The 144,179-nt window shown below is 44.5% G+C and overlaps 4 protein-coding genes across 7 annotated transcripts in view; 2 read left to right on the plus strand and 2 right to left on the minus strand.

Moving 5' to 3' along the window:
* parn (poly(A)-specific ribonuclease (deadenylation nuclease)) overlaps nt 1-6,389 on the minus strand; it is a 142,866-nt gene extending 136,477 nt beyond the window's left edge. The window contains exons 1-2 of the mRNA XM_038820880.1: nt 6,295-6,389; nt 1,321-1,398 (exon numbers count right to left, since the gene is read on the minus strand). Coding sequence (XP_038676808.1) covers nt 1,321-1,398; nt 6,295-6,313 — 97 coding nt within the window. The 5' untranslated portion in view covers nt 6,314-6,389. The remainder of the gene's footprint in view (nt 1-1,320; nt 1,399-6,294) is intronic.
* A 19,112-nt stretch (nt 6,390-25,501) lies between these two features.
* On the plus strand, nt 25,502-57,510 carry LOC119977984 (bifunctional apoptosis regulator-like). Its single transcript, XM_038819252.1, has 9 exons — nt 25,502-25,658; nt 29,372-29,533; nt 35,741-36,075; nt 38,428-38,626; nt 40,200-40,366; nt 41,027-41,171; nt 48,887-49,063; nt 55,024-55,223; nt 56,530-57,510. Exons 3-9 carry the CDS (start codon nt 35,798-35,800, stop codon nt 56,720-56,722), a joined length of 1,359 nt encoding a protein of 452 aa, XP_038675180.1. The 5' UTR covers nt 25,502-25,658; nt 29,372-29,533; nt 35,741-35,797; the 3' UTR covers nt 56,723-57,510.
* LOC119977986 (5'(3')-deoxyribonucleotidase, mitochondrial-like) lies at nt 55,628-79,547 on the minus strand. Of its 3 annotated transcripts, none has more exons than XM_038819255.1 (5): nt 77,980-79,547; nt 73,147-73,247; nt 72,999-73,059; nt 70,764-70,878; nt 55,628-55,969 (listed from the first exon to the last, which is right to left on the minus strand). In XM_038819255.1, the coding sequence occupies exons 1-5, from the start codon at nt 78,250-78,252 to the stop codon at nt 55,815-55,817; spliced, it is 705 nt and encodes a 234-aa protein (XP_038675183.1). In that variant the 5' UTR covers nt 78,253-79,547; the 3' UTR covers nt 55,628-55,814. The 3 variants fall into 3 exon arrangements, with proteins under 3 accessions (XP_038675183.1, XP_038675185.1, XP_038675184.1); XM_038819257.1 differs by lacking the exon at nt 55,628-55,969 and adding an exon at nt 66,112-67,319 and having other exon boundaries at nt 77,980-78,819; XM_038819256.1 differs by lacking the exon at nt 55,628-55,969 and adding an exon at nt 66,112-67,972 and having other exon boundaries at nt 77,980-78,787.
* Nucleotides 79,548-80,493: 946 nt separating this feature from the next.
* cops3 (COP9 signalosome subunit 3) lies at nt 80,494-120,199 on the plus strand. Of its 2 annotated transcripts, none has more exons than XM_038819253.1 (12): nt 80,494-80,653; nt 89,354-89,483; nt 94,771-94,883; nt 95,003-95,052; nt 98,819-98,911; nt 99,692-99,871; nt 100,479-100,619; nt 108,163-108,336; nt 111,405-111,491; nt 114,571-114,684; nt 118,327-118,407; nt 119,847-120,199. In XM_038819253.1, exons 1-12 carry the CDS (start codon nt 80,599-80,601, stop codon nt 119,898-119,900), a joined length of 1,272 nt encoding a protein of 423 aa, XP_038675181.1. In that variant the 5' UTR covers nt 80,494-80,598; the 3' UTR covers nt 119,901-120,199. The 2 variants fall into 2 exon arrangements, with proteins under 2 accessions (XP_038675181.1, XP_038675182.1); XM_038819254.1 differs by having other exon boundaries at nt 119,975-120,199.
* The last annotated feature ends 23,980 nt before the right edge of the window (nt 120,200-144,179 follow it).

Below are 144,179 nucleotides of genomic sequence, written 5' to 3' on the forward strand. Positions count from 1 at the left end.
TGGGGCAGTTGACAGCGTTTTGATGCATTCAATAGAATGCATTGAGTTCATCGGGGAGAGGTGCGCTGCCGCCAGAGATTTTGCTCCATTTCACTTTGTAGCCCGTTATGTTGTTTTTAAGCCTTGCCACAACCAACAAAAGTCCGTGACGTTAGTCTGTCACCCTAGCTTGGTCCAATTGTCTCTTGGCATTCCTGATGACTTTGCGGAGGTTGGTACTTGAAATTCTTGTACAAGTCAGGGTCGCCTGACCAGAACACCTCAGACCTGCCCTTAGTAGGGAGTCAATTTCCCAATTAAGCCATGGTTAACACCTTTGCTAAGCATGAATCTGTGTTTTACCCTTTCTCACAACGAAACACTAAATTACACTCACTTAAAAACATGCCTTAATTTCTAATATCCCAACAACACAAACATAGATCACTTAAAACCATCTCTGCTTCCTGACAATCTTCTAAACTCAAATGGATACAGACTCAGCATACATGTGGTTCCAGCCTAGATGTGGTCCCAGCCTAGATGTGGTTGTCTCAATTCTACAACTGTAGCGTGACATCCCGGTTTACATTTTCCATTGCTCTTGCAATAAACAACATTCCATTTGCCATTTGTTATAACTAACCACTGCTATAACAATAGAATTCCTGGAAAATCCAATGGCAACACTACAATGTCAACACATATACTTGCAGTACAATTCCAGCTACAATAAACTTTCCCTAGAAGTTTCTGTAAACTTTTTCCAAGATGGTGATATAGGCTAAAGGAAAAGACAAGTGTCCCAATGGACTAGAAGCTTTGGCCAGATAGTTGTCACTCTTGCATGCAGCTGAAGAATTATTAAAACCTGCAGTTACTAATAAAGAAATTCTGGCCTTATCTGGAGACAGTTTACGCTAATAAATATGAGAACATAGGAAAAATGTTAATTCATTCAGCTCATATGTGCCTGAAGCGTGCAAATGTTGTTTAAGGATCCAAAGAGACAATTCTACCTCAAAGTGGTATCTCTTCTGAGGGCAGCACGATGGTACAACAGTGGGTTAGCACTGCAGCCTCATGGCGCTGAGGACCCGGGTTCGAATCCCGGCCCTGGGTCACTGTCCGTGTGGTGTTTGCACATTCTCCCCGTGTCTGCGTGGGTTTCATCCCCACAACCCAAAAGATGTGCCGGATAGGTGGATTGGCCACGCTAAATTGCCCCTTAATTGGAAAAAATAATTGGGTACTCTAAATTTATTTTTAAAAAGTGTTATCTCTTCCAAATCAAATGCAATGAATTTAAGGGGCTTTATGCATAACTGTTAGAGTGAATACCTGAAAATTCTCCATCAATTGCCAGAAAATCGGCTTCTTCAATAGCTTCATATATTAGGTTTAGGCACTCCTTAAAATCTGTTGAAAAACCACAAACACATAGTAATTATAGCACAGATACAGACCAATCTGTCCAACAGGTCCATTCCAGTGTTTATGTAGCAGATCCCTATGTATCAAACTTATGTACAGCTATGGTAATCACCTCAGCTACTTCATGTGGTAATTGCTTCTTTAAGCTCACTATACTCTGGATAAAAGAAGCTCTCCTGAATTTATTATTGTATTTTCTTATATTCATAGAATGCTGGAAAAGCTTTTATGGCAAAAAAAAAAGAGGCCAACTGGCCCATCATGTCTGCACCGGCTGAAAAACGAGCCACCCTAACCGAATCCCACTTTCCAGCATTTGGTCCCAAGCTCTGCAGGTTACGGCACTAGGAGGTGCACATCCAGACACCTTTAAATGAGTTGAGGATTTCTGCATCTACTAGACTTTCACGGAATTTGACTCCTGAAAAACATTTTCCTCATTCCCCCTCTTTCTACCAATTACTGAAAAATCTATGCCCTCCTCCCCCAGTCAGACCTCTCTGCTAAAGTAATCATAGAATCATACAGTACAGAAGAGGCCCTGCCACCCATCGAATAAATATGCCCTTCCTCATCCCGTCTGTCTATCCAGGCCCTTCAATTTTGTGCATCTCAATCAAATCCAGTTTCAGCCTTCTCCATTCCAAGGAGAACAACTCCAGCCTATCTAATCTTTCCTCAGAGCCTGCAATTTTGCTGCTCTGGCAGGAAAATCCTCTCCGCATGCTCTCTGATGCAATTACATTCTTTCAGTAACGAGGCGACCAGAACTACACATAGTAAGATGTGGCTGAACTAATGTTTTATAAAGCTCCAGCATAACCTCCCTGCTCTTATATGCTATGCCTCGGCTATTGAAGGATTCCTTATGCCTTCTTAACCACCTTATTCACTCTCTTCTTTGACCTTCAGGAATACATGGACATGCATTCTAAGGTCCCTCGCTTCCTCTACGCCTCTCAGTATCCTCCCATTTGTGTCTCCTTTCCCTTGTTAGACCTCCCCAAATGCATCACGTCACACTTCTCTGAGCTGACTTCCATTGGCCACTTTTCTGCCCACTGGACCAGTCCATAGATATCTTCCTGTAGTCCACAACAATCCTCTCACTATCAATCACGCGGTCTATTTTGCGTTGTCTTCAAACTTCTTCACCATTCCCCCTGCATTTATATCCAAATCATTAATACACACCACAAAAAGCAGGGGACCCAATACTGTGCCCTGCAGAACACCACTGAAAACAGTCTTACAGTCACAAAAACATCCATCAATAATTACCCTTCCTGCCACTGAACAAACTTTGCACTCAGTTTGTTACATATCCCCTGGATCCTATGGGGTTTACAAAAAAAAGTCTACCATGTGGTCTGGTCTCACTGATGCGTGGAAACATCTTCTCTACATTTACCCTATCAAACATTTTCATAATTTTTAAAAGGCTCTTTCAGGCCACCCCTCAGCCTTGCCTTTTCTAATTGGAATGCATTATTCTTGTAACAATTATCATAAATAGTATCACAGGAGACCATTCGACTCCCCCTCTAGTTATCCATGTCCTTATAATGCTTTCTCCTTCTTGTTTGCTATCGAATCTGATTGGAGGCAATATACCATATTTCAATACAGCATAACATTTTTCAAAATTAAAGTGGCTTTCAATTTTACTATGCTCATATTATCAGGGGCTGGTTTAGCTCACTGAGCTAAATCGCTGGCTTTTAAAGCAGACCAAGCAGGCCAGCAGAACGGTTCGATTCCCGTACCAGCCTCCCCGGACAGGCGCCGGAATGTAGCGACTAGGGGCTTTTCACAGTAACTTCATTGAAGCCTACTCGTGACAATAAGCGATTTTCATTTCATTAGCTTATAAATGGCATAATACCCTTTAAAAAGGTAATTAAACCATTAGTCCTTCCAATTACCAACCCGGTATCATTTTCCAAAAGATATCAGTAATCTTATTTGGCACTAATGTTATCACCCCTGTGCTCACTGACCGATGTCAGTTCCCAGTCAAGCAACATCTTGATTTAAAAATTCTCATCCTTACGTTCACATCCCTCCGAAGAGTCATACGGACTCAAAACATTAACTCTGTTTCTCTCTCCACTGATGCCTCAAAACCTGCTGAGTTTTTCTCACGTTGTCGTGTTTTTATTTCAGATGCCCCTCCTTATCTTCAGAATCTCCCCCAATCCCACAACCCCAAGATATCTGCATTCATCTAATTCAGGCCTCCTGTGCATTTCCAATTATAATTCCTCCACCATTGGTGTCCGTGCTTTCAGTTGCCGAAGCCCCAAGCTCTGGAATTCACTCCCTACACCGCTCCACCTCACTTTCTTCCTTCAAACCACTTCTTAAAACCTACCTCTTTACCAGGTTTTTGGTCATCAGACCCAATATCTCCCATATAGCTTGGGGCCATACTTTATTTTATAATGTTCCTGTGAAACACCTTTGGACGTTACATTTAAATAAATAAATTTACAGTACCCAATTCTTTTTTTACCCAATTAAGGGGCAATTTAGCGGATTCAATCCACCTACCCTGCACATCTTTGGGTTGTGGGGGTGAAACCCACGCAAACACGGGGAGAATGTGCAAACTCCACATGGGCAGTGACCCAGAGCCGGGATCGAACCCGGGCCCTCATCGCCGTGAGGCAACAGCGCTAACCACTGTGCCGCCCAATAGCTTGTTGTTATATGTTAATAGGCATCGGAAATTATAGCAGCACAATGCGAAATAAAGCTAAAAAAAAAACCAATCAGGTCGATTGCCAGCTCCACCTTTGTGTTACATGGTACCAAAAAACCCTGATAAATTTTCAATACTGTTACAGCATATGAATTCCTGACTAGTGTTCTTCAAGTTGCTGCCCAGGTTCACACAGTAGACTGAAGAACATCAAACCAATTTAATCCAAGAAAGGCAGGAATTTGACCTCAAATTTTAATATGTCAGAGAAAAATGTATAACATCCCACTCCAATTTACCAGTCTGCTTATATTTACCGTTATATTATTCATGGGGAAAAAGACAATCGAGTAGACTTGCAAGCTGTCAGCCACAGTAAAACAGGTAGCTCGCCACCTGTATCAGACATTGTGGCTTCATCCCACTCCAGACAAGAGGACAATGTCTCGACTGGCAGTTCACACCGAGGGAGTATGGCACTGTCAGGGATGCCAACCTTTGGGCAAGATGTTAAACTGAGGTACTGCCTGCCCTCTCAGGTGAATGTGAAGGATCCCAAGGCATCATTTCAAGAGTAGGGCAGTGCTTCCCAGCATCCAGCCTACATTTATCCCTTAGCAATAATTGAAAATAAATGATTTTCTGGTCACAAGCTCCTTGATATTAGTGAAATGTGCAAATTGGCTGTTAAGTTTACAAAATTACATATATGATCAGAGTGCATTGGCACACAAAGATCATAAAAGGCACTACATAGATGCCAGCGTCTTTTACATTCCATTCCATTCATTATTTTGATTTTTTTGGGGGATAAAAACTGTTTCTTCCTTCTTTACTTAACCCATTATTGTCTTTAAAAAGAGAGCAGCCTGCGCATTAACTTTTCATAGCACTCGAGGATCACATAGTGCACAGCAATGGAATCAAAGTCAGAAAAGTTAAGAAAAATGGCACCATAGCACTTCTGACCCAGATCCCATATTTTCAAAAACAACCAATAATTATTTAATAACCATTGCATGGGGTGTGGGCACCACTAGCAAGGCCAGCAATTATTGCTCTCAAAATCAGTGGCTTGTTAAGCCATTACTGTGGGTCTGGAGACATAGATGAGGCAAGGATTGCAGATTGTCCTTCAGGGAAGGCATGAGCTTTTACAACAGTCAAGGAAGGATAGGTCCCCAATCGCCAACACCTCCAGGACATCCCTCTGGATTAATAATTCAGTGACATTACCACTACACCACCAACTCCCCATATACACACATTTCATTAAAACTTAACAATACCAAGATAATAAATCATCAAGACACTTCACTAAAAAGGTTATCTGTTCAAATCACACTTTATATTTATCTATAACAAAACAGCAATTACACTTCAAAAAGTACATAATTGGCTGTAAAGCACTTCAGGAGATCTGACGGTTGTGAAAGCACCATGCAAATGCAATTTTTTATTTTACAGGAAGCGACATGAATCTTTAAACTTGGATCAACAACTGCCCTTTATAAAGTAATTTTAGAGAGACGGGAAACCATCAATGCAAGCAAGGCCTTTAGTGGCAGCTTAAGCAAAAGCAAAATGCTAGCGAGGTTTAAAAAAAAAGAACAGATGATGCTGGAAAAACTCAGCAGGTCTGTGGGGAGTGAGAAACAGAGTTAGAGTTGCGAGTTTGACATGATCCTTCTGCAGGGGAGGAGCCAGTCCCCACAGATGCTGCCTGACAGACCTGCTGAGATATTTTTCCAGTGTCTTCTGCCCTTCAGCGTGTTGACGGGGGGGGGGGGGGGCTTTAATTCAAAGCAATGCGCACTTGCAACGTGTTACTGAAATGCTGATTGTGCTGGGAAAAGCAGCCAGTTCTCACAAGCAGAGAGGGCAGACTACAGGTTCACCAGGTTCTCTCTCTTCTCCCCCCCCCCCCCCCCTTCACTGCGCCGACCCCTGTCAATAGGCTCCGCACCCCCCAAACACACGGGGTGAGGTGAGGAGGGTGCCCCCGGATTCACCAGAACACTTCGGCCTGGGCCCCAAAGTGAGGCGTCGCCTCCAAAATGGCACCATCGCCCAGGCTACAAACCCCCCTCCCCACCCCACACGGCGGCAGCCCCTCTCCTCTGTTCACCGGCGAACCAGGAGCCGACCTTCCCCGTCCCAATCGCCCTCCGACTTACTCTGCCTGGTGATCTCCATGGCTGCCCAGGCAAACACCCCTCCCCCCCACAAACACACAACACAGGAAACAGCACCGCCACCTTCAACCTTTCCCCTTTAACCTTCGCTCTGCAATCACTTCCGGTGAACACACCACGTGGTCTGTCACTCAACCCAGCCAGTCAGTGTGGTGAAGGTATTGCCACTACAATTCACTAATCTATTGTATTATGTTGATGCCCCTGTGGGCACCGCCCCCTCGGGGGTGGTATATAAACCTGCAGCCTGTAGGCAGCACTCTGTACAGAGCAGTCGCACTGTTCACTTCTACTAATCGTCTTGTGTGAATTGATGGTCGCATCAATTTAATAAGCTAAGATATGGCAATGGAGGCTGCCCTCAAACCTGATTGACTGGAACGCGACCCACAGGCAGCTGAAGCCAAAGGAATCTTCTCACATTGGCTCCGCTGCTTTGAGGCCTACCTCCTCCTCGCCCGCCGTCACCGAGGCACACAAGCTGAGTCTCCTCAACACCCGGGTGAGCCACAGAATCGTTTTACTAATCGAGGACGCGACCATGTACGCAGACGCGGTCGCAATCCTGAAAAGGCATTACGTGACGTGAGGCCGGTGAACGAAGTGTTCGTGCGGCATTTCCTCACCACACGTCGTCAACCCCCTGGGAAATCGCTGGAGGAATATCTATGCGACCTGAGGGTATGCGCTCGGAACTGTAACTTCAAGGACGTCACGGCCTCGCAGCACATGGAACACGCCATTCAGGAGACCTATGTGGCTGGAGTCCGGTCCAGCTATGTCAGACAGCACCTGCTCGAAAAGGGCGCCATCGGCCTAGAAGAGACGGTAAAACTATCCACCTCGTTTGAGGTAGCCTTCCAGAGCCTAAATGCTCTCCCCCCCCCCCCCCGACCATGCGCTTTCCTCGTGGGCGCCGGAGGCGCAGCCATCACCCGACCCAACGGTGTCCCAGGCCTGTGCCGCGCAGCTGCCTGCCCAACCCGGGGGGCCGTCTTGCTATTTCTGCGGTCAGAACCAGCACCCTAGGCAGCGTTGCCCAGCTTGGAACACAACCTGCAGCGACTGCGGCAAGAAAGGACATTTTGCCAAAGTCTGCTTGACCTGACCCAAAGTTCCAAAATCGCAGGCCCGACTCACAGGCCCGCAGACCCCGCAGCATGGCTGCATGCCTGCTGGTACCGCCCCCTTCTGACGTGTCATCCACCTCGCGCTATCCGTGGGGGGCAGCCATCTTTAACTCCGCCCGACATGTGCGACTCATGGGGGCCGCCATCTTGGCCGGCATCTTCAACGCCGCCCAACACGGGGGCCGCCATCTTGGGACCGCCTCGCTACCACCGACCACGCCGGCTACCGGCAGCTCGGTGCGGTCACTCTCGACCAGTCATGGCCCAAGCACCTCAAGACATCCATGATGACTGTCGGGGTCAATAAGCACGAAACGCCCAGTCTGTTCGACACCGGGAGCACGGAGAGCTTCATCCATCCGGTCACGGTAAGGCGCTGCTCCCTCCAGATTTCTCCTGTGTTCCAAACAATCTCCCTTGCTTCCGGATCACATTCAGTGAGGATCCGGGGGTACTGTGTTGCGAACCTCGTGATACAGGGCGCCGAGTACGCCGATTTTAAACTCTATGTCCTTCCCCATCTCTGCGCTCCTCTCTTGTTAGGACTGGATTTCCAGTGCAACCTCTGAAGCCTGATCCTGAAGTTCGGCAGATCCCTACCCCCTCTCACCGTATATAGCCTCGTGACCCTTAAGGTCGGCCCCTCCCTCGCTCTTCGCGAACCTCACCTCCGACTGTAAACCCGTCGTCACCAGGAGCAGGTGGTACAGTGCCCAGGACAGGACTTTTATCAAGTCGGAGGTCCAGCGGCTCTTGAGGGAGGGGATCATCGAGGCCAGTAATAGCCCCTGGAGAGCCCAACTGGTGGTCGGTAGGACCAGGGAAAAGAACCGGATGTTTGTAGACTACAACCAGACCACAAATCAGTACATGCAACTCGATGCGTACCCCCTTCCCCGCATGGTTAATCAGATTGCACACTACCGGGTTTTCTCTACGGTAGATCTGAAGAACGCATACCACCAGCTTCCGATCTGCCCAGAAGACCGCCACTACACTGCCTTTGATGCAGATGGCCGCCTCTTCCACTTCCTCAGGGTCCCCTTCGGCGTCACCAATGGGGTCTCGGTCTTCCAAAGAACGATGGACTGAATGGTTGACCAGCATTGGCTGTGGGCCATGTTCCCTTACTTGGATAATGTCACCATCTGCGACCATGATCAGCAGGACCACGACGCTAACCTTCAGAAGTTCCTCCAAACCGCTCAATCCCTTAATCTCACCTACAAGGAGAAATGGGTTTTCCGCACAACCCGACTAGCCATCCTCAGCTATGTCATGGAAATCGGAGTCCTCGGGCCCAACCCCGACCACATGCACCGCCTCCTGCAACTCCCACTGCCCCAAGGCCCTGAAAAGATGCCTGGGTTCTTCTCATATTATGCCCTGTGGGTCCCCAACTATGCAGACAAAGCCCGCCCACTTATCAAAGTCACCATCTTTCCCCTGACGACTAAGGCCCGCCTGGGCTTTAGTCGCATCAAGGCAGACATTACCAAGTACCAAGGACGCGGTGGACGAGTCCATCCCCTTCCAGGTGGTGAGCGATGCATCAGACGTCACCCTGGCCGCTACCCTTAACCAGGCAGGCAGGCCCGTGGCCTTCTTTTCCCGTACCCTCAACGCCTCCGAGATTCGACACTCCAAAAGGAAGCTCAAGCTATTGTGGAAGCTGTGCGACATTGGGGGCACTACCTGGCCGGTGGGAGGTTCACCCTCATCACCGACCAACAGTCGGTAGCCTTTATGTTCAACAACACACAGCGAAGCAAGATCAAGAATGATAAGATTTTGAGGTGGAGAATCGAACTCCACCTACAATTATGATATTGTGTATCGTCCTGGGAGGCTCAATGTGCCCCCAGATGCCCTGTCCCGCGGCACATGCGCCAGCGCGCAAGATGACCAACCTCGGGCCATCCACAATGACCTCTGTTACTCGGGGGTCACTCGGCTTCTCCACTTCATCAAGGCTCGCAACCTGCCCTACTCCACCGAGAGGTCAGGGCCATGACCAGGGACTGCCAAGTCTGTGCGGGGTGCGGGTGCAAGCCGCACTTCTATCGCCCAGACAAGACCCACCTGGTGAGGGCCTCCCGCCCCTTTGAGCGCCTCAGCGTTGATTTCAAAGGGCCCCTTCCCTCCACTGACCACAACGCGTACTTTCTCAACGTCGTTGACGGGTATTCCCATTTCCCCTTCGCCGTTCCATGTCCCGACATGACCACGGCCACTGTCATTAGGGCCCTGCACAGCATCTTCACTCCTCTTTTATGAGCGATGAGCTGTGTTCAGTACCTGCTCGGTAAGGGCATTGCCTCGAGCAGGACTACCAGCTACAACCCCCACGGAAACGGACAGGTGGAGAGGGAGAGCGTGACGGTTATGGAAGGCCCTCCTTCTGGCCCTACGGTCTAGAAGCCTCCCGGTTTCCCACTGGCAGGACGTCCTCCCCGACGCGCTGCACTCCAGAGCGTCGCTCCTGTGCACAACCACGAACGAGACCCCTCACGACCGTCTATTTGTCTTCCCCAGGAAGTCCACCTCCGGGGTCTCGCTTCCATCCTGGCTGACAACACCGGGGCCTGTCCTTCTCCGGAAGCACGTGAGGACCCATAAGTCCGACCCCCTGGTCGAGAGGGTCCAGCTCCTACATGCCAACCCTCAGTTTGCCTACATGGCGCACCGCGACGGACGACAGGATACGGTGTCACTCCTGATCTGGCACCGGCTAGTTCCCCAGCGACCTTCACCAACGCGACCCCCACACCGCCTATCACCACCAACCGAATCCCTCACGGCAGGCTATCAGCTGCTCCCCTGGAGATCCTGAACACCGCCCCTGTCCCTACACGGCCCACACCCCCCCCCTTCCCCATCGCCGACACACCATGATGAAGCTCCAGACGACACGCTCCCGGAGTCAACGAGTCCAACACCTGTGCCCGCAGCGAAGCCGGAGCTGAGGCGATCACAGAAAACGATTAAGGCTCTGGACAGACTCTATATGTGAGCCCCCTTCACCCCGCTGGACTTCAATTTTTAACAGGGGGTGAATGTGGTGAACGTAGTGCTACTGCAATTCACCACGGTATTGTACTGTATTATGTTGATGCCCTTGTGGGCTCTGCCTGTGGCTCCGCCCCCTCGGGGTTGATATATAAACCTGCAGCCTGTAGGCGGCACTCAGTACAGAGCAGTCGCAGGCAGGCACAGATCTAGCTTATTAAAACCACTGTTCACTTCTACTAATCTGGTCGCATCAGTCAGTCACTGGATAAAAGCAAATTACTGCGGATGCTGGAATCTGAAACGAAAGAAAAAATGCTGGAAAATCTCAGCAGGTCTGCCAGCATCTGTGGGGAGAGAAAACAGCTAATATTTTGAGTCCGATGACTGTCAAAGCTTTGGGGGCTACTTCTATTATTATTTTGCCTATTGACACTATTGTGTCCTCAGGTGTTTTTTAAATAAGAAAAGGCACACAAATACCTTACTCTATCACCCCCACTTAACTGCTCCCCACACATCGTCCCTACCTGGTCCACATGCTTTTGTGTAAATGGTTCTCCTCAGGTCCAGTTCTCCCCACCTTGTCACTTAATTCAAATTTGCCGTCATCACTCCCCTCCTCAAAATGTCTACCCTTGGTTCCACTGGCTTAGCAAATCGACTAATATCTAAAAATGGATAACATAATTATGAGGGCTGCTCTATGTCTGCATCCTGATTGAATAATGCCAAATGAATTAAAAGTAAAGTTGCCAAAGTCCTAGTCCTTAGGCAGCTTTCCCCTTTGAGGGATGTGAGCTGACTACTGGAGGTGATTTATCATGAGGATCACCACACCTCAGGCAAGGTTGAGAAGGCAGCGCCCTTCATGGTTAACCTCAGCCAGCATAGGTATTGAACCCACATGCTTGACCTCACTCTGCATCACAGACCGGCTGTCCAGCCAACTGAGTTAAACCAGCCCCAGAATGTCTGGGTGCTCCAGTTTCCTCCTAACGACCAAAGGTGTACAAATTAGGCGAACTGGCCATGATCAAAAAAAAAATCTACGGTCCTGATACGGATACTACACTTGGCCGTTACATCATTCAAGTCATTTTTTAAATTTTAGAATACCCAATTCATTTTTTCCAATTAAGGGGCAATTTAGCATTGCCAATCCATCTACCCTGCACATCTTTGGGTTGTGGGGGCAAAGCCCACGCAGAGACGGGGAGAATGGGCAAACTCTACACAGACAGTAACCCAGAGCTGGGATCGAACCTGGTATCTTGGCGCCGTGATGCAGCAGTGCTAACCACTACGCCACCGTGCTGCTACTTCAAGTCATTATTTTTTAAAAATTAAATTTAGAGTACCCAATTATGTTTTTTTCCAATTAAGGATCAATTTAGCGTGGCCAATCCACCTACTCTGCACATCTTTGCGTTGTGGGGGTGAAACCCACGCAGACACTGGAAGAATGTGCAAACTCCAAACGGACAGTGACCCAGGGCCAGGATTCGAACCTGGGTCCACAGTGTCGTAGACAGCAGTGCTAACCACTGTGCCACCCTCTTCAAGTCATTATTAACTAAGATTTGGAACTTTGTGGATTCATGGACAAGAAGAGTTATTTGTAAGTTATCTTGAAATTGTCACTTGGTAGTACAGAACTTGAATGTTGCTGAACAAAGAGACATGCTGTCATTGGGACAGATGCAAGAATACCGGGCGAAATTCTCCCCCCCCCACGACGGGTGGGAGAATAGGGGGAGGGCCTTCCCGACTTTTTTGACGCCCTCCCGCTATTCTCCCCCCCCCCCCCCCCGCCGAAATCCCGACAAGAATCGCTGCCGCCGTTTTTTTACGGCCGGCAGCGATTCTCAGCTGTTAGAAGGGCCAAAGTCCCAGCCCTTTACGACCTTTTTACGAACGGCAAACACACCTGGTCCTGCCGTTCGTAAAAACGTCGTGACAAACTCGCAAAAAATAACCATGGCACCGATTGGCACGGCAGTACCACGGCCGTGCCAAGGGTGCCATGGGCCCGCGATCGGTGCCCACCGATCGCGGGCAGCGGGCCCGATGCCCGCGCACTATTTGTCCTTCCGCCGCCCCGCAGTATCAATACGCGGGGCGGCTGAGGGGCAACCCGGCCCGCGCATGCGCGGGTTTCGCGCAAAAACGCGATGACGTCACCCGCGCATGCGCGGGTGGAGTCTTCCCACCTGCGCATGCGCGGCTGACGTCATATGACGCGTCAGCCGGCGCTAACTCCGGCAAGCGGGCTTAACAATTTTCGTTAAGCCCGACTTGTCGGAGCCTCCGACGTCGGGCTGCTAGCCCCGACGGGGGACCAGAATCGGTCCCCCGTCGGGAAGGGGCGCGCTGCCGTAAAACCCGCCCGGGTTTTACGGCAGTTTTACGATTTCTCCCGTTTTGGGAGAATTTCGCCCACCAAATTTCAAAGGGAGCAATTTGTACTACTTGAGGAAAGGTGCCGATTTGTTGGAAAATCGACTGATTGGTCGAGGTCTTGCAATGAAGAATGTATCGAGGAACTATTTTCCCCCATGCTTTTGTTTAATTCAAAAAAGTGCAGTACTTGAACATGTTACTTTTGCTTTCAGCTCATTGGCTGTTTGCAATATGCAGATTCCTGACTATACTCAACCAGCACAAGCTCACAAAACTCATAACATAATGTAATAATAATCATTATTGTCACAAGTAGGCTTACATTAACACTGTAATGAAGTTACTGTGAAAAGCCCCTAGTCGCCACATTCCGGCGCCTCTTTCTATACTGTAGGGATTCTATGATGCTCGCTGACTACAGTACTATTATTGATTGTCATAAAAACTCATCTGGTTCACTCATGTCCTTTAGGGAAGGAAATTTGCGATCCTTACATGGCCTACACGTGATTCCAGATCCACAACAATGTAGTTTACTCTTAAATGCCCTGTGAAATGCTATTCGGTTCAAGGGCAATTAAAGATGGGCAATAGACAGTGACGTCCAAATACCATGAATAAATAAAACAAGATAGCAATCATATTGCTTTTGATAAAGTTCCCCACGGTAGGCTATTGCAGAAAATAAGGAAGTATGGAATTGAAGGTGATTTAGCGGTTTGGATCAGTAATTGGCTAGCTGAAAGAAGACAGAGGGTGGTGGTTGATGGCAAATGTTCATCCTGGAGTTCAGTTACTAGTGGTGTACCGCAAGGATCTGTTTTGGGGCCACTGCTGTTTGTAATTTTTATAAATGACCTAGAAGAGGGTGTAGAAGGATGGGTTAGTAAATTTGCAGATGACACGAAGGTCGGTGGAGTTGTGGATAGTGCTGAAGGATGTTATAGGATACAGAGGGACATAGATAAGCTGCAGAGCTGGGCTGAGAGGTGGCAGATGGAGTTTAACGCGGAAAAGTGTGAGGTGGTTCACTTTGGAAGGAGTAACAGGAATGCAGAGTACTGGGCTAATGGCAAGATTCTTGGTAGTGTAGATGAACAGAGAGATCTCGGCATCCAGGTACATAAATCCCTGAAAGTTGCCACCCAGGTTAATAGGGCTGTTAAGAAGGCATATGGTGTGCTAGCCTTTATAAGCAGGGGGATTGAGTTTCGGAACCACAAGGTCATGCTGCAGCTGTACATAACTCTGGTGCGGCCACACCTGGAGTACTGCGTGCAGTTCTGGTCACCACATTATAGGAAGGATGTGGAAGCTTTGGAAAGGGTTCAGAGGAGATTTACTAGGATGTTGCCTGGTATGGAGGGAAGGTCTTACAAGGAAAGGCTCAGGGAATTGAGGTTGTTTTCGTTAGAGAGGAGAAGGCTGAGAGGTGACTTACTAGAGACATATAAGATAGTCAGAGGGTTAGATAGGGTGGACAGTGAGAGTCTTTTTCCTCGGATGGTGATGACCAACACGAGGGGACATAGCTTTAAATTGAGGGGTGAGAGATATAGGACAGATGTCAGAGGCAGTTTCTTTACTCCGAGTAGTAGGGGTGTGGAACGCCCTGCCTGCAATAGTAGTAGACTCGCCAACTTTAAGGGTATTTAAGTGGTCACTGGATAGACATATGGATGAAAATGGAATAGTGTAGGTCAGATAGGCTTCAGATGGTTTCACAGGTCGGCGCAACATCGAGGGCCGAAGGGCCCGTACTGCGCTGTAGTGTTCTATGTTCTATGTTCTATATTGACATTTTTAAAAAATCACACAAGCTAAAAATACAGGTAGGAATATAGTACTGTACGCTGAGTCAGGGAGATGGGCAGCACAGAATGTTGATGCACATGTATTAATGTTTGAACCTGCTTCCTGGCATGGCATTACATCACAGTGAACATTGTAAAGTCAAAACCGATGTTAGAAAGTCAAAACGGTGTCAATTTATAAAAGCTGTAAATGCCATTCATTGTATCTCGAACATCGTAGAGTCAAGGAATGCCTGTGAACCCTTCCAGCCCTCAGATATCTGTGCACCTCTAATTCAGACCTCTTGCACACCTCCAATTTTAATCTCTCTGCCATTAACAGCAATGTTTTTGGTTGCCAAAGCGCAAGCTCTGGAATTCCACCATATCTCTCTGCCTCTACCTCTGCTCATTTAAGACACCACTTAAAGTCTACCTGAGACTTTTGGCCATCTGTCCTAACATCTTATGTTGCTTTATAATTACGTTCTATAAGACTCTTGTGAATTTAGGATATTTACCATGTTAAGGGATTATAAACAAAAGTTGTTGCTGCTGATTTTAGAGTTAATGGGGGATAATATGGAAGAATATGGTAAAAGGGCATTAATGTGACGAGTGAGGAAGAGAAATGTCTGGTTAATTTTCTACTATTCTCCAACTTGAGGAGCACCATGTGAGTCACAAAATCCCTCTCCACCAACAATCCTAACATCAAAAAATCAGTGAGAGAATTAAATCAATATCGCAAAGTAACTCTCTCTATATTTATTGCATAGAAACATCACATTTATATCTCCAGAGTAATAAAAGACAGAGACAACACGCATAATGGCTGTGTAACAACATTTCTTTGCAAAATTCTTTCAAAATCCTTATCCCCCATCAGTGTTCCCCGGGATGAACCGATGATTTCCACCTAATGGGGCCTCCATCGAGCCCCCTGTTTCCCCCCTATGCCGTCTCCACTGTCCCCAGATTCTTAGAGTCGCCGCCACCACCGGGCTCGTGGTACACCTCTTAGGAGAGAGCGGCAACGGCGCCGTTACCAAGGCACCCAGTCTCGTACATCTACAAGACGCCATCTCCATTCTTTTCCACGCCGCCCCCCCTCCCCTCCATCACCCATTTACGCACCATTGACCGCCCAATAGGTACAGCTTGATTTCTGAGATGAAGGGGTTATCTTATGAGGAAATTAGCAGGTTGGACTGAGACTCTTTGGAGTTTCGAAGAATGAGAGGCAATCTTATTAAAAGCTAAGATTCTCAGATTGACAGCAAAGATTCCGAGAGAATGTTAGAACTAGGTGTTATTTCTCTGAGTTTGCCGCAAAGAAAAAGGTATGGAGATGCCACACACTTGGATTCTTACAGACATGATGCGAGGTTTTATTCGGAGTTGTTGCTCATACAATCTAAGATGGGGAACTGCCTGTGCAAGACACTGCTGATTTCACTACAGGTCACGTGACATCCCACCAGAATGTATTCTCTGATACATAACATCCCTCCCCCTCTTTTTTGTTATTTTTAATAAATTTAGAGTACCCAATTAACTTTTTCCAATTAAGGGGCAATTTAGCGTGGCCAATCCACCTACTCTGCACATCTTTGGGTTGTGGGGGCGAAACCCACGCAAACACGGGGAGAATGTGCAAACTCCACACAGACAGTGACCCAGAGCCGGGATCAAACCTGGGACCTCGGCGCCGTGAGGCAACAGGGCTAACCCACTGTGCCACTGTGCTGCCTCATCCCTCCCCTTCTTGAGTACAATGGCAACTGCTTAACTTACTTACAACAGACCCACTTATGCATTATCTCTACACATATATATAACTTAATAAATCAGTCAATCAAATGAAAGTCAATTCCTTTTGGGTTGAATTCAACATTCTGGAACCTGGCTACTTGAGATCTTGGAAGTGTTCTTTCCTTCAGTTGCTGGTTATTCCTGGGAACTTACTCCAATTTCCGTCCCTATAGGTATTGAAAATTATTCAAACAGAATCTGAACTTGTCTCTGTCTTTAGTCTCTGTTCAGAAGTATTGCTGTCTCGATTTTCCAATGGAAAAATGATTTTTAAAGATAATTTTAGAGTACCCAATTTTTTTCCCCAATAAAGGGGCAATTTAGCATGGCCAATTCACCTAACCTGCACATAATTTTGGTTTATGGGGGGTGAGACCCACACAGACACTGGGATAACGTGCAGACTCCACACAGACAGTGACCCGGGGATGGGGTCGAACCCGGGTCCTCGGCACTGTGAGGCAGCAGTGCTAACCACTGCGCTACAGTGCTACTCAATGGAAATAATTCTTGAGAAGTTTCAGCGAGATCACTTTGTGAAGCTCGTAACTGGTCAATATGATGTTGACAAACTCTTTCATCATTTGTCTGCCTGGTGTATGATATTGGATCTGTCTTTACGACGATCACAGCAGGTATTCATTTCTCATTGATGGTGCAGCTTCTTGCTAGCACTCGTTCTCCTTGAGTGCAGACTCACATTTTTAGAGTTTTGTTCCCTCCTAGCAATCTAATCTTTATTATTGTCACAAATAGGCTGGCATTAACACTGCAATGAAGTTACTGTGAAAATCCCCTCGTCGCCACATTCGGGTACACTGGGGGAGAATTCAGAATGTCCAAATTACCTAACAAGCACGTCTTTCGGGACTTGTGGGAGGAAACCAGAGCACCCGGAGGAAACCCACGCAGACACGGGGAGAACGTGCAGATTCTCCACAGACAGTGACACAAGCAGGAATCGAATTCGGGGCCCTGGCGCTGCGAAGCAACAATGCTAACCACCAATCTATGCTTGTTGCAATTTGAAAATCTCTGAAGTAGGGCGGCACGGTGGCACACTGCTGCCTCACACCACCGAGGACCTGGCTCACTGTTCGTGTTGTGTTTGCACATTCTCCCCGTGTCTGTGTGCCGAAACTGTTGAAGAATAAGACCAGTCTCACCAGCAACCATTACAACAGAATGGTGTACAGGAATAGTCATGGTCCCAAAGCCAAATGGCTCAATAAGAATCTGCATGGATTAAACTCAACTAAACAAATCAGATCAGCTACGATATTATCAAATGACTGAGCAGGCTCAAGTGTCGAAGGACCTACCCCTGCTCCTAATTCTTGTGTTCTTGTCTTCAAAGGAGAATGCGGGTGGTGGTGGGGGAGGGGTGGTATAACTGGTGTCCTGTCAGTACCTTTTATAGGGCTCAATCAACTAAGTAGAAGGACACAAATTAACTGGTGGACAAATTAAAAGGGACCCCTCCCAAAGAACAGAGCACAGCCCAAAAGGAATAAAGAGGTAACGGAAACTTTAAAAACCATCAAACCAAGATGTGAAAATCAGGGTTGATAAAGCAGTCCAACCCCACCGAGCACGGAAGGCCTGGAGTGTGCCCGAGGACACTGCATGCTCCCTTTCCAGGGATACCCGGTCACAAATGACACTGCGGAAGAGGGGCAGAGTCAGGTTGGATGACCCCCTCGGTCGCATGCTGCCTGGACCTATTTATGGCAAGTTTGGCTGGGAGCAGGTTCACGAGGAGGGTGTCCTGTCAGTATCCCTCAATCATTATCCCTCAATGATTATCTGATCTTCAGCACATTCCTGTCTGTGGGACCTTGTGTACAGATTTGTTGCGGCATTTTGTTTTTAAAGTGGTTGCAGAACATTACCACAACTTCAAATGTACTCCATGAACTGTAAAGTGGTTTGAGACTGAAGTGGTAAATAACTTATTTACACCAAAGAGTCGAGTCAAGTCAATTTATTGGCAAAAGCTTTTGGGAGAAAGCCAGGCACTCCGCAGTGCTCGTGGTCACCTTCTCAATTACACAACGGCAGTTAGCCTCTTTAATACACTTAGTTAGTTCCTAATTAGCTTGGGGGGGGGGGGGGGGGGTTACATACATGACCAATTAGGCCCCCCTAGCAACAATTAGCTTCCAATCACATTCCTCTGAGACCATCTGCGGTAAATAACTCCTTGTCCAGAATTACAAGGATAACAGGTGTCTCAATAGTTAATGGGCAGTTTGTCAGTTATAGAATGACTCAGCAATTAATTGGAACGTGGCAGGGACTTCCGGTTGCGGCTATGTCTAGGTAGATCGCACGGTCGGCAGCTCCCGCCGATAACGGACTTTTGGGCCCTTTTACGGAGCTCCAGCGGCACTTGGACGATGATTCCCAGTGTGGGTCCCCCAGGGCTGTACGGAGTGGAACAGGAGTGGGGCGATCAAAAAAGCGGCTTTGGAGAAGAGAGGAGAACGGGCGCGGAAAAACAAGATGGCAGCCGGCGGGGATCAGGCAGCGTGGGCCCAGTGGTCACGGGAGCAGCAGGAGTTTCTCAGAAGCTGCTTCGCCGAGTTAAAGGCGAAGATGTTGGCCCCTATGAAGGCTTCTATTGAAAGGTTGGTGGAGACCCAGAAGATGCAGGGGACGGCGATCAAGGAGGTGCAGCAGAAGGCCTCTGATAACGAGGATGAGATTTTGGGCCTGGCGGTTAGAGTCGAGGTGCGCGAGGCTCTACACAAAAGATGGCAGGAGAGACTGGAAGACCGTGAAAACAGGTCAAGGATGCAGAACCTGCGGATTCTGGGTCTCCCTGAAGGCGTTGAGGGGTCGGATGCTGTTGCGTATGTGACCATGATGCTGGGAACGCTGATGGGCGCGGGGGCCTTCCCGCAGCCCCTGGAGCTGGATGGGGCGCACAGTCCTGGCAAGGAGGCCTAGGGCGAACGAGCCGCCGAGAGCTATGGTGGTAAGATTCCACCGATAAGGAGTGTGTCCTGCGATAGGCGAAGAAGGAGCGAAGTAGCAGGTGGGAGAACTGTGAGATCCGTATTTATCAGGACTGGGGTGCAGAGCTGGCCAAGAGGCATGCGGGATTCAACCGGGCCAAAGCGGGGTCCTCCACAGCAAAGGGGTGAAGTTCGGGCTGTTACAACCAGCGAGGCTGTGGGTTACATATATCAGGACCGGCACCACTATTTTGATACGCCGGAATAGGTGTGGATTTTTATAAAGAACGAGAAGCGGGACTCAAACTAATGGACTGCAGTATGTTGTTGGGGCATGCTGGGGGCGGGGAGGGGGGGGGGGGGGGCGGGTGGCGGTGTTATGTTGGGTTTTCTCCCCGTGTTCTCTTGTTTATGTTGCCCGCTGGGCCCTCGGGGTTCTGGGCTGGGTCGTAGTTGGGAAGAGCTGCGTCACAGGTGATGGGGTCGGGCCAGACAGTGAGAGCAGTTTATTCACTCAACATTGGGGGTAGCAGCCGAAGTTTGTTTGTTTGAGGGAGTTGTGTTTTTTCTCTGTACACACGGGATGTAGTGGGGGGACTCTCTTTACCTCACTTAGTTGAGTGTGGGGGGAGGTTGGAGACCCGTAGAGGGAGCCAACAGGGGCATTGTAGGTAGAGGCGGGAGCGGCCGGGGTCAGCATGAGTCGGCTGACTTGTGGGAGTGCAAGGGGGACGGAAGGGGGGGTTAAGCGAACACCGGGGGGGGGGGGGGGGGTGCTGGGATGCTGCTTTGCTGACTGCAGGGGAATCAATTTTCGAAGTAAAGGGGAGAGTCGGGACGGGGAGCCTCTGGCTGCGGGGCTGGAGTGTGCTGGAGGCGTGGGCACGTAGCTGGTCGAAAAAAGGGGATGGCTAGTCGGAGGGGGGGGTGGGGGGCGGGGGGGGGTAATTAACCCCCCTGACCAGGATGATCACGTGGAACGTGAGGGGCCTGAATGGGCCGGTCAAGAGGGCCTGTGTGTTTTCGCACTTAAGGGGGTGAAAGGCAGACGTAGCCATGCTATAAGAAACGCATCTGAAGGTTGCGGATCAAACCAGGCTGAGGAAGGGATGGGTGGAGCAGGTCTTCCACTCAGGGCTGGATGCGAAGACCGGGGGGGTCGCAATCATGGTGAGCAAGCGGGTGGCATTTGAGGCGGGGGGTATTGTGGAGGATAAAGGGGGTAGATATATTATGGTGAGTGGCAATCTGCAGGGGGCCCGGGTGGTGTTAGTGAATGTGTATGCTCCGTACTGGGATGATGCAGGGTTCATGAAGTGGATGTTGAGTAGGATTCCGGATTTGGAGTCAAGCAGTCTGGTAATGGGGGGGGACTTCAACATGGTCCTGGACCAGGCACTGGGTCGGTCTAGGTCTAGAATGGGTAAGAGGCCGGCAGCGGCCAAGGTCCTGAGGGGGTTCATGGACCAAATGGGGGGAGTGGACCCGGGGAGATTCGCTAGTCCAAGGGCGAAGGTGTTTTCTCCCATGTTCACAAGGCGTACTCGCGGATTGACTTTTTCGTGGTGAGTAGGGCGCTAATCCCGAGAATGGAGGGGGTAGAGTACTCAGCCATTGCGATGTCGGACCATGCCCCGCACCGGGTGGAGTTGGGGCTGGGGGAGGAGAGAGGCCAACGCCCTCTGTGGAGACTGAACGCAGGACTATTGGCGGACGAGGAGGTCCGTGGGCAGATTCAGAGGAGTATCTAAAGCTATGTGGCGACCAACGATACTGGGGAGGTTTCAGTGAGTGTGGTCTGGGAGGCGCTGAAGGCAGTTATCAGGGAGGAGCTAATTTCAGTCAGGGCCCACAGGGAGAAAAGGGACAGGATGGAGAGGGAGAGGTTGGTGGGGGAGATACTTAGGGTGGACAGGAGGTATGCGGAATCCCCCGAGTAGGGTTGTTAAAAGAGCGGCGGAGTCTGCAGGCGGAGTTTGACTTGCTTACCACAGGGAAGGCAGATGCTCAGTGGAGGAAGGTACAAGGAGCGGTACGAGTATGGGGAGAAGGCAAGCAGGATGCTGGCACACCAACTGCAGAAGAGAGAGACGGCCAAGGAAATTGGGGGAATTAGGGACGGGGGGTAACACGGTGCTGAGTTCGGCAAAGATCAATGAGGTCTTCAAGGACTTTTATGGTAAACTGTATGAGTCAGAACCCCCGGGGGGGGGGGGGGGGGGGGGAATGAAGCGATTCTTGGACCAACTGAAGTTCCCCAAGGTGGGGGAGGGGTGGGTAAAGGGATTGGGGGCCCCGATTGAGATGGAGGAATTGGTTAAGGGTTTGGAGGGTATGCAGTCGGGCAAGGCCCCGGGACCAGACGGATATCCCATAGAATTCTACAGGAAATTCTCAGAGCTGTTGGGCCCGTTATTGTTGAGAACCTTCAATGAGCCTAAGTAAAAGGGAACCCTTCCCCCGACGATGTCGCAGGCTCTGATCTTGCTCATCCTTAAGCGAGATAAGGACCCGTTGCAATATGGCTCCTACAGGCCGATATCGCTCCTTAATGTAAATGCTAAACTGTTGGCCAAGATCCTGGCCACCAGAATTGAGGACTGTGTCCCGGGAGTGATCAGTGAGGATCAGACGGGGTTTGTGAAGGGTAGGCAGCTGAACACGAATGTGCGGAGCTCCTGAATGTGATCATGATGCCTGTGGTAAACCACTGTTACACCTTTATTAGGTGATGTATGATAGGACCTGTACTACAGGTTCGCCGGTTGTCCCTGCCTGCTGGCTCCGCCCAGTAGGTGGAGTATAAATACGTGTGTCCTCCATGCAGCAGCCATTTCACCAGCTGCTGTGGGAGGCCACACATCTTAGGGCAATAAAGCCTCAGTTGTATCCAATTCTAGTCTTTGTTCAATTGATCGTGCATCAATGCCCTCGGAAGGAGAGGATGCAGAAGGGGTGGCGGCAATGGACATGGAAAAATCCTTTGATCAGGTGGAGAGGGAGTACTTGTGGGAGGTGTTAGGCAGATTTGTATTTGGCGAGGAATTCATAGGGTGGGTTAAATTGCTGTATCAGGCCCCTGTAGCGAGTGTGTCGACAATTCCTGTCCCCCTGTCCCCCCTGCTGTTTGCCCTGGCAATTGAGCTGCTGGCCATGGCATTGAGGGAGTCTAGAAACTGGAGGGGGCTGGTTCGGGGGGGAGGAGGGAGGAAGCATTGGGTTTCACTGTATGCGGATGACCTGCTCCTGTACATTTCGGATCCGGTGGAGGGGTTGGGGGAGGTCATGCAGATCCTTAAAGATTTCGGGGACTTTTTGGGGTATAAGTTGAATGTCGGGAAAAGCTAGCTTTTTGTGATACATGCGAGGGGCCAGGAAAAGAGACTGGGAGAGCTACCGCTTAAGATGGTGGAGAGGAGCTTTTGCTATTTGGGCATACAGGTGGATAAGAGTTGGGATGCCCTGCACAAGCTCAATCTAGCATGGCTGGTGGATCAGATGGAGGAGGACTTTAAGAGGTGGGACATGCTGCCGCTTTCCCTGGCGGGCAGGGTGCAGTCCGTGAAGATGACGGTCCTCCCCAGGTTCTTGTTTGTCTTCCAGTGCCTTCCCATCCTCATCCCCAAGTCCTTCTTCAAGCGGGTGAACGGGATTTGTGTGGGCAAACAAGACCCTGGGTGTTAAGAGACTGTTCTTAGAGCGCAGTCCGGGGGGGGGGGGGGGGGGGGGGGGTGTTGAACTTCTGCAGCTTTTACTGGGCAGCGAATATATCCATGATTCGGAAATGGGTAGTAGAGGGAGGGGGACGGCATGGAAACGGTTGGAGGCGGCGTCTTGCAGGGATACTGGCCTGGGGGCATTGATAACGGCACCGCTGCCGCTCCTGCCGACACGGTACACCACGAGCCCAGTGGTGATGGCGACATTGAGGATCTGGGGTCAGTGGAAATGGCACAGGAGGGAGATAGGGGCCTCAGTCTGGACCCCGATACGGAACAATCACAGGGTCGTTCCAGGTAGATTAGACGGTTGGTTCCTAAGCTGGCACAGAACGAGTATTAAAAGAATGGGGAACTTGTTTATTGACGGGACTTTTGCTAGCCTGAGGGCGCTGGAAGAGAAATTTGTGTTGCCCCCAGGGAATACCTTTAGGTACCTGCAGGTCCGGGATTTCGTGAGGAAGCAGGTGGGGAAATTTCCGCTGCTACCGGCCCGGAGGATACAGGACAGGGTGGTCTCGGGCGTGTGGGTAGGGGACGGAAAGGTATCGGACATATACCAGGAGCTGCAGGAGGCGGAGGAGGCCTCGGCGGAAGAGCTGAAGGGCAAGTGGGAGGAGGGGTTGGGTGAGGAGCTAGATGAGGGCCTGTGGGCAGATGCCCTGGGCAGGGTCAATTCCTGCTCATCTTGTGCCAGGCTCAGCCTGGCTCAGTTAAAGGTGGTGCACCGGGCGCATATGACAGGGGCGAGAATGATTAAGTTCTTTGAGATGGAACACAGGTGTGTCAGGTGTTAAGGGAGCCCAACAAACCATGTCCATATGTTCTGGGCATGCCTGGCACTTACAGAATTTTGGAGAGGCTTTGCAAAGGTCATGTCCAAGGTCTTGGACACTCGGGTAAAGCTGAGCTGGGGGATAGCGATATTTGGGATGTCAGAAGATCCGGGAGTGCAGGGGTCGAAAGAGGCCGGAGTTTTGGCCTTTGCCTCCTTGGTAGCCTCCGGAGACAGCTCTTGTTGATGTGGAGGGACGTGAAACCCCCAAGTGTGGAGACTTGAGTCAGAGACATGGCTGGGTTTCTAAGTTTGGAAAGGATAAAGTTTGCCTTAAGAGGGTCCTTGCAGGGGTTCTCCAGGCGGTGGCAACCGTTCCTTGACTTTCTCACGGAACGTTAAGTGGAGGTCAGCAGCAGCAGCAGCAAACCAGAGGGGGTGAGGGGGAGGGGAGGTGGTTGAGGGGGGGGGGGGGGGGGCGGTAAGGGTGGTGCATAAATTATACTTGTAAATGGCAGATACCCCACCTTGCTTTAAGTTGTTAATTAGCTTTTCTTTATTATTATTATGTTTTTTTGTGTTTTCTTTATGTAGTGGTGTGAAAAATTTTGAATAAAAACAAATAAAAGAAATTGGAACATGGCAGATGTCATTAGGTCAGTTAGATAATGACTCGCCAGTAACCCTATACTTATCAGGTCATTGCAGAATTAGATTGCCGTAGTGAGTAAGCTAGTATAGAATGACTGAGAAGTCCACACTATTGCAGGCATAAGCTAATAATTAAACATAATAAAATAGAGAGATTCTTAATGAATAAATAAATAACCTCTAATGTAAATTTCCCTTAACCAGACATCAGCTGTGAAGGCAACTGCAAAATACTATGGATGCTGGAAATCTGAAATACAAACAGAAAATGCTAGAAATACTCAGCTGGTCTGGCAGCATCTAGAAAGCAAACAGAGGCAACATTTTTCTTCATGGCCTTTCATCAGAACTGGGTAAAATTAGAAATAAAAAGGGCAGCATGGTGGTGCAATGGTTAGCGCTGCTGTCTCACAGTGCTGAGGACCCAGGTTCAATCCCGGCTCTGGGTTACTGTCCGTGTGGAATTTGCACGTTCTCCCCATGCTTCTGTGGGTTTTGCCCCCACAACCCAACGATGTGCAGGGTAGGTGCATTGACCCCGCAGAATTGCCACTTAATTGGAATAACTGAATTGGGTACTCTAAAATTAGAAATAAAAAGCAGAAAATGTTGGTTAAATTGATGGCAGCACCTCTGTTTCTCCTCCACAGTGGCTACCAGGCTTGGCTGAAATATTTCCAGATCATTGGTAATACTCCAGGCCGGGTTTTCTCAGTGTCAGAGAGAAAGAGAGACGGGTGCGCGACGGGGGTGAGTCGCAAATCCCGGACTGGATAATACATTACGTCATGGCGCTGACAAAGCCGGCCAATCAGCGGCTCCCGGCGGGGCAGGAGGGCGGATGATTGACGTGGGTCGCAGCCATTCAGCGCGCGGGCCGGGCAGGGTGGCGGGTGTGATTGGTGGGGTGGGGGAAGGTCGGGCGCTCCAATGAGCTGGGCGGGCGGCCCGGGGAGGCCGCTTGTTCGGTGGGAGGAGGAGGAGGAGTATTTATCTTTGGCTCCAACCTTAATGGCGGCCTGAGGGGGGAAAGATGTGGTACAGGGACAACTGGAGCTTTGAGGTGAAGAGGAGATAGTTTATTTGGAAAGGTATTTATGATTTTGTAAGGATTGTTTAATTAAAAAAATAAATAAACGATGCTTCCTGTGGGCGGGCGGCGGGCCCTGGTCTGTTATATATTTCAGGCCCACGATCTGTTGCTCCATTTTCTCTCGGGATGTTTAATGAGGAATTGTTCACAGGCCTGACGCACTTTATACCCACGCTGCGGGGATCATAATGTGGAAACAGAACCACCCTTTAGTATTTCACGATCAGACTGAAATCTGCAGCCAGCGAGAGGGAGGGAGGGGCGGATATTGAGTAAAGTCACCCAGGCACAGGCTGCACCTCCAGCTGGTTTAGTTAAAATAACTTGGATTTGAACCAGCTGTACGAGGCGTTGTTTTTTTTGGCCACAGGTGCTTGGAAGTGTGAATTCCGTTGAGGGCATTGACTTGCCGATAACCCCCCCCCCCCCCTGTGTGTGTTTTATTCATTAAAGAGTTCTTTCTCCCACAGGGGGCGAATTGAGTGGAAGTGTCACGTGAGAGTGTCTGAGTTAAAATTGCTTCTAAAAGAAAAGTTGTTGGTGGGTGGTTGGAAGAAGAGGGGTTTTGGTGGTGGCACAGTGGTTAGCACTGCTGCCCAACAATGCCAGGGTTCAATTCCAGCCTTGGGTGACATTCCAGCCTTGGGTGACTGGGGAGTTTGCACATTCTCCCCTTGTAGGTTCCTCCCACAGTCCAAAGATAGTAATAATTTTTATTGTCACAAGTAGGCTTACATTAATATTGCAATCAAGTTACTGTAAAAGCCCCTAGTCATAGAATCGTACAATTTACAGTGCTGAAGGATGCCATTTGGCCCATTGAGTATCTACCCTATCACTGTAACCCATAAACCCCCACTTAACCTTTTTGGACACAAAGGGTGATTTACCATAGCCAATCCACCTAACCTGCACATCTTTGGACTGTGAGAGGAAACCAGAGCACCCGGAGGAATCTCACGCAGACACAGGGAGAACGTGCAGACTCCACACAGAAAGTGACCCAAGCTGAGACCTTGAAGCTGTGAAGCCATAGTGCTAACCACTATACTACTGCATTGCCCTGGTTATGCAAGTTAGTTAGGGTTGTGAGGGTTTGGGAATAGCGGAGTAGGCTTGGGTAGGGTTTTATTTCAGAGTCGGTGAAGACTTGATGGGCCAAATTACCTCCTGCACTAAAGGATTTCTATGGTTCTAAACATTTCTCTGTTGACTTTTTCGAAAAGGGGAAATGAAATGAAAATTGCTTATTGTCACGAGTAGGCTTCAATGAAGTTACTGTGAAAAGCCCCTAGTCGCCACATTCCGGCGCCTGTCCGGGGAGGCTGGTACGGGAATCGAACCGTGCTGTTGGTCTGCTTTAAAAGCCAGCGATTTAGCCCAGTGAGCTAAACCAGCCCCTGGAGTAAAAGGGGAGTATTGTAGCGGGAACATTTGTATTTATGCTGGGCCTTATTTTTAAATCTCAAAGCTCTTTGCAATTAAGGCGATAAGATGTATGCCCTTCGGCCCATCAAGTCTGCTCTCCCATTCAATGAGTTTGTGACTGGATATAATCCTCAACTCTACTTTCCTGCCTTATTCCCATTACTGATAAAAAATCTATCCATCTCAGCTTTGAACGCACCTTGAACCCAGCCTCTGCAACTGTCTATGTAAAGAATTCCACAGATTCACTACCCTCAGAAGAAATTCCTCCTCCTCAGTCTTAAATGGGTGACCCCTTACTCTTAATAATATGCAGTCTGGTCCTAGACTCTGTCATAGGGGGAAACAACTCTCAGCATCTACCATGTCAAGCCCCCTGAGAATCCAGTTGTCTGAATAAGTTTGCCTCTCATTCATCTAAACTCCAATGAGTACAAGCCATAGCTACTTAAATAACTTTCTCCTCCAAAAGAAAATTCCTCCATACCTGGGATTAACCTAGTGCACCTTCTCTAAACTGGCTCCAATGCCAGTATGTGTTTCCTTAGATAAGGGAGCCAAAACTTCACCATATTCCAGGTGTGGTCTAACTAGTGCCATGTATAGGCTTAGCAAGATTTCCCTATTTTCTATCCTTTTGAAATAAAGGCCAATATTCCATTTGCCTTCCCAGTTAAACCTTCTGAACATGCATGCTACCTTTTTGTGAATTATGTATGATGACCTCCCAAATTATTTTTTGCTGCAATTTTCTTCAGTCTTCTTCCATTTATTCTTCCTCCCAATATTCAGTTCCTCTTTTCTTCCTCCCAAAATCAGATCAACCACTTAGCATCGACCTAGGCACTGGAAATTACAACTTCGCACCTGTCAATTCCGCAAAACAATCCTTGCATAACGTCTGTGGTTTATGCCAAAATTGGGAGAGTTCTCCCACAGACTAATTGAACAACAACCTGACATATACTCATGGAAACATCCCAGCACCATCAGCCCTGAGTATGTCCTGTCCAATAGCAGGGCAGAGCCACTAGAACTGCACACACTACTCCAAATGTGGCCTTACCAAGGTTTTGTACAGCTGTATCATCACCTCACGGCTCTTAAATTCAATCCCTCTGCTAATGAACGCTAGCACACCATAGGCCGCCTTCACAGCTCTATCCACTTGAGTGGCAACTTTTAAAGATCTATAAACATAGACCCCAAGATCTCTCTGCTCCTCTACAGTTGTTAAAGAAAATTATGAATGAGTGTTTTTAAGATGTTTGACAAATGCCATTGCTACCATATGGTTCACTGGTTCTGTACAATGTATACTGGGTGAATGGACATGGAAGTGCCATGAGTTAGCATGGAGATTGAGAGGGGCCATTGGTTTGGGGTCTTGAATTAACATGCAGTGTATGTGAGGGGCCATTGTTTGAGGGGATTGAAATGGCATGAAGAATGTGAAGGGCCATTGGTTGGGGGGTCTTGGATTGGCATAGAGGGGTGAGAGGCCATTGGGGACAGGTGGGGGGGGGGTCATGAGATGGCATGGAGGTCACATGGGGTGTGAGGGATGAGGGCTGGGGCCGCTAAAATATAAGCAAACAACTGGGACAATGTCCCAGAGAACTAAGACAGGTCTTTTAAGTAGCCCATGTCGGCACTTGGTCACCCCTGTTGCTGCCTTCCATATACTTCTGAGGCCGGTGAGCTTGACTCCCTTGCGCACCTGCACCCTGAAGCAAAGATGTGGGTTTGACAGGGCACCTTAGGCGGGTTGGGAAACTTTGTGATCCAAGCTATCTGGCTCTGTAGCAAAAATCTGGCCAAAAAACTCATGAAATAATTTCTGAGGATTACAGGGTGATTACATTTTTAAAAAAAAATTAAATTTAGAGCGCCCAATTCATTTTTTCCAATTAAGGGGCAATTTAGCATGGTCAATCCACCTAGCCTGCGCATCTTTTTGGGTTGTGGGGGCGAAACCCACGCAAACACGGCGCAAATGTGCAAACTCCACACGGACAGTGACCCAGAGCTGGGATCGAACCTGGGACCTCGGCGTTGTGAGGGAACAGGGCTAACCCACTGCACCACTGTACTGCCCATAATTATATTTATAACCTTCCTTCCAACAATGTTATCACTGGGTCAGAAAGTTGAGAGATTGAGTCCAAATTAGTATTTATACTGTTAATGCAACTGTACCTTCCACCACTGTACTGAGTATTGAATTGTAGTCTTGCTGTCATTTTGGAAAACTGATGATGCCTTTCTATTTTGGCGATTCAGGTTATATGTATGATGCAATTGAAGGAAGAACAGGAGATTTCTCCAGTATCCTGGCCAAAGTTACTCTGCAAGCAATATCACCAAAAAAAACTGGTCAACTATTTGGCAACCTGATTGCTATTTGTGGAATGTTGCTGGCCCAGAATGGTCATGTTTGCCTAGGTAAGTCACTGCATTTCAATGCAATTCATTGCACATGTGTTGATGTTTCAGTGCATCAAGACACTTTATAAAAGGAAATTTATTACTAGCAAATTTCATATTGATCTGCTCACAGTAAGTGATGTGTTGCCCAATAATGAGTAAAGTAAGCACAAAGTGTTACTCTGCCACAAACCGGTATTTGTTCTTGGGATGTTTGTTACACTGGCACGGTTGTATTGCCCATTCATAATTGCAATTGATTTCACAACTGAGCTGCTTCCTTGGCCACTTTTTTTAATGTCACCTTGGATTTTGTTACAGTTCTCCTTGTCCTTTCACTTCTGGTATTTGATTAAGACATTTTATGGTGATTAAGACATTGTATGCATCTAGACTGGTGCAGACAAAACTGGGTAGAATTTGGCAAGATGTTAACCAGAGGAATTCATTTTTGGATGGGTAATTTGTATTGTTGGGATCCTGGACAAAAACCCAACTATTTGTAATTTGTAAAACTGTGAGGAAATGTTACTGTCCCACAGTAGTGATAACACTGACCCATAGGTATATTTTATGTTAAAACAAACTTTAATTTAAACACAGAATTAACCACACCAGAACAAAGGAATAGCTTTACAGTTAATAGTTGCAACAGTTCTGAAGTAAAAGAGAAACCTTTAACTAACGTCCTAAATCTGCCACTTTATTCCAATTAAGCAAACCAATATATTGTAAATACCACTCATGAATAAAGTTAGCAACCAGGTTTCTACTTGCTTTTCTCTGTGCAGAATCTTTGGAGAGAGAACCTTTCAGGACCAAACTGAAAAACTCTGCTTAAATGAGAGTTCTCGGCCCAACTGCCTTTTCAGACAGACCTGGCTCCTCCCATTAACGACATAATCTGTACCCAAATCATACGGCATTCTTTTGTTTCTTCAAGATGTCCCTTGACTGACTTGTTTAGCCAGGACCAATCATAATATCCCTCATATTTTATCCAAACCCAAGGGGTCCTTTAAATGTAAACAATATTCGATTAGCAAGCTATCTGTAAACAAATAAATGGTTCTCAATATCTATTAGCAGAACATTTCACCTGCAAATCAATGATTACCTCTCTGTTAGGACACCTTAATCACAGCTCTAGCAGTCATACAATATTTGTATCTTAACCCAGGTTCTAATAATATTACTGCAATAAAATATGACAATTTCTTACATTGATCACAATATAAGAAGGCTGATGAACATCATGGATTTGTGCACTATATCTTTGTGTTGTTGACTTTAGTTTGAATCCAATCTGTATGGCCTATCCTGACAGTAACCACAACTCTGTTATTGTAGGATATGTGTCCATAACACTAAATAGACAATCTCAGTTGGAGGCTATAAAGATGATAGTTGTGGGAAGTTGAATAGTTCTTGGAGAAGGGGCCCTATTCTGTGACTAGGCAGTGTTGAAAAACCTGTCTTTGCATTCTTGGCAATGGTCAAAATGGTCTCTTCCCTTGGTGCAAGTTGGCTGTTCTAAATTGTACGCAGCCTCTTCAATTTAAGTGGTTTTGAACTGATCAAAGTACTATATAATTTTAACATAACTTTTCAGCTTTTGAATTCTATTCTAATAATGCGCCCCAGAGCTTTGCACTCGTGTGGCTTTGTGAACCTACGTTGCTACTTTTAATGAATAATGTATCTGAACCCTTAAAACACATTTTGTGCCTCTATCCCATTTAAAGTCTTATTTTCCCAGGATTAAGTTGCCTCCTTATTCTTCTTGCCTAAATGCACCACTTTTCCTTTTAGACACCCAATATGTAAGTTTTTTTTAATATCTTGTTGGATTTTGTTACAGTTCTCTGCTTCACAGCTCCAGTGGTCCCAGGTTCGATTCCCGGTTGGGTCACTGTCTGTGTGGAGTCTGCACGTCCTCCCCGCGTGTGCGTGGGTTTCCTCCGGGTGCTCCGGTTTCCTCCCACAGTCCAAAGATGTGCGGGTTAGGTGGATTGGCCGTGTTAAATTGCCCGTAGTGTAAGGTTAATGGGGGGATTGTTGGGTTACGGGTATACGGGTTACGTGGGTTTAAGTCGGGTGATCATTGCTCGGCACAACATCGAGGGCCGAAGGGCCTGTCTGTGCTGTACTGTTCTATGTTCTCCTTGTTCTTTCACTTCTGGTATTTGATTCAAATCTAAACCAAAAGGAGAAGAGGAAAGTATAATTGATAACTGGGTGAACTATTTAGATCATATTCCGACTGGCCCTGTTAGCCGTTGCACAATTCAGCATTAAATGCATTATAAGGGGGCACCACGGTAGCATAGTGATTAGCACAATGCTTCACAGCTTCAGGGTCCCAGGTTCGATTCCTGGCTTGGGCCACTGTCTGTGCGGAGTTCTCCCGTCTGTGTGTGGGTTTCCTCCAGGCGCTCCGGTTTCCTCGCACAGTCCAAAGATGTGCAGGTTAGGTGGATTGGCCATGCTAAATTGCCCTTAGTGTCCAAAATTGCCCTTCGTGTTGGGTGGGGTTACTGGGTTATGGCGATAGGGTGGAGGTGTGGGCTTGGGTAGGGTGCTCTTTCCAAGAGCCGGTGCAGACTCGATGGGCCAATGCACTGTAAATTCTCTGATTCTAAAATGCTATGAAAAACTGTTATTGGGACAGGGTAGTATTGGCAAGACTGCATTTATTGCTCAACTGACAGCTGTGGCTTGCTCGACTTAGGAGTCATCCACATGTTGCAGACTGGAGTAGTTGGGAGTGACAGTAATCCAGCAGTTTGTGTTTGCATGTTTATTGAATTCAATTTTGCATCTTTCTATGGTGGAACTTGAATCAGCAACCTTCACATTCCATTCCACTCTACTTGGGGGTGGGATAGTCAGCACAGACAGCGAAGCAGTGGTTTGCATTAACTAGTCCCAGCATGGCCCTGGAATGTGTAATGGCTTCAGCATGGGGGATAAAGTATCAGTCCTCTGGCCGAGAGGTGGGTTGTTGCCTAGGAGCTGAAGGCAGTAGATTGTGGCTTTATTCAGTTCAGGGAGTCACTTCTGCTTCCAGATGCTGCAATGTTAATACAAGCTTCAGTGTTGCTCTTTTAAAAGTACTCAAAAGTACTCCTGAGTGCTAAATATAACACAGGCAGTTACCTCTTGCTTTTATTCACCTCCAGCAATAAATGAGAGGGAGCATGTGGACATTTTGTTACAAAGATCAAAAGCACGTGTTCATCTACCTTTGCCTTCCCCCTAGCCTGCTGGACCTAACTTTGTCGAAATTTTCTTCCATCCTCCCCTTCCCTATCTCTAATTCAGAGCTTTCTTTTGGTTTATTTATTCTTTGCTCATGTCTTCTTTAAGCTCATCTTGTCGATTTGGCCCATCTTCTGCTCTCTAGATCCTATTCCCATGAAATTCACGACCATACTTTCTGGCTCCCATGTTAGCTGATCTTTACAGCTCTCTCTCAAATACAGCACCTCCCCCCACTTCAAATTTGGCATTATCACACCCTCCTCAAAAACAAACGCTTGATCCCCGCAAACTACTAATCTAGCTCTAATTTTACTTTCCTCAGTCTTGAGCCTGTTATCACCTCCTAAATCTGTGGTCATCTCTCTTAAAGCTTCATGTTTCAATTCCTCAAATCAGGTCACAGTATTGAAACAGCTCCTATTAGAGTCTCAAGTAACATCTTATGTGACCATGACAAAGGTAAACAATACGTCCTTGACCTGTCTGCAGAGTTTGACATGGTTGACAATGCAATTCTTCCCCAGTGCATTTCCACCATTAGATCATAGAATTTACAGTGCAGAAGGAGGTCATTCGGCCCATCGAGTCTGCACTGGCTCTTGGAAAGAGCACCCTACCCAAGGTCAACACCTCCACCCTATCCCCATAACACAGTAACCCCACTCAACACTAAGGGCAATTTTGGACACTAAGGGCAATTTATCATGGCCAATCCACCTAACCCGCACATCTTTGGACTGGGAGGAAACCGGAGCACCCGGAGGAAACCCATGCGCACACGGGGAGGACGTGCAGACTCCGCACAGACAGTGACCCAAGCCGGAATCGAACCTGGGACCCTGGAGCTGTGAAGCCATTGTGCTGTCCACAATGCTACCGTTGGCTGGGTGGGTTTGCTCTTGCTTGGTTCCATTCTTATCTGTTCGCTCATCCACCTGTAATGCTTCCACTCCTGCACCATCATCTATGGTGTTGCCCTCCTAATTCTCATCTACATGCTGCCTCTTGACTTACATCAGAAAACACACCAGATTTCATACTCCGCTCTGCGTCATGGCTTGACCCCCTCCACTCCCTCTGAACTGTTGAGACGTCTTGTCTAATATCCAGTACTAGATGAGCAGAAATTTCCTTCAACTAAATATGGGAAGACAGAACACGTTGTCTTCAGTCCCTAGCACAAACTCTGTTCCCTTGCCACCAACTTTATCCCTCTTCCTGGCAATTGTCTGAGCCTGAACCAATCTGTTCACAACCTGGACCCCTAACTTAAATCTGACCACACATCTGCAACTTTGTTAAGATTGCTTATTTCCAACCTGTAACACAATAGAATCCCTACAGTGCAGAAGGAGGCCTTTCGGCCCATTGAGTCTGCACTGACCCTCTGAAAGAGCACCCTACATTGGCCCATATGCTGCCCCATCCCAGTACCACAGTTAACCACATCCCTGGACACAGTGCAATTTAGCAAGACCAATCCACCTAACCTGCACATCTTTGGACTGTGGGAGGAAACCGGAGCACCTGGACGAATCCCATACAGACACGGGGAGAACATGCAAACCCTACAGTCACACAAGGCCACATTTGAACCCGGATCCCAGGACCTGTGAGGCAACAGTGCAAACCACTGTACCACGGTGCAGCCAATTGCCTGACTTCACCTTTGCCTCAGCACATAGAACATAGAACAGTACAGCACAGAACAGCACAGCACGCACACACAGGGAGGACGTGCAGACTCCACACAGACAGTGATCCAGCCGGGAATCGAACCTGGGACCCTGGAGCTGTGAAGCATTTATGCTAACCACCCTGCTACCGTGCTGCCCTTCACCTTTGCCTCAGCACATCTTTTGCTCATTCATGCTGTTGTTGATTCTAAACTTCACTATTCCAGAGCCTTCCTGGCTAGCTGTCCTTTATTCTTTTGCATTATTTTCATATCCAACCCATTGAAAACATGAAGCCATTCAAATCGCTGATGCTGTGTCCTAACTTTTTTTTAAATAAAAATTTAGAGTGCCCAATTTTTTCCAATTAAGGGGCAATTTAGAGTGGCCAATCCACCTAGCCTGCACATCTTTTGGGTTGTGGGGGTGAAACCGACGCAGACACGGGGAGAATGTGCAAACTCCACACGGACAGTGACCCAGGGCCGGGATTCGATCCCGGGTCCTGAGTGCCGTAGGCAGCAATGCTAACCACTGTGCCACCGTTCTGCCCGCTGTGTCCTATCACCAAGTACTGCTCCCATCTTCCCTGTGCTGGCTGACTGACATTGGCTTTTGTGTAGGCAATGTCTTGATTTTGAAAATTCTCACCTTTGTTTTGTTTGTGGCCTCACCCCACCCTATCACTGTAGTCTCCTCCAACCGTACAACACCCACCGGAGATCTCTGCGCTTGGCCAATTGGGACCTCCAATACACTCCTGATTTTGACCACTTCACCTTTGGTTGTCATGCCTTCAGTTGCCACGATACTAAAGTTTAGAATTCCCTCCCTCCACCACTCCACTTCTCCTTTTAAGGTGCTCCCTGATCATTTTGGTGGTAATCTGTCTCAATATCTCCTTGTGAGACTCAGTATCCAGTTTTGTTTGACCAGACTCCTGTATAGCATATATTTTAAAAATTAAGGGCAATTTAGGATGGCCAATCAACCTACTCTGCATATCTTTGCATTGTGGGGCTGGGACCCGCACGGGTGGGGGGGGGGTAGAGAAATGTGCAAACTCCACACGGACAGTGACTCGGGATAGAACCCGGGTCCTCGGTGCCATGAGGCAGCAGTGCTAACCACAACGCTACCATGCCGCCCCTCCTGTATAGCATCTTGAGATATTTTATTACTTTAAGCACATTCTATATATGCAATTTGTTGTTGAAGTGAATGAAGCTGTTTCCTCTCATTGGCAGTGCAAATATGATGTGTCCTAGTAAATCTTTAATTACAGTTTCCCATAGCTGCAATAAGAAGAAAATCAAACTTCCAAAGCTTCAGTGGTGATCAAATGGAGGCTGATGTGGGATTCCGCAATAGGCAAAGATACAAGGAACAGTGGGAGGAGCTGGAGGACAGTACATTACCAGAGCCATCTTGTCAGCTTTCTGCCAATGAATTTTCCTGCCATTGCTGCTATGAAATTTTAGTAAACCCAACGACTTTAAACTGCGGACACAGTTTCTGCCGACATTGCTTGGCACTGTGGTGGGATGCTTCCAGGAAAACAGAGTGCCCAGAATGCAGAGAAAAATGGGAGGGATTTCCTAAAGTTAACATCGTCTTAAGGTACGGAATTGAGAAACCATCTTGTCCTGCGAACAAAATATCTTTCAGAAGCTAAGAGCAAAATGAGTTGAATTTGTATTAAATGCAATGTACAATGAAAATTCATTTTGTAAATATCTATAGTCAGTTTTTGCTTTTTATTTAGGAATGTAGAATTGACAAAAGTTTTTAATGATAATTCACTTTTCTACCGTATGCTTATAGGTGCAGTATTTTCCGTTGGCTAGCTTTTACTTGAAGGTCTAGTACTGTTTAGCATGGTTCACTTTTGTCAGTATGTCTGAAGGTAGCTTAATTTTAGCTAATGCATAGCAATGACCTGAGCTGTTGTAGTACCCTCTCAATTTATGTTTTGTCTAAAGGTGACTCCACTAACAATTTTTTGTAGCCAGAAAAATAGCTGAAACTGCATTGTGATGCCACTAACATTGTATGTATTATGGCCATGTGGTTGCCATGGCCAATGAGCAGCAGTGGCCATTGATCAATGATAAAATGTTTTAGTCTCATTGTTTCATGGACAAACACGGTGTTCAAAACACAATGACTAGGAATTACAACAGAAAGGTTCAGCTGATCACCAGGCATCACTCTGTACTGCACAGCTCTCCATTTTATGCTGAATTGCATAGTCCACTTATGACCCTGGAATAGGTCTTGAAGGGTTTTTATTGTATTTCTAAAAATTTCAATTCAAAATGGCTGTGTTTTTAGCAATATCAACAATACCCCCCCCACTCCCCCAAATATTACCTCAACATTAAGAAAGTAGTTTTTTGTTGTAGATGGGGAATGGAATTGACCAAACTGTTGACTCCCTCTCCTACTTTATCATAATTGTTATAACCCATGTTCATTGATTGGAAATTTTGCAACGGTTGATCTGATTCTTTGAATAGATTCAACTTGAAAGAAATTCTCACACCATTTATGTACTTAATAAAGTCTCTGTACAAAAGCTGTGCACATCTCCAAATTAAATCTTGAACATGATTATTGTCTGGTGTAGGTCCTTCATCTTGCTTGAAGAATCAATACGGGGAATGCATTTCTGTTATTTGCTCACTTGCTTGGGAATTTGAACTGAGTAAAACATAGGCATTGGGCAGAGGAATTCCAGCTCTTGTGATGTGAGAATCCTCATTACTATGCTATTACAACGCACTTCTGTTTAATTTGATTTTATGCCAGTCTTCCCTTCATTTCTCTTGATCTTTCAAGCTGGTTGGTATAACCCAACAACACTGAGGCTTTTGGTGTCTTTTTTTCTCTGCTTCATTTTGAAAAGGAGGTTGTGGAGGAATGTAGCACTGAGACTTTTAAACATTTTTGAACTCGAGCTTTTTGTCATGATTTAGAATTTTTCATGTTTCCCATTCTTTCAGTCTTCATTGCAAAGTAAGCAACCTAAACATTCTAAATAATTTAATTTTCTACTGGGGTTAATTATTTTCATTTGTTTTATTTTTGAGAGCAAATTGATAGGAGACTAATCCAGGCATTTAAATGTTGGAAGTGTTTGGTTACTTGCACAGTTTGAATCTTTGCAACATTACCAGATTTTATTTTCCTCCATTTTTTTCTTTCACTTCTCATCTCTTGATGGTACTGGCTAATTACGACTGGGGGAAATTTGCATGAGCAGTGGCAGTCCCCCACGTGTTGGCCCAATTAACCATTATTGGTGTTTGAGCCGAAGCAGTGAGCTTTAACAGGCAGTTGGACTTTCAAGATTATAACAGCTGAGCTTTCAGTCTTCAGCCAATGACAAAACCTGGGCACTTTCCAGTAAAAAGAGTTTGGGGAAGCGCACAGTGGACGGGGGGTAGTCGATTGTTGCAGCCGTGGCTTATGCTTGTGAATGTGGCTCAGATGAAGAACTGAATGTCATATGAGGCAGTGCACATTCTCCCCGTGTCTGCATGGGTCTCACCCCCACAACCCAAAGATGTGCAGGTTAGGTGGATTGGCCACACTAAATTGCCCCTTAATTGGAAAAAAAGAATTGGGTATTCTAAATTTAAAATAAATATGAGGCAGTGCAGTTATCCACTGAACCATTCAGTGTGTGAGGCAGTTTCAATGAAAATTGCCGATAGAGATGCTATTTATGTTCTTCTCCATTTCATAGCCAATCAGCTACAAAGAAAATGCAGACCTACAGGACATGCCAGTAATTGTTATTAAATGCCAGTTGTTCCTTAATTTATCTCTCTCATCCTTCATGCTGACCTGAACTATGGTACCTATCCCTTCAGTTAGAGCTTCTGTTTTTCTAGTACAAAAAGTCAGATGTTTACAAGTCTTTGAGTCATGTATATTTTCCATGTTTTGTGTCTCTGTCCTCACCAGGGATGCGGTTGAGAAGCTGTTCCCTGATGATGTCACACGACGACAGGAGGAGACAAGGAACAACATTAAAATCTCAAATAGTGTTTTGGCGTTCCAGAAATATGGTAATGAACAGTCAAGACCTTTCAACAACTCGGGGAATTGGCGGCGAGGAGGTGGTTTTTTCTCAGGAGTACTAACTTCGTTAACTTGTGTGGCAGTAAGTATCCGTTTAAAGTTGTGTGAGAGTGTGTACATACTCATCATTTTCAGGTCCTATTGAGTGATTAAATAATCTTTGATTTGTACTCGGAAGATTTACTAAATCAATGACGTGTTTTCCAACCTCTTGATGTGATTACTAAAATTACTGCATAATTACCTTAATGAAAGATAGAAAAAAGATTAATATCACGTTTGTGCCACTAAGTAAACAAACTGATTTCTGTGGTGGAGGAAAACTGTTTTGCATTACAATTTTATCACTTCATTCTATTCTTTTATTTGATTGAACTGTAAAATCAAGTTTGGCACAAAACTAATTAGAATGGAAATTTAATTGCATTTACAATATATGAATTCATGCACAATAATTTTTTTTAAAAGTCTGTCAAACACCAAACTTGAAGCAAAATGAGAAGGTGAAACAATTTGAGAAATCTCCTGCCCACTTAGCATTGCTATTACAATTACTCCATTGGAATGAGAGAGCACCTTAAGAGACTTTCACTTTTTCATTAGTAAGGCAAAGTATCTGACCTGGTTTGTTGGCTAAGCAGAAGCACTTACCAGATAAATTGTTATGTTTTTGAGTCTCGGCACTTGACAAGGTAAAAAAAGACGCGAACACTATTGAATTGGTTACGTAGGCAATTTTCACACCTTGACAGAAACTAGTTGTGAAAAGAACGAAAGCTTTTATTCCCCAGTCTATTTATTAACATGATAGCCTTAGTGAAGATTATCAGTGCAATGAGTAGTCATCAACTTGAATTGTTTTCCTATTCTCTCTTCTCCTTTGCTGTTGCTTGATCTTCTGAGGCATTTCTGTTTTATTTCCCATTTCCAGCATCTTTTTTATTTTGTTTTTCTTTTGGTGGGGCAGCAATCATTGGAAAAGGAATTTGTGTTGAAGATTTTATTCTCAGACACACAATTTTCACTTAAGTGGGCTTGGCTGTGGTGGTGTTTATCCCTATACCTTCTGAATATGGTTCCTTTTGATTTTGTATAATTCTGATAAATTTCCAAATCATGTCTGCGTAGGTTTCACCCCCACAACCCAAAGATGTGCAGGGTAGGGAATTGGCCACGTTAAATTGCTCCTTAATTGGAAAAAAAATAATTGGGTACTCCAAATTAAATTGTTTTTAAAAATCCAAATGATGTAGATTTTTTTTTTTGTTAATTCACACGTGATAAAGTGTGTGCTCTATGGCTGGGTTTCTATGCTTACAGTCCTTAATTGTACACTCGAAGTTCAAGTGAATGAGGGGAAAGAAATCCTCGGCTGGCCAGTGCCCAAGTGAAAACCACCAGCCTTGCTGTAAATAAAGTGGTTGTTTTCCTTGAATTTAATAGACTGTATTTTCTTAGGTTTACATTGCCTCTTTCTTGCTTTGAGGGTACAGTGCAACATTGAATTTGAGAGGATACTGTATAGTATATTCAACGTTATGAATAGTTAAAGGCAGAACAGAAAAATATGATGCTAATCACAGAATCTATTGTGCATATTGCTATTACAGGATATTAGCACTGAAGTTATTTGCCATGGTTTTTTTTTTTGCTAGGTGGTGTTTCTTGTTTATCTCTGGAGCAGAGAAACTGAACAAGATCTTCTCGTACACAAACCTGTGACAAAATGGACTGCAAAGGAAGTGACGCTCTGGTTAGAACAGTTGGGTCAGTGGGCTACTGTTTACAAGGACAGATTTTTAGAAGAGGAAGTTAATGGAAGGTGAGGCTTACTCCTTGAATTCAGCTGTACTAGGTCACTGCCTCTAGTGTAATTGTGGACTTGGGCCTTTAGCAATTCTCCCAATAGTAGCATTGAAATGAATTTCAGGAGGATGCTTCTCTCTATAATTCTATATCATAGTATTTTGAAATCACTCTTGTTGCACAATGTGGACTTGAGACAGGTATATCTCACCAAATCCAAACTGTTGATCTCTTTTTGTGTGGGACATTGTTCCCCACTGAAGCCATTTCTTGCTATGCAAATTTCATTTGATGAGATTGCCGGTCAAAAACCTCTTGTGCCAAAGCCATCCCTACCAAAGTTCTGGCTATTTGGAACTAAATTTACTTCTCGTGTAAGTGGCGTTTAGAAGGTAATTTGTCACTTAAAAGCAATTTTTCTATTTAGTTTTGGACTCAAACAGAATTGTTTGGTTGAAGGGGTCTAAAATAAAAAAGATCTTTAAGAGGATTCTATTTTATTCCTTGTAAATAACCGTTTCACACTAGGTTAGATCATTGCAGTATAGTGGATAATCGTGTTGAACCTCGGCATTTGAGACCAATTTGACAGACGATTTAATAAGTTACATGAAAGTGAAATCTCTAGTCTAGGTTGTTCAAAAGATTTCTGATCTTTCATTAAATGTATTTTTAGGCTATTATTGACTCTAGGCGAAGAAGAATTTTCAAAGCCTCCTTTCAACATTGAAAGAGAGCTTCATAGAAAAGCCATACTAATGGAATTGGATAATGTGAAAGCACTTGGAGTGAAACCCCCTCAGAATCTCTGGGAATACAAGGTAACTGTATTTGAAATGAAACAGTCTGGTGAATATTCTTTTTTCTAAAAGTGCAATGAATTTTTGTTTTTGCATGCTCCTGGATTTTATGGCCCCCTGTGTTAATAAGTACTAGATGCTGTGGTATGAAGAGGCAAGAGTTAAGCTCCTTTTTCACCAACACACCTTTAATGGTTCAAACTCACTCTGCACAGAACTCTACAGATCATCACAAGTCCCAGAGTCCACCTGAAGCCCCTTTACATTATCAGTGTCAATCATTGAACACTTAACATGAATGAGACAACTAATTGCAATGTCTCCTAACCCATTACTTAACAGTCTCCCCTTCCTTGGAGAAAAGAAAACAATTAAGTAAAAATAAAATTTCAAGAAACTAAAATTAAGAAACTAAAACGCACCTGATTTCCAAGTAGAAGAAAAAAAAACATTCACAGAAACAGGCGCCCCTCATTCACGATATCTAAAAGTTTCTGTGAACTAGCCCCTCTTTTCGTGAAACAGTCTGACAGTTGATAACTACTGTCAACCCATTTAATTTGTTATTTCCCCTCTGTCCAACATCTGCTTTAAACTTGCGATGTCTATCCGTAACCTCTTTTCATTGACAATTTTTGTAGAGTGCACATTTTCCCATAGAGATTTATTGTCAATGTGACAGTCAATAGGTATATTACCTAAATCCTCTAATCCCAAAATTTCTGTCAATATCTGATTTATATAAAAGGCCATATCCACTGCTTCCACTAAGCTTAATGTCTCAGCAGCCAACGTGCCTTTGACCACTCTCCTTATTTTCTTTGTTTCCCACACAAGAGGGCAACATTTACCATTGTTCCCCAAAAGAAAAATTATAAAACCTCCTGCACTTGAAACTCCATCACATAAATTTGCATAGGACGCATCACTATAAACTGAGTTTCAAATGCCTAGGATCACCTAAAACAGGGAACTTCAAAACACACTCCTGCATTTTTAGTTTGGCCAACACTTTATTTGCTCTTATTATGTCTTCCACTTTGGGATCATTCACCTTTGTACTCAACTCTAAAACATCAAAACTCACGTCTGGTCTAGTCTGTCTTCCTAACCAGTTCAGTTGCCCAATTAAACTTCGCAGTTGCTCTTTTTCTATCTTCGAAACCATTGCGTCTTTTTGTGAAACCCGGCCACGACTAATTGCTATTGGACTGATGCTTTCCAAGTAAGATTGCGGATGTAAAGTTGCCCCTAACTGAGTCTGTCCGATTTCCAAACCAATATATTTAAATGCACCGGAAGCCTGACTTCCAACCCTGAATTCTTTCCTCAAACCAGAGATTACAATAGCTTCAAAATCACTAGTCCCACCCCACAAAAAATCATCGACATGCATCATGAAGATGCCAGCAAGATTTCCTTTATAGTGCCAGTAAAACATTGCAGGATCTGCTTTCAACTGGCAACAACCTAACTTTAACAAGACTGACCTCACCGAAAAGTACCACACTCTAGATGCATCGTTTAATCCATATACACATTTGTTCAACTTCCACAGTACCCCTTCTGTGTTAGCTGCCTCTTTAGGAGGACGGTGTGAAAATGTCTCTCTGGAGCTGATGCCCCTGCAAAAAGGCAGCTTTTATATCTATAGATTTGCAGTCCCATGCCTTTGTGGCTAATAGAGCCAAGATGATCTTTAAAATAACCTTTCCTGCTGTAGGTGAATCTACCCAAGTCCTGATCGTCTTAAGTTTTCTTCAAATCCCCTTGCCAAGAGCCTGGCCTTTGCCTTATAAGTTCCATCTGGAAGAACCTTTTCTGTACAAATCCATCTGTGGGATAGAGCTTTTTGTCCCCTATCCGGTACTTCCGTGTACACCCTAAATTCACTCCAACTATGCAATTCTTGCTGTTTAGCATCTTTGATAACTTTTTCATCTAATTTATTTGAAGCCACCAAAATCTCACGTGCATGTGGGCTTCTACTTCTATTAGTATTCGTAGTCTTACTCCTGTTCTGAGATCTTGATAAACTATGTCCCCTTTCCTGCCTGGTATCTCGTTCTGTACTGCTACTGCTTGATCTTTCTCTTCTGTAGCGGAATGTCCTTTCCATAGTTCTCGACCTTTTCCTGCGAACCTGTTCACTATCTGATGTACTATCTGAACTAGCACTGCGTTTCTGTGCCCTCCATTTTTGAACTTCGTTTTCCCAATCCATTGTCTTAACTTCCTCCCCTGAATGCTGTACATTCAACCAATGTTTATACTTTCCAGTGGCCTTCCCTGCTCTACTAATATCAGTTGCATCCTTCCATTGACTAGACCCTTCAGGCAAGTATGTCACTTTAGTACCAACCTTTGGCAGTTGCCCTTTTGGAAAAATGGCTTGATCTAATTTATCAGAAGTGTTGTGTTCCTCTACAGAAACCCTGTCTATGTCAGTTAACTGGTCCTCATACATGCGTACCAGATGACTCTGGTTCCTCGTCTTGTCTGTCTGCTCTGTCTAAATTTGAAAATTTGTAATCGGCACCCATTATCCTTGATGAATGTACCCTAACAGTTTGATTACCATGTTGCAAAATAAATGTTTTGCCATCTATGCCTATGATCTTCCCTAGGCCTTTCCATTCATTAGAATTGTCTCTCTTATAGTATACCATTTCTCCTGGTTGTAAAACGGCATCTGATGGCCGTACATTATGTCTTAAAGCTCTGCGAATTCTTTCAGAGACTTCTGCTTCCAAAAAACCTTTTCTACTGCTATGTAACGCGTTTAAATGTTCAACAAAACCTGAGCTAATTGTAGTCCCTTCCCAAGCTGGAGGCTGGTCATCCAAAATGGAGGGAATTTTAGGATTTCTACCAAACACTAATTGATAAGGACTATAGCCCCCAACCATCTGCAATGAATTCTTTGCATGTACCGCCCATGCTAAAGCTGAATTTAGCGTGCAGTTTGGTCGATCTCCCAAAATTTTCCGAAGCATGTCATCGATAACAGCATGATTTCTTTCGCAGACACCATTACTAAACGGGCTTTCAGCAGTCGTGTTCATAACTCTGATATTCATGTTTTCACACACATCCCTAAACTCATCATTAGCAAATTCTCCCCCATTGTCCGTAAAGAATTTTGCTGGTGAACCCATTCCTGTCCCAATCCATTTTTCCACAATTTTGTCCAAATTTACACTCTTTTCTTTACTTTGTACAATCGTTGATTGACTAAATCTGGTAGCTAAATCTACAAAATGCTAAATAAATATATTATTTGCTTTATCCCAGATCTTAAGGTCCATGGCCACAATGTAATTAAAATCCCTGGCCAAAGGTAGGGTTACTATCGGTCGTGCTGGTGTCCTTCTGTACTTCCTGCAAACTTCACAGCGATCACTAACCTGTTCTATCAGCTTAGAATCGTCATCATCCCTTACCTCTGCATCCTTTAATAAATTTTTCAGCCTCCGAGGAGATGGATGTGCAAATTGCCTATGCAGTTTTACTACAATAAGCTTTTTACCAGCTAAAGTCGCATTATCAACTGTCATTAATACATCCTTAACCACTCTACTTGAAACATTATTTGTCAATAATGGAATACAATAATGTCCCGACTGTGTAAATTGTAAGTCCACCGTCTTCCCAAAAACTGTTGCCTTATCCTGTTCCATATCCAGCTTCATGTATGCTTTCTTTATCGACGGTCTGCTCAGAAGCAAAGGTATCTCACTTGATACAACATCCGTGCTAATAAAATGATTCACTCCAGCAATATTGCAAGGGATCACCACTCTTTTCAGTGACTTCAGAGTATTATCATCCCCAAACCTGAAACTTGTGGAACTTTTAATTTCCTTCACCTTGTTACGATTTTCAGCATCCAATGAGTCCAGATAACATTTTAACCAGTCAATCCCACACACAGTAGATGTGCAGCCACTGTCCAATACAGCACAGTTAAAAGATTCTGCAACCAACACCCTCATTACCGGTGTAAAACAGCTTGTTAATAGGACAATGCCTTCTTTCTGGTCACTATCTTTTTCCTCTTCTGATTCTTCTGTGTCATGTGTCTCTTCAAATACTCTATCATAACGAGTTGAACAGTTGAAAGCATAATGGTATTGAAAGTCACATCGAAAACATTGATTTATCATGCCCCGTGCATTTCTGGGGTTCATCCTCTTATTGTAGGTTCTAACTGGGTTTCTGTCTTCATAATTTCCTTGTCTCGGTCTTTTATAGTCTTGAGGCCTGTTTGTAGCCATACGATTTCGCCATTCTGTTAGTAGTGTATCTTCCATATTCTGCTTTATAGCAGGCTGACCTATTTGGGTCATCAGAGCCATTGGAATCGAATGTTTCCCCAAAATTGTTTTTAAAGCTGCTGTCATCTGTTCGAGTAAGGTATTGTTATCCGTAAACTGAACTCCTGTCAAAACCAGGAGCCTATCCATGTTGCTCACTCTAGCACAGTCAAGTAATTTAAAGGCCAACACAGACTGTGGACATTCCAGCCTGTGTTTCTGCAGCTTTTTATATAGTCTGCCAAATTCCATTATATAGTCTTCCATAGATAAATCCTCCATTTTCCGGAACTTATCAAAATCCAACCATGCTTCATACGCACTTAACAAGTCATCTTTCTTATAAATCTTGTCCATATAAAGTAATAAAGTCGCCAGACCTCCTTCTGAGTCTAACACTTCCAACTCCAGCTCAGAAAGCACTTTGTTTCGGATTTTACTGCCATATGGTAAAGAAAGAGCCAATACCATACCTTGTTTTCTCTTTCCTAAAGCAGTCACCTTAGTCCACATAACTATTGCACTTCTCCATTGGTCGTATGATTCCCTTTCAGAAAATAGGGGAGGATAATCATAACCAGCCATCTTTGTCCTGGGTTCAGCCATGTTTCCCTTTTTTTTTTCACTCCTTGGTTTGATCTGGAAAAATTGTATCTTTCAAGCCTTCACATTTACACAGCACCCATCCTCTGCTACCATTGTTAATATGTACTAGATGCTGTGGTATGAAGAGGCAAGAGTTCAGCTCCTTTTTCACCAATACACCTTTAATGGTTCAAACTCACTGCACAGAACTCTACAGATCATCACAAGCCCCAGAGTCCACCTGAAGCTCCTTTACATATCAGTGTCAATCATTGAACACTTAACATGAATGAGACAACTAATTGCAATGTCTCTTAACCCATTACTTAACACCCTGCCGGGCATATTTTTGTGGTGGAGTGAGCATAAAATACAGGTGGTGGCAATCAGTAACTGATGAAAGGTGTCATCAACAGTGCTATCAAGGGGCGCTTGCTTAGCAATAACCTCACCGATGCTTAGTTTGGGTTCCGCCAGACTCACTCAGCTCCGGACCTCATTACAGCCTTGTTTTAAACATGGATCAAAGAGCTGAATAAATGCCGGATGTGAGGTGAGAGTGAACACCCTTGACATCAAGGCAACATTTGACTGAGTGTGGCATCAAGGAATCCTAGCACAACTGAAGCCAGGGTGAATCGGGGGAAGAAAACTCCGATGGTTGGAGTCATACCTAGCACAAAGAAAGGTGGTTGTTGGGGGTCAATCATCAGTTCAAGGACATTTCGCAGATGTTCCTCAGAGTAGTGCCCTAGGTATAACCATCTTTAGCTGCTTCATCATAAGGTCAGAAGTGGTGATGTTTGGTGATAATTGCACAAAGTTCAGCACAATTTGCAACTCCTCATACTGAAGCAGTCCATGTCCAAATGCAGCAAGACCTAGACAGTATCTCGTCTTGAGCTTATAAATGGCAAGTAACATTCCCATCACGCATGCCAAGCAATGATATTGCCGACATGGGAGAATCTGACTATTGCCCCATTACATTTAATGGCATTTCCATCTCTGAAACCCCATCTATCAATATTCGGCGGTTACCATTGACCAGAAACCGAACTGGACTAGCCATATACTACATCCTGTAGCAACAAGAGCAGGCTATTAATCCTTCAGTGAGTAACCCCCAAAGCGCGTCTACAAGTCAGGAGTGTGATGGAATACAGGGCAGCACGGTGGCGCAGTGCTTAGCATTGCTGCGTCCATTCTTGGCTCTGGGTCACTGTCCATGTGGAGGTTGCAAATTCTCCCTGTGTTTGCGTGTGTTTCTCCCCCACAACCCAAAAATGTGCAGGGTAGGTGGATTGGCCATGCTAAATTTCCCCTTAATTGGAAAAAATGAATTGGTACACTAAATATGTGGGGGGGGAAAAGGAGTGTGATGGAATACTCTCCACTTACCTGGATGAATGCAGCTCCAACAACATTTAAGAAGCTCAACACCATCCAGTGGTCTCTTGATTGCCACTCCATTCACTCCCTTCACCACTGACGCACAGTGGCAGCAGTGTGTATCATCTGCAAGATGCACAGCAGGAACTCACCAAGGCTCCTAATACCGCTCCTTCCAAAGCCACGACCGTCTAGTAGGACATGTGCAGCAGATACCTGGGACCACCATCACATGGAAGTTCCTCTCCAGCCCACCAGAAGAAATATATCGCTATTACTTCACTGTCACTGGGTTAAAATCCTGAAGCTCCCTTCCTAACAGTACTGTTGATGTACCTACACCACATGGACTGCAGCGGTTCAATAAGGTAGCTATCCACCGCCTCCTAAAGGACAATTAGGGATGGGTAATAAATGATGACCTAGCCAGCAACGCCCACGAATTAAAAAATAACCGATTATCTTCCTGCCCATTCCTCTTTATACTGGAGGTGGATGGGTATTTTAATAAATAATTAATGACCCATTGAGTTTGTTGCCAAGACAGTTGACCTGACCACACTGCATGCTCCATAATATGATTGGAGTGTAAAAAAAAAGAGAAAAAAAAACATGTTTGGAGTGGCAGGAAGGGGTGTGGAGGTGTGTGGATATATGTCCTTATGGAGATGCTCTGTGTGCATCAGGGGGCCCTCTTTGCCACTCCCCCTCCTCTGCCTCTTCCCGCCCCCAAAGTTCATACCTCTCCCCTCCAAGATGATACCTCTCCCTTTGTTCCTTCACGCCTGACTTCAAAAACCTGCCCACTTGCCCTGCGTCCTAAACTACCTGATACCTCCCTGCCCCAAACAGGCCTGACTTGTCTTGCTCAGGAATCCTTCTCTTCCTCGTGGAGATGCTTGTAGTCCCAACATTACCCATTACTCAGTTCTGATGGTGCTGGAACTGCTATACATTGAGGCTAATTTAATTGACTGACAGCTTTTACGGGTGGGACTTACTCCCACTGAAGAGCAAAAGTTCCGTCCTCAACTCTTTCATACTGCCCCATGGTGTATTATTGTTGCCAGCCGTCTTGATTAACAATGGTCAGCTGCTGTCTTGGGATTTCGTCCTTGGAGCAAGTGATATAGCGTCCCCCACACCGTAAAATTCAGTCCATATATTTGTCAATTTCAAACTTTAAATACTCAAGGGCTTTGTGCCACAGGAGGTGCATTTTGATGATATCAGCCTGAGACGTATAACATTATCCGTCTATTTTAATTGATTCCTAATGTGTTAACATTTAGGTTGCACTTTTTAAGATACATGATATTCTGACTGGCTAATTGGTGTTCTCACTTCTTAACCTTCTGCCTGGTTTTAATTGTGTGAAATTAACTAAATTCAGTGGGTATTTTTTCTTTGCTTGCTGTCGAATACAAATACTTGTTTTTTCAGGCAATGCATGTAGGCAAGTCACTGTTTCTGCTGTATGCACTGAAGAGCTCCCCACGGTTGACCATGCTGTATCTCTACCTGTTTGATTACTCAGAACTATTTCTGCCACTTATTCACACCATTTCTCCTAAGAAAACTGAGATGACCGAGGATGCAGATATTTTTCGTAAGCACTGGGTAAGTAGTACAGACATTCTGTTGTTTACGTCCTAAATGAAACAATAATTTTAAGGAAATAACCCATTTGTATTAGTGAATATGGTAAACTCCTCATTGTTTTCAACTTTAAAAAAATAAATTTAGAGTACCCAATTTATTTTTTCCAATTAAGAGGCAATTCTAGCATGTTCAATCCACCTACCCTGCACATCTTTGGGTTGTGGGGGCGAAACCCACGCAAACACAGGGAGAATGTGCAAACTCCACACGGACAGTGACCCAGAGCTGGGACCTCGGCGCCGTGAGGCAACAATGCTAGCCCACTGCGCCACCGTACTGCCTTGTTTTCAACTTTTTTACTTGTCTTTTGCAACCAACAGGCATGAAAATTAATTCCTATGGTTATAGTCTGAACCTTGTATACACTCTTTCCTTTCACCTTTACCTGGCATCACATTTGTGATTGTGTTAAGGTCAGATTCAGCGGGTTACCCTATCCCAAACTACGGCATCATTTGGCAGCTCCAAACTTTTAAATTTCATTGCTGTAATAGCCCTATTTTGATTTTCATTGAATGTATTGGTCATTTTTTTAATAGATAGTTGACTTAGTTAGGATTTCACTGCTCAACACTGCTACTTGGCCAAATTGCCTGTCTTGTGTGAATTAGAGAATGAAAATTATTCAGTGGTGAGAGACCAATTCTGTCCTCATCTAAGCTTCCCACGTACTTTTAAAATGAAAAAATTTTTTTTTTTTTTAGGAGTACTCAATTATTTTTTTTCCAATTAAGGGGCAATTTAGCGTGGCCAATCTACTTAACTTGCACATCTTTGGGTTGTGGGGGTGAAACCCACGCAGACACGGGGAGAATGTGCAAACTCCGCACAGGCGTGACCCGGGGCCAGGATCGAACCCGAGTCCTCAGGCAGCAGTGCTAACGACTGCGCTACCGTGCCGCCCTCCCACATGTACTTCTTTCTCATTCTCACCGACTACCTTAGTTGTCTGTCCCACAGTGTCATCCTCTATAAGTTCCACTGTTGCTTTACGCCATCCTTTCTTTGCAAGTCAGCTCGATGTCCCTCCTGAATGCTCCAGTCCTCTTGATTTGCATCACCTTGGTCATACCCTCAACATCTTTCCTAAATTGCTCAACTTCTTCCCTCTAATTTAAAAATACATTCCTTTTTGGTCACCCCTCCTAATCACATATGTTCTTTTGCTGACTCGGTATCTCTTTGCCTGTTCTTATTGGACCACGTCTTTGGTGTTAAAAACATAATGTCAATGTAGATTTTTTTAAAGTTGCAAGGACAGTAAATTGGGAATTAACCCAGGCCTTTTTCTCCTTCACCAGGCCAAGGGTTGCAGATGCAAATTATAACATGAGATTCCTAAGTAAGCTTCAGTTTTTATGGGTCAGTGCCCTGATGTGAGTTGGATTCGTCTACTTGGGTGCGAACGGTGCAATAGTCAGCACTGCTGCCTCACGGCACTGAGGACCCAGATTCGATCCTGACCCCAGGTCACTGTCTGTGTGGAGTTTGCCGAATTCTCCGTGTCTGCCTGGGTCTCAACCCCAAAACCCAAAGATGTGCAGATTAGGTGGATTGGCCACGCTAAATTGCCCCTTAATTGGAAAAAAATAATTGGGTACTCGAAATTTATTGTTTTTTAAATTCTACTTGGATGCTGACATCCATTATTGGTGACCTGTTTCTGGTCTTTGGAGAACCTGAGTTCCCATTTTAAGCTTTTACACTAGCATAAAGCCAATCATTCTGAGAGGAGAAGCTAGCCTCAAACTCCCTCTCTGCCAATTTTCTTTAGCAGATCTGGCAGTCGGAGGCAGAAAACTATTTTATTTTCTCTGCTTTCTGGCAGTTAGCTAGCAGAAACTGCACTTCTTCATGTGTGCGAAGGAAGGAAATGTGTTTTCTGTCAAACATCTGCACTCTTTGAATACTGGATTCAGGAGCCAGCTGCTAGATGGGGGGGCTGGATTCTCCAAAATACGGGCTATGTCCCCATGCCAGCGTAAAAACGCTGGCGTTTCACTCTTGACTTTCCTCAGAAAAATATACAGCTATTCTCCTACCTTGCAGAGGCTGGCAGGGCCCCGGAGTGCTTCTCGCAGCTTCAACTGCGGATACGGGCCCCTGTACTTCCAGTCACGAGTCCGCGCGTGCGCACGGCGGCCTGCAGCAGCCGCGCTGTGTGTGATGGCGGACTCTGACCACGGACCGACATCGATAGTGTCTGCCCCCCCAAGATGATGCGTGCCCGCGGATCCGAGCCGCCCGATTGCTGCCCAGTCCGCCCATGAGGCCCCCCCCCCCCGTGCTCGATCCCCCTGCTCCCCCCCACCAGGGCGACCACGGACTGAGTCTGCAGCATCCACCCGAGGTTCCCGACGGCCAATACGTGGTTAGAACGCCGCCGTCAGGAACCCGGCCAGTTTGGCCTGCAGAGTCGCGGGGGGGGGGGGGGGGGGGTCTCTGTCAATGGCCCCCTAGCTACGCTGCATAAATCGTGCGTGAGTGATTCTCCAGGGACCGGAGAATTGCGGGAGCAGCGTCGGCTACAATTTCCACGTAAACTGGGATTCTCCGCCCCTGCGCCAAACGCAATTGTGGTGTGGGCCTGCGGAGAATCCAGCCCCAGACGTTTAGAGGTTGCCTATGAGAAGACCAAGGTAAACTTTTTAAGGAGCCTGGGTATGCCTACACAGTGCACAACCCTGTACAATTCCATCTTTGAAGAAGTCGTTTACAATTATGTTTAAAAGGGTGGGATACCAGGCACCTTTTCTTTTCCTGCTGCAGTGCTTACCCGAGATTGTCTCGTACAACACCTTGGCAAATTGCTAAATGCATGTTGGCAGATATATGTAAATGATCTCAGAACCAGAAATACATCCTGGATCAGGGCGTCTCCGGTGCAAGGAGAAGTCCCAAACCATCGTTGATGCATCACAAATCTATGGGGTCAAGGATTTAAAAACCTTGTGTTATGGACAAGAGGGGATTAATTTGAACTGCCCGTTCTTTCCTCTTACTACCCATCTGTAAACACAGGCGATTTTTGATTTCGCTACTTATAAGTGGTGGTGTACTTTCCTCAACCTTAAGTTTAGAGAGCTCCAATCCTGTATTAATAAATTGCACAGCGAACTCGAGATGAGGTAAACTAAGAGGGTTGGTTTATTTTACACAGGCACAAATCACCATCTTCCCCTTTTGCATTCACATAAGAGGGATAAAGGGAAGAAAGGGTTCCAGGGCAAGACCACGTTATAAAATCACGGTTTTACATTGGTCTAGAGTCAAGAATGAAAACTCCAATGGTGCATTCCTTTCGAGAGTGATAGGCTTACTGTTGCAGGATGATCTGTCTGTCCAGAAGTGACGAATTCAATGAAGGTGACATTGAGTTGAATTAGTCTTGAAGGCACAAGTTCCAATGTTTCTGCTGTTACCTGTGTGATGGTAAAAAGTAGACAGAGAGAGGCTGTTGTCTGGAGTCCTGTTTCTCTTCGGAGGTCAAACTGTGACTGAAGATAAGGTCCAACAAATTATTGATTCAAGGAATTGACAGCTCAAGTCTTGGTCATGTGACAGTGGTTTTGGGTTGACTAACTAGGCCCCTGGTTGAAACTCACGGTTGGGCCATTAACTCCAAATTGGAGATTAGGAGCCCTTAGCTGATGGGGGCAGACAGCTTGTCTATTAGTTCATTGTGTTGACTTGGCTGGAATGTTTATATGATCCAAGGAGTGTTATTTTCCAGGGCATTTGTGGTAGTAGACTTTGTTCACGTGCTAATTGTTCCGAAATTCCCGAAGCCAGCATGTGACCAGCTGCAGCCATTTTATCAGCCCAGCAATTGTCCATTTTGAAAATCAGTGAAAAAATTATTTCATAAACTTATATTTTTCTTCCTGTCTGGGACATTTGACTTTTGTGTTTACTCATGTTTGGAATACCACAAACCTTTCTAGGGGGATTGACTTGTACTGCCCTCTTTGTAAATGTGACTCTCAGTTCTCCTCTTGGGTTTTCAGTTGTGATTTACCCTGAGGGTGTTCCTTTCCATTCTTGAAGAAAGATTAAATTGGACAACCAGAGTTAAGCCAAGTGCATTTTAAGGAACATACATTTTCTGATAGTGTGGTGTACAGAAAGATGGAGTAGACATGGACTCCATTGACTTGTGCATCTATAAAAATGTATGATTGCAGCTCATTGACCCATCACACCAGAATCGAGTCTGAAATGCCAATTATCATAGAACATAGAACGATACAGCGCAGTACAGGCCCTTCGGCCCTCAATGTTGCACCGACATGGAAAAAAAAAACTAAAGGCCATCTAACCTACACTATGCCCTTATCATCCATATGCTTATCCAATAAACTTTTAAATGCCCTCAATGTTGGCGAGTTCACTACTGTTGCAGGTAGGGCATTCCACGGCCTCACCACTCTTTGCGTAAAAAACCCACCTCTGACCTCTGTCCTATATCTATTACCCCTCAATTTAAGGCTATGTCCCCTCGTGATAGCCACCTCCATCCGCGGGAGAAGGCTCTCGCTGTCCACCCTATCTAACCCTCTGATCATTTTGTATGCCTCTATTAGGTCACCTCAACCTTCTTCTCTCTAACGAAAACAACCTCAAGTCCATCAGCCTTTCCTCTTAAGATTTTCCCTCCATACCAGGCAACATCCTGGTAAATCTCCTCTGCACCCGTTCCAAAGCTTCCACGTCCTTCCTATAATGAGGCGACCAGAACTGTACGCAATACTCCAAATGAGGCCGTACTAGAGTTTTGTACAACTGCAACATGACCTCATGGCTCCGGAACTCAATCCCTCTACCAATAAAGGCCATCACACCATAGGCTTTCTTCACAACCCTATCAACCTGGGTGGCAACTTTCAGGGATCTATGTACATGGACACCGAGATCCCTCTGCTCATCCACACTACCAAGAATTTTACCATTAGCCAAATATTCCGCATTCCTGTTATTCTTTCCAAAGTGAATCACCTCATACTTCTCCACATTAAACTCCATTTGCCACCTCTCAGCCCAGCTCTGCAGCTTATCTATGTCCCTCTGTAACCTGCAACATCCTTCCGCACTGTCTACAACTCCACCGACTTTAGTGTCGTCTGCAAATTTACTTACCCATCCTTCTGCCCCCTCCTCTAGGTCATTTATAAAAATGACAAACAGCAACGGCCCCAGAACAGATCCTTGTGGTACGCCACTCGTAACTGAACTCCATTCTGAACATTTCCCATCAACCACCTCTCTCTGTCTTCTTTCAACTAGCCAATTTCTGATCCACACCTCTAAATCACCCTCAATCCCCAGCCTCCGTATTTTCTGCAATAGCCGACGGTGGGGAACCTTATCAAACGCTTTACTGAAATCCATATACACCACATCAACTGCTTTACCCTCGTCCACCTGTTCAGTCACCTTCTCAAAGAACTCGATAAGGTTTGTGAGGCATGACCTACCCTTCACAAAACCATGCTGACTATCCCTAATCATATTATTCCTATCTAGATGATTATAAATCGTATCTTTTATAATCCTCTCCAAGACTTTACCCACCACAGATGTTAGGCTCACCGGCCTATAGTTACCGGGGTTATCTCTACTCCCCTTCTTGAACAAAGGGACCACATCATCTTTGTGAGTCTCATACATTTTACAACAAATTATGTAGTAGCTTTAATGTAGTAAGACATCCCAAGTTTTAACACTTAAGCTATTAGGGAAACAATTTGGGCAAGGAACCATTTATTGTCATCTTTTTATTATTGTCATATTTTTGTTTACAAATATAAGTGGTTTGACATTAGTTATTTACTGAACTGATCTTGTGAAATACAATGTGAAATTTCACTTGTTCCAAAAACTTGAATATATAATTACTTTGCCAATCTTTGTTTTTAAAGCCTGATGATATCAGCTTGAAGCAGTGGGCTGAATTCCTTGTGAAATACACCCTGATTCCATATCAATTAATTGCTGAATTTGCTTGGGATTGGTTGGACATGCACTACTGGACATCACGTTTTATAATTGTCAATGCAATGCTTCTGTCAGTCTTGGAAGGCTTTGCATTCTGGAGACTCTGGTCAAGAGGAGGATTCAGGTACACAAGCGTTGAAGCTGCTTCTACTGTGTTAATGAAAGTAGTTCTCTCTTGAAAATTTTTATGCCAAAATAAAACTGAATGCTGTTTTGGAATCTAGAGTTTATAATACTATCTGCCTTTTGGTCCTCTCCCCAAATATCAAAAATAATGTCTTAATCAGCAACAGGGAAATGAAGTACAGAGAGATGTTCAATGGAAGGTGAACAGTGGTTCTGTAAATAGTTTATTATCTTTAAGTGTTGTGGCATCTGATTTTATTTTAATTAGCAATATATATTTTTTTAAAACAGCCATTCTTATACAAGTTCCATATTTTCTGTGTTTAAGATTTCCTTTGTAATGCTTTAGAATAATTTTCTAAGTCAGTATAAATATTCATCAGAGTAGTGAATTCCGCCACCTTTTTATTCCCAAATAGCTTTATTACACTGACTTAACTTTTACAATATACTTTTTAACTGAGGGTGTTCAGCTTTCACAAATTTACCCCAACCAAAGTCACGAGTGACATTTTATGACAGTTACGTCGTCTTAATTCTCTCAGCATTTGATAAGGTTGATCACACCATCCTCTTCCTTTGCCTAACTCTATATGACGACTCTTGCATACTTCCATTCCTCCCTATCCAAATGTAGCCAATGCATCCCCGTCAAAAGCTTGTTTGTCTTCTCCTCCACATCTCCTTCCTGATCCAGGGATTTATCCATGGTCCCGTCTTCTTGATCTAAAACATCAGTGTCATCTGTGTTACAGAGCACATTTTCGCATTGTTTATACTAATTAATTCTCTTCACCCTTTAACCAAATGTGCTGTCAGACTGGTTGTTTCATATCAAATCTTGAATGACCACAACTTCTTCAAAAATCATCACTTTCAGTCCAGACCACAAACTCTTCACCCTTGTGAACTGACTCCATTTCCCTCTGTGTTTCTTATACCATTTACAACTTTACCGTCTTATTTGACAGTTGAACTGAACTTCATATTCCACATCCTATGGGCAGCATGGTAGCATGGTGGTTAGCATAAATGCTTCACAGCTCCAGGGTCCCAGGTTCGATTCCCGCCTGGGTCACTGTCTGTGCGGGGGGGGGGGGTTGTTGGGTTACGGGTATAGGGTGGATACGTGGGTTTGAGTAGGGTGATCATGGCTCGGCACAACATCGAGGGCCGAAGGGCCTGTTCTGTGCTGTACTGTTCTATGTTCTATCCCTCAATTTTACAATTTAATGTAAACCTAAATTAGTATGCTACATTTTTAATCCATGGATTGCACAAATAATTACAATATTCTCTTCTAGGACTATTCCTCAGAAAATGTGGAGTCATTTCTGGAAGGTGTCAAGCCAAGGAATCCTTGTTGCCATTTTATGGCCAATAATTCCTCAATTTGTTTGTGACTGTTTATTTTACTGGGCTTTGTACTTCAATCCAATCATAAATATTGACCTGGTAGTCAAGGAAGTCCGGCGTTTAGAAACTGAAATGCCATGAATATTTGTGACTAAAATGGAGCAGTCACATTGCCCAAGAACAAAAGAACTGTTAATGGTGTACATATTTGTAAATACTGTTTCACAGTTTCTAGTTATATGCAAACACATACTGAAGCAAATGTTCAGAAATGACTGTATAATTCAAGAGTTTGAAGAACTTAAATCTGTATTCTGCTGTCCAACTGTGTGGAAGTTATATGTTATGACTGTGGACTGATTACCATTCTTTAATTACCATTGAGTACTAATTACTGCAATTAACATATTCTTGTATTTAAACAACCAGTTTCTTCCATTTTTAAATTCTACATTTCTCCTTTGTGTTTCAACATCTTCCCTCCTCCCAAACTTCACCCAGGAAAGTAATTGCTTTTTCATCTGGGGAAGTCTCCTTGTATAATTCAACAATACTTGTAATTCTGCAAACTACGTGTGCCAAGTCACCCTTTAAATTTCCTTGTAAGTTGAGGGCTACAGTACATCATGTATCATAAATGTAAATTGTGGACAGAAGACAAAAATTTCAACACCTATATTTAACATGTCTTCATAAATAATTTATTTAGCTGATTTGAATTTTTGAAGTTGAATATGAAATCTGTGAATTTTTGTAATCAATTTGCTGAATAAACTCTATTTTTGCATTTCCTTTATGGTTAATCAGACTGGAATAGCACATTGTTAAAGCGATATAGCTGGTTGAATGTAAATGGTGATCTACAATCTTGTTTCCATTGAAATTGTCCTTTTCTGAAAATGATTAAATTGAGTTTTTTTTAAAAATGACTACGTTTGCCTTTTTAAGGGAAATTTGAAATGATAATCGTCGTTTATATCTGTTTCTCCAAGACAATGAAAATATACAGTAGGTATATTGACATCTGAAAGAGTCTGCTTGATGTTTCAGCGATATTGTTCCAAGTTAGGATGGTGTGAGGCTTGGAGGGAAAGTGTTCCCATGCTTTTGCTGCCATTGTCCCACGGTCATGGGTTTGGAAGGTGCTGTCGAGTTCTTGCAGTGCATCTTGTAAATGGTATACACTGCTGCCACTATGCATTGGTAGTGGAGGGTGTTGGTGTTTAAGGTAGTGAATGGTGTGCCACAGTAGTTATATGACTGGCCCAGTTCAGTTTCTGATCAGCGATGTTGATGGAGGATTCAGCAGTGTATTGTCATTGAATGTCAAGAGGAGATGGTTAGATTCTCCCTTGTTAGAAATGGTCATTGCTTGGCATTGTGTGATGCAAATGTTACTTGCCACTTACCAGCCCAAGCCTTTATGTTGTCCAGGTCTTGCTTTAATATCTGAGGAGTCAAGAACATTGTGAGGGATAAAGTGCTGAAATGTGTGCAATCATCAGCAAACATTTCCACTTCTGACCTTATCATGGAGGTAAGGTCCATGAAGCAGCTGAAGATGGCTGGACCCAGGACATTGTCCAGGAAGCTCCTGCAATGACGTCCTGGGAAACCAGTGAAAACTTGCTCCCTTAACCAGTCCCACATGATCTAAAGGGTTTTTCTAAAAATTTAGAGTTCCCAATAATTTTCCTTTCCAATTAAGGTGCAGTTTAGTGCAGCAATCCACCTACCCTACAATATTTTGGGTTGTGGGGGTGAAACCTACACAGACACGGGGAGAATGTTGAAACTCCACACCGACAGTGACCCGGGGCTGGGATCGAATCTGGGTCCTCGTGCTGTGAGGCAGCAGTGCTAACCACCACCACCGTGCTGCCCCCAAATGATCTAAAGTTGATTTTTTTTTTTTGACACTCTGCCTCTGTAAAGCTATATAATTATCTAATTTGATGTACTATGTTTAGTGTATTTAATAATGTTGCACCATGTTACTTGCGTCAAATTTATTGCCACGCGGATGGATAATGGCACAATTTTGCAAGTTTGATCTTGTTTCCTGCACTTCAATATTGTAAACGCCATAATCGCTAGTAAAAATTCAGTGGGAGATGCAATTATTCTTGTTTTTAGTCAATCGGCTATAGTCTAAACTTCAAGACTCCGTGACGTTTTTAAATATAATGCAGACATCTAACTGAACTAAATATTTTTGGTTACTAATACCACATTTTCTTTGATTTACTCTCCTACAAATGCTTGCTTCTCCACTATAATTCTAAATGATACCAACAGTCTTCTGTTATCGTGCCTTAAGTGGCAGATACTAATTGTAATGACCCACATTAAGGCAACAGGGATACCCTAATCTATCTCCCTGTGGAATGTGTGAAAATATACACGTCCCTGCTAGTGAGCGGAGGGCCACCAGCTGGGGCTCATTACGAGACTATGTAAGCTGGACTGGAGAGGGACTGGCATTCTAGGCTTGAACATGGCCCAGCCTGAGGAGGCCGACCTGATGCATCTGAATTACATCACTGCCCCTAAAATGACACCAATTCAGTGTAGACTTTTAAGTCAACGGTCACCTATAGTATGATGCTAACGAGGAGCTGTGTGTGGCAGCCTGGAATTGACGGTGATATTTAGAGTGTCGTAAAGTGGTGCCTGGCACACCAGGAACACCATAAGATCCCTCTGTTGGCCTGGCTCCATTCCTGGGAATTGGCAGGGTGTGGTTCATGCCAACTTTGCCGGGTCATTCATGAGGTCCATATTTCTGGTCCTTGTAGATGCCCACTCCAAGTAGCTGAGCGTGCACTGGATGCCCACCACCTACTGAGAACTACTGTGGAGACATTACGGTAATAATTTAGCACCCAGGGGATACCGCTGATATTGGTCATGGAAACGGGATCCCATTCACTAGTGAAGGGTTCCAAACATTTATGCCAACAGGGTAAGGCACATCTGGATTGCTCCGTATCCCACACCCTCGAATAGTTTGGCAGACTGGGTGGTTTAAACATTGAAACAAGGCAGTATGATGAAACAATATGGGCTCACTTGATACAAAGCTGGCCCACGGTTTGTATTCCGTTTCGTACAAGGTCAGAACCTGAGAAAAGACCGTATGGAAACGCGTGGATCACCTCCAGGACAGGGAACGCACATTGGAGGAAACCACAGCAGGCATATTCGTACCCCCTGCCCCTCACCGCCATACAGTCAAGAGGCACAACCCACCATAGGCCAGCATCCGAACTGACAGGACGACAATAACTCAGCCTCGGACATGGACATGTCAGCACTCACTGACAAAGTCGTAACCAGATCTGAGCCCCCCGGTGGTGATCATCATTTGTCACGTGAAAGGTGGTCATCGACTTGATACACCCCCTCCCCATTGACTCGAAACACCTCTCCCTCCTTTCGATTGTCGTTAAAAACCCATCTGCTTCACTAATGTCTTTCAGGGAAGGAAACCTGCTGCCCTTACCTGGTCTGGCCTACATGTAACTCCAGATCCACAGTAATGTGGTTGACTCTTAACTGCCATCTCAAGGGCAATTAGGGATGGGCCTGCCTGCAACAGCTACGGCCCATGAATAAATAAAACAGCCCCACAGTTGGCGGAGGTCCAGCCACGTGCAAAATGGCTGATCAGTCTAATGTCCAGCCTAGATTATATGCTATTCTCCTAGACTGGATATGTTGTAGAGGTTCAAAAGGTCCCCAGCCTGCTGGAATTGGGTGTGATTTGCCCTGATAGGCCGGGCATCACATGGCCTCAGGTTTGCTGAGGCTTCGGTCAGGAGGTCACGTGACCCTCAATGTTTGCCGCAACATCCTTCCCTCCTCAGGTCCACTAGTAGCTCCCCACCCCCCAAGGTACTGGGGATCTTGGTCTCAATAGCTCACCTAACGGGGAGGCCTCTGTTCGGGTTCGGAGTGACGAAATACCACTGGGTGGGGTTCTCCCTCGAGAGTTGTCTTGTTTGGGCCGGTCTCTCTAATTTCTTCTGTGGTACTGATAGCTCCTTGGCCTCTGCCACTCCTTGCCCAGTGACCACAGCATCTGGACTCGTAAAGGCCTGTTTGACCACTTTGAGTGCCTGATTGGGACTAACAATGGATATGTTGGATGTTGAAGAGGCTACCACCTCTAGTGAAGGCTCTCTTCTTAAATGGTCCAAATGCTACCGCTGGATCTTATCCTGGGTCCATATCTCATATACTAGGCCTGTCTTGGCTACAACAAACCCCAGACCCAACTGGGTCCATTTCTAATGTTCCTCATGAAAACTGGGTCATTTATTTCAAATGTCCACTCTGCCCTCGATGAGTCATGGGTCATTTTATAAAAATAAATTTAGAGTACCCAATTAATTTTTTCCAATTAGCATGTTCAATCCACCGACCGTGCACATCTTTGGGTTGTGGGGGCGAAGCCAACGCAAACACAGGGAGACTGTGCAAACTCCACACGGACAGTGACCCAGAGCCGGCATCAAACCTGGGACCTCGGCACAGTGAGGCAGTAGTGCTAACCATTGCACCACCATGTTGCCCTAACCGCAACATTTTCTAACCAATGTAAAACTCAAAACATTGGAGGTCTCAAGAGACTTATAGGTCCATGTACGTTAAAATTTCATGAGCAGGTACATAAAATCATTGAAAGGACTGATGGAATGCTGGCCTTTATATTAACATAATTAGAGATTAGAAGTTATGCTATAGCTGTACAAAACCCGGGTCAGCCTATACTAGCTATCAGCTGCAGCTGAGTCGTGCTCTCATCTTTGGGTCAGAGGATATGGTGCACATTTTTGCAATGTCTGGCTGGATTTCCAATTTTTGGAGGGAGACGGTCTGGAGGAGGGCTCGACACCCCACTTCCCCGTACATTGGTACAGGATATCCTGTTTCTCCAACACAAAATGAGTGTTTGTACCATTTGGCCTTGTATATATTTTTTACTGTTTTAATAAAAAGAGATGGAGGAGGGCTCGAATAGGAGTTGGGGCAGGCATCATCTTGCCACCACTATCTGGTACAGATATTCTGCAGTCATGTAGTTAGCTGCCAAGCGTCAGTTGGTGGATAAATGATGAAACAATGCTATGCTCATTACCCCATCCTCTTGCGACGCATTTATCAGGATGTGGCCATACTGTTGACCCTTGACCAGGTCCCCAAGAGCTGTACATTGTTATGGCATAGCAGTGTGACAAAGTGGAAGGAAACCAGTTGGGCTGCAGGTGGTTTCAGACTACCTTGTGAGTCACAGCCACAACACACACAGCACCAAGCATTTGTGCTGAGCCTGTTTCTCCACCACACCGTACAATTTTCACCATATCATCAATGATGACTGGTAAGTGTCCACCTTACATTTGTATTCATAGAATGTCACTGTGATATAGAAGGGATGGGTCTAAGTGCTTCCTACTTTTCTGACTAGTACCTTGGCATTCTGGTGGAAGAGGTCCAGAAGAGACCAGTCCTTTACCCTGCTGGCCACTGTTATCTCTTTGGAGCAACCAAGTCATGGATTCAAATAACAGCTGTGGTGAGTACAGCAGGAGATCCAGTGCAGTAAAACGTTCACTGACCTGCTGCATTCCAGCAAGGCTTGTCTCAACCGTACAGAACTCCAAGGGAAGGGTCAGACCTGAACGCGACAGCTGAGGTGCAAGACATGGCAATGTTTCAGCGTTGAGGCTTGTATGTGTAAGGTGCTTCTGTAGATGCGCACATGTGAATGAGCACTGTAATGCACAGGCACAATGAAAAGCAATATCCTCACCTGCCCTGTATACCAGGTTAACATAAATTTATGTTGTGGTTGCAGTTAAAAAAGATGGTCCGGACTATGGATGCATCCATCTCATGGAACAGATAGTCATGGAGATTGCCAGGGTGCCTGAACAGCTGACTGTTGGTGATGGGGAAATCACTGGGAGCAGGCGAAAAAGATGGTGTTGAAATCACTTTGCAACATGGCAGTAATGATGGAGGTTATGCTGTTACTTCACTAAGCCCAAGGGGACATTGGCATGAGAGGGAGTGCAAGGATGGGGTTGTATCATTAAAACAGTGCAAGTGCTGTTAAGACGAAGGCATGCATCACTGGGTGCTTTCACAATGAGAAGTGCCTAAATGATTGCTTGTATCTCACACAATTCTAGCTCTGACCCCTCATCCCTGGCCAGATCACTTATTAGAGATGAAGAGGAGGAAGAGAGGTCCAAGGAGGCAGTGTTGCATCATACTATCCCACTCTGCCAACTCAAATGCAAGTACATCGGATGGATATATCACAGGGTAAAAGACACCACATCAGAGTGCAGGAGGAGATGACAGATCATAAACATCTGTGTACAGTACCCCTTGGAAGAAGAGGAACATCAGGAGTCATCTTTTGGGGAGCAGTATTTAGATAATCACCAGCAAATGCGTGCTCATCCATCAGAGTTCCCTGAAGCAGTGGGTGGTCACACTGTGAATGGGGGTGGGGTCCATCACTGTCACATTTCTCCAGGGTCTGAACCGAATAAGTTCTGACAATGACAGATTGGCCAGTGTCACGGAGAAATACGTGCAGCAGCTCCCGGGAGTGGATGCAAGATCACTGAACCGGTCAGGTTATCCTTCAGTGGCCTGGGTCAGTCCACTCAGAGTATGAGTGCTGACATCCATGGAAGACATGAAGAACTGCGTACCCTTAACAGGACCATCACACTGTTGGCCTAGTTGTTGGTGGAATGGATGAATGCTGCAGACCAGTTGCCAGTCCCATCAAAAGTGGGCCTTCTGTTCAGGGCACAGGAGGGAGGGGGTAGCTATCAAGAGTTCCTCAACAACCTCATCTTCCTCCACCTCTCCAGCCACGATGTCAGAGATCTTGTCTGTTGCACAAATGATGATGGGCATCCAGTCAGAAGGATGTTCCAATGGGTGCCTGCATCGTCAAGCAGGCCACCACGTCCCACCTTGCTGTTTGGACGGAGAAATAAGCATCCTGCCTCCACCTACTCTAGCAAAGGGTGCCGTCTCACCTCCACCTTCCACAAATTATGATAATGGATATTGACGTTGAGGTGCAAGAATTTTTGATAAGTGACAAGCCTCAGATGTGTCATTTGCTAACTTCACAAATTCACAGGTTGAGTTTCCCAGCTATCATTGAAAGCTGGAACAAAGTCTCAAGGTCATTACCTGCACCAACCTCGATCCTTTTTCCTGAAAACTTTAGCAAAAGAAAAACTGGATGTGCAAACTAAAGTTTGAACCTCAAGAAAACATGATACTTGATCACAAATTCTGCTGGGGCTAAAATTTACAAGACAGGCTGGGAACAGAAAAAAAGTCTAGAAGCATCTTGCTATTTTGTAGTAATATTTAAATTCTGTGCGCAATGAAGAGAACATACAGGCAGTTATTAACAGAAAAAAACCATATTTCTTAATAATTTGTTAATGCAAGATCTGTATTAAAAACTACAATAGAACATAGTCCAATGTCAATACCATATGTCTAAACAAGCTTTAGTAAGTGCATGGTTGGACTTTTGCACATTGGGTGTTTTGCTATCAACAGACAGTAGTGACATAGAAATGAACTTAAGCTATGTAGTGTCATTGAGTGAGCGGCTGCTTTTAGCTGGTTTGTAAGTTTTCATTGCAGCTATGGCACCTCGAATAAGTCAATAGGTACAAGATATCAACTTTCTTGTTTTCATTCACCTCCCCTCAAGCCCAATCTTACATAAAGTTTTCACTGTACTAATGGTATTCCCAATTTCTACAAATAACTGAAACTTGTTTAAATTGGTAGCTACACTTTTAAAAACAGCAAGATATTTAAGCATGTGAATACTTCCTAAAGTCCTATGTTTGCATTTGTTACTTTAATTCCCCTTAAGTACTATTAGGAATAACAGGAAAAGTCTGAACTACTTAATTCTCGGCAATGACCTCATTGTATTTCATGTTGTATTTGTTCTGTATAGGTTACGCAATCAGAATGTATATATGTGTTTACTTTCACGTGAACATGAATAAATCTTGATTAATGTACAACTCATATGGTTGTTTTTTTTGCATGCAAAGTTTCATAGAATCTTATGAAAACTGTTATTTGCTAAATATGCATGAATCACATCAATATACATTGAAACCATAGAACATAGAACAGTACAGCACAGAACAGGCCCTTCGGCCCTCGATGTTGTGCCGAGCAATGATCACCCCACTCAAGTCAACGTATCCACCCTATACCAGTAACCCAACCCCCCCCCCCCCCCCCCCCCCCATTAACCTTATTTTTTAGGACACTAAGGGCAATTTAGCATAGCCAATCCACCTAACCCGCACATCTTTGGACTGTGGGAGGAAACAGGAGCACCCGGAGGAAACCCGGGAGGACGTGCAGACTCCGCACAGACAGTGACCCAGCCGGGAATCGAACCTGGGACCCTGGAGCTGTGAAGCATTTATGGTAACCACCATGCTACCGTGCTGCCCTGAAGTTTTCTTGTATTTCGATGTCACATTTTTAGTTTGGCTTAAAACAAATTACCCCATAGGGTAGACATAGCAAAAATGTTTCCACTTGTGATGGAGTCGAAAAATAGGGGCCATAAATATAGGATAGCCAGTATATAAATCCAATAAAAAATTCAAGAGAAATTACTTTACTCAAGGGAATGGTGATCGTCTGGTGGTTGGGGTGAATAAAATAGATGCATTTAAGGGAACATTGGATAGGTTCATGAGGAAAAAAGGAATAGAAGGATATGTTGAGAGGAAGCAAATTGCAAGGAAGCTCTGGTGCAAAATAAATACCAGCACAGGCCAATCTGCCTGAGTGCCCTGTTTCTGTGCTGTAAAATTCTACACATATTGTACATAAAATACTATTAGAATGCCAATGGAGGTGGGTAGATCACCAGTCTGTATTCAGAGAATCATAGAATTTACAGTGCAGAAGGAGGCCATTCAGTCCATCGAGTCTGCACCGGCTCTTGGAAAGAGCACCCTACCTAAGCCCACACTTTTACCCTATTCCCGTAACCCAGTAACCCCACCCAATCTTTTTGGACACCAAGGGCAATTTAGCATGGCCAATCCACCTCACATCTTTGGACTGTGGGAGGAAACTGAAGCACCCGCAGGAAACCCACGCAGACACGGGGAGAACGTGCAGACTCCGCACTGACAGTGACCCAAGCCGGGAGTCGAACTTGGAACCCTGGAGCTGTGAAGCAATTGTGCTAACCACTGTGCTACCGTGCCCCAGGCTATTCTTAGCCTGCTCAAGTGAACAGCTTCTTCTGCAGTGTTAACTCTGTGTCTTTTCTTTCATCTGATATACAAAAACTGGCAAAACTCTTCAAATAGTCGGTAACGCACACATCACAATATCCTACATAGGCTTTCTCTAAACGTTCCAGGGCAATTGCAGAGGTTTGAATTTGCTGATCGCATATGAAGCAAAAAGTTGGGGCTAACTTTACCTTAGTTGCAATTACTAGTATTTAATAAATCTATTCCCACACTTTTTCCAAGCACCATTGTAAACTTTCCGTGGCTCATACCTTCGTATCCTTACAAGCACTTTACACACATCAGAAAATGGTGCACTTGCACCAATCTCTTACAGAAAGCACCAGAATAATTTAGTGTTTGACTACCATTTACAATACCAATTATACCTGTCCTAAAAGGCCATGGGATTAATGGCGGTCTGTTTTACAACAATAATTACATGAGTTACAATGAAATTATGGTTACAATGCAATATAAAATTAAAATATATTTCAAATATATAAAATTTTAAATGACTCTATAGTAGATTTAAATATATTAGCTTTTTAGCTGCCATTTTAGCTAATCCTTTTGGGCCAAAAGTGGTTTATAATTTCTGTGCACAGCCAGTGACAGTATTGGTTACTCACAAAGAAAGTAGGAGCTAAAATGTCAAATTCTGAACTGTGCCAGATTTAAAAGTAAACATTTATCCATGGGTTTCAATTTCTTTAACTGTGCAATGCATTTGTACACTTTGAATTTCCAGCCATAGAGTAATCAGAATGGCAGTTTCATTGATAATTAATTGAATGAGCCAGTTAAGAATTTAACATCAGATTACCGTTGAATTTTTGGAGCAGTTGGATTTCTAATGTAAAGCAGCACAAAGTCGTGGGGCACATGTTTGCGTCACCCATTCTCCATGCGACTGCAGTCCTGCCTTACAGAATATCCCAGAGGTTGAGTTAGGCAGGGATTTTCCAACTACCATAGACTGCACAGTAGGGTGTCATATTCAGTGTGCATCACCATCAAACCTAAAATAAATGTCATCCTCAGTAAAAATGCCATTGTGCTGCCAGAGACGACAAGTCTAGGACAGTGATGGTTCATTGAACAATGTTTTCCGATGACCACAAACGGCAGTACCCATTGCAAACTACAGCAGTAGAGTCAATCACGAGAACAAATTTTACTCAAAACTGAAAAGCAGCAGGCAGGAAAGATAAAATCAGTACCTGGGTGTGGAATTAAATTGGATGGGTTTGCTATTTGACGAAGTGGCATTTGTCAAATATTTCTGGATCTGCATTTAAGCCCTCCCCAGCAACGTATTAAATGCCACAGAATAGCTGAAGATTCTGCTAGCTTCTCTATGTCTGCAGTTTTGGCAACTACAATGTCTGCCGCGATGTCTGAAAGGGGGATAGAAAATTGGCGCAACTATTAGTATGTCATTGGATCTTTTCTTTAATAAATGTAGAGTACCCTATTCACTTTTTTCCAATTAAGGGGCAATTTAGCGTGGTCAATCCACCTACCCTGCACATCTTTGGGTTGTGGGGGCGAAACCCACGCAAACACAGGGAGAATGTGCAAACTCCACACATGCAGTGACCCAGAGCCGGGATTCGAACCTGGGACCTTGGCGCCGTGAGGCAGCAGCGCTAACCCACTGTGCCATCGTGCTGTCCTATGTTATTGGTTCTTAATCAAGCCTGTATCATCTAAATAATGCACCACTGATTGAAAAGTACCTGAACAACCGAAAACACAGGAAAACAGAATCTTTCACACAAGGTGGTTTTCACGCAAAATAACCTCCAGTTATCAATTAGCTTCACATGTAACTCATTTAAGTTCTGTGTCAGGCAATCGCTTTTCATTGTTCCACAGCTACTGAAACGTTGAAGGCTCCATTCAGTTTGTCACTGCCGTTTGCTGTCCAGTAGAGTCTTCCAGCTATCGGCCCAAGAATGCAGCCGCCTTTTCGGGGGTCTCAGTTGCACGTGCATATTGTGACAGGCTGAGAAAAGTATGTGCTCCCACTTAGGATAAGGCTCCACACCTGCAAAATGCAATTGTCAGTGGAAAGGATAGGCATCATTTTGGAAATCATTTCGAAAACAGTTCAAATGGTACAAATGAATTACACAGAGAATTCTAAACTCCTCCGAGAATCTGAGCCAGAATTAAATGGCTGGTGGAGTGGGGCTATGGAGGGTGCAGATGGCTTTAATCATTTTGAGTGAGGGAGAACTTTTATGATAGTAATAATAATAATCTTTATTAGTGTGACAAGTAGGCTTACATTAACACTGCAATTAAGTTATTGTGAAAAGCCCCTAGTCGCCACACTCTGGCGCCCGTTCGGGTACACTGAGGGAGAATTCAGAATGTCCAAATTATCGGGGGCAGCATGGTGGTGCAGTGGTTATCACTGCAGTCTCACGGCGCCAAGGTCCCAGGTTCGATCCCGATTCTGGGACATTGCCTGTGTGGAGTTTGCACATTCTCCCCGTGTTTGCGTGGAATTCGCCCCCACAACACAAAGATGTGCAGGGTAGGTGAATTGGCCACACTAAATTTAAAAAAAAATGAATTTGGCACTCTAAATTTAAAAAAAAAAGAATGTCCAAATTATCTAACAGCATGTCTTTCGGGATTTGTGGGAGGAAACCGGAGCACCAGGAGGAAATCCATGTGGACACGGGGAGAAGGTGCAGACTCTGTACAGACAGTGACCCAAGCTGGGAATCGAATCTGGGACCCTCGCACTGTGAGGCAACAGTGCTAACCAATGTGCTACCTAGATCCTCCTGGCTCCATATAAAAATCCACCCATTAGTATATGAGGTAGTGTGGCATTCTACAACAGGAGCAGCGCACTGATTTAGATACTGAAATAAAAAATGATTTGGGTAGGAAGGCTGTGTACTCATTTCAAGGTCCATTCCAATATTAAGTTGGTTTCATCTTGGGTGGCTACTGGGCAGACTTTCAAAGAGAAATTCCATCCGCTGACCCTCGATTTTTAGAGAAAAAGTATCCCCCCCACTGCTCATCCGCCCCCACACCTCAACCAGGATCGCCCCTCGTAGACAGTCAGGCAACCAACTAGCAGAGGTTTGAGTTCTCTTTAGGTGGACAGCATGTAGTAGGAGGTCTTCCTCACAATTTGCCATAGATAGGAGTGCTGTGGACCATTGTCTACAGTTTCTGCTTTGAATGGTTCAATGTCTCACCTATTCCTCTTCCATTTGAAGTAATTTGTGAACAGATGTGTTTAGCCTGTTATAAAATGTATGAAATGAAATGAAAATCGCTTATTGTCACAAGTAGGCTTCAAATGAAGTTACTGTGAAAAGCCCCTAGTCGCCACATTCCGGCGCCTGTTCGGGGAGGCTGATACGGGAATCGAATCGTGCTGCTGGCCTGCCTTGGTCTGCTTTCAAAGCCAGCAATTTAGCCCTGTGTATGTGTATGTGTTGTGACTCACGTTCTCTCCCTTCTGAAGTGATACATGACACAGTCCTATTGTCCACAGAATTCCATGTACTAAATGGATAAAGAAGACAGAGACGAGGAAGGATTTCTTCTCTCACAGAACTCTTTGGAATTCTCTACCCAGAGAGCAATCGAGGCTAGGTCAATCAATACATTCATGGATGAGGCAGACAGTTATTTGAGCTACTGGGTTACTGACAGTGGGCAATCCACCTACCCTGCACATCTTTGGGTTGTGGGGGCGAGACCCACGTAGACACAGCAGGTAGAATGTGCAAACTCCACACGGACATTGACCCGGGGCTGGGATTGAACCTGGGTCCTCAGCGCTGTAGGCAGAAGTGCTAACCACTGCGCCACCATGCCGCCCCCTGTTTTTGATCATGTGGAGTGCAGAATACCCTATTGATAGGATTCCAAACGAGAATCCAACTATTTACAATTTGCAAAACTGTGAGGAACTGTGAGAACCCCGCCGGCAGGTCGAGGCAGAAATGTGGAGCGGTGGGGCGGAGAATCCAGCCCCAGATTTCTACTTGCTTTTCTCTGTGCAGAATCTTTGGAGAGAGAACTGTTCAGGACCAAACTGAAACACCTCTTTTCAGATGAGAGCTCTAGGACCAACTGTCTTTTCAGACAGACCTGGCTCCTCCCATTAACTACATCAGCTGTACCCAAAGCATAAGGTATTTTTTTGTAACTTCTTACAAGATTTCCCTTGACTTGTTTAGCCTGGATCAAACACAATACCCCATAAATTATCTACACTCCAAGGGTCCTTCAAATGTAAACAATATTCCATTAGCTAGCTATCTTTAAACAAGTAAATGGTTCTCAAGATCTACTAGTAGTGCCCTTCACCTGAAAATCAACAAGTACCTCACTTTTACGACACCTTAATCACAGTTCTAGCAGTCCTATTGACTGCATGCATCTTAACCCAGGTTTTAATGACATTACTGCAAAAAACATATAGAAAATGACAATTTCTTACAAACATATAGAAAATGACAATTTCTTACATTCATCACACTATGAATGTTTTTTTCTCTGAGAACTAGGAAAAGGTAACTGGACCATCTGAACTGTAACTATATTCACTGGATCATAAGACAGGCAGGAATTGCTCTACGGCTTCCAATTAAAAAATATTGATATTTGGGTTTATTTTTGTTTAAGCTTCAATGGTCTCCGTGTGGAGTTTGCACATTCTCCCAGTGTTTGCGTGGGTTTCGCCCCCACAACCCAAAGATGTGCAGGCTAGGTGGATTAGCCAAGCTAAATTGCCCCTTAATTGGAAATAAATGAGTTGGGCACTCCAAATTTATTTAAAAAAGCTTCAATGGTCTTACCCGATATATCTGGTTTGTCATCTATCAGCAAATTGCCGGCTACTAGCGTTTTGTCCCGTGTTAGCACCATCAGTTCCAGGAACTCTTTCCCGAAATGTTTCTCCACCCAGGCATACTGTGAACATAGAGTGAACATTATGCCCAATTCGTGTTTTGCTATTATTAGGAAGATGAAAAGCATACTGAATTTTAATACCTTTTTTTGTTTTAACTTTAGATTTTTCCTGTTACTCCAACAGTGTTAGTGTTTACAGCACAGAAACCGTTTGACACAAACAAGGTCTTGCTGCTGTTTATGCTTCACATGAGCCTCTCCTTACAAATTCCAGTGCATATCCTTCTATTCCTTCCTCTCTCATGTGTTTATCTTGCTTCCTCTTAAATGTATCAATGCCATTCCCCTCAATCGCTCCCTGTGACGGCATAGAGTTCCCCATTCTAACTACTGCCTAGGTAAAGAAATTCCACCTGAATTCCCTATTGAATTTATTAGTGGCTGCCTTACATCGATGTCCCCTGGTTCCTGCCTATTCCACAAAGTGAAAACATATTCTTTACATCACAACCCTATCAAACTCTTTCATTATCTCAAAGGCTTCCATCAGGTCACCCCTAAGTCTTCACTTTTCCAGAGAAAAGAGTGCAGGTTTATTCAATCTTTCCTGATACATATAATTGCTCAGATTTGGTACCATTTCAATAAATCTTTTTGCACCGTTTCCCAAGCCTCTTTGTCGTTTTAATAATATGGAGACCAGAACTGTTTATGGTACTTCAAATGTGGTCCAACCAAAGTTCAATATTACTTCTCTTTTTCCCCAAATATATCCCTCTAGACATGAACAGCAATGCTTTGTTCGCTTTTTCTGGCCTTATTAAACTGCTTCCCTGCGTTTAGTGAGAACCCCAGGTTCCTCTGCTCCTCTACTTTGTTTAGACTGTTTTCCTATGAATAAGTGGTCTTCTTATTCCAAAATGTACCACCTCACACTTATCTGCATTGAAGTTAATTTGCCATAAATAATCGATACTATACAAAAAAAAGGAACGTTGGAATATTACTTTCCATTAATTATTTTTTCAGTGCATGGTTCTGTAGTTTCTTTTGAGCAATAAGTAATGGTTTAAAAAAAAATTTAGTGTACCCAATTCATTCTTTCCAATTAAGGGGCAATTTAGCATGGCCAATGCGCCTACCCTGCACATCTTTGGGTTGTGGGGGTGAAACCCACGCAAATACGGGGAGAATGTGCAAACTCCACACGGACAGTGACCCAGGATCGCTCCTGGGACCTCGGCGCCGTGAGGCAGCAGTGCTAACCACTGCGCCACTGTGCTGCCCCGATAAGTAATGTTAAAGTTATTTTTTTTAAAGTTTTGTTTGGCAATCAAGGGTAAAAAATTCCTCTGCAACCAGCACATCAGAATGGTAAACTTGATCTTTATCAATATTCTTTTGATTTAGCTTTACTTTCTCTGTTACATTTTAGGTTGTCATTGAGGGTATACTTTTACTTCAAATGGTAAGACAATTGTATACAGTGTACTTGGGACTTTAACTCTATGTCGTTCCATACTATATTATAACAGATTATAACAGCTGAATGCTCATGTGAATAAAGCTCATGTAAATGGTAATCCATTTTTTGGTTGAAGTTTCTTCATAACTTACTTTTTCATAAGGGGGTAGTGTCAGTGGTGTACGGAGCTATTTTAGAAGAGGATAAGGCACCACTGGAGGGGATTAAAGCAAAGTGGGAGGAAGAGTTGGGAGAGGTTATAGAGGAGGGGGTCTGGTGTGAGGTGCTCCGGAGAGTAAATGCCGCCACCTCACGTGCCGAGGTTGGGGCTGATGTAGCTGAAGGTGGTATACAGGGCACACCTCACGAGGGCGAGGATGAGCCGATTCTTTGAAGAGTAGGTGTGTGTGTGTGTGTGTGTGTGTGTGTGTGTGTGTGGTTGGGGGGGGGGGGGGGTGGGTAGGGGGGTTAGGGGGAGGAGGGCTGTGTGTATTAAAGGGTGACTATGGGTAATCCCAGATTCCTTTTTGTCAGTTGTTTATGTAAACATGCGGGCTAATGTTTGGGGGTTGGTGGGAGGATGGGATTGTTTTTATTGTTATGGGGATTGACATATTTGTTGCTGATTATTGTTTATTGTTGGTGGGTGTAAATTTGGGAGGAAATGTGAAAAAGGAAAATGTGAAAAATATTTAAAAAAATATATATAACTTACTTTTTCATAAGGGCAGTACTTGTACTTCTTTATTGGACTGGTGCAAATGAACACATCTGTGCTGTGGAAAAGATGAAGAAATAATATCATTATAGAAATCTAGTTTTAGCTGAAGCAAGAATTCAAATACTTTGGTGTCCGGACTCACTCTTTCATGTTGGCCATCTCTTTCACAGCCTCCACTGCACCAGGAATAGGCTCAAGATCAATGAAGAAGTTCTTTGACTCCCATATACTTATTGCTTTCTCCTGTGTTTTTTTGAAAGGGATGCAAGACTATTATATTCAAAAGAAACTACTGTATATTCAATGGTTTTCATTTACACAAATGCTTGTTTTCCTTAAATCAATTGCTTCCTTACGCTGACAGTTAAATGATACAAATCCTTGTAAAGTAGTTAGGTGGAAGATATTAGTATCAGGTTACACTAGAAGTGATTTACAGATAAAACAGAAATGCACCAACTATACCTACCTAGCTTGGATGCGTTTCCCGCTCCTTGCAAATATCCAGAATTGAACATTTGAAATCTGCATATACAGTAGAGGTATCATAGATGATGCCCATTTTTATACAAAGGGTGAATTATGCAAATAACTTGGCAACAAGTCACCAAGAAAAAAATTGTATGTCGAGAAGAAACAGCTCCAGTATGTGAAGTTACCTGGTAACTCGGTTAGTTACATTATTAATGCTGAGCTGGGCTGTTGGTTCAAGCTCCATTCCAAGAATTGGTAATCTAATCTAGACATACATTGGAGGTGAATAATATGTTAATTGTAGCTTCCAGCTATGTTTCGAGCCAAATAAGAGGATAGGGAGGTTACCTGGTGTCTTGGGTAACATTCCTCCCTCAATCAACAGCACCAGAAATTGGCGTTAACCTCATTGTTATGAAACCTTGCCGTGTACAAGATCACTGCTGGGTTTTTCTACATAACTATAGCTACTGTACTATTTAATTAAATACACACCAAGTACTTATAGAGGTGTGCGATCAGTTTGATTAATGCAAGTCTTTCTATCATCAATCCCAAGTATTTTCAGCTAGAAACTGTCACATTTATTTTTCTTATGACTATGGATACTGAATTATACTTTGCAGGAAAAAATAGGTGCCATTGTGGAATTTAATCCCCAAATATCACAGGGCAGATAGGATAACATTTCATCCAAAAAACAAAATCTCTGATGGTGCAGTGCTCTCTCAGTACTGCCAGCTGAGGTTATGTGCAAGACTCTGAAGCAGGACCTGAATCCCCAATCTTCTCACTCAGAGGAGACTACTACTGCTGAACGAAGGCTGCGCTTCATATTCGAGATCCAATTTTATCTTTGAATTTGCTGGAGCAGCACGGTGGCACAGTGGTTAGCATTGCTGCTTACGGCGCTGAGGACCTGGGTTCAAATCCCGGCCCTGGGTTACTGTCCGTGTGGAGTTTGCACATTCTCCCCGTGTTTGATGTGCAGGCTAGGTGGATTGGCTATGCTAAATTGCCCCTTAATTGGAAAAAATAAATTGGGTACTCTAAATTTATAAAAGAAAAAAATATGAGGGGTGGTTGAGGACAATGGGTCTGTACTCGATGTTCAAAAGGATGAGGGGGGATCTCATTATCCCCTTAATAATCCCGAACCTTCAAAATCCATTGGTGAATAAAGCCTGGATTGAGAAAGTGATCCTACTTTACTGAGATAATCGAGCAAGCCTTTATTTAATTTATGGCAAACTTGAGAACCAGATCTTGTGTTTCAAGAGTTGGGTGTGGTTGTGTTCGTCGTAGCAGTCGGTCTTTTATAGGAATTATAACCCATTGGTATGAAATGAACTCTTTTGACATTGAGAGACTTTCAAAATGTTTGATTTTATATCTTCAATTCTGCAGAAGTTAAAGTTGCCATTTTTCTGGTTTTTTTTTGTAGTTTCTATTAACCAAAATATGACAAATTTGAATTATATAACACTTTTAAAGTTTCATATGGCAGAGAAAATACTGATTTGTTTGAGAATTTGAGGGTCAAATGTTTTCCTGTCTAGGTGGAGAGGATGAAACAATTTGTGTGGTAGATTAGGATGCATTAATCTTCAATGACCCAACTTGGGACATAAGAGGTCTTATATTCACCAATTTTGCAGCTGGTATGTAAATATGGCAACAGGTTAATGTTGGGAGGGTTACGTAGATAGGGTGGAAGTAAGGGCTTAAGTGGGTCGGTGCTGACTTAATGGGCCGAATGGCCTCCTTCTGCACTCTATGTTCTATGTTCTGGTACGACACTGGTATCTTCCACTGTGACAACTGATCCAAAGTACCTATTCAGTTCCTCTACCATTTCTTTGTTCCTCATTATTAGTTCTCTAGCCTCCAGTGGTACAATGCCCATTCTTGCCTCTCTCTTACCTTCCATATAATCGGAACAAAAATCTCTTGCAATCTTCTTTTATATTACTGGCTAGCTCACACTCCGATTTCATATTCTCCCTCCTTATTGTTTTTTTAGTAGTCTTCTGCTTGCTTTTAAAGGCTTCCCAATTCTCTGGCTTCCCACTAATCCTTGTCACATTGTAAGCTTTTTCTTTTATACTGTCTGTGTGGCGTCTGCACATTGTCCCCATGTCTGCGTGAGTTTCCTCCGGGTGCTCCAGTTTCTTCCCACAAATCCCAAAAGACGTGCTGTTAAGTGAATTGGACATTCTGAATTCTCCCTCAGTGTACCCGAACAGGTGCCGGAATGTGGCGAGTAGGGGCTTTTCGCAGTAACTTCATTGAAGTGTTAATAAGCCTACGTGTGACAATAAAGATTATTATTACTGCTAGGGAGCCTGTACAGAACTCCCACTGGGGTCTTCTTTCCTTTGTTATTCCTCAACAGTGAGGTTGAGTGTCTTGGATCACAGGAAAATATAGATGGGATGGTCAAATGGGCAGCTAAGTGGCAGATGGAATTTAACCCTGAAAACTGTGAAGTAATACACTTTGGAAGGAGTAATTTAACAAGGAAGTATTCAATGAATGGCATGACACTGAAAAATTCCAAGGAACAAAGGGCCTTTGCCTGTTTGTCCATGGATCTCTGAAGGCGAGAGGACAGGTTAATAGGCTGGTGAAAAAGGCACATAGGACATTGTCTTTATCAATTGAGGCATTGATTACAAAAGCAGGGAGGTTATTTTGGAGTTGTATAGAACTTTGGTGAGGCCACAGCTGGAGTACTGTGTGCCATTCTGATCGCCACATTATAGGCAGGATGTGATGACACTTGAAGGGGTGCAGAGGAGATTCACCTGGATGTTGCCTGGGATGGAACATTTAAGTTATGAAGAGAGGTTGAATTGGTTAGCAGAGAAGACTTGGGGTGACCTGATCAAGGTGTACAAGATTATGAGAGGCATGGACAGGCTGGATAGGGAGCAGCTGTTCCCCTCAGTTGAAAGCTCAGTCACAAGGGGACACAATTTCAAGATGGGGGGGGGGGGGCAGGAGGGTTAGGGGCAATTTGAGGGAAAAAATTTTTTAAAATATAAATTTAGAGTACTCAATTATTTTTTTCCAATCAAGGGGCAATTTAGCATGGCCAATCCATCTACCCTACACATCTTTGGGTTGTGGGGGTGAAACCCATGCAAACACAGGGAGAATGTGCAAACTGCACACGGACAGTGACCCGGGTCCAGATCGTACCCGAGTCCTCAGCGCCGTGAGCCAGCAATGCTAACCACTGCATCACACTGCTGTCCTGGAAAAACATTTTTACCCAGAGGGTGGTGACGGTGTGGAATGCACTGCCTGGGATGGCAGTAGAGGCGTGTTGCCTCACATCCTTTATAAAGTACCTGGATGAGCACTTGGCTCATCATAACATTCAAGGTTATGAGCCAAGTGCTGGCAAATGGGATTAGGGAGGCAGGTCAGGTGTTTTTCATGTGTAGGTGCAGACCCGAAGGGCTGAAGGGCATCTTTTGCACTATATGTTTCTGTGATTTTGATCTCTACCCACACAGATTCTACACCTTCCAGCTCTATAATGCTTCTTGCTATCGATTTAATTTAATTTCTTACTAACAAGGCCTTACACAACATTCGCTCCTTTAACACGTCTACTGTTTCCCCATTCTATCATTGGCAGCCATCGCTTCAATCGCTACTGTCTAATAAGCTCCCTGAATCACACTCTGTCACCTCACGAAAATTTTTTAATTGCTTATTGTCACAAGTAGGCTTCAATGAGGTTACTGTGAAAAGTCCCTTGTCACCACATTCCGGCGCCTGTTTGGGTAAACTGGTATGGGAATTGAACCCACGCTGCTGGCCTGCCTTAAAAGCCTGCTATTTAGCCCACTGTGTTAAACCAGCCCCTGTACCACCCTCTGGTTTCAAAAGCTCCTTTTAAAAAAAGGACTTCCTCTCCCCCCCCTGTGTTTTCAGACGCTGCCAGCTTTTCCCTTTTCAGTTTCTTTGCTCGATTGTGGTTCCTCCCCGTAGAAATAATCCGGGGTGTATTTATATACCCGAGGAACCAGAGAAGAAATTCGAGGCTGTAAATTGACGATTTGAAAAAACCCAAGGCAACTGGAAAGAAACAAACGACATCGATTGACTTGCAGCAACAAGTTAGTGAATAAGAATGCTTTTAACCATTCCCAGCTACAGCAAAAAGGACTGGTTCTCCACAACGGGAAAATGCTTCATTAAATAAAAGTAGAAACTCGCAACTTCCAAGTGGAGTTGACATACCATGTTATTATTGATGAAAAATAATCAATCTGAAGCATTAAATGTTTCTCTTTCCACTGAAACTGCCTGAGTGTTGCCAGTGTTTTTTTTTTGTTATTTCAGGTTTGCTGGATCTTTGCTTCGTTCTGCTTTTGATCTGTTAAACAACATCCGTCAATTACTACTGGCAGGTCTGGGGCAGGTGTAACACTTACTGCGGTGTTGCACATCTCTTGTTAATTTCCCCCAGTGGCCATTGACTTACACAGAGATCAGGATGCAGTTCTCCATACTGCGCCGAAACCCAAAAACCTCTGCGATCCTGCAGCTCGATGGAGGGCTCCTTGGGGTACGCGTCCCTGAACTTCTGCAGGAATCCGCCTTCGAAGTCGGCCAGCACCCCGTCCATGTCCACCAGCACCCGCAGCTTGCGCACCTTCGGCCGGCTCTGATGCACTGCGCAAAAAGCCTGGGTCAGCGCGCCGGACAGCCTGCTCCCCGAGCCCCGGGGGTTGGTCATCCGAGCCAGGGAGATCATGCTGGGCTACGAACGGGGAAGCCAAAAAAAAAAGACGCAATCCACCGACGGCAACGTTTTGCAATCACAGGAGAAAAAGAGGGAAGGACCAAGCGCTTAGCGCCCAGTCAATGTGCAATCAATGGAGGTGGCCGCCGGAATATTTCGGCATACATGGCTTGTGGGCAGTTTGCACCGGGCAATTCGTGCAGTGACTGTTTGCTCAGTGACCCCCCCACAATGAACTGGATTTGCATTAGGCGCAATCTCTAGCGGCAGCTTGCCTCGGCATTGTGCATGATAAAAATCAACCCTTCCGGGCCCTGCAGAAAATGACGAGCACTTTAACACATTGAGCAACTAGAAGTGGCCACACTGTTAACTTCCGGAAATTCCCCCCCAACCTTAAAGCTACAAAGGCACTCAGAGCTTTGCAGGGCTTCACGTGATTTGGAGACAGTGTTTGCCAATCTTTTTTGGAGGGATCGTCCCTAAGCAAATATAAGTTTCCAAGAGCGAAAGTTACAAACAAAACCCATCAAAGTTTACCTTCCTTCCCAACGATTCATTTTAGGGAAGAAGTAAAATTTAAAAAAAATAAAGTAGCCGCAGAATGGGATGTCAAATTACAAAACGACAATTTATAAAAATGAATATTCTCTTTTCAGAATTGTCTCATTTGCGACATTAAAAAAAATCGATTGCAGATGTGCGTGTTGCTGATAAGGCCAGCATTTGTTACCCATCCCTAATTTACATTCAGAAGTGGTTGAATCATTCAGGGGGCAGTTAAGAGTTAACCCACATTGCTATGGATCTGGAGTCACATATAGGCCAGACCCAAGGTTGGGAGATATACTTTCCTTAACAACATTAGTGACTCAGATGAGATTTTGCTAGAATCTGGTATCCACATGGTCAAGGTACTGGAATTCCTCATGGTAGTGTTCAAGAACCATCCATCTACAGTTGCCCTTCATCAATGACCTTCCCTCCATCATAAGGACGTGGGGATTTGTTAATGAATACTCAGTGTTCCCATTTGATTAATCAGATATTGAAGGAGTCCTTGCCCGCGTGCAACAGGACCTGGACAACATTCAGGTTAGCTAATGATAATTTCCCGCAAGAGAGAATGTAACTATTTCGCTTGACATTCAAAGGCATTACCATTGTTGAATTCCCCACCATCAACATCCTTGAGGTTACCCTTAAGCAGAAACGCAACTACATGCAAGTACTAGAACATAGAAGATAGAGCAGTACAGCACAGAACAGGCCCTTCGGCCCTCAATGTTGTGCCGAGCCATGATCACCCTACTCAAACCCACGTATCCACCCTATACCCGTAACCCAACAACCCCCCCATTAACCTCACTTTTATTAGGACACTACGGGCAATTTAGCATGGCCAATCCACCTAACCCGCACATCTTTGGACTGTGGGAGGAAACCGGAGGACCCGGAGGAAACCCACGCACACAGGGGGAGGACGTGCAGACTCCACACAGACAGTGACCCAGCTGGGAATCGAACCTGGGACCCTGGAGCTGTGAAGCATTTATACTAACCATCTTCCCTTCCCCTACATCCACCACCGAAAGAACCTATCCGTTAGAGGGCGATGGTGCCAAGGGGAAGGATGGAATTAATAATCTTTATTGTCACAAGTAGGCTTACATTAGCACGGCAATGAAGCTACTGTGAAAATCCCCAAGTCGCAACACTCCGGCACCTGTTCGGGTGCACAGAGGGAGAATTCAGAATGTCCAATTCACCTAACAGCACATCTTTCGGGACATGTGGGAGGAAACCGGAGCCCCTGGAGGAACCCCACACAGACACGGAAAGAATGTGCAGATGCAAACTCTGCACACAGTCGTGACCCAAGCCGGGAATCAAACTTGGGACTCTGCTGCTGTGAACCAACAGTGCTAACCACTGTGCTACCTTGCCACTAACAGTCTAGACCAGGGCCCACTCCCTCAAAATGTGAGGCGGTCGGTCACCCCGAACAGTCTCCAGAGTTGCTGCCAAGACCTGCTGAGAAATTCCAATCAGTTTGTGTTTTGGTGCTCACACCCCCAACGTGGACAGTGGTGTGGCCTGACTGCAATTCCAAAACGAAAAATCCTTAGAATGCATCACTGGCAAGGATATTTTGAACGAGAAGTACAAGTGTAAAACCAAAACTTGCCATTGGAAGAGTGTGTATGTGAGTGTGTGTGTTAAAGGTGCTTTACAGCTTTAAGACGCCCCCCTCCCCCCGCGGGCGCGAGCCGCCCGCTCTCGCGAGAGTGGCCCGGCGGGCCGCCTCGCTGCTGTGTCACGCCGTTTGAATGAGGAGCAGGGAGGGCCGTTTGAGAAATGGCGTCCGCCTTGGAGCAGTTTGTCAACAGTGTGAGGCAGCTCTCCTCCCAGGGTAAGGAGGGGATGGCGGCGGCCGCCGACGCCGAGGGAGCTGACATTGACGGGGAGAGAGTGGGTAGGGTGGGTTGTTGTTTTTTAAATGGACGGTTTATTTTGAGGGGAAGGGCAGGGAGGGAGCCGCTCGCCCCCTCTCCCATCCCCGGCGCCCGTTACCTTTCGGACGGTAAAAGCCTCGACCCAGCGGCGGGCGGAGCTGCCCCCTGGCTAATGCCCGCCAGAGGGGCGTTGGTGATGGCGGAGCTGGGGTAAAAGCCCCCCACACAATGCGCTCCGGGTTTGAAGGATATTTCGCGGCCTGTTTACCTCAAAGCTCGTGAGCATCACGGCGCCGGAAGCGCCCGCCCCACTCGCTGTCCGATTGGTTGCCCCGCGGAGATTGACGGCCGCTCCACGCCGCCGAGTGGCTGCCGCCGCCGCCGGTCACCCCATCCTCCTGCACTTCCGGTTCGCCTTGAGTTCAGCTCACCAATATGGGGCCTAGGCAGCTAGCTCTCAGCTCCCAGCTGTAGAGGTTATTGTCGAAGGGCAGGGAATTCTTGGGACATCACCATCCCTGCGTTCAGGGATACCTGATCTAATCCGGGAAATTTATCTTGCTGTTACAAAGTAATTATCTCATTTGTATAATCGAGTTCGAATGTTGTAGTTCAGTTCCAGCCATTAAAAAAGTAGTCTTGTAAGTCCTGGTCTGCAAGGATATTAATGAAGTACAAATGTGGAAAAAGAACATTGTAGCACAACCATGCACCTCAACTTATCCAGTTAAATCAACAGGGTTTAGCAGAAATTCTTTCCTGGTTCAACCTTGATCTAAATTGAAGCACCACTTGCACTTCATAGAGTTGGGAGGTATAAGTACATCTATAGAATTTGAAGGCTTTCAATCTATAGAATCTCTCCAGTGCAGAAGGAGGCCATTTGGCCCATCCAGTCTGAAACTACCCTCTGAAACAGCATTTTACTTGCGTCCATTCTCCGTCCTATCCCCAAGCATTGATCATAGCCAATCCACCTAACCTGCACATCTTTAAACTGTGGGTGGAAACCAGAGCACCTGGAGGAAACCCACACAGACACTGGAAGAATGTGCATACTCCACACAGGTAGTCACCTAAGGTTGGAATCAAACCTGGGTTCTTGGCATATGAGGCAGCACTTAAATCTCTGTGCCCCATAACTGGAATTTCATTTGGTGAAATTTGCACACGTTCAGTTCGCCTGACAATGCTACACTAATCTACGTCAATTGCCAGTCCACTCGTGCCTTAATTTCAAAATAGTTATCCTTAGAGGAGATTTACCAGAATGTTGCCTGGTATGGAGGGAAGATCTTATGAGGGAAGGCTGAGGGACCTGAGACTGTTTTCGTTAGAGAGAAGGTTAAGAGGTGACTTAATTGAGGCATACAAGATGATCAGAAGATTAGATAGAGTGGACAGTGAGAGCCTTTTTCCTCGGAAGGTGATGTCTAGCACGAGGGGACATAGCTTTAAATTGAGGGGCGATAGATATAGGACAGATGGCAGAGGTAGGTTCTTTACTCAGAGAGTAGTAAGGGCGTGGAATGCTCTGCCTGCAACAGTAGTGGACTCGCCAACACTAAGGGCATTCAAATGGTCATTGGATAGACATATGGATGATAAGGGAATAGTGTAGATGGGCTTTAGTGGTTTCACAGGTCGGCGCAACTTCGAAGCCGAAGGGCCTGTACTGCGCTGTAATGTTCTATGTTCTATTATGTTTAAATCTAGTTCATATCAGGCTTGGTCTTGCTCCAACGCCCTCCCAAGAATTTGGTGCTCCTCCAGCTCTGGCTTCTTGTACATCTCCACTCTCCTCACTCGACCCTTAACTGCTGTCTGTTCAGTCACAGAGCCTTAAGCTCTGCAATTCTCTTTAAGAAAACATATTCATAGAACAGTACAGCACAGAACAGGCCCTTCGGCCCTCAATGTTGTGCCGAGCCATGATCACCCTACTCAAACCCACGTATCCACCCTATACCCGTAACCCAACAACCCCCCCCCCCTTTTTTTTTTTTTTATAAATTTAGATTACCCAATTATTTTTTCCAATTAAGGGGCAATTTAGCATGGCCAATCCACCTACCCTGCACATTGTTTTGGGTTGTGGGGGCGAAACCCACGCAGACACGGGGAGAATGTGCAAACTCCACACGGACAGTGACCCAGAGCTGGGATCGAACCTGGGACCTCAGCGCCGTGAGGCGGTTGTGCTAACCACTAGGCCACCGTGCTGCCTACAACCCCCCCCTTAACCTTACTTTTTATTAGGACACTACGGGCAATTTAGCATGGCCAATCCACCTAACCTGCACATCTTTGGACTGTGGGAGGAAACCGGAGCACACGGAGGAAACCCACGCACACAGGGGGAGGACGTGCAGACTCCACACAGACAGTGACCCAGCCGGGAATCGAACCAGGGACTCTGGAGCTGTGAAGCATTTATGCATTTATGCTAACCACCATGCTACTCTGCTGCCGAACCGTCTCAAAATTTACTGCTTTAACCAAGCTTTTAGTCACCCATTTTAATATTTCCTTCAACAAAAGCAAAATACTGCCGTTGCTAAAATGTTACTTACATTTTATTTAATATTTCTTACTTTGACTTAGTGTCAGTGTTTGTCAGATCTTGTTGCTTTGAAGTGCCATGGGACATTTTTCTCGTGCTGCATAAGTGCATGTTCTTAAGATTTGAGCCTGGGATATGGACGTGAGACAGGGCTACATTTATTACCTTACACTATTTGCTTTGGTGGGCCTTCTTGGATAGCTGGAGTACTTGTGATGATCATGCCTCGTCAAAAATATTCTTTTTTATTCATTTACGGGATGTGGGCTTCGCTTGCTAGGCCAGCATTTATTGTCTCTTTGAGAGTCAACCAAATTGCTGTGGGTCTGGAGTCACGTGTAGGTAAATATGGCAGATTTCCTTCCCAAAAGGACTTAGTGAAGCAGATAGATTTCCACGACAGTGGTCATCATGAGGCGTTTTAAATTCTAGGTTTTTATTGAATTCAAATTTCACCATCAGCCATGGTGGGATTTGTTCCCAGGTCCCTCAACCTTGCCCTGGGCCTCTGGATTACTAGTCTAATGACGATGTCACTGCCTCCCCTAAAGATTCTATATTTCTGGTCCAGCAAGACTGAATGGATGGTGAATGATGTGTGTCTAGGTCTGGCTGGTTGTGGTTTGGTGTTTTCACAACATTGCTGCTTTTGTTATTCTTGCTGGTTTTGGTCACAGTGGAGAGTTGTTGTTAAAATGACCTTGGTGAGTTGCTGAAGTGCATCTTCATAATCAGATATACAAAAGCCACAGTGGTAGATGTCTGCAGTTGTGCAAATTCGGTTTGTTTGCAGGCATTGCCTTTGTAATTCAGGCAGTAAATTTTAATATAACTTTTCTTTAAGTATCCCTCAGTCTCCTTCGTTCCAAAGAAAAGAACCCTAGAGTATCCTACCTTGATTTGTAATTAAAATTCTTCAGTCCTGGCAACAACCTTTTAAATCATTTTATTTGTTCATGAGATGTGGATGTCACTGACAAAGCCAGCATATATTGACCCTCTCTAATTGCCCTTGAGAAGGTGGTGAACCACTGTAGTCCATGTGATATAGGTACACCCACAATTCTGTTTGGAAAGCAGTTTCAGGATTTTGAATCCAAGAACAGTGATACACTGCCAAATCATGAAAGCGTGTGGCCTGGAGGGGAACCTGCAGGTGGTGGTCTTGTCATGCCTCATTACTCTTGTCCTTCTTGGTGGTAGAGTCCATAGGCTTGGGAGGTGCTGTTGAAGGAGACTTGGTGAGTCGCTGAAGTGCATCTTGTAGATCAGTGATGGATAACCCAGGATAGTGATGTGGCCCTCCATCATGTCTGGGCTGCAAGAGTGAAATTGGGCATTTCCAATAGCCACGACCCATGAAGAAAGATTATATCCATTTAATGCATGCCAAATACTTATAACCAGTTACAGAAGATGCTTAAATATTCATATATTAATAGAACTGTCATCAACTTCAAATGGAAAAAAACAAATGTAATATTTACACTTGCGTCATGAATGTGACTTCTGGTTGGATCTATCAGCCACAGGGTTTCTTAGACTAGGACTCAGCGATGTGCAGAGGCTTCACAATTCAGCACTGAGGTTTCCACCCGTTGGTCTGTTGCGCTTCTTGTATTTGTTGTGTTCCATAGCAGAAAAAGTCTGCTTGCATGTGTATAATCCAAACATTGACATCAACTGGACCGGGATTATTCAGCCAAAATTCTCACGTACATTTTCACTTTAGCTGCTTAATTTAATCATCCAGGGCACAAATATGAATTAATTCCTCTTCAAATCTCCCCCTTTTACCAACCTTTGACATACTATGCTGCATTTGCTCTGATCAAATTCAAATAGATTTGAGAGCACGGAGAGGTAGGGATTTGGATCACTCGGAAGAAAAGTGGTTCTCAAATCATTCTACCAGAGTAGGCAGCACTTGTATGTGTACTGATGGATAATTATTTTTTCCTTCATCAGCGTTGTTTTTGCCAGCATTTTCTTCAAATTTGGGAAGCGAGTATAGGTAACTTCACTGTGTGTGCAGTATGAATTTTCTTACACTAGCAATTAGTCTGGGCAGGAGGTGATTTCTCCCCTGCAGTATTTTGTTCAACAAGCTCAGGTGACCAGTGATGTCGGTGCAAAAAGCCACATCCAAAATCCAGCTTATATTTGATTTCTGTGCAAGAAACTGCTGTATTTAGAATCATAGAATCACTGCAGTGCAGAAGGAGGCCATTTGGCCAATCGAGTCTGCACCGACTCTCCGAAAGAGCACCCTACCTACGCCCATGCCCCCACCCTGTCCCTGTAACCCAGTAACCCTACTTAACGTTTTGGAAACTAATTTAGCATAGCCAAACCACCTAACCTGCATATCTTTGAAGTGCCAAGAAGCGGACCAGTACTTTACCATGGCTTAATCAGCGCAGTTCAGTGTGCATGACAAGGTCTCCATATTCTGTTTCAATTTGGTCAACAAGTTGCATGAACTGACGGGGATGCAGGGGCTGAGCATGTATCAAGTTAACAAAGTATCACTGCCCATTACAGCTTTCAGTCTGTTTCCCTTGTCAAGTTTAGAGCAGAGCACTTCTTGGGTGTATTATGTAATGCACACCAAATATGTTAGGTACACAAGCTTCCAACAAAGCTACAAATCCATGGTGTATTCCTGTCGTGGAGGGGTACCCATCTGTTGTAACTGATATATTTGGAAAAAATTGTATCTCGTGCTTTTCAAAATAACCAGTAAATGCCTCGAAAAATACTGAGCCCTGAGCTCGGCCGAGTATTCCAAAGAGATCTAAATATTCTTCTGTCACGTTCAGATCATCGTCAGCTGAGCAATGTTAATATCTTTACGTTCATCCAGTGCTAATGCCTCATTTGAACGTACAGATCTGAAAAGCTGCTCTGCTAGATCAGCAGCAATTTCTTGCACTCTGCGATTCACAGTATGCCTGCTGAGTTGCAGACATTTAACATGTTTGATGATTTTCCTCTTGGTTTTTAAACCCAGCAAATAAAACATCTGCAGATTTGATGAGGCATTCTTTCACTAATTCACTATTAAATAGTAGGAAAACTAGCCAGAGTCACTCTGATTTAATGTTTATCCAAGTACCTGCCTGTTTTCATGGCATGCTTCAGATTTGGAGCAGGTTGGGCAGAGCCTAATGGAAATGCGCCCTGTGAGAGGGATGGCATGTTTCACTCCTGTTAACATTGTATTCTGCTATCTCCTCATTGCAAATGAAGCACAATGGTCTCCCTTTCTGTTCAGTAACAAAATAATCCAGCTCCCAGTTCTCTTCCCATTTTGCCCTCATCACCTATGTTTCTCTTTTTTGCGACCTCTTCTTCCGCTGCATTCTTTGATTTTACTCTTGATTCTCCTTCCTCACCGTGCGACTTCAACAAAAAGCATCAGGCAGGATGCAAAGCCGATAACAGCCAAAAAATCAAGAAAGAAACTCAACCTCCCACATGTGCTCTGGCACCCAACATGACAGTTTCCCAGTGATTGTGTATCCAGAATGCGCTGGGTGTTTTGTTTGAATGGCAGGAACTGCAGCATTGCGATCCTGGCGTCAACTGTTAAGAGGGCGATCTTGACAGGAACCTCAGCAGCACGTCCTGCCATCAGCATGTCCTGCCGTCACCATGGAACAGCACGTCCTGCCATCACCATGTAACAGCCTGTCCTGCCGTCACCAGGGAACAGCACGTCCTGCCGTCACCATGTAGCAGTGCGATCCTGTGCCCAGAATGAAATCAGGATTCTTCTGCCCGTCTGTTGCACCATGGTGAGATTCATCGTGCCGCACTCAGAGCCCTGACAGGCTGCATGTGGGCCACAGGTTGCCCACCATTGTTGTAGCAGTATACAATGCTGCCTCTGCGCATCAGTGGTGAAGGGAGTGAATGTTGGCGGTGGTGGCAGGGTGCCAATCAGGTTGGCGTCTTTGTCTTGGATGATGTTGAGCTTCTTCGCTGTTGTTGGAGCTGCTCTCATCCAGGACAGTGGAGACAATTCCGTCACACTCCGGTCTTGTGCCTTGTAGATGGTGGGTAGGCTTTGGGGAGTCAGGAAGTGAGTTACTTGCTGCAAATTTACAGCCTCTGACCTGCTATTGTAGCCACAGTATTTATATGGCTGGTCCAATTCAGTTTCTGGTCAGCAGTAAACCCAGCATGTTAATGGTGGGGTATTTGACCATTAACATTTTAATTATTAGATTTACTTTTGTTGGCAATGGCCATTGCCTGGATCTTGAGTGGCATGAATATTATTCGCCACTTATCACTCAAGCCTGGACATTGTCCAGGTCTTCCTATGTGAACGCATGGAACTGAACATGATTCAGTCATGGCTGAACTGTGGGAGAATATTCATCTTCACATCTGTACTCTTCACGCCAAGATCAGAGGAATGGCATCCCACCTCTTCAAATCAGCCTCTCTCTCGCCCTCTCTCTCCCTCTCGCCCTCTCTCTCGCCCTTTCTCGCTCACCCTTTCTAGCTCGCCCTCTCTCTCTCTCTCTCTCTCTCTCTCTCTCTCTCCCCCCTCTCACCACACTGGCCAAGTTAGGTTTATGGAGCAAGACCCTCAAATTCCCAAATATCAGAAACTAGTCCTGGCCGGATGAAACGGTAACCTCCCAGATCCGCTCTCCTCCCCGGCGGATTCACCAGAAAAAATTCACTCTTGCCCAGATTTAGCTTATACCCTGAAAAGGAGCCAAACTCCCTGAGCACTTCATTGGAGAGTGGGTCCATGACATATAACAGCAAATCTGGGTCTGTGACGTATAGCTGCAAATCATCCGCAAATTAGGATACCCTTATGTTCCCTCCCTCCACGCTCTATCGCCCTCCAACTGGTAGATGACCACCACGCAATGGATAGCGGTTCAATCGTTAAGGCAAATGACTACGGAGATAATGGGCCTTGTGCCCCTGTTCAATTGAAAATATTGCAAGCTCAGGGCACTCGCAGTAGGGCCACATACAAAAGCCTAATCCAAGATATAAATTTTGGCACAAAGTCAAACCACTCCATAATATCAGAGGTACCCCTCGAACCTGTCGAACGCAAAATAATCACGTCTGGCTCGGTCACTAAGGGGGGCAACAATAATTATAATAATCTTTATTGTCACAAGTAGGCTTACATTAACACTGCAATGAAGTTACTGTGAAAAGCTCTAGCCGTCACATTCTGGTGCTTGTTCGGGTACACAGAGGGAGAATTCAGAAAGTCCAAATGACCGAACAGCATGTCTTTCAGGACTTGTGGGAGGAAACCGGAGCACCCGGAGGAAACCCATGCAGACACTGGGACGTGCAGACTCCGCACAGACAGTGACCCAAACCGGGAATCGAAGCTGGGACCCTGGCGCTGTGAAGCAACAGTGCTAACCACTGTACTACGGTGCCGCCCAGTCCCCTACTGTTGGCCGACAACTGCCGGCCCTTAATAAATCCTATCTGCTCCTCTGAGATCACCCCCGGCAGGCATGGCTCCAAATGAGTCGGCAACAATTTAGCATCATGTGAATGAGTTAATTAACAGGCCAACATAGATTTACAAGAAGCATAGAGGTGTTGAAGGAATTAAAGTTTATAGATAAAAGAAATTAAATGGATATTGTACGAATTTTCAAAAGGCAATGGATAAGGTCAGGGGGGGCGTTCTAAGGCAACTTGTATTGAAAGTATTCTGGCACTCTGGGTAGGATGTTTTTTTAAAGGGAAAAATACAGTCGTGTGTTTTTAAACAGGAAGGATGTAAAAAGTGGTGTGCCACACGTTGATGCTATTTTTCAATATATATAAAAAACTTTTGCTTTAGTGTTGCAATTTGCAGACAGCATAAAATGAGAAGCTGCAAACTGAACAGAATTGGCGATGTTTTCATCGGGGACGGACAAATTAATAAATTGGGAGCATAAATATCAGTTTCTCTTTGGCTACATTTGAAGTATAAAGGAGTTGAAAAGTGATGTTAAGAATATGGTAGAAGCAAGTCTTTTGATTACATAGATTTAACATGTGGTTTTAACATGTATTTACTGTGTTTTTGTCTTATTTTGGTTAGGTCAAATGACTCAGCTATGTGACCTCATTAACAAGAGTGGAGAGCTGCTGGCTAAAAACCTCTCCCACTTGGATACAGTGCTAGGTGCATTGGATGTGCAGGAGCATTCCCTAGGAGTCTTGGCAGTATTGTAAGTTTCAAATAAATGTCATGCAATTTCATGTAAAATGTACGTAGCTGGGGATTCATTTTGTTTAATAAAATTTGCACCCTTGTTCCCGTTGTCATAAAAATGTTGCATTTGAAGTGAAATGCCTTGGAACATCTCATTACATGCAAGGTGTTACACAAATCTAGTCACGGTGGTTGCTCATTCAAGAAAGCTACTACCTTCAAAATTACATCTCAATCATATGATGAGGAATTGGAAGATTCTTTTGGTTCTGTTGGAAGCAAATAAGAAAGTAGGCAATGAGGCCAACACTGTCTATGAACCCTGCATATGAGTCTGATAGGAATCATTATACAAATGCTAGAAACAAAAGTACTTTGCCAAACTATTGGCAAGTTAATCTGAACAGGATAGTCCAACCATAGATGACTCTGGTCAAATGCCGCAGGTGGCCATTGACATACTTTTGTATAGTAGCTATGAGGCTAGGTGTTCATTGTTAAAGTGAATGTCAGCTTCAGAGATTTTCTTTTCAAAGGAATAGCTGGATTAGCTGTGCTTTCAAAGTTTTTATGGGTATTAAAATCAGCACTTTTGATTAGTTAGCAATTGCTTTGTTCTAGGTACAACAGTTGTTAAAGCAATGCATTACTCTGTGCAGTGGCAAAGTTATTTTCAGAAAGACCAACTAGCTGGAAGCTACTTCTGTTCACAGGATGTGTTTGAATGTTATTTATTAGAAAGATGTATTGCTTCCATAAATGATTCTTTGCATCAAATTGGTCTCTAGTCTTATCTGTTATGAAAGTGACTGTTGGCATTGGTATTAATTGTCCTCTGTGCGTGTTTCTGTGTGCACCCGCATGTGTGTATGTGTAATAGAAACATGATCTGCACCTTCAGAGGAAATAAGCTAGTCTTTTATATATTTTAGACATGTTTCCAAATTTCTGTGTACACAAAATCATGCTGTGGTTCATGAAAGATTTAGGTCTGCCTTTGGGAAATGTTCTTTGTTATGCAGGAGAAGGTATGTGGTATAGTCCAAATCATTACAATACAGCGGAATAACCAGGACAGTGATAGTAGTTTATAACCAAACTGCGTATAAAATAATATACATTTAATAATTAGACCTCAGTAATATTTTGGGTACATAGCTAGGAGGCAAAGGCTAACAATTGGGGTTTTATAATGCTCTGTAGTTTCTTAGCCATGGAGAATGCTGGAACAGATTATGGAGATGGGGAGAAATGAGGCAATGCAGGGATTTAAAGAGAAAAATTAGAATACTGAAATTCCCATTGTCTGGGACATGGGGAACTAGTGAAACACTGTCTTAAGACATTACTTAAAACATATTTATTGTATTGAGATAATCCAAAGCTGCATAGCCTTGTTGGAGAATCTACATTCTTTAGTTGGAGCGTTTGGGTGAAGTTGATGTAGAAATTGGCATTGGAAGTGGTTCAGAGTCCGAATGACCCCAAGTGAGTTCATTTGATGAGAATCTAAACGCTTACGTCTTTCGTTATAGATTCATAGAAACATACAGTACAGAAAAGGCCCTTCGGCCCATTGCACAACCACCTACCATTCTAATCCCATTTTCCAGCACTTGGTCTCTAACATTGTAAACTCTGGGATTGCAAGTGCACATCTAAATACTTCCTAAATGTTTTTTTTAATTTCAAAAATATTTTTATTCTCCTTTTTCACATTTTCTCCCAAATTTACACCCACCAACAATAAACAATAATCAGTAACAAATATGTCAATCCCCATATCAATAACAACGATCCCATCCTCCCACCAAACCCCAAACATTAGCCCACATGTTCACATAAACAACTGACAAAAAGGAATCAGGAATCACCCATAGTCACCATTAACACACACGGCCCCCCCAACTAATGTTCAATGTTATCCAGTTCTTGTAAGTGCATAATGAATAATGCCCATGAATTGTAGAACCCTCCTTCCTTCCCCTCAGTTCAAACTTAACCATCTCAAGAGTCAAGAATTCCAACAGGCCCCCCCACCACTCCAGGGCACAGGGTGGAGAGGCTGCTCTCCATCCCAACAGGATCCGCCTTCGGGCGATCAACGAGGCGAAGGCTACAACATTTGCCTCCGCGCCTGTTTCCAACCCTGGCTGGTCCGACACCCCGAATATGGCCTCCCGGTGGCTCGGGTCCAATTTCGCGTGCACCACTTTAGAAATTACCCTAAAAACCTCCTTCCAGTAAACGTCTTGAGTTTAAACTTCTTGAAGGGGCTGGTTTAGCACAGGACTAAATCGCTGGCTTTGAAAGCAGACCAAGGCAGGCCAGCAGCACAGTTTAATTCCTGGACCAGCCTCCCCGAACAGGTGCTGGAATATGGCGACTAGGGGCCTTTCACAGTAACTTCATTTGAAGCCTACTTGTGACAATAAGCGATTTTCATTCTTAAATGTTAAGAGGGTCTCTGCCTCCACCATCATTTCAGGCAGCAAATTCCAAACTCCCGCCACCCTCTGGTTAAAAAAGGTTTTGCTCACATCCCCTTGAAACCTCTTGCCCCCTTATCTTAAATCAATACCCCTTGCTCATTGACCCCTCCACCAAGGGGAAAGGTTTGTTCCTGAACACTCTATGCCGCTCATGATTTTATACATCTCAATCATTTCCCACCCTCCGTTTCCTCTGCTCCAAGGAAAACAATCCAAGTCTATCCAATCTCTCTGTAACTAACATGCTCCAACCCAGGCAACATCCTGGTAAATCTCTGCATCCTTTCCAGTCCTCCAGGGGCTAGTTTAGCACAGTGGGCTAAACAGCTGGCTTGTAATGCAGAACAAGGCCAGCAGCGCGGGTTCAATTCCCGTACCGGCCTCCCCGAACAGGTGCCGGAATGTGGCGACTGGGGGCTTTTTACACTAACTTCATTGAAGCCTCCTTGTGACAATAAGCTATTATTATTATTATGTAATGTGGATTCCAGAACTGCACATAATTTTGAAGGTTAGTACAATTGGAAATGTTTTTATTTAAAAAAATTATTCAAATAAAATTTTCATTATTACAAACAATACAACAAATCCCAACCACAAGAAAATTAAAACTTAAAAAAGACAACCCCCCCTCAGCTGATGGTAACCAGTTCCCTGAAAAAGGAGATGAAGGACTGCCATCTTGAGTGGAACTCTTCTGCTGACCCCTTCATGGTATACGTAATCTTCTCCAGGTGCAACAATTCCATCAGGCCCCCCCAACCAAGTCTTGGCTGGCACCTAGGACCTCCACCCAAGCACAAGTGGCCTCTGGGCAATTAGTGAGGCGAAGGTATCACCGGTGAGTGTGATACTCCAAAAACGGCCATGACTCCAGCTGAACACCTAAAATCCCTGACATTGTATCAAAAAAGGAGACCCAGAAAATAAAAACCTTGGGGCAAAACCAAAACTTGAGTGTATGATTCGCAGGCCCCCAGAGCACCACTCACACCTGTCCTCCACCCCCAAGAAGAACCCACTCATACATGTCCTAGTCAGGTGTGCCTTGTGAACCACCTTGAACTGCATTAGGCTTAACCTCGCACATGAGGATGTGGTGGACCCTGTAAAGACCACCTCCGCCCAAAGTTCAAGCCCAGCTCACCCTCCCACTTCCTCTTTACTTCCTCCACCAATGCCTGCTGTGTCGATAACATCTGCCCATAGACATCCAAAATCTTACTGTTCCCCCAACTCAGCCTAGGACAGGACCCTGAACATTAGCGAAGGCAGCACTCCCAGGGGAAATGAAGGAAGCCTCTTTTGTAAAAAATAGTGTACCTGAATACATTCCCTCTCGGAAGCTGGAATTTCTTTATCAACCAGTCTAGACCTATGAACGTACCCTCCAGAAGCATGTCTCTAAACCTCTCCAATCCCTCCCTCTCCCATGCCCTAAATGATTAGTCTAAGCAAAATGGCACAAACCTATGGTGGCTGCAGATCAGAGCCAACAGTGCTATGGAGCCCATTTTAAATTCCTGCCTAAACTGATTCTAAATTCTCAAATGGCTATCACCACTGGCTTCGAAGACAATCTGGCAGGGGAAAAAGGGAGTGGTGCTATATCCAGGGCACTCGGACTGGGCCCTATGCACAGAACCTCCTCCATCCGCCCCATATAGAGTCCAATCCTAGATCCACCCCCTCACCGTATCAATATTTGCCGCCCAGTAATAGCATAACTGATTAGGTAATGGTAACCCCCCAACTGTCTATCCCTTTGCAAAAATGTTCTATGAACCCGAGGAGTCTTAGCAGTTCGAACAAATGTAGATATCAATTTGTTAACCCTGCAAAAGAAAGCCTTGGGAAGAATGACTGGGAGACAATGGAACAAAAACCGTGGTAGAATAGTCATCTTCACCATCTGTACCCTCCCCGCTAAGGTCAGAGGGAGGGTATCCCACCTTTTCAAATCGACCTTCACCCCATCCACCAGACTAGAGAGGTTAAGTTTGTGCCCAGTCATGGGCCACCGAATGCCCAGGTATGGAAGCTCATCTTGGCTGGACGAAACGGCAGCCTCCCCTGATCAGCTCCCCTCCACCGGGGGGTTCACTGGGAAAAATTGCTCTTGCCCAGATTTAACTTGTACCCTGAAAAGGAGCTAAACCTGAGCAGCTCCATTATCTCCCCCACATTGGAGAGAGGGCACTCCCCCCACCATGCTTTATCCCCCTCCACCTGGTAGGTAATGGCCAGCGGCTTGAGTGCTAAGACAAACAAAAGCGGAGGCAATGGACACCCATGTCTTGTACCCCATGTCCAGTTGGAAATAACCCGAGCTCAGGACATTAGTGCGTACACTCGTGGTGGGAGCCCTGTACAAATGCCTAATCCATGAAATAAATTTGGGCCCAAAGCCAAACCGTCCCAGGATCTCAAACTCAACCCTATCGAATGCCTTCTTCATTGAAATAATCACCTTTGGCTCGGTCCCGAAGGAGGGCGACAACACCACGTTTAGTAACCTCCCTACATTGTCCAACAATTGCCGACTCTTAACAAATACAGTCTGCTCCTCTGAAATCACACCCAGTAGGCAGGGCTCCAGGCACAAAGGGCCAAAAACCAAGTACCCTTGCGGGAACCAATGTGTGCGTAACCGCTCACACATAGCCGGCAACTGATGTCCGGAAATATTTTTAATCTGCTCTACTCTAATATTCCTAGGTTTAAGAGCAATTGAATTGTTGTGATATATCACCAAAGAAAATCAAATAATAGTATTGCATCGCTATTTTTCTAAGTTTCTTTTTTGTGCAGGTATGTGAAATTTTCTATGCCCAGTATCCCAGATTTTGAGACGTTATTCTCCCAAGTTCAACTTTTTATTAGCACTTGCAATGGCGAACACATCAGATATGCAACAGACACTTGTAAGTACCTCCTCTGTAACACTCTCTCCATGTTTACAGTCAAGTCTTCACATTTTAATTTATTGAAATACATTTTTAGCACTGTTCATGCTTATATTTGATTTTTGTTCTTTCCATAGTTGCGGGTCTTTGCCATCAGTTAACAAATGCTTTAGTAGAAAGAAAACAGGTAAACATTTCAATAAATTTTCACATAGTTTTTAAATGTGCTTCCGAATATGAATGAAACATTATTGTGAATATTTGAATAAAAGTATTCTTATGGAACTATTATTTTGTTTACTGTTATCGTATGTTCCAGTTTATTCAAAGTTAACTAGAATCTGTGCAAGTTGATGTGTCGCATAGATTGGAGAGGTGAGAGACATTTCTTGCACATCTCAGCAGCTTGCTGAGGCGAGGATTGACAAAGGCATGGTTACTGGGAATGGCGCATGATGTGAATGGGGAGAAATAGATAATAGGATGAAAGTTAAAAATTAGTTTTGGCCAATTTAAATTGTTTGGGGCAAAATGTTTTTAAGTAAATACTTGAAAAGGAAAAGATTTTAATCTACGAAGAAAGAGCAGAAGAATGGGACTAATTGGATAATCCCTTCAAAGAGCAGGGACAGGCAGCAGTAAGATTTTCTGCTAAGGACTTATTCTATTTTTCATTAAATGGCAGGTAGCTATTTTAACTGTAACGGGAAAATTAGAAGTTAAGATTCCAAATATAGTTGTTAAACGATCCAACTTTTTAATCTCAGTAAATTTTGTGGGAATCTAGTAAATATGCAGGATTTAAACAAAATCTCAAAATTCTTTGCTTGTGGAATTCCATACCCTTGACAGTTGCGTTTATTCTGGTGTACCATCTGCATAAACACTTATGATCTTCTGAAGAACTTTAGTGTCCAGAAACTCTTTGAATAAAATGAATTAAATTTTAGGATTGGATGTTTGGTAATAAAGTATAAGATTAAAAATAAATAGTGACGTACATAGTAGTATTTAAAGAATCTGATCACATCATTTTAAAATACAAGATGATTAAAGATGGCCTGTTTGGCATTGAAATACAAATTACTTGGGGAAAATCAAGTCTGGTCCAAAGTACTTGTCTGTTTTATATTGTAAACTAGATAATCAACAAATACCTCTTTATGCTCATATCAGTGACTTATAGACAGTTTTCATGTTGGAAATATTAGGAAGTTAATATTCAACTTCACATAATTGTGTGTTTTTGGATGAAATTATAATTTTCTTTGTATAGTGCATAAAGGTTACAATCAGATTTTTGAAGCTTAAAATATTTCAAGGTGTTTCTTTCTTAACACCTTCCACCCCCCCCCCCCCCCCCCCCCCCTATTTTTATTTTCTTCCCCTCCTGAAGGGGGGGAAGCCACGCAAACACGGAGAGAATGTGCAAACTCCACACGGACAGTGACCCAGGGCCAGGATCGAACCTGGCACCTCTGCTAACCACTGCACCACCATGCTGTCTTTTGATTTCTTACTTTTTTTAATAAACATTTTATTGAGGTATTTATGGTTTTAGAACAACAACAAAGTAAATAATGTAATTAATTTATAAACATAGTGCAAAAGCCGCCTTCCTCCCTTACAGGTCCCGCCTTTACTAACCCCCTACTCTAATCTAAGCTAACCTTCAGCCCCCCCCCTTTCTGCTGACGATAATTTGCCGCAAAGAAGTCGACGAACGGCTGCCACCTCCGGGCGAACCCTAACATTGACCCTCTCGAGGTGAACTTGATTTTCTCCAAGCAGAGAAAGCTAGCCATGTCAGATAGCCAGGTCTCTGACTTCGGGGGCTTTGAGTCCCTCCAAGTTAATATGTACTGGACTCCCACAACCCTAACTATTCGTCTCGCCTCGAACGCCACTCGCTTATTAATCAGGATCGCGACCCCTCTAGTCTTCGAGTCCAGCCCTGAGTGAAAAACCTGCCCGACCCATCCCTTCCTTAATCTAATCTGATCTGCTACTCTAAGGTGCGTCTCCTGTAGCATTACCGCGTCCACCTTCACTCCCCTCAGATGCGCGAACACGCTCTCTTAACCGGCCCATTTAGCCCTCGTACATTCCAGGTGAGCAGCCCAGTTAGGCGGCTCATTGCCCCCCCCGGCCGATCAGTCATCACCTTTCTTGGGCTAGTCTCCAGCCCGCGGCCCACACCTCCACAGGCCCGCCCCCAGGCAGCCTCCACCCCTGACCTCCTCTTTGTTCCTCAGCAAAAGTCCCTCCCTTGTCAGCAAAACATCCCCCCCCCCCCCATCCCCAGTAACAGCACAATGTAAATCAACCCCTTCGATAAGCCTAAAATCTGCTCACCCCCCACTGCGCTTCCGTGAGTTAGCCTGCCCAGCTAGCTTGGTGGCTCTGGGCAGCATGGTGGCGCAGTGGTTAGCCCTGCTGCCTCACAGCACCGAGGTCCCAGGTTCGATCCTGGCTCTGTGTCACTGTTTCGTCCCCACAACCCAAAGATGTGCAGGCTACGTGGATTGGCCATGCTAAATTTCTCCCTTAATTGGAAAAAATGAATTGGGTATTCTAAATTTATAAAAACAAAGCTCACTCAGCTCTGTAACTGGCCCCAAATTAATACAGAAGGCATTACAAATAGCATCCACAAAACGAAAAACTGAGAAACTTTTTCTTTTTTTAAAAATGTGAATGTTGCAGCAAAGTTCAAAGTCCTCAGTCCGCCACCAGTCCTTTCCTTTTCTCGAAGTTCATCGCTTCCTCAGGCGACTTGAAATACAAATGTTGCTTCTCATACGTGACCCAGAGATGGGCCGGATACAGCAGTCGAAACTTCACCTTTTTCTTAAAAAGGGTCGACTTTATCTGATTGAACCCTTCTCTTCTCCTGGCCACCTCTGCACTCAGGTCCTGATAGATCCGCAGGATACTGTTCTCCCATTTACAGCTCCGTGTCTGCCTGACCCACTTTAAAATACGCTCCTTGTCCAAGTGCCTGTGGAATCTCACCACCATTGACTTTGGGCGGGGGGGGGGGGGGGGGGGGGGGGGTCCGGGGTCCTCCACTCGCGGCTTCGCGAGCGCCCAGTGAGCCCTGTCCACCTCCAAGGGCTGGGAGAGTGCCCCATCCCCCAGCAGCTTCTTGAACATGCCCGCTATGTATGCCCAGCGTCCGCTCCTTCAGACCCCTCCGGGAGACCAACGATTCTCAGGTTCTGCCGGCGGGACCTATTCTCTACTTTCTGGATCGCCCGATCTTGGGCGTCCAATCTGAGCTCCAGCCGTGCAATTGATTCTTTAATCGGGTCCAAGCATTCCTACTTCTGCTTGGCAAAGCCCTCCTGGATAAATTGCATCAGCTGCTCTGTTGACTGCTGGGTCGACAAGCCAGGACTCCGGTCATCCGCCATCCTTTCTCCCGCTGCAGCTTCAGCCCAAGCTTTCTCTGTTCATCTGGTTTCTTCCTTTGCGAGCACTTCTAATCCGCCTCTCCATCCACCGATGTGGGAATCCAATCAACAATTGTCTCTACCATCAATTTTCCAAATCAAGTCCGGTAAGAAATTGGGGGGAAAGGTCCAAAGGTCCGACCCGAGCGGGAGCCACCAAATGTGCGACATAGACGCTACCGGAAGTCGATTTCTTACTTGAGTATCGTACTTAAGCATAGATTTCTCAACTTGTGGCCATTACTCATGTTCAGTTCTTAATAATGCCAGTGGACTATTGGACCCTGGACATATAGCCCACCTCCATTACATCTTTAATGCCCATAATCATCCTCTTGGGGTTGTTGGACAGACATTAGCATTGGGAAACACAAAGATTATACTGCTTGCCTTAGCTTGCGGCTGATCATGTTGTTACTTGGGGTTGAGGGCATAATTTTTATTTTGGTATTTAATGTATAGAGGAAAAGAATAATATTTAGTTTAATTTTTTTAAAGCCGCTGAGAGGCATTAGCATTCTAAAGCAGGCCATAGACAAGATGCAGATGAATACAAACCAACTTACCTCAGTTCACGCTGACCTCTGCCAGGTAAGATTATTTTATTTGTATGTAAAAATGGTCTTTACTTTATATACAAAGAATCATGGTGTTTTCTACCACAGTTATGGTATTTTTGAGGATCTTGACGTTCTGAAATTTTGGTGATCCCTTCCTCCTCTGCATCTCTCCTTTGTTTTGGAATTTAGGCATGTGGAGGCAAGCCTAACATTTCTAGTTTTGGTCCAAGCTGTAATAAGTGATGACAGAATGAGAAAAACTGGTGGCAGGAGAACCTAGCTCAGTTACGGAAGGGAACCAAATAGACATCAGCAGGTTTTTGGCTGACCTGAGATACTTAATGAGTATTGGCCTTTCAATTATTAATATTCTGTTTGAACTAATTATCATCTTTCCCAAACGCTGTGTATTTGTTATATTGTCAATGTTCATTATTTGAAATGATTGAAAATTAGCCCAGTCTTAAAAAAAAAAGCTATATATTCAACAAGCTACTGGCCCAGCCAACGATGCTCGCATCCTGTAAATTAATTTAAAACAAACAAATTAAATCTACATTTCAGACTTTCCCTTTGTAAGCTGTCTACATTTCTTAATGCCTCATATTTAGTTTTATATGCAATCTGGTGTTCAAACTGTGCCTGATTGCATTCTTAAAAATGTAAGGCTTGACTTTTGCCTTGGTGTAGCTTTTACATGTACAGATTTTCAACTATACAAGCGGAGAGTGACTTTTTACTCATTATTTTCAAAAGTGGAATAATATCTAAGTCCTTTGTATGTTCAACAACCTTTTTTTCCATTTGATAGCTTTGCCTACTAGCAAAATGCTTCAATCCTGCAATTGCCTATCTGGAAGTGGATATGACAGATATTTGTAAAGAGAATGGAGCCTATGATGCCAAGCACTTTCTATGTTATTACTATTATGGTGGCATGATCTACACAGGACTCAAGAATTTTGAGCGGGCACTGTATTTCTATGAACAGGTAAAATGAACATAGTTGGATGTGATATCTTAAAACTTGCCCAATTGCTCCAGAGAAGTTTAACTGATGGAAGCGTAAAGCTGAGGTTTGAATATTTGTTTACTAAATATCCTGCATTGATGTATGAAAACTACTGTAAAATTTCATTACAATATTTGTGGTTACCACAAATGTCTTCCTCCAATTTCCCACAGTAGCACGTCACTGACTGATATCAGATGACCCCATATAACCAATATTACAAACTTTGCACCAAGATTGTAACTCTTCAGGTATAATGCCAGTTTTATTCTAAGAAGTTAATGGCAACTTTAAATAGTAGCAGATAGGAAGGGAGACTGTTTATAACTCTTTTTGAATATAATACATACCAGGAAGTTAATAAACAAGACAACTGGTAAATGTTAAATATTAGATCAATCTTGCACAGACTTTTTGAATCATATTGCTTTAATGCAGTAGTGGTACGAGCGGGGAAAGGCTGCCTTTGGTTTTATTAATCTGATTAATTGTTATCCCAGTTGATGGCTTTTAACTCAAAAGAAGGTGGTAAAATTAGATTGTTGAAATTCTTATTAACAATTAGAAATATCCTTTTTTACCTCAGGCAATAACAACTCCAGCCATGGCAGTCAGTCACATTATGTTGGAGTCTTATAAAAAGTATATTCTTGTCTCCTTGATTCTGCATGGAAAGGTTCAGCAACTACCCAAGTACACGTCACAGATAGTGGGAAGATTCATTAAGGTGAGATTGAAAATTTAATTTTAGAGGTATGAATTTTCAGCACTTCACCGTTGACTAATCTTGCTGTGAGAATTCTTTTTCAATAAGTAATGAAAGACAATCTAATGTAGAGTTGCCCTTGAACTATTCACGTTGCATCACAAACCCGTTACACTTTTTTAATAGCTTTCACCCCGAGTGTCTACAGATAACGAGTATGTTAAAATCATTCTATGTATTATTTTATTTAAAAGTGAAAACCCCATTATTTTATTTTATTCATTTAATTTGGTGTATGCTGTGTAATGTTTTGTGAGTTTTCGTTTAGTGTTGAAATCCGACAAACCCCAATCCGCCAGTTCATGCCCTAAACCATAACATTTTATAATCGAAGCACTTTCATAATGAAACTTTGAAACTATGGTTGAAGGAATGCATGTTTGGAGATGGTTGACTTAGCTGTCAAGCTACAATTAAGCTTTGCGATTAAACTACAGCATTTCTCATATGGCTCTCCTGCAGCCAATTGTCATTGCTATTCCTGTACTTTCATCCTCTCCTGCCGATGTTCTATTTCTTTACCTTCATTCTCTCCCGCTGATGCCCAGTCTCAACTACCTTTGGGATAAGCCCACAAACATCTGCCTGTGCGCCCATTGGCATTGTCCAAAGAGCTCATTGTGGCATTTATTTTTCTCCCCTCCCCCTGTGAGCATTAACCCCAACTGACCCATGCTCCTCTCTTTTTGTTCACCCCATAGTGCCTGCTAGGGGCTAATCTTTCACACTTACCTGGAATTCCTTCCCTCCCACTCCCTCTGTTCTGAACTAGGTGCCAAAGACAAATTTGTCTTTTCCTATCTTTTAAAAGCCTCATCAAAACATCCCTTTTCCATCAACCTTTTGGCCACCTTTCTTAGCTGTCCCACGAAAACTGGCTACTTGCTCCTTATCTTGCTGTCAAGTACCTTGCACATTTTTCCAAATTATACACATTATATAGATGCAAAGTTGTGACATACTCATTTTTGTTTTGCTTAAAAAAGTGGCTCAGTGAGAAATATATACTTCAAAGTGACTAAGCGTGTCCATTACTTGGTAATTTTGACTATTTATTTTGATATTTTTGCTCTTTCCCCGACTGTCCTTTGGTTTGATTTAATTCAGATGTGGACTGGGATATGATGTAAACTGTTGAACACCTTGTGAGCAGCACGGCTGACATGATGATAGTAGTGCTGAGGAAAAAGTGACTGGGAGATGGTGCCTACAATGGTAAAGTCTAAAAGTTACCATTTCAAAATTCTACAAATGTGTTGCAGCTTGAAGGTTACTTTCCTTTCTGGTTGCCCTATTTAACACCTTAGCATTTCCTGCCATTCATTTCCCATGTTTACATTGATAAGCTGAGTGAAACCACCACTATTCTATGCACCAAGAAGAAATGGGTCTATTCTATTTGTATTACACTGCACAGGAGGGTACTGCACTTGATAATGCATGTAGTTTCACAGACTCAAGAGCCAAATGTTTGTCATAGCAAGATACTTCATTTTTTTTGACATTACAATTATAATTAAACAAACTTTGTTTTCAGTCGATGAATGGTGAAAAATACACTCTTTTGGATTCTGCTCATTTCTCTTTTCAATCTCACTTTCCTTAGTTTTGCATTTAAAATAAATGAATGTACCTAACAATCTGGCTCACTAACTCGGTGGAAACTTCCATGCCAATTTTGTTCCTTATTCTTTTCTCCTGTCCTGAGGATGCTAGCTCCTCTTGGAGTGCACTCCAAAGGGGATGGAGAGTGGTGTTTCTTGGTAGGCTGCTGGGTGGGGCTGAAAGATTGTAATCAGGAAAGAGAATGTGATTAACTTCCTTTATGTATAGAGGCAATATGTACCCCTATTGGTCATATACTTAATGTGGTTTGATTCAAAGTAGATGACGTATTTAAATTCGAGGTTTTGAAAGCATGAGCCTTGGGGACTAATTTGAATACTTTAGTGGCTGTCTAATAGCACCGTTGACTGTGCTTGATCAGTATCACGGAGGAGTGGAGTTATGATACAGTGTTGAGGAAATATTATTGGGAAACAGTATTCACAATGATGAAGTTCAAAAGTTACTATTTGAAAATTCTACAAATCTGTTACAGCTTGAAGATTGGTTTGACCGTTGACCTTTGTGGCCCTGCTATTTAACTTCCAAGTGTTTCTTTCATTCATTTCTCATTTTTATATTGGCCCTAGAGAGGAAGGAGACATTGAGACTTTAATTTGGCGAGTCAAGATCCTGAGGTTTGGCAGCACTGGGGATGGATAATGGGGATTGGCAGCCTTGAGAAGGAGATGCTGGAATTTGGTGGCACTTGGGGTGAAGTAAAGCTTTGAATTGCAATAAGGAGGAGAAATGTTGCATTTGGGTAGCACTGATGAAGGGAGGGTTGAATATTGCTGATAAAAGGCACTTTGTTTTTTCGCCTTGCACTCATCAGGACAATCACAAGAATACCAATGTCGGGAAACAACAACTATATACTGTATGAGAAGAGAGTGCTGTTTGACTGGCGCTTGGACTGATTGGGAGTGGTGTTGCCATGGAGAATGCACCAGTTAGTGGTGACTGACAGTTAACTGCCAAGCTTTGTTTGAAAATTTAAACCAGGCAACTTAACTCTGATTGGTCAAGACATTGCCCTGAGGAATGAACCAGCGAATGTAGCTGACGTGCAATGTGTGTACATGTTCTGTTCTTTCTGTCTGTAAAGAACAGGGCCCTGTGTATTAATTTATGTAACTTCCTGTACACCCACTGCAAGCCCGAATGACAATCTTAAATTGATTGTCAAGTTAATTTTTAGCACACTGAGGATTATTTAGCAAATTTTGTCCAACTGCAGAATCAAATCTAACGTTGGACACTGTTGGACCCCCAAAAAATGACAAAATGACTGTTGGCTTTTTGGGTGAAATCCAGACCTGTATTCACCCACACCTAGTCATTTTTTTGGGGGCTTGGGGAGTTTCTCACCGGTCAGTCCCACACTTCTAATTTTTTTCTGCAATGGAGAACTAAACTCGCCGGTCAGACTGGCTCCTCAGAAAGCGGGGTGCCATTTTGAAAGGGTGCCCAGATCTCTGAGTGAGGTTGAGATTCCCCCACCTATGACTTTGTGACCCGCCGCAGACATGGGCATCACCCCCAATACTCGACCCCTTTAGGGCATTGCCTAGATGCCCTGCCCCAGACCACCCGGGGGTTGGGGGGGGGCTTCAGTGGCCTCCCAAGAGCCCTGGTGTGGCCATCATGCCAGGTCTCTGCTTGTGGAGACCAGTACTAATTGGTGCCCACGTGAGGCCTTGCCGCTGCGGCCTGTGACTCCCGGAGGCTGGGAGTCTGCGGCCTCAAACAGGCCGCACATCTTTAGATGAGCCTGATGGCTCATTTAAATATAATTATCTGAATCTGACCCAGCAAGGGCGTGATCCAGATCGCGTCATGAGTTGGGTGACTTGCGATCGACTTGGAGCCTCCCCTGAGATGCTCCCGGTGCTGGATGCCATGTGGTGGGAAAATCGCGCCCTGTGGTTTGAGTACCTTACCTGTTGTGAACACTGGAAGGCCTAAGTTTTGTACCAGCAAACAACTATTTGTATAGAAAGCAGGATTCTTGGGTCTTGTGAAATAGCTAGTCCATCCGTATGCTCATTTTGTAGAAATAATTGTATCTTGAGTTCTAAAGATAACTGATAAAGTTATCTGCTGTAAAGTTGATCTCCGTGTCTCTGATCTAAAATTTAAAATTAAAACAATTAAATACAGCTTGGAAATTCTTTGGAAAATCAAAGGCAAACATGATGATTGAGCAAAGGCACAATTCATTATTTGTACAGAGCAAAATCTACATTTTCTGTATGAAGAATTGTTTTACAATTTTTTCAGTATTAATTCAATAAACTTATATAATTACTTTGTTTTTAATTTCTCTCTTTTCTAATGTACCTCTTAAATGAGGCTTTCATTGAAATGAAAACAGTAATTATTTCTATCTGAAGCTTTACCTGAAAAACCTCTAAAGTATATTCTCCCCTTGTTATCAAATAATTTGGGTAAAATCAAAATTATCAGAAATTCTACTACAGCATGAGGAAAGCACTGTTCCACTTATACTGAGAGAATACGATTCAGACGGGGAAATGTAGTTCAGACTGTCACAACCTGGGATTGCAAAATGTTTGTCTCAGGTGACAGTTGATATAATAAAATTGACTGTGAAATGTTAACATAGGAATCTACACTTGGCAAAGCTGACATGGGAGATGAGGCATATGGAGAGGAAATAATTGCCAAAGATTGGGGAATATGGGAAGGGGGGTAGGCCATTTAACCCCTTGAGCTTGTTCCGCCTTACAGTGAGATTGTGATTGATCTGTACCATAACTCCACCCACAGCCTCGACTCCATGACCTTTGATAACTTAGTTTAATAAATATCCGTCGTTCTCTGATTTAAAACCAGCAAAGAGGATGCTCAGCAGAGCGCATATCTCCGCCACTCTGTGTTAACTAAACATTATTACAATTATACAGCTCTTCCTTGAGGCTTTTCCCTAGCTGGTGGATGCTCTGTAACTACAAAGCTGAAAAAAGTAAGTTTTTATTAAGAGCTTCCATCTTACTGGGGAAGCTTCAGGCCAATCCACATCCAATAACCTGCTCTGAAAATTTTTCTCACATTTTTTGACAGCTGTGACAAATTTCACCACACCAGCTGAGACAATAAACAGCATTCTAAAACAATCACCAGCATTCTAGATAAAACAACCAACAGCATTTGTTTTTAAAGTCAACTTGCTGTTTCTCCCAAAAGTTCATATATCCTTTAAAAATGTCCAGGATCCGGAAGCACATCTTCAGTTTTTGTATTCTTTCACGAGATGTAGGCTTTCCTGGCCAGGCAAGATTTTTATTGCCCATCCCTAATTTCCCTAATCAGTTTTTCCTTGTGACATATCCTATGATTGTACCAAGTTTAATTGAAATCCGTCCATTAGTTTCTGGAATACATTGTTTAGAGACTAACAAGCAGTAGCGAAAACATTACTCCCACCCACCTTCAGTGGTGGAAGTAATTATTAATTGCACTAGCAACAACCTTTTTTTGTTTTGCGGGAGTGAATTCCACATTTCCACCACCGTTTGCATGAAAAACAATTTCCTTCCATCTCTCCTGAATGACCTGACTTTGAATTTAAGGTTATGTCTCTTTGCAAAATTCTCCAACCAATGGAAAAAGCTCTGTGTTACCTTGTAAAATACTTTCATAGTCCTAACACTCTCAAATAAATCACCCGTAACTTTCTACACTAAAGGCCTAGTTTATGTAATCACTCCTCATACTCTAAGGAACCCTGGTAATATTCTGGTGAATTTGTGCTGTACCTCTTCCATTAGTATAGGATCTTTTGACCTCCACTGTTCTAGCTTTTAACCATTTAAAATAATGCTTAGATCTATCCTTTATTGGTCCAGAATGGGTGACATCACATTTATCCATGTTGAAATCCATCAGTCAAAGATTTTCCCTCTTACGTAACATATCAAAGTTCCTTGGGAATTTTATTTTCCGGTCTACACTGCCTACTAAACTGACAATCTCTTGTGTTGTCTACAAACTTGGATATATGGCTCTCTCTCAGGTTATACGTCATGAATAAAAATAGTGAATGGTTGAGGCCCCAGATCATTGTCGGACACCACTAAGTCACTGTCTTCAAATTAGGGTATGTATCCATTATCCTAGTCTTTTCTACCACCTAATTCAGGAAAATAATTTGCCTTGAATTCCATGAGCTTTACTTTTGACCTATTATGTGGAACCTATTGCACAACTTCTGGTGGTCATATAAACCACATCCACAGACATACATCCCTCATCTACTACTTTAGTTACTACTTCAAAGATTTTGGTTAGATTAGCAAAATGTAACATCATTACAATTCTCTGTCTCACAAGTGCTCAGTCTCTTTTATCCTTAAGTAGCAATTCCGATAACTTCCTCGCAACAAATATTCAGTTAACAGATCTATATTTCCTGTTTTCTCTCACTCACCGTTCTGAAATAATGGATAGTATTTTCATTTTCCAATCTGAAGAGACAATTGAGGAAAACATAGAAGATAGGAGCAGGAGCAGGCCAATCGGCCCTTTGAGCTGAATGGGAGCTATGTAAGATAGTGCCGAAAGCACCTACAACCCCACACCGTGGGTATATGTCAGTCTTTAGTGCCATTATTTTATCTAATACTGTTTTCTTGCTTGTGTTAAGTTGAGTGAATTTCAGTCCTTGATTCATTTTTAATTTCACTGGAATGTTAGAAATGTTATGCTCTTCGGACAAAGTTATTATTTAACAAGCCAGCTGTTTTCTTATTTCTATTGACAATAATACCCACATTAAAAAAAAAAGAAGCCCCACAGTACCCTTGACTGCCCATTTTAATGCAAATATAAAAGAAACGTTTTATGAATCTTGATGTCCCTCAAATTCCTTTATGAATTCCATTTTGTAGCACTCGCAATCTTTTTGGTCTTCCTTTACTGTTCTTTATATCCGAATCTCCTGGATATACACTGCACTTTGCACTTTTATATGCTGTTTCTTCAGGAGATAGAGAGAATTCAATGTTTGAACCAGTGTTTGTGAAAGTAATTTAGTCTCCATTTTAAAAATCGATATTTTGTCCTTATTTTATATATATTGACAAAGCTCTACTCAATTTTGCATGCCATGGAGCAGAGTTTTTTTTTCAGCATAGCATAGAAAGCTGATAGATGCAGGACTGAACCACTACAGCATCATCACTGGCAGGATGGAGTCATCACAGCATGGCTAGGCGACAGGCATATTCTCATTGTAAATGTAGACATGGGAAATTGTAATGAAAAAAAGCTGAGCTAGGAAGTGTGCACGGATGGAAGTTTGTGTTTGAAATCCACATTTAGAGGAGAGCTGTTTCTTCTCTTCCCTTCCTCCACATTGGCAAGATTATGGATATTCCATCAAATTGGCCGCTGGGATAGGCATTTGGATACCATAATGACACACCACTGCATTACAGGAACTGGAATGAAACCTGTCTATCAGTGTCCCATGCTAAGTGTGTCTTCTGAGTGTGAAATTCAGCAGCATTTAATTCATGGGCATTGTGATTGATGATTTTATGATTTCAGGGCTGGGAAATTGTTAGCTGTGCTGCTCACAAAAGTATCTTCAACGGAAGCCCTTGCACTTTAGTGGTGAAGTTCAAATGACGAAGGAGGAACTACATAAAATTGCAAAATATGAACGGCTAATAAGGAACCCATCTTAGAGGTTTTTTGCTTCCTTTTTAATGTGAACAATTGAAATGTATAATGCACGATGGTCACACTTATATTTACAAATAATGTTTACGATGTACAGCTAATAGCTTTTCTGCCAATTGAAAAAACGTATTAGCTGCTGTTTTTGGATTAACAAGGTAAGCTAAGTCTTATTTTGTCTGTCCTTCAACAGCCCCTAAGTAATGCCTACCATGAATTAGCACAAGTATATGCAACAAATAATCCAGCAGAACTTCGAAATGTGGTGAGCAAACACAATGAAACATTCACAAGAGATAACAACATGGGACTTGTAAAACAATGCTTGTCCTCTCTTTATAAAAAGAACATTCAGAGGCTAACAAAGGTAAGATATATCTACACAAAATATATATCAAACCATAGATTTGAAAAGTCAGATGCTGAATAAGTATATCCTTGCATAGCTTTTCTTCACTATCAGGACTGTTAACAGGACTGACGGCATTATTTTCTAGTGTTTATTTGCTCAGAAATGTTCTTGAAATCTTTTACGTAGTGACGGTTGGCTTTGTAATTTGTTTCCTATTATTTCAACGACTAGAATGTGTGAAGCAATTGTTTTGAAGCATGTAATACTTGCTTACTCATGTCTCTGGCTGTGGAAAGTGCTTAAACAATACCGGCCAGCAAATAGTCATGGAAATATTGGAGATTAGCTGTCATGGAATTTTTCCAGTATGTTTTACTTCTAAAGGCTGAATCCTGGAATTTCCACTTGCGTTCTGCATTAAAGACTACATTTCAAAGTCTTCAAAGTTGGTCGACTCTTAAATAGAACTTGGTCTATGGATTGAGACAGGATTTCTATAATAGTTGTATTTTGCTTTTAAGTTCAGATATTGTTATCTGATAAGGGAATGCTTATAATGAGGAATAACTTTAAGGGAGAGAAAGAAACAACAAAAATGTGTGTGGCTGAAAGGGTAGGGAAGAGAGAAAGGTAGTAATACTAAGGTCCTTTCTCTTAACTCATAAATACTGTTAAACCTTATAAAGCAAGAGTTATAAATTGGAATAGAAGAGCTGTCCTCCCACATTGAAGTCCTGGTTGTTAGTTTAATCTCCTGTCAGTGTCATTTAACGATTGCCCTGTACAGCTAGTGTACAATTTTTTTCTATCATAAACTGTATGTGGTGGTCTCCTCATAGTTGAATAATTATGCAATGAACGATTAGTCTAGCCAAATGGGAAAGTTCTGTGTTCCACCATTGATGTATATTAAGTCAGGAATATGGAAATGAAGGGAGATGAGTGGTATCATCCATGATTTAACTGAATGGCTGAAGCAGCTCTGGGGACTGAGTGGTTTTTTGCTGTTCCTATGTTTCTGTGGTCTGTGCTGAATTAGCTGATCTCGGTAGAGATCTGGGTGTTCAGGTCCGTTGTACCCTGAAGGTCGATAGAGTGGTCTAGAAGGCATACGGCATGCTTTCCTTCATCAGAAGGGGTATTGAGTACAAGAGTTGGCATTTGGAATACTGCGTACAGTTCTGGTCGCCTCATTACCAAAAGGATGTGGATGCTTTGGAGAAGGTGCAGAGGAGGTTCACCAGGTTGTTGCCTGGTATGGCGGGCGCTAGCTATGAAGAGAAGTTGAGTAGATTAGAATTATTTTCATTAGAAAGACGGAGGTTGAGGGGGGACCTCATTGAGGTCTACAAAATCATGAGAGGTGTGGAAGCTTTTTCCCAGAGTGGGGGACTCAATTACTAGAGGTCACGAGTTCAAGGTGAGAGGGGAAAAGTTTAAGGGAGATATGCGTGGGAAGTTCTTTGCGGAGAGGGTGGTGGGTGCCTGGAATACATTGCCGGCCGAGGTGGTAGAGGCGGGCACGATAGCGTCATTTAAGATGTATCTAGACAGATACATGAATGGGCAAGGAGCAGATCCTTAGAAAATAGGCGACAGTTTTAGATAGAGGATCTGGATCGGCGCAGGCTTGGAGGGCCGGAGGGCCTGTTCCTGTGCTGTAAGTTTTCTTTGTTCTTTGTTGTCGCAGAGGTGATCGACTTTAGTGCTTTTAGTGTGTAAAGAGGAAAATTGGCCAGTGTTATCACTCCTGATCATTATCCAGAGGCCCCTATTAGAAATTTGTGTGTGTAGATGCCAGGGGAGGACATCTGGTTTGTGCTGTGGTGTCTTCATGCCATTACAGTCGAGCAGTTTGCCAGTATCCACGGTGAAGACTTGTGCATGATTGACTTCTTGAGGTGCTGGTGAGTCTTTGACTATCAGGAACATTAAGCCCAATAAATGATCAAAATTGTTTTGGAAGAGGAGAAAATTGGCAAGAAAGTAAGGCATAATTTGTTAATTTCCATACTGATATCAACTCACTCTACAAAAAAAATAGAATTGTCGTATTATTCAGTTTGAATGATACAAGTTATCAAGAGGCAAAATTAACATAAGACATGCATATGAAAACTCAATCCATGTATAGATGATTAACTCACCTAAGGTTCTTTTAAAATAAATTTCCACATGAATATACATTCCAGCAGTGGCCATTGAGCAAAAATTTCTCTTCTGTCTGTCCTTCAAAGCTCAATAATATTGAGGACAATTTTAACACCCATTACCTAACTCAATACAGGCACTTTACCTGAAGCAGGGACCTTTCTGATCTGTGCACCTCACTGACAAATCACACATGCATTCATGACTAATCTTTGGGGAGCTCCAAAAAGGTATTTAAAATTGATAGAAGTTTGATTAAATTTCTATCTTGATCTAGTTTTTGAATACTTTCCAGAAAATATTGATTAATGCCTAAAATACAGAGGATGGTAGTTTACAACATGGAGGGCTGGATTTAGGGCGGCACGGTTACTCAGTAGTCAGCACTGTTCGATCATGGTTCGATCCCAGCCCCGGGTCACTGTCCATGTGGAGTTTGCACATTCTCCCCATGTCTGCGTGGGCCTCACCCCCGCAACTCAAAGATGTGCAGGGTAGGTGGATTGGCCACACTGAATTGGAAAAAAAATGGAGGGCTAGATTTTCTGGTGTCCCCCACCCTCCTCCGCATGTTTCTCGGCGGCGTACAGGTCATTGGCGGTGGGATTCTTTCCCCCCACCGCTTGTCAATGGGAGTGCCCATTGAAGCCACCCCATGCCACCCAGAATTCGGTGGGCGGGAGTGCACTGCCGGTGGGAACAGAGAATCCCAACGGTCGAGAACTCCGGCTGGAATATTTTGAAATAAATCTAATCTCTGATGTTCCTTTTTAAAATTCCTACAAAAAGAATGTTATTTTATTGCAAATTATTTAGAGTATTAACAAAGGTAAAACATGGAACTTTAACTTGTCCTTTCTCTTTGAATGTATATAAGTGGCTGTTAGTAGTATTTCTTCTGCTATTAAGGTGTGTCTTATTTATCTTTGCAGACATTTTTGACGTTGTCCTTGCAAGACATGGCTAGTAGGGTACAATTATCAGGCGCTCAAGAAGCAGAAAAGTATGTGCTTCACATGGTAAGGCTTTTTGACTGCTAAATAAGCAAAGGGAGCATACAGTCAGTGAACAGTCGCTGAAGGGTATCATTTAACGAAAGATCAAATACATCATTGCCTGAAAGGGGAAGGAGGGGTAGATTAAGACATAAAGTACGACAACATTTTGCATTTTATAAGTTAGAGCAGAAAATACTGGTTAGGCAACAGTTAAGAGTACTGCATGCACATTTGAGTGTTTCACTATAGAAATGTCATTTAAACCATGGAGAATGCACAGCATAATTTACCACGATCCTGTTACAGATGGGAAACTGGTTGGTAGGCTTGAAATATTGAGACTGTTTTCACTGAAGCAGAGTATGATATGTGAAAAATTTAATAGAGGATTTTTAAAATTGTGAAATGTTCTGATGGTGAATGGCAATTTAATCTGGTTGGGGAAGTGGGGAAGTCAGGAACAAGGGGCCATCAATTTAAAATGGTTACGAGGGATGAGGAGATAGCAATTAAAATTGTAGAGATAAAGGGGAGTTTCTCTGTTGGCAGGGATGTGGCAACTGGTGTTAACAAGGGATCTGCACTTTGAATATATTTGCACACATTTTGCAGATGTATTTAACATTTACAATAATAATAATCGCTTATTGTCACAAGTAGGCTTCAATGAAGTTACTGTGAAAAGCCCCTTGTCGCCACATTCCGGAGCCTGTTCGGGAAGGCTGGTACGGGAATTGACCCCGCGCTGCTAGCCTTGTTCTGCATTGCAAGCCAGCTGTTTAGCCCACTGTTCTAAACCAACCCCTGTCATTTTGTCGTTCCAATTTTTCAACCCAATTTGTCATTCTTAGGAAATTCCTGGAAAACCTGACCAGCGACAAGCTGGTACAGCTTTAGGTCAATCTTCTGCCCAAGTTCTCCCTGGTGCACTCAGATTGGGCAAAACAGCAGCAGAAAATCAGTTTTACCATTGTATGAAATGCAATACAACGTCTCTGCAAGTTTTGTCATAAAGAAACTCGTGTAGAATATTTGTACAGGTTACAAAGAACCATTAAGCATTACCGTGCTGGATGTGGTCATTTGACCCATCATATCAAGTCATGCATCAGCTTTTCGCCATATATCATTAATCTGAATGAAGGAACAGAGTTTCACATCCACGTTTACAGAGACACTAAGATTGGAGGCATAGTAAGTTGTGTAGATTGGCGGGGGAGGGGGGAAGTTTCAAATGGACATTCAAAGAGTGAGTGGAAATGGCAAGAGGTGTGGGGCGCGATTCTCCGACCCCCACGCCGGGTGGGAAAATCGCGCGAGTGCTGGGCGATTCACGCCACGCCGCCCTGGCACCCACAGGCGATTCTCCCACCCCCCCTCCAAAACGGCGTGTTGCGTTTTGCGACAGGCCGCTCGGAGAATCGCCGCTCGGAGAATCGCCGCTCTGGTCGAGTGGCGATTCTCCGGCCCGGATGGGCCGAGCGGCCTGCCTAATACGACCGGTTCATGCTGGGGCCAACCACACCTGATCACTGCCGGCGCGAACAGCGCGCGACCGCTGCGTGTGGGGCCTGTGGGGGGCGGAGGGAGGATCGAGCACCAGGGGGGTGCTCAGGAGGGGTCTGGCCCGCTATCGGTGCCCACCGATCGTCGGGCCGGCTTCTCTGAAAGACGCACTCTTTTCCCTCCACCGCCCTACAAGATCAATCCTCCATGTCTTGCGGAGCAGCGGAGGGGAGGACGGCAACCGCGCATGCGCGGGTTGCTGCCGGCCAACCTGCGCATGCGTGGGTGACATCATTTGGGCGCCGCCGGCCGCGTCATTCAGGCGGCGCCGATTTGACGCGGGCGTCAAGGCCCGGCGCGCGAGATTGACGCGCCGCCGCTCCTAGCCCCCTGGGGTTGGGAGAATAGGGGGTGAGGAGCGGACTCTGACGCCGGAGTGAAACACTCCGGTTTTCACTCCGGCGTCGGCACTTTGTCTCCCGAATTTCACAGGCACGATTGTCCCAAAGGAAGTGGGGAATGATGCTTTATTTGTCCACAGTTATGGTCTTGAATACTGTATTCAGTTTTTGGTACAGAGTCACAGAAAAGTTACATTGACCGTGGTAGGCACACAGTGCACCAGAATGTTGCCAGAGCTTGAAGTGTTGAATTTTGAAGAAGTGTTGCATAAACATGGATCGTATTTCTTAGTGTTAAAAGGTTCCAGGGTGATCTAATCAAGGTATTTAGCCTGGTAAAGGGACAGGACAGGGTGGGTAAAGGAAAACAATGCCCTCTTGTGGGAGAATCCAGACTAAGCAGTTATAATCTTAAAATTAGTGCTAGACTGTTTAGATGGGGGAACAAAATTAGGAAGCATTTTTCACATAAAGTACAATGAAAATCTGGAATTCTGCCCTCCAAAATGATGTGAATCCTGGGCCAGTTGAAATTTTCAAGACTGAGGCTTTTTTTGTTAAAGGTTATCAAAGGATATGGAGCAAGGGTGGGTAAATCAAATTAGAGATATATATCAGCCATGGTATAATTGAATGTAGAAACCAGTTTTAAAGGGCTCATTAGCATGTTCCCTGTTAATTTGCTGCTGTGTGGAACATCTGGCATTTAAATCGTCACTCTGGTTCTGCTCTTTTTAATGAGATGTTGTTTGGGTAATATTTTTCTCACTGTCTAAAAGGTAAATGCCTTGCAGGTATTTTATCCAGTCGGCCATCATTGCGATTTGCAAATTTATTCTCTTCAGCTGAGATCATTGGATAGCAATCAGGCTGGAATTCTCACTGATCTTTTGTGCCATTTGCAGCACGTAACTACTGTGACTGGAATTAGATAATACAGATGAGACTGGCTGAATTGACTAAACTTGGTCTGATCTGCTTAGTGCCACATGCATTGGACAAGCGTGATTACTCTATTATATCCTGTTCTGTGTTTACCAAAACCATGCTGCCAATTATATACTGTAATTATATTCACTCAGGAGGAAATTATTTGTGTCTTTTTATCTTTGTGATCTCATCTAATATTCTGTCATTGCATTTACTGATGAGAATAATGGGTCTTTGATTTCATGAAATTAACTTTCTTTCAGATAGATGATGGGGAAATATATGCTAGTATTAATCAGAAGGATGGAATGGTCAGTTTCCATGACAACCCAGAGAAATATAATAACCCAGCCATGCTTCTTAACATTGACCACGAGGTAACAAATAATTTATCAAAGTTAATCGACTGAATGCTGACTTCTACAATTGAAGCAAGTTAGAATTTTACAATTTAATGTGTTACTATTAGTAACAGTGTTATGGTGTTCAACTCTCATGTACAAGGAGCTGTGGGATCTGATTGATATATGGATGGATCTGCTGAAACTTATTGCAATCCATTGTTTTTGTGTTCTATTTAGTGGCATAAGTGGGATAGAGATTGTATCCCCTGACAGTTCTTATGTTCTGTGGCCTTTCTGCCTATCTTCTTCAGCTTTTCTCGCTATACTTCTCTTCCTTTTGGGTGAAAGGTGGGTGGTATGGCAAGAAAAGAAGCCCCAAACAGTTGCAGAGTTAGTGATCATTGGGAAATGTAACCTTCAGTTCTCCTTTCCCTCCGCCCCCTTGGTCCTATCATGCTCTCTATTCCTTTACCTTCTCTTATTTCCTTTTCTAACACACACACACTCCCATCACTTTCCTGTTTTTCCCTTTTGAGTTATTTGCTCAACTCTTTTATTCTATCCCATCCAACCCACCTGTCCATTCCCTTCAAAGGCTTTGTTTACTTTCAAGATTCAACTTTTTATTAAAAAAAAATAAATGAACAAAACTACTGGTTTGTCTTCCTATTTGTGTATTTCTTTGTGTCGCTATCTCTCCCTCCATTCATTTGATGTTAGAAATTAGATTCTCTGTTTTACAGGTATAAACCATTAGCATTGACTATTTCTAACTGAGCAATACACAGGTGAGATAATTAGTTGGCTTCAAAATGTAATTTTTCTTTGAAAATTGAAGTGATATGAAATGAGGAAAAAGATCTCTTGTCCCTTTTTTTCCCCTTCACCCTCATACATTCACCCTCTTCCTTTGATCCATGTGAATGTCACTTTTTAGTTTTCTCGCTCTCTCATAACATACAAAGCTATCATTTTCTTCTCTTAGACAAACAACCACTCTTTAAATAGAATGTAAAACACAGAAGCAGACCATACAGCCTAACGTCTGTGCTGGTGTTTATCCTCAAAATATCCATCCTCCCACCCCATACATCCACCTAACCCTATCACCATAACCTTCTCTCCCTTGTGCACTTATCTAGCTTTCCCTTTAATGCATCTTTACTATACAGCTCAACTGCTCCATGTGGTAGCCATTTCCACATTCTAACCACCCTCTAAGTTAAGAAGTTTGTCTTGAATTCTTTATTGGTGCTTATCTTAGAACTCCCTACTTCTGGGGCTCCCTTGCAAATTACATATTAATTTTACCTTGGTAGAGCTTTTGAAATTTGTCCCCTATCCTTTCTTCAGATATTTTTGATAAGCTTTGAGTAATAACTGCTGAAAGCAGAAGAGAAAATATTTCTTGGGCATAGCTGACGAGTACTGATGCACAATTCCAATTCGATTTTTCTGGGCAAAAAATATCCCCAAGACCAGACTTTTAGGCCTTCAAGTAAAAACATCAATAAAGGATTTAAAATACATCAAAGACAATTCAATGTATACTTCTAATTATCTCATTGGGAAATATTTAATTTTCGAAGTTTGTTTCTACGTTTTGGTTATGCCCTTATTGTGAACATAACGCAGTTTCAGTTACTAAGCGTGGCTGATAAACGATTTTCAGAATTTTGAAAATTGTAAGTATCTGGTGGCTAGGTTACTGTGATAGGTTAGAGTTCCATTAGAAATGTGGATATGAACATTTATGGTGGAAAAACTGACACTAAAAAAGTGTCACCGTAGGCACCTGAAGCTAAAAGGAAGCGTGTGCAGATACCTAGGAAGAGATTCTCAGGGACCGCTAGCTAATGGCGGGTTTTGCGATGGCTTGTGGAATCGGGTGCCAGGCAAAAGACAGATTTCACTGTGTGTGCGAGTCTCCTGGCCCGTTGGCCTCGATGGAGTTCCCACCCAGACCTGGCGGTAACATGCAAATACCTGATTAAACCCAAATTTGAAGATAATTATAGGCCCAATTCAACCGTCTTCTGAGATGCTGAAAGTCATGAGAAAAAGGGACCCGGCAACTTGCACTCTGAGGGGTGGTAAGGGGGTGAGTACCCTCCCTACATTTGCCTCTAGGGTGCCGAGGGGGTTCCTTCCTGGGGCCGGGGGGCTTTGGCTGGGCTGGAGGGACTGAGGTTGCGGTCTTTCCTGGGATTGGGATGGTTTGGCTGGTCTTCCAATCTGCAGCCTTTAAGCCATATAACTGTCTGTCCGCATGTCAAAATTAAAGATCACTGAGAAGAGTGAAAAGCTCCCCCTCCCCTCAACGCCCCAACAGTCCCCCCAACCCAGTCTGCCAACCTGGCACCTTGCACTTTGAGGGGTGCCAAGGGGAAGAATGCCCTCCCTACATTTGCCTGCAGGGTGCTGAGGGGGGAGGGGGAGTCCTTCAGGTAGATGGAGGCTGAGAGGTGCTTGGATCAGGGGTCTTTCCTGGGATGGGAGTGGTTTGGCTTGTCTTCCCATCTGTAGCCTTTAAGTCCTTTAAATTGTTTGCCAGCATGCCAATATTAAACTTCTCTGAGAATAAAATGAAAGTCTTCCCAACTGTAGTCTTAAACCCTTTAAACTGTCTGTCAGAACGCCAAGTTCAAAGATCTGAGAAGTGAAAAGTAAAAGTATTCACTTTAGTGTGATGAAAACCTTTCAAGTGGTTTTCCCACTGTCAATTTAATTGTCCTTTATCTTTTTCAAGCCTGTATGCATGCCTAAAAGCCTAAAAGCTTTGAACTGCATTGTTTACATTAATTTTTACTATCCATTGTCCTTTAAAAGCCTTTTGGTTGACAGGTTGAAGCAGTATCAAAGGATGGGTTTCTGTTGATTCTGTATATAGCTCTACAGGGGTCATTAACTATGAAGAGCAGCTGCTATTCAAACCACAGTTTAAAGAGGCTGTCTGTAGAACAAGCACAGTTTAAAAGGTTTAAGGCTGTAGATGGGAAGACTTTCGCTCTCTTAGAGATCTTTAATATTGACATGTTGACAGACAGTTGGAAGGCTGCAGATGGGAAGACCAGCCAAACTATCTACAGCTCGTTCCTTTGAAAATGGCGCCCCGATCTCTCAGGAACCATACCTGTCCGAGAGATTAGGCCCCAGCCCTCTCGGGTCCCGAAGACCTCGATCCTCTTTAAAACATTTACTATGTGCCATGGAATGGCACAAAAATCCCAATCATGGTAACATTTTCTAAGTGCCTTGGAATGGCTCCTAGCACCAGCGGAAATCACCCCAGTTTCCCCACTGGCTGGAGCACTTAATAATAATAATCTTTATTATTGTCACAAGTGGGTTTACATTAACACTGCAATGAAGTTACTGTGTAAAGTCCCTAGTCGCCACATTCCGACGCCTGATCGGGTACACAGAGGGAGGATTCACAATGTCCAATTCGCCTAACGAGCACTTCTTTCGGGACTTGTGGGAGGAAATCAGTGCACCCGGAGGAAACCCATGCAGACACAGGGAGATCTGCAAAAGGGAAAATCACACCCATAATGTTTAGTATCTTCGGGATAGATCAGTTCATCAAAAAACTGAATCTTGAGAAAGTAAACAATGTCTAATTACCATGTTAATGCACTTACCAACCATCTTTGTTTTTATTTTAATCATTAGATGCAGAAATGTATAGAATTAGATGAGAAGCTGAAAACAATGGATCAGGAAATTACTGTTAATCCACAGTTTGTACAGAAGGTAAGGAATTAATAGTAGGATCGTCTTATTTCCATTTGTTCTCAGATATGGGCAACACTGGCATTTATTGCCTAACCCTAGTAACCTTTTAGAAGGTGGAAGTGGGCTACTTTCTTGACCACTGCAGCCATGACCGTGGTCACCATACTTTAGGAAGGATGTGAGTTCTTGAGAGAAGATGCAATGGAGATTTACCACAATGGTTGCAGGCTTGAGCAAACGTAGCTATAAGGTTGGATTGGAGAAGCTGGGTTGTTCTTCAGGAGCAACAGACGTTGAAGGGAGATTTACTAGAGGTGTTAGAAGATCATGACAGGTTTTCATAAGGTAGCCAAAGAAGGGCCATTCCCATTACCTTATGGTACATGAATTAGGGGGCACAGATTTTAGGCTCTGGGCAAGAGATACGGGGGATGTGTGATTTTATGCAGCGAATGGTAATGACCTGGAACTTGCTGCCTGCCTGGGGGCAGCAGGGTAGCATGGTGGTTAGCATAAATGCTTCACAGCTCCAGGGTCCCAGGTTCGATTCCCGGCTGGGTCACTGTCTGTGTGGAGTCTGCACGTCCTCCCCCTGTGTGCGTGGGTTTCCTCCGGGTGCTCCGGTTTCCTCCCACAGTCCAAAGATGTGCGGGTTAAGTGGATTGGCCATGCTAAATTGCCCGTAGTGTCCTAATAAAAAGTAAGGTTTAGGGGGGGGGGGGTTGTTGGGTTACGGGTATAGGGTGGATACGTGGGTTTGAGTAGGGTGATCATGGCTCGGCACAACATTGAGGGCCGAAGGGCCTGTTCTGTGCTGTACTGTTCTATGTTCTATGGTAGTGAAAGTGGAGATGATCAATGATTCCAAAAGGAAGTTGAATGGGCACTTAAGAAAATAAACTTGCAGGGCCATGTGTATAGAATGAGGGAGTGGGAATTAATGGATTGCTCTACAGAGCGTCCACATTGACTCGATGGGCGGAGTGACCTTCTGTGCCATAATAACTCGAAGGTGCTGTTACAAAGAAGTCAGGTGGGGAATTTTGGTCCTGCAACAATGAAGGAAAAAGGATTACACATCCAACTGAGACTAGTTTAATATGCTTCAGAAATGTCTAAAATGGTGGTGGTTTTGATAGGCTATTAATTCAATAAATGAAAAAAATGTTAAATTACTGCATTTGACACTCTCCACTCGTTATAACAATTTGATTGATTGATATTTATTGTCACGTTCCAACGTACAGTGAAAAATATTTTTCAGCGGCCAAGTACACAGTAGGCAAAGGAAGAATCAACAGAGTACATTTGAAGAAAGTTTTTTTTTTAGTGCCCTAATAAGTTAACTGACATCACCACAGCAGCATGAAATTATGAGCTATGCTTCAGTAGCACTGTGAACAGGAGGTGTGGAAAACCAAATGCCATATCATTTTTATGACTTTTTGTTTTTAAAGAGCATGGGCACCCAGGAAGATGATGTAGGAAGCAAGGCATCAAGTTACTCATAAAGAAAACTTAAACACTGTGTGAGAGCTTCAACAACAAAAAGATACAAATTAAAAAGGTGCATTTGGTTCATCAGCAGGATAAAAAACAGGAAACTGAGGGAATGGATTTAGTCACGTGAGCACCAGGAGAGAAAATCAGTTGTTGGTTTTTATGAGCGACTCCCTCTGTTAATGCTTTCAGAACTGTTTTCTTGGCAAAAGAATCTCTGGGTAGGAATAAATCTATCGCTGTTTTATATATCATTGTTTCATGGTTAACACTCTAGCTGTGTTAAATAAAACTGAACTTTGTTTCTCCATTTTGTTTCTTTGCTTTTTTTTTTCTTTTGAGTCCGAATTGAATGTTCTGGAGAACTATTCTGGAAGGTTAACTCTTGGCATAGACTGGGATTGTATATTAAAGTACTTGATGCACTGATTTATTAATCGGGGTTAAATGCAAATGTAGAAATACAAATCTGGTAACTTCCAACATAGTTGCTCATTTTAGCATGAACTTTGAGGAATGCTCAAATGGACATAAACTATTTACAAATTTTGTGTAAGCGCACCATATGATTCAATAATTGGTCAGTTCTGAATATACTTTTGCAATTGTGTGTTGCTCGGTTACATTTTTTCCACATACTCTGAGGTTGCTTTCATTCATTGATATTTTTGAATATTGGCATTGTTCAGTTAAATACTCCCAACACTCTGAAGTACTTAACTATCATTCTGTACTAAATTAAAATTCCAGCAGTAACTAACACCATGTAAAATGCATCTATTTGTGTTTTGTTTGCTAAGGGCACATTGCAGGAATCCACGTATAATTGCCACCCAAATTTAGAGCACCCAATTCATTTTTTCCAATTAAGGAGCAATTTAGCATGTCCAATCCACCTACCCTGCACATCTTTGGGTTGTGGGGGCGAAACCCACGCAAACACGGGGAGAATGTGCAAACTCCACACGGACACTGACCCAGAGCCGGGATCGAACCTGGGACCTCGGCGCCATGTGGCAGCAATGCTAACCACTACGGCACCGTGCTGCCCTAGAATGCCCACTCCTTATAAGTAGTTTACTGTACATTTTGGATGTGAGGAACTGTCCAAAAACTGAATTCTGTATCTTTATTCATGTACAGCTGTTTTGCAACCAGGCAGTGCCAACCTATGCCAGAGGACAATGCCAGGGGCATGCCCTTGTAGGAAGCCTATGGAGGGGGGGCATCTGTTGTGTGTTGGGGGAAGCGGGCTCTGGGGAGGGTGGGGGGCGGAGAGGAGCTCATGCAGGCAAGGGGGGAGCGAGCACTGAGGGGAGGAATGCTGGCGATTCATCTGCGGTTAGAGGGCCCGGATGACTGTCTGGGGCTGGAGTGGGGAGGCTCTGGTGATTGTCAGGGGGTTGGGGGCAGAGGAGAGGAGAGCCCTAGATACCTTCGTGCTGGGGGCTGTTCAGTATCAGTTCTGATCGACGCGCCCTTTAAAGGTGGCATCCCGATCTCTGGAACCGGGTGCCGGCTCTATCAGGCCCTGCCCCACCAGAGTGATGGTGTAACCCCCCCCCCCCCCCATGCAATTTCTATCTTTGAAGAGGCTCAAGATCTGGAGAGAAGACTGGTCTGTGCAACTGGAGGGTTACATGCCAGTTTTCAGTCTGAGCCGAACACTTTGCCAAATTCTGGTAAGATTCCACACACCAATTTGATTGTATGTGTTGTGTGATAGGTATTTTTCCATATGATGAGCTTGATGCTTTTCACGAGTAAATCACATTGATTTCATTACTTCAGAAAAACTAACTCTGGTGTTCACAAAATAATTCTTCAAATTACTGTTGAAACTATTTGTTATTAAAATTAATAGCAATTGGTAGCCTGTTAAGATTTCTACTACCAATTTGCATGGTCACCAATCACATCTGAAATTATTTAAGCGGCAGCTAGCAGCTGTTATGAAAGGAATTGTATGTTTCTATGGAGCCAACACTTTAAAAAAAAAAATGGAATACTCGACATTTGTGCTTTGTGTCGCCCTTGGGCAACCTGTAGATTTCATCACAACTTTGACTGGTTTTGTGTCCAGACCACCAGGTGGAGTGTTCTCTGAAAGTGCCTTCTCTCGAGGGAGTTCAACCTAGTGAACTTTGCTGTGCACAAACCGGCTAAACAGCCATTAAATGCTCAGTTTGCTGCAACTTGTTGGCTAACGCAGAGCAATGTTTGCAAAATAAAATGTCCCAAGGAGAAGCACTGAATGATCTTCTTTGAATTGAATTCCTGCTGAATTGATATGTGAATGTATAGTTTTGGCAAATTGTTTCTTCTATATATTGTGAGGTTGGATTTTTATAAGAAAAGTTTGTACCTCAACTCTGAAAGGATAGAAAATACTTGTGATTATTCCTCACAGAGGTACAGATTAGAGGACAGTTTAATTCCCAAATATTAAAATTTAGTTGATATGGAGCTAATTTGAATTTCCGTTTGATTTGGATTTGTACTGGATCAGGTGCACAGAGATGGTGGAATTTCGGTCGGGGGGTGGGCGCAATCCACCTGCCCTGCACATCTTTGGTTTGTAGGGGTGAGACCCACGCAGACTCGGGGACAATGTGCAAACCACGTGGACAGAGTAACCTGGGTCCGGGATCAAGGCAGAAGTGCTAACCACTGCATGCCGTGCTCCCCGGTCCTCTGGCACTTTAAAGTTATTAACAGTAGATTAAATCAAAATACAACCCTCCACACACTCCCTTTGCCCCATCTATGCCAACCTTCTGCCACCTCATTCCCCCACCCACGTCATGGCTCACCATAGTGCCTGTGGCAACTTGAGCTCCACCATTGTTTTTCCATACCCTGGCCGTGCCAATTTACCTAGTATCCTTTGACAGTTCTTTGATCGTTCCGAGTGTAGCGGGATCCCCTTTTTCTAACTCCACCCAACAGGCTTATATTGGGCTTGACACCCCTTTGCCCAAGTCCCACCACTGCCCGGGTGATCCTCTCTCTCTTACCGGTGGACTCACAACCACCTTGCGCCTACTCCACTTGAGCAGCGCCCCCGGGAGAGAGAAGAATGGAAAGTCTCTGCCCGCCTTTATCTGGCAGTCTTTGCTGAGTGGGCGGTTTCGAGGCGCCCAGAGTACCCCTCGGTCCTAGACACCGGAATTATGGTAAGGGAGATTTACTATTGTGACTTGGTCAGGGATCGTTGGTGAGGAATTGAAAACAAAACGGACTCCAATTGAAAGCCAAATATAGGTATTTATTAAACGTTCAAGGTCAATATCACCAAATGCTAGAAAACACCACAAAATGCCTTATGCTTTACAAAACTATGACTATGGAAGGAATACTAAACGGGCACCACGTAAAAGCTTACTTTACACAATTTTAGCAGTGAGAAAACTATGATAGATGCGTGCAACCCCCTTTCCCCCAAAAGCCTCATCCACTATAGTAATCTTGGGAACTTCGCGAACTTCCAGAGGATACTCACAATCCAAGTTCAAACTTAAACTGCTCAGTGGGTCTCAGGCTGTGTGCTGGAACAAATGAAAGGCAGGCACCAGGAGCACGATGATGATGAGCAGGAGCGAGGAGAGAAGATGACAAAAAGGAAGAGAGCGCTGGCCGGTCTGACCATCCTTTTTATACACCAAGTTTGAGTTTCCTGCCACCTCCGCCCCTTTCCCAACCAGCAGTTTCGGAGTTTGCAAAGGCTACGGCCTTATCTGCTACTGTGATCTTCAGCCCCCATTGAAGCATACGTGGGCTTAACATCGTTATCTTCGGTATCAGGTACTTGATAGCACCCTATTGTCCCTCCGGAGGTTGCTGAATGCTATCCCATTAAAGAAATGGGTTCTATCTTCCCTCTGGGCCAGGGCCATCAGTGCCTATATTGAAACTAACCCAGGTGCATTGTTCTTCTGTTCCCTCTGGGCCAGGGCCATCAGCGCCTGTATTGAAACTAACCCAGGTGCATTGTTCTTCTGTTTCCTCTGGGCCAGGGCCATCAGTGCCTGTATTGAAACTAACCCAGGTGCATTGTTCTTCTGTTTCCTCTGGGCCAGGGCCATCAGCGCCTGTATTGAAACTAACCCAGGTGCATTGTTCTTCTGTTCCCTCTGGGCCAGGGCCATCAGCGCCTGTATTGAAACTAACCCAGGTGCATTGTTCTTCTGTTCCCTCGGGGCCAGGGCCATCAGCGCCTGTATTGAAACTAACCCAGGTGCATTGTTCTTCTGCCGGTCTAGTCTGGTGATGTCACAAACTCCTTTATCTTGCAGATAAACTAATCACTGGCCTGTCTGGGTTTCTGCTGCTTGTGGATTTCGAGAGTTGCCTCTCTAAACACACACACAGGGCTGAGGCTGCTGGGAAGTTTAGTCAAGGTCCTGCAGCCCCAAACATGGCTGTTTTTTTTTACTGCTTTAAAGTTCAAAGTCCTTTTCCCAGCTTGTAAAAGGCTCGAATCTTGCCCAGAAAACCTACACGAGACAGCTTCGACATATCCAATAATGTTACGTATTTTTAGCACACATCATGTTTACTCTTAATCCCAAAGGGTGCTTTCCCTCTCCCAAATGTGTTTTAGGACTAAGGGATACTGTAATAATCCAGGAGACCTGACAAAGATATTCACTTAAGTTTATTATAAATTTTAACGTTAAGGCTACTAGCACTCCACACAACAATAGGGTTCCTGTCGGGGACTAATGCCATTGCAGGTCTCGGTTCGGGCTGGCATTTAAGGGGGTAAATAACAACCCCCACATAGGGGAAGCTCGCATTCTATGAGTCCCACAGGGAGATGTATCAGTATGTCCCTTAATCCGAATGGTCCCCCTCAATGTCCTGCTGATGGGGTCTTCACTGCTTTGTGTGTGGCTGCGCATCTACCAGTGGCAGAGCCGGGTCGAGGGGCATATAGTGAGCCAGGGATCGTCTCTTCCTTACAGAGTGTTGAAGTGCCACTGCCGTAGGTTCCTCTTCAATCGTGACTTCCCCTCGGACTTTTGTTGTCTCGTGTCCGTATCGGAGGCCGAGTCTTTGTTATCCTGTTGGTTCGGACGTTGGTCCTTGGCAGGCTGTGCGTCCGGGTTGTAGGGTGGCATGAAGGATGGTGAAGGTATCACCTGGCGTGGTTTCCTCTAAGGTGGGCCCCTTGTGTCTGTGTTGGTCCACGTGTTTTTGTATTTTTCCCCTGGTCTTGGCCTTGTATGAGACCAGCCCTGTTTTGTTTTGTGCACTATGGCACCTGGGATCAATTGAGAACCGTCCCTAAAATTCCAGACATGTATGGCATCACACAACCTAAATCTCTGTCTTGCGTCTGGTGGTCGTGATTTTTTTTGTTTGTATGTCTTGTTTTGCCTCCACGTGACCGATTAGATTTGGGAATGTTAGGCTCAGGCAGCCAGAGGTGTCACCCCATGTGTAGTTCTGCTGGTGTCAGCCACCCTAGCCAGTTATGTGGTGTAGTCCTTGCCGTTAAACAAGAATCGTGCCAGATTTGAATCGAGGGAGCCTGCGTTCTGCTTCCTCCTGCTGCATTTGAACATCTGGCCTGCCTGCTCGGCTAAACCGTTCGAGGACAGATGGTATGGGGCTATGCAGGTGTGTTTTACCCCATTGGGTGCATATGAATGCCTGGAACTCCTCACTGGTAAATGGGGCCTCATTGTCCGTGACGAGGACCACTGGTATTCCGTGGGTTCTGAACGACTGACACAGTTTTTCCAGGGTGACTGTTGAGAGGTAGTGGAGGCCATCCAGTGCACATCCAACCATTTTGAATGGGTGTCTGAGGATCAGGAACATCGACACCATGAACAGTCCAGCAAAATTGATATGTACACACACCAAGGCTGCCCTGGCCATTCCCGTGGTGGAGCAAGGCCTACCGCGGGAGCTTTTGGTTCTCCTGGCAAGCTGAACACTTTCACCATGTGATCGATGTGCCCATCGAGTCCAGGCCACCAGACACCGCTCCTTGCCAGCATCTTCACTTTTGAACCGCCAGGATATCCGTTATGTAATTATTGCGGTATCATACGTCAACCCGGTAGTGGGACCTGGGCATGTCATCCCTCTGAGTCAGCCAGGGTGCTGGATGCATACTCGGTCAATGCATCGGTCGTTCAGTGCCAGCGTCCCATCGCTGGGATAATTCTGCTCCAATTCAATAAAGTGAGGCTTCGCAGTTGAGGATGAACAGTCTTGAGGGTTCATAAGTGTGTCCTAAAGTATTTGGGTTGGGCATATGGGTCAACATAAATTTTCGTCCTGGCCCATTTTATTCTCCCGAGGCCTTCCTAGTGTTGCTCGTTCTGGGTGAGTGTGCTTTACACTCAGTTTGGCTCTGTTTCATTCCTTAGCTCTAGAGTCGCCAGGTATCATTAAGATACCGCCACAAGTTTCAAGTTCAAACAAATAACTCCATACACCAGTTAGTAAGTTCAAACAAGACACGTTTATTATAATACAGTTATATACTAATCATGCATATAAAACTACAAGACTGGGCTAATCCTACCACTAATAGGCTAAATACTTATCTGGATAAGGGAACTGCCGGATGAGGGAACAACGGCCTCTAGCTTTGTCCTGGATCTGCAGGCTTCCAGTCGATGTGGACTAAAGGGGTCAGGAGTGTCTACTCTCGTAGCGTGCATTGTGTGACACTTGTTGGCGGCTGCTGTCCAGGCCTCTCCTCTCCGTGGTCAAGTTCGAGAGCTGCTACAAAGGTGTTCTTGTTGGGAGGGCCGGCTGAGAGAGCTGGTCAAGGAGAGGCTGGCAGAGAGAGAGAGCTGGGGTCGGGGTCTCTGTCTTATACCTCTCCCAGGGTCTCGCGCCCACCTGGGCGGACCCTCTATACACTTGCAATCGATTGGGTCTCTTCCCAATCGATTGATTTGAATTCCCCAATAACGGGGCAGTCCTTCGATCACTGGGCAGTTCTTGGGACTTATTGTTTTGGACTTCTCTTGGCGCTGAGAAGTCTGGCCTTCTATTCAATGTATCGATTTGAGTTAACTTGTTTCCATCGTACCTGGGAATCGCCCGGTATCGCCTCATTAGTATGCTAACTTGTTTTCTTTCACAGTGCTGTCTGGTTTCTGCAGCAGTCAGAATACACAAGTGCTTTTGCAAGCTGCTTGCTTTTGCAACATGTCCATTTTCCCTGCATTCCTTGTAATCTTCCATTTTGTGTTGGGCAGTGGCCACTGGCTACACTAGAAAACATCCCGACATTTCCCAAGGACCTCATATAAGTTGCCAGTGCCCATCTTAAAGATCTGCTGTCAGTGTGCACAAAGTCTCTGCAACCAATCTCTGCCAAGAAGGTTGGGTCCTGGTTCTTGTACCACAATCAACCGAAATAGGATTGTCTGTTGCCCGTGGGTGACCGGGGTCACGGTAGTTCCTACGATTTTTAACGTTTCCCCTGTATATGTCGCCAATCTGGCCCTGGTATTGCCTAGGGTCAGGACGGCCATTTGGAGTCGGCGAAAGGTCTGCTGTCCAATGTTGGAGATGGCAGCTCCTGATGTGGACCTCCATGCCTAGGAGGTGACCTGGAGCTTAATCTGGATCGGGGTCACTTCAGGGGTGATGATGCAGTTCAGTTGTATTAGCTCTCCTCCTGGGACTAGTCGACATAAGGCTCTGGCCTGAGGTGGCTTTGTCTTCTCGCCAGGGCGTTACGCGCTCTGCCAATTCTGGCGGCCCTGGCTTTGATATGTCCAATGACTGTAGGTGCAGTTGCACTGTGAATGCTCCCCATCGTCCTCCGATGAAGTCTCCCATCTGTGGTGGCTTGTAGCAGTTGAGCATGATTGTTGCCTTAGGGGCGGGTTAGTCATGCGAACGCCGTCCCTAGGGGGTGTAGTTCTCTTTTATGGGGGTCGTTCAACGCTGTAACCAATGGAACCCTGGGGTTCCTGGGCTCCCTTTTCAACGTTTTCACGAGATAAAGTCAGTTCTTGGGCTCGTTTAAGGTCCAGGGTAGGCTCTGCCAATAGTTTCCTCTGGGTCGCAACATTATTTATCGCGAAAGTAGGAAATGTTGTGTTCAGGGATGGGACTTAGACTTTCCAGTCACTTCTGGGGTTTTAACCATGATGGACAGCATCTTCATCTCGGTGAAAATCGAGCCCTTTATCTTTGCCTAGCCACCTTCCTACAGTAATCTTTTGAGGTTCCTCTATAAACTCATTGTGACCAGGAACTGGTCTACTTCTTGAAATTCACCTGCGCCAGTTATCTTTTCCACTACTTACCTCCCTTTTAGTTAAAACACTTCCTCAAAATTTGTCATTCCCGTAAGTTCTGGGCTCAAACGTGAGGTTTTCTCTGTACCCACAACCGCTTAATAATTCATCCTCATTTTTGAAGTGGGGGGGACCAAACCTCATATGGTACTGCATTTGCAAACACGAAGGCCAGACACTGTTTTTAAAATGACCACACCAGACTTGTATTTTGCACCCTTTGCGATGCTTCCCAATGTTTTGTATGCTTTTTTTTTTAAAGTTTGGAAATATGGTGCTGTTGGTTTTAGTGGACCTCCACTAAAACCCCCAAATATCTACTACTTGTTAAGAATTGGGGAAAATTAAGATTTAAAAAAATGAAATTGGGATAAAATAAAGCAGGTAGTTGATTTGGGCAACTGTCTGAAGAGATTTTGCGATATGAGTTAGCTTAACAGTGGAAAAAAGCAAGTGTTTACCTATGTGACTAGAGGAAAACAGTGGGGTATAGAAGAGGCAACTTCAAAGTGGAGAGATAAGGAAATTGACACGTATATGCTAAAAACTATTCCATATGGTGGATAATGTCAAAGGGAAAGAATTATATCCACAGCACAATGATTGGGGAAAGGGACACAGCCACATCCAGCTGCTGAAACAGTCTCCTGAAAATAAGTAGCAGATTTTGCCTTCACACACTTTTCGCAAACGTGGACACCTAACCTGTGCATGGTGTTCATTTGCGGGATTTAGCTTGTAGAGTTTTAAAAAAAATTTAGAGCAGCCAATTATTTTTTTCCCCCAATTACGGGGCAATTTAGTGTGGCCAATTCACCCACCCTGTGAGGTAATGCATTTTGGAAGGTCTAATGCCGGTAGGGAATATACAGTGAATGGTAGAACCGTCAAGTATTGACAGTCTGAGAGATCTAGGTGCACAGGTCCACAGGTCACTGAAAGGGGCAACACAGGTGGGGAAGGTAGCCAAGAAGGCATACGGCATGCTTGCCTTCATTGGCCGGGGCATTGAGTATGAAAATTGGCAAGTCATGTTGCAACTGTATAGAACCTTAGTTAGGCCATACTTGGAGTATAGTGTTCATTTCTGGTCGCCACGCTACCAGAAGGATGTGGAGGCTTTAGAGAGGGTGCAGAAGAGATTTACCAGAATGTTGCCTGGTATGGAGGACATTAGCTAATGAGGAGAGGTTGAATAAACTCGGTTTGTTCTCACTGGAACGACGGAGGTTGAGGGATGACCTGATAGAGGTCTACAAAATTATGAGGGGCATAGACAGAATGGATAGTCAGAGGCTTTTCCCCAGGGTATAGGGGTCAATTACTAGGGGGCATAGGTTTAAGGTGCGAGGGGCAAGGTTTAGAGGAGATGTACGAGGCAGGTTTTTTACACTGAGGGTAGTGGGTACCTGGAACTCGCTGCCGGAGGAGGTGGTGGAAGCAGGGACGATAGTGACGTTTAAGGGGCATCTTGACAAATACATGAATAGGATGGGAATAGAGGGATACGTAACCCGGAAGAGTGGAAGATTTTAGTTTAGACGGGCAGCATGGTCGGCACAGGCTTGAAGGGCCTGTGCTGTACTTTTCTTTGTTCTTTATTCTTTGTCCTGCACAACTTTTTGGGTTGTGGGGGCGAGACCCACGCAGACACAAGGAGAATGTGCGAACTCCACACGGGCAGTCACCCGGGGCCAGGATTGAACCGGGTCCTCAGCACTTTGAGGCAGCAGTGCTAACCACTGTCCACAGTGCTGCCCCAGTAGAGTTACATAATATTGGATATTCGGGAACAAAGAAGTGTCTCCAAGAGTTCAGGGAGTGTAAGTAGTTGGGAACCAAGGGGTAATTGTGCCATCTGTGTAATTTAGTGTTTCAGTGCATTATAGTTCTTCCTGTCGTGTTTTGTTTTCTTTTAAGTCAGTAAATATTCTTTATTAATTGTTCACACAACGACCGGACCTTTCCTCCCTGGTTCACATTTTTCTCTCAGTATAGGAAATTGAAAATATACACCACTAAGGACCAGCGTTCCAAGTTACCCTTCTGGGTTTTGGGATACCCTCACATTTAACATCTGTGAGGTTCTTAAATAGGAGGCTCTTCTGGGTTTTTGAAAAGCATAATTCCTTTGGTGTAAGGAATTTGTGACTTTTAAATGTAACAAGAGTGAGGAAAGTGTGGAGCCAAGTGAAGGAGGTGTGTGGTTTATACTAAGGCGACTGCAACATGACTCTTGCCAAGGCTAAGACTTCCCTAAAGGTGGAAGGTGCCTGGTTCACAGGAAGTAACCAAAAGTCAGTTAACTGATTTGGGATTACCTGCAGAGGTAAGGAAAACTGAGATTATTGAAAGCATAGCAAAAGCATTTAAAATTGCAAGGGTTGCCTGCTAGACCAAGTTCTCCTAAAAGGGAGGTAATTGAATTGGTTAAAATTCAATTACAAAAAGAAATATAAATGAAGAAATTAGAAATGCAGGAAAATGAAAAGGAAAGAGAGCGAGCTTTTCAGAAGTAATTCGAAATGGAGACGTTAGCAATGGCAGAGAAAAGGAGAAAGAAAATTTAAATTTAAAATATGGGGAGTTAAAACAGAAATATTAGAGCAGAGTGAGGGAGGAAGTAGTTCTAGTCATGAACCTAATGGTGAGATGTTTTGAACAGGCACTTCCAAAATTTGACAAAAAGGATGTTGAGGTTTTCAAAATTTATGTGAGAAAGTAGCGAGTCAAATAAAATGGATGCAAGATATTTTGTCTCTGCTCTTGTAGATAGGGCTAGTGAAATCTATGCATCTTTTTCAGAGGAAAGGTCTGGGGAGTATGATGCAGTGAAGAAAGCTATATTGCTTATGAGTTAGTACGAGAGGCTTACAGCGAAAAGTTATGACATGTAAGAAAACAGTCTGGACAGACTTGCATTGAATTTGAAAGAGTTAAATAAATTTGTTTTGAGAGGTGGTTGAGAGCATTAAAATAGAAGAAACCTATGAGGCTCTTAGAGAAGTAATCCTGTTGGAAGAATTCAAAGATTAATTACCTACAATGATAAGAACTCATATGGAGGGACAAAGCGTTACAACTGGGAGGCAAGCCACAGAGCTTGCTGATGACTATGAACTGGTTCATAGGCCAAAGCCTTTTTTTCAACAATTTTAAATCTGAGGAAGATAGGAAATGGGAAGATGCGATAAAGGCAGTCAAGTAAGAGAGGGAGTGGTTGAGAACTCCACGAGACTTTACCTCAAAGTAAAAAAAGACAGTACTGAGGGAATGCAAGAGATGAAGAAAGTTAGATGCTTTAATTGTAATAAACTGGGACACACCAAATCATTATGCTGGGGGGTTAAATGGTAAGCCGGTTGGAGTTATGTCTTAAAAAAGAAATAGTAAATCAGAGACTGGAGAACAAGTGAAGCTGTAGGATTTGTACACCGAGAAAACAAACAATAAGGTTGAATGAAGAGGTGAAAATATGTGCACAACTTGCACAGAAGCAGAGTGAACAGCAGGTGGCTGATGTGTCTAAGGATTTTGTGTGTGAACGTAATGTTTTTCATGTTTACCGAATGGAAGGAAACAACATTAGAATTTAGAATCTACAAGAGCAAGTCAATCCCTAATGTTCTGGGATATGGATATTTATTTTCCAGAAGGGATATTGAAATAAGAGGTTCTGCTTGGCAGTATTCACAGTGAGATTAAAAAAATTCCTCTGGTGAAAATAAACTGAAGGAGTAGCTTAAAGATGGGAGAAGTGGTTGTAGTAGTCTTAGAAACATTGGCCATTGCAGAGATTCAATTGATTCTGGGAAATTATATCACTGGATCACAAATAATAGTGGCCCCTACTATGGTTGAACAGCCAGTAGAAAATCAAGCTGCAAAGAAATTGCAAATAAACCATCCTGGGGCCTTACCCTCTTGTGTGGTAACGAGATCACATAAGATGAAACAAGAGAAGGAGGAGTAAAGACCACACGATGAGAAAGGTGAACTAAGATTATCTGATATGATCTTTAGTAAGCTCAATAACGATGGAAAAGACGAGAAAGAAATCGGTGTGTTTAGTTCAAAGAGATTGATAGAATTACAGCAGGGCGATTCCAATTCAAACAAATCAATCAAACGGCCTACTCCGGATTGGAGGCTCAATGTATTTCTGAATGTTATTATGTAAAGGATCACATGTCAATGAGAAAATGGTGTCCCATGCATATTAGTGCAGATGACAAATGGGCAGAAATACATCAAATTGTGTTATCTCCTGAGCATAGAAAATATATTCTAAGGAGAGCTCATGAAATTCCATTAGGAGGACATCTAGGAATAAAGAAAACACAAGCTAAGATCCAGAAACAGCTTTACTGGCCGGGACTACTTAAAGGTGTAGTTAATGATGCAGGGAATGAAAGCAATGGCTGATGGGAGAGCACAGACTTATAGTTTTCTATCAGGGGAGAAAATGCTAGTGTTATTACCTGTGCTGGGTGAACCTTTTTAAAGCTGGATTTAGTGGACTAAATCAAATTTTTAAAAAAAGTAAAGATTAAAAAAGAAATGTTCCAATTAAGGGGCAATTTACCTGCACATCTTTGGGTTGTGGGGGCGAGGCCCACGCAGACATGGGGAGAATGTACAAACTCCACACAGACAGTGGATCGGGATCCAACCCGGGTCCTCGGCGCAGTGCTAACCACTGTGCCACCGTGCTGCCCTTGAAAGAAAACGGAATTAGCTGATGTTGCTCAGGTTCAGTGAGATTTTTTGTTTTTACAAAACACTCTATCCAAATAGTCATTTTCTAAAATGTTTACCTGCTCCTTGAAAAATCTGCACATAAATAATCCGTGTTTGTTGATTAAATTGTTGCCAGTGTACAGCAGTGATGCACCAGAATATGCTTTAGCTTCTTGATGTGGTTGACCGCGCTATCCTCATTCAATACCTCTCCTGTCGTCCAGCTGGGTGGGACTCCTGTCAGCTGGTTCTGTGCTATTTTGAAAGGATAGGCTTGCAGACCACGAATGTACAAACAAACCAGCTTTAGGACTTCCGGTGGCGGCTATGAGGGAGTAAGTCGCACATTTGGTGGCTCTCGTTGACTTTAAGACCTTTTTCCCCGACTTTTTTGAACTTTTTAGCGCTGGAGTGAAAAGCAATAGCACTCTAGATCTGAATCCATACAGAGTTGTATGGACTTAAGGAGCAGAAGGGAGCGAAAACAGGCGAAGAAGGGGCTGAACAAAGGTGGCGTGGAAGCTCAAGTGGGAGGAAAGATGGCCGATGAACGGACCACGGAACGGACGGTCCAGGCAGCACTGGACAACATGCTGCAGGTCATGAAAGAGAGCTTCGCAGCACTGAAGCGGGATAAGTTGGAACCGCTCCAGAAAGCGGTGGAGCGACTTGACCAGAGGCTGGATGCTCAGGATAAGAAAGTCCAGGCACTGGAGAAGACAGTGGAAGAGCAGGCGGATTTCCAAACGGTAGCGGACGTGGAAATTAGTAAGTTGAAGGAGCAGCTAGCAAGGACAAGCTGGAGGACCTGGAAAATAGGTCTCGCCGGCAGAATCTGAGAATCATTGGGCTCCCGGAGGGGGCCGAGGGAGTGGATGCCACGGCATATGTGTCAGACATGCTGCAGAAGCAGGTGGGGGATGGTTTCTTCCCGCGTCCGTTGGAGCTGGACAGGGCACACACAGTGCAGGCGAGGCAGCCACAAGGGCCCCCTGGTTCCATAGGTTCGTGGACAAGGAGCGGGTTCTACAGTGGGCCAAGAGCACGAGGAGCTGCTCATGGAGCAACAGTGTCCTGCGCATCTACCAGGATCTGAGCCAGGAGGTGGCCAGGAGGGCAGCCTACAGACAAATTAAAGAGATTCTGTTTAAAAAGGTCTACTTTTCCTGGCGCGGCTTTGGGTCACATACCGGGAACAGCAACGTTATTTTGACGACCCAGAGGAAGTGATGGACTTCGCTAAGAGGCATGGACAGGTGCCGAACTGAGAACCCATGGACTCAAGTTAGCGTGTACTAAGGGATGTCTGCAGTTGTTCACAGATTGCCCTTTGTGTTAGCGATGTCATTCGGCATGCTCTTTTATTTAAAATTGGGGGTGTTCTTGTGTTTGTGTTTGCCTGTTTGATATTTTTAAAGTTAAAGCCAAAGTGATAGTTAAAGTTTAAGTTGTTGGGTGCTGGGGGGCTGTTCAGGTTCTCTTTGCTTTTTCTTCTTCTGGGAATGTTGCTTTGTTCTTTGTTTGTTTTCTCTCTGCCTCGGTCCCAGAGCGATTGCTCGAACAGGGCTGTTCTGGGGAGGTGGTGTTGATGGGCGGGGGGGAGGGGAGCAGGGGGACAATAGGTGTGAGACATGGTGGCGCCGGAGTTGAGAGCCACCAGGCTAGCTGCTTTGAGCTAGTCAACGGGAGCAAGGTGGGGGGGGTGTATACAGCCAGTATATGGCAGGGGTTAGGTTACAAGGGGTTGTTGCTGGGGGGAGAGGGGGGGGGGGGGGGGGGGGGGGGAGATGATCTGCTGATGAGGGAGGGAACTGAACCAGGTTGCAGGGAAGGGGTCAGAGGTGGGAGCTGCCATGAGGTGGACCAGGGGAGGCGCGGCACATGGGCAGGGGGTGGGCCCAAGAAGGGGGATGGCTGATCGGCGTGTGGGGGGGGGCAGGGTGCCCTCCAACCAGGCTGATCACCTGGAATGTTAGAGGATTAAACGGGCCGGTCAAGAGGACACGTGTGTTCGCGCACTTACGGGCTCTGAAGGCGGATGTAATGTTACTGCAGGAGACATATTTGAAAGTGGTGGACCAGATTTGATTACGGAAGGGCTGAGTTAGCCAGGTCTTCCACTCGGGGCTTGACGCTAAGACCAGAGGAGTCGCGATCATAATTAACAAACGGGTTAAATGTGAGGCGGACAGCACAGTTGCGGATGGGGGTGGTAGATTTCTTATGGTCCGGGGCAAGCTTGAGGGGGTGAAGGTGGTCCTAGTGAATGTTTACGCTCCAAACTGGGATGATGTAGATTTCATCAAAAGCTGCTGGGGAAAATCCCCGACTTGGATTCGCACAAGTTGATTATGGGTGGGGACTTTAATACAGTCCTCGACCCCGACCTGGACCGGTCGTGCTCCAAAACGGGCAGGGTCCCGGCAATGGCAAGGGAACTGAGAGGGTTCATGGAACAAATGGGGGGGGGGGGGGTGGATAGACCCCTGGAGAGTCAGCCGGCCGACGGGGCAGGAGTTCTCGTTCTATTCAGGGGCTGTTTAGCACACTGGGCTAAATTGCTGGCTTTGAAAGCAGACCAAGCAGGCCAGCAGCATGGTTCGATTCCCGTAACAGCCTCCCCGAACAGGCGCCGGAATGTGGCGACTAGGGGCTTTTCACAGTAACTTCATTGAAGTCTACTCGGGACAATAAGCGATTTTCATGTCATTTCATTTCATGTTCACAAGGTTTATTCTTGTATTGACTTCTTTATTATGAGTAGGGACTTTTTGGAGGGGGTGAGGAATACTCAATACTCGGCGATCACTATTTCGGACCATGCTCCACATTGGGTCGACCTGCTGGTCTGCAAAGAAAGTTATCAGCGCCCACAATGGAGGTTAGAGGTGGGATTGTTGTCAGATGAGAGGGTGTGTGAGAGAGTGGGGAAATGCATGCAGGACTACCTGCAGGTCAACGATACAGGGGAAGTCTCAGCAGCGGTGCTCTGGGATGCGCTGAAGGCGGGTGGTGAGAGGGGAACTGATCTCAAGCCCATAGGGACAGAACGGATAGGGCAGAGATGGACAGACTGGTGCAGGAGATGACACGGACGGATGGGGAATATGCGGACTTCCCGAGGGCAGAGCTACTTGGGGAACGACGGAGACTGCAGACGGAGCTGGGAGCGCTATCCACTGGGAAGGCCGTAGAGCAACTCAGAAAGGCCAGGGGCGTGGTGTATGAGTATGGGGAGAAAGCCAGCAGAATGCTTGCACAGCAACTTAGGGAGAGGGAGGCGGCCAGGGGAATAGGGACGGTAGTGGACGGGGCAGGGAACCGGGTGGGAGACCCGGCAGGACTGAACAGGGTATTCAGGGACTTTTACAGTAAGCTGTATACCTCGGAACCCCCCACGGGCCCGGAGGGGATGAGGCGCTTCTTAGATGGGCTGACCTTCGCAACGGTGGGAAGGGTATGGTAGAGGGGCTGGGGATACCCGATTAGAGCTGAAGAAGTAATGGGGGGCCTGAAGGCCATGCAGTCAGGTAAAGCCCTTGGGCCGGACGGGTATCCAGTGGAGTTCTACAAAAAGTTTGCGGGTATACTGGGGCCGGTGCTGGTTAGGGTGTTTAACGAGGCGAGGAACAATGGCAAGCCACCATCTCGCTGATATTAAAAAGGGATAAGGATCCGGAGGTCTGTGGGTCCTATAGGCCAATCTCCCTGATTAATGTAGACGCTAAACTGCTGGCCAAGATCCTGGCGTCCAGAATCGAAGACTGCGTACCGGATGTGATTGTGGAGGACCAAACGGTGTTTGTTAAGGGCAGGCAGCTAGTAGCAAATCTAAGAAGGCTGCTCAATGTGATTATGATGCCCCCGGAGGGCAGCGAGGTGGAGGTAGTAGTGGCAATTGATGGCGAAAAGGCTTTTGACCGGGTGGAGTGGGACTATTTATGGGAGGTGCTGGGACGGTTTGGGTTTGGAGAGGGCTTTGTAGACTGGGTTAAACTGCACCGGAGGCTAGTGTAAGGATGAACAGGACGACATCTGAGTATTTTAGACTACACCGCGGGACAAGACAGGGATGCCCCCTCTCTCCACTGCTGTTTGCGTTGGCCATAAAACCGCTGGCAATTGCTCTGAGAGCGGCAAGGGGATGGAAGGGAATGGTCAGGGGCAGGGTTGGACACAAGGTCTCACTCTACGTGAACGACCTGCTTTTGTATGTGTCAGATCCAGCGGCAGGGATGGACGGGATTATGGAAATCCTCGGGGAGTTTGGCCGGTTTTCGGGCTACAAGTTGAACATGGCAAAAAGCGAGATGTTTGTGGTGCAGGCGAGGGGTCAGGAGAATAGGCTGAGGGAGCTACTATTTAGGCTGGTTGGGGAAAGTTTTAGGTATCTCGGGATACAAGTGGCGCGTGACTGGGGTAAGATGCATAGGTTGAATTTGTCCAGGCTGGTGGAGCAAATGAGCGAGTTTCGGTGTTGGCATGCACTCCCGCTGTCACTAGCGGGGAGAGTACAGACAGTGAAGATGACGATCCTCCCGAGATTCCTGTTTATTTTTCAGTGTCTCCCTATTTTCATTGCGCGGTCCTTCTTTAAAAAATCAATAAAATCATCCTGGGATTTGTTTGGGCGGGGAAGTCCCCGCGGGTAAAGAGGGGGATGCTGGAACTGAACCGTAGCGAGGGGGGACTGGCGTTGCCGCATTCAGCAACTGCTACTGGGCGGCTAACATGGCCATAATAAAGAAATGGATGGTGGGTACGGGGTCAGTTTGGGAGTGGGTGGAGGCTGCTTCGTGCAGGGGCAGCAGCTTGGCAGCCTTGGTCACGGCTCCCCTGCCGTTTCCGCTGGCCAGGTACTCCACCAGCCCTGTAGTGATGGCGGCTTTGTGGATTTGGGGCCAATGGAGGAAGCATGCGGGGGAAGTGGGAGCGTCGGTCTTGTCCCCAATATGTGACAACCACCGATTTGTCCCGGGGAAGATGGATGGCGGGTTTTGAGCGTGGCGGGGGTGGGAAGGATGGGCGACTTGTTCCTGGAAGGGAGCTTCGCGAACATGAGGGCGCTGGAGGAGAAGTTTGGGCTGGCGAGGGGGAATGACTTTCGGTACTTGCAGGTGCGGGATTTCGTACGTAGACAGGTCCCGTCCTTTCCACGCCTTCCACCAAGGGGGATTCAGGACAGGGTAATTTCCAGCGGTGAGGTAGGAGAGGGGAGAGTCTCAGATATTTATAAGGAGCTTATGGGAGCGGAGGACACAGGGACCGAGGAACTGAAACTTAAGTGGGAGGAGGAGCTTGGTGGGGAGTTGGGGGGAGGCATATGGGCAGACGCTCTGAGAAGGGTAAATGGAACCGCAACATGTGCCAGGCTCGGTCTGATTCAGTTCAAGGTGGTTCACCGGGCCCACATGACGGTGGCCCTGATGAGCAAATTCTTTGGGCTGGAGGGCAAGTGTGCTAGATGTGAGGGAGGACCAGCGCACCATGTCCACGTGTTCTGGGCATGTCCAAAGCTCAGGGGATACTGGCAGGGATTTACGGACGTCATATCCCGGGTACTGAAAACAAGGGTGGCGATGAGTCCAGAGGTCGCGATTTTTGGGGTGTCGGAAGACCCAGGAGTACAGGAGGGGATAGAGACCAACGTTGTGGCCTTTGCTTCCCTGATAGCCCGGCGACGAATACTGTTGGCCTGGAGGGACTCAAAGCCCCCAAAGACCGAAGTATGGCTGTCGGACATGGCAAGCTCTCTCGGCTTGGAAAAAATCAAGTTCGCCTTACGAGGATCACTATCGGGGTTCGCCCGGAGGTGGCAACCATTCATCGACTTCTTCGCGGGGAGCTAATCATCAGCGGGGGGGGGGGGTTAAAATAGTGTAGTGTAGGGGGGTAGAATAGGCGGGTCTATCTGCGAGAGTGGTACTGTTATTTGCACTATGTTTTCTGCACACTAATGCATATTGTTACTGTTTACAATGCCAAAAATACCTCAATAAAATTGTCTTTTAAAAAAAAACCCAGCTTTATTGGAAAAATGTTTACTTAACGGACTGTAATGATAGACTACCCGTTTGCCCACGCAAACAGCCGATGACATTATCAGTACGTCACGTGAGCGGACTCTTAAAGTGACCTTGTTCCAACTAGGAACAAATATGAATATTTCCTCCCCCTTAACATTAGAGGCTCCTGCAAAGAAACACAATATAACAATCAAAATTTACAGTATGAACAACTAACAAACACAAGTCAATAAGCTAGTGTCATGAATCTGCCTCAGAACTGCAGTAAATGAATTTAACAAAACATAATAGGATACGATATGTCCAACAACAAGTAGAAATCTGCCTAGAGACAGCTGTTCAAAAAGCTCATTGATGTCTGTTTCTCCCAGTAATGAGATTAGAACGCCATTAGATAATAATCATGTGTGTGAATACGTTTGAGAAGTTCCATGAGGTATACATATGTCAATGTATAGTCAAGTAGGTTGATCGGGGCAGACAGCCAAATACACATAAAGCATAATCATTGAGGGACAAAGATATAATTGGCCTGACGATCAGAAGTCAACATTTAGCAGTCTCAGAAAACACAAACTAGTTTACAGCCACTAAGTCTGAAAGCTAGTTTGCCAGCTCGCAGCCTGGAGGTCAAATTTACATGAAACCCGCCTCTGAGTCTGTGCAGAAAACCTTCAGAATAGCCGTTTTAAATATCTTCACTACGCCAGGGAAACACGTTTCCTAGACTTGAGTATCACCCCTGTTCTCTGCGGTAACTATATACTGGTTATTTAATTTGGATGTTTGGGGTAACTGGGAAGTCTCATGGAGTTTAGGTATTGTAGATATATTTTGGAACAAGGGGAATCTATATAAACTGCATGTTCAACAATTCGTGCATCTTGATTGCATGAGAGTAGAGCAGTCCTGTTCAAGTGTAATTGTCTTTACATTAATAAATAGTCTTTAATAATTGATACACATGGACTGAGCTGTTTATTTTCCTTGGTGTTTCACTTGTCTCCTCATACCAAAATAAAACAAAACTACACTCCATGAACTGGTGTCCCATGTTGGGATACCTTTACAGATAATATCAGCGTGCTTCTTAACGGACATTTCGGAAGACGTAAATTTCTGTGTGGTTGTCAGCGAACCTCGGGTGTCTACTACTTCGTGTTGACTGTAACCGTATGTTTTTGGTTTAGTTTGGCCATAATTGTCTCAATCGGAGTCTACGTCATTCTTGCAGGTTGACTTGGTGTTGAAGTATCCTCAACTGGGATACTGTCATCCACAGTTATTTCTGGTATTGTCAGGCTTTCAGCAATGTCTAGCTCTTGGCACAGTTTGTTGCGGACTCTTTGTTGATTCTGTCACTGGCAAACTAGTTCCAGTTTCTAATAGTTGATCAGTGTATCTCCTCCACACTATATCGTCCTGAGTTTGAACAGTGTAGGAGACTTGGCCTGCCTGTGCTAAGACAATGGCAGGTATCCACTTCTCACTGGTGAGATAGTTCCATTCCAATACTTACTGACGTTGCTGAAAAACACAGCGTTTAGCTCTGTTCTCTTGTCACAATCGGACCACAATCAGTAAGGATAAACAAAACCTCCTCCACGCTTGTCCTCAATACCGGGGCGTACTTAGCCCCCTACTATACTCCTTAAACACACACGACTGTGTGGCAAAATTTGGCTCCAATTCCATCTACAAGTTTGCTAATGATACAGCTGTCATGGGTCGGATCTCAAACAGCGATGACTCAGCGTACAGGAGGGAGATAGAGAGCCTGGTGGCGTGGTGTAATGGCAACAATCTCCTTCAACGTCTGCAAAAACAAGGGAGCTGGCCACTGACTTCAGGAAGCAAAATATTGTACACACCCCTGTCTGCATCAACGGGGCCGAGGTGTGCACATCACCAACATCTGCCCTGGTCCACCCACGTTGGCACTACGACCAAGAAAGCACAACAGCGCCTATACTTCTTCAGGAAACTAAGGAAATTCTGCATGTCCACCTTGACTCTTACCAATATTTACAGATGCGCTGCAGAAAGCATCTGATCTGGATGCATGACAGCTTGGTATGGCAACTGCTTGGCCCAAGACTGTAAGAAACTACAGAGTCATGAACACAGCACAGTCTATCACGCGAACCCTCCTCCCATCTATTGCCTCTGTCTACACCTCCTACTGGCTTGGGAAATTGAGCAGCATAATCAAAGACCCCTTCCACCGGGGTTATTTTCTCTTCCTACCTCTTCCATCGGGGAGGAGATATAAAAGTTTGAGGACACACACTAACAGATTCAAAAACAGCTTCCCTGCTGTTACCAGACTCCTGAATGACCCTCTTATGGACTGAACTGATCTCTCCACACATCTTCTTTGCTAAGTAGTACTGCACTCTGTATGCTTCACCTGAGGCAATGTCTGTACTTTGTGTATTTGTTGTAGGTCCTATGTTTTTCATGTATGGAATGATCTGTCTGGACTTCACACAGATCAATACATTTCACTTTTCCTCAATACACGTGAAAATAAATCCAAATCCACAATACTTGATTTTACTATTTCTCCTCATCAATTTTTCTTGTCTTAGGCAGCTTCAGCAGAACAAATACTGTGCATTACTGATGTTTTACCATGAGTAATGCTGGAGAACTTTGGGTTGTCGAATGTGTTGTATCCCTGTATGTCATCAGGAATCGGCTTCATTGGGGTGGCATGGTGTTGTGGTTGGCACTGCTGCCACACGGCGCCGAGGACCCGGGTTCCATCCCGGCCCTGGGTCACTGTCGGTGTGGAATTTGCATATTCTCCATGTGTCTCCGTGGATCTCATCCCCACAACCCAAAGATGTGCAGGTTAGGTGGATTGGCCACACTAAATTGCCCCTTAATTGGGGAAAAAATAATTGGGTACTCTAAATTTATTCAAAACAAAGGAATCGGCTTAGTCATTTTGACCATGTTCCTTGTTCATGAGTCACCTTCAATTAATGTTTCATTGTCTAAACAAACCTTTCAGCCAGCCCATTTGTGGCAGGATGATAAGGAGGTGATCAATGAGCTGGATTCTGTTCTCCTTTAGATAACTTGTGAATTATTGCAAAATGAACTGTGCCCATTGTCCCGAACACATTGTTCAGGGTAACCAAATGTTACAGAAAATCTTATCCGGTCTTTCTGTTTTCTCTCGGAGGACGTAATCTTCATAATGATGACTTCAGGCCATTTCGAGTGCGCACCTACCACAATGAAAAACATTAATCCTCCGACTGGTCTGGCACATTCTATATGCACACTTTGCCATGGTCCTTCTGGCCATTCCCATTTGTTTAAAGGCACTAGTGTTGGCAGGTTTTGCATGTTTGCACATGCCGGCTTCTCCTCGATTTCGCTATTGAGCCCTGGCCACCAAAAATAGCTTCTGGCTTCATCCTTACTATCCCACAATGGTCTTCATGAATTTTGTTCAGGACACATTTCCTTAACAATGGCGGAACGATGACCTTCATTTCTCAAAGGAGACAACCAGCCTGTAAGGATAGTTCAAGTCTTCTGGTAACATGGCTTCAACTCCAGGTTTGATCTTGTAGTCTTGCCACAAAGTACCATGTCCATAACTTCTGACAGTAATGGATTATTTCTGGCATACTTCTTAACTTGTACTGTGGTTGCGGGAGTGTTATCAGCGTCTTTGAACTAGAGAACATTACTACTCAAACTTCATTGATAACTCATTAGGAAAAGATAATCTGGAGAGTCCACCAGTATTCCATGGAGATTTAATTGATGATATTTAATTCTATATGTATGTGCTGACACCAACATCTCCCATCACTGCTAGAGACAGCCCCAGTGTTGTTGTCAATGGTCGACGATCTATTAGTGAAGTAAATTTCTGTCCTTATAAGTATTGGTAAAAACGTTTGATTCTGAAAATGATGCCTAGAGCTTCCTTCTCTATCTGTGCATACTTCATTTCTGCTTGCTTCAAGGACCTTGATGTAAACGCTATTGATGCCTCTTCACCATTGGGCATTATGTGAGAAACTACTGCTCCCACCCCATAAGGTGATGCATCGCAAGCCAGTTTCAATGGTAACCTTGGATCAAAATGTGTCAGGACTTCTGTAGTGTCTCCTTAGCTTGTATGAAGGCCATCTCGCACTGATCCATCCATTTCCATTTCCTGTTTTGACACAATGAGTTGTGTAAACGCTTGAGAATAGTTGCTAGGTTAGTGACAAACTTTCCATAATAGTTTAAGAAACCCCAAAATGATCAAAGTTAATTTACGTTTTGAGGTGCAGGTGCCTCAGTTATAGCTTTGACTTTTGAAGGCGATTTGTTCAGCCACTTTGCATCTATGACTTGCCTCAGGTATTCAGTAGAAGATTTGAAGAATTCACATTTATCTTTCCATACATGTCTTCTAGTCTCTGGAATGTAGCATCTAAATTTTGAAGATGCTCTTCTTCGTTCTTTTCCATAACTAAGATATTGTCTCAGTGGCACAGGACTCCTCGTCTGCTTCGAATTTGATCCATGGAACAACACAGGTGCCGACATGATGCCATATGGAAGTTGTTTATGTCTGAATCGCCCTTTGTGAATCTGGATCGACATTTATTTGGAGATAAACTTGACTAAGGTCAGCTTTACTGGAAAATCTGGCATCCAGTCAACCCAGCAAATAAATCATCAATTAAAGGCAGAGGGTACTGCTCTCCACAGTGTACTGGATTGATACTGACTTTATAATGGCCACATTGCATACCTAACTATCTTTCTTCATTACAGGTACTATCGGCGTGGCCCAATCACTTACATTAATGGGTTTGAGGACTCCCATCATCTTGACCAGCCTCTCTAATTCAGCCTTGACTTTACACCTGATGGCGTACCGCACTGACCTAGCCTTTAAGCAGCTTACTTGGCTTTCCTCCTCAATCTTTAGCTTGACTGAGATTTCTTTCATGCTTCCCACCTCTCCATTAAAGATTCTTTAAAATCTATGGCAGATCTGCTTCGGACTCTGACGTGAGATTCACGTCGGCCCAGTTTAGCTCGATTCTCTCCAGCCAGATTCTCCCCATTTGGGCTGGATAGTTACCTTTAATGACGTGCAGGGACCTACATTGGCCGCAGTCCAGTAATGCCTTGAATTTTAAAATTTTCATCCTTGTGTTAAAAACTCACCCTTTCAGCTTCACCCCTTCCTATCTCGGTAACCATGTTACAATCT

The sequence above is a fragment of the Scyliorhinus canicula genome, chromosome 15, assembly GCF_902713615.1.
Source record: "Scyliorhinus canicula chromosome 15, sScyCan1.1, whole genome shotgun sequence".
Taxonomy (NCBI): domain Eukaryota; kingdom Metazoa; phylum Chordata; class Chondrichthyes; order Carcharhiniformes; family Scyliorhinidae; genus Scyliorhinus; species Scyliorhinus canicula.

Bases quoted from the DNA above. Each gene is read 5' to 3' on its own strand.
- LOC119977984 (XM_038819252.1), top strand. From the start codon at position 35,798: ATGGAGGCTGATGTGGGATTCCGCAATAGGCAAAGATACAAGGAACAG. The intron at 49,064-55,023 runs GTAAGTAGTACA...TTGTTTTTAAAG, and splicing joins ATATTTTTCGTAAGCACTGG to CCTGATGATATCAGCTTGAA. The intron at 55,224-56,529 runs GTACACAAGCGT...ATTCTCTTCTAG, and splicing joins TGGTCAAGAGGAGGATTCAG to GACTATTCCTCAGAAAATGT.
- LOC119977986 (XM_038819255.1), bottom strand. From the start codon at position 78,252: ATGATCTCCCTGGCTCGGATGACCAACCCCCGGGGCTCGGGGAGCAGG. The intron at 73,060-73,146 runs GTGAGTCCGGAC...TCTTTTCCACAG, and splicing joins GAGATGGCCAACATGAAAGA to CACAGATGTGTTCATTTGCA. The intron at 70,879-72,998 runs GTAAGTTATATA...CTATGTTCACAG, and splicing joins AGTACTGCCCTTATGAAAAA to TATGCCTGGGTGGAGAAACA.
- cops3 (XM_038819253.1), top strand. From the start codon at position 80,599: ATGGCGTCCGCCTTGGAGCAGTTTGTCAACAGTGTGAGGCAGCTCTCC. The intron at 100,620-108,162 runs GTGAGATTGAAA...GTCCTTCAACAG, and splicing joins TAGTGGGAAGATTCATTAAG to CCCCTAAGTAATGCCTACCA. The intron at 111,492-114,570 runs GTAAGGCTTTTT...ACTTTCTTTCAG, and splicing joins AAAAGTATGTGCTTCACATG to ATAGATGATGGGGAAATATA.